At 39.3% G+C, this 141,674-nt stretch overlaps 1 protein-coding gene and 1 pseudogene across 1 annotated transcript; one reads left to right on the top strand and one right to left on the bottom strand.

Moving 5' to 3' along the window:
- The first annotated feature begins 2,229 nt into the window (after positions 1-2,229).
- Positions 2,230-4,057, top strand: LOC148790380 (FHA domain-containing protein FHA2 pseudogene; annotated as a pseudogene).
- Positions 4,058-51,351: 47,294 nt separating this feature from the next.
- LOC104587862 (thiosulfate/3-mercaptopyruvate sulfurtransferase 1, mitochondrial-like) lies at positions 51,352-109,896 on the bottom strand. Its single transcript, XM_010245614.3, has 12 exons — positions 109,484-109,896; positions 108,765-108,950; positions 103,801-103,860; positions 103,266-103,328; positions 98,037-98,161; positions 97,764-97,926; positions 91,548-91,607; positions 81,147-81,205; positions 66,511-66,592; positions 63,413-63,476; positions 51,774-51,841; positions 51,352-51,691 (listed from the first exon to the last, which is right to left on the bottom strand). Exons 1-12 carry the CDS (start codon positions 109,583-109,585, stop codon positions 51,596-51,598), a joined length of 1,128 nt encoding a protein of 375 aa, XP_010243916.1. The 5' UTR covers positions 109,586-109,896; the 3' UTR covers positions 51,352-51,595.
- Between the last annotated feature and the right edge of the window lie 31,778 nt (positions 109,897-141,674).

Raw genomic sequence — 141,674 nt, 5'->3', positions numbered from 1 at the left:
CTGAGCAGGGCATATTATATCAGATGTATTGTATCGGTATCAGAGTAGGGCGATACAAGATATGTTACAAATGGAAACATGTCCTGTAAGTGGCGCGTATCCGATCGATATGGGTGCGTATTGGACCATGTCACATTATATCGATCGATACCAATCTATACACAATGGCATTTTAGCCTTTTATAATAAACGGTGCTAAAAGTGTGATTTGAACTTGAAACACGATGCACGTGACACCGAAAGTTTTAAACCCACCTTCAAAACAACCAAGCCATGTCATGCATTGTGACATTTAACGAAATAACATAATTTTTATTAATGTCTACCCAAACAAATAATTGATATTTATGTTTAATAACTCAAACTAAAAATTAAAATAAATAATATTTAAAATTAATATTTTATAAACAAATGGAATAAGTAATCTATCAATTCTATATTTATACTAAAAGATGATTTTAATCTTAAGAAATTTATACAAATAAAATATTGATAGTAGAATAATTAGCTTACTACTTAAAATTTATAAATTTGTACATGATATATATCTTACATATTTTATATATTTTTATAATTATTAGTTAATATTTTTATTTACATTAAATGACTATATTTATTATTTACAGAAAATAAAAAAATTGTTTACAAGATATTCAAGAATATAATATTAAATTGAATCTATCAAATCTACTAATTTATATTTATATAAAAAATGAATTTTAATTTCAAAAAACTTATAAAAATAAAAATTTTAATAATGAAATAATTAAAATTTGCGTATGATTAATATCTTAGAAATTTTAACTGATTTGATATATTTTAAGTTAAAATTATATATTTTCATAAATTATTAAATGATAATTTAATTCATATTTGAGAATTTAATATTTGGTTAACTTTTTTGTTAATGTTAAAAAGTAAAAATAATAAAATAGAAAACCATTGATATAATAATTAGGATAAATATAATAGGTCCATCTTAGGCTCTTAATTATTGCATTGTACAATATTTGTGCATTCTGTTATATTAATTATAATATATTTTTATGTGCATCATTAGATATATATTTCTTATATATTTATATGTTATTTATGGCTATTTGACCATAAATTTAGTGTTATTGATGTATTTATGAAACTTGAATATGTTTCCCTAGTATATTCAAGTATTTCCATATTTTTCGTTCGTACCTGTGTTTTCAAATCGTATCCGTATCTATCCAAGTTATCCGATACTTGATACCGATACTTTAATCCTTGGTTCAAAGACGGTTTGAAAACCATGTTAAAAGCATCTCAACCCTGATGGCAATGGGATTAGATCCTGGGTCTTGGCTGATTCAGCAGCTTCCTTACGGTGAAATGGTGAATCTGCCAATGGGGCCACCAACTAGTTGCTGACAATATATCCCGGGACTCACCCCCATTAGACACATTTGATTGCCTATTGCTGACAATGGAGATCGAGTCCTAGCATAAAAAAGGGTGGCAAATTGGTGGGTGGTTGAGTATCAATCCATCCATATTGATTCACAAACCAATTTTCCACCCATAATAATTTAGTGTTAGTGGGCACAACCCAATCAGACCCTGACCCTCATTAACCCTTCCTAAGCTAATCCCTATCTTAAGAACTTAATGTAATTGCTTGAGGAAAGAAAACAACCCTTAAAGTTAGGTTTGGTTAACCATTGTTGGCTCCCATTGTCTCTCATAGAGATAGATTTGAAAGTGGGTCCATGTGGGCTAGATTTGGCATAAAGAACCGTCTTGAGAGAGGAATCTAGATGGACCCCACAAGGGAGATCATTAAATGATTTAAAACATTCATGGGGATGATGTGCATGCACTCATGAATCATATAGAGAGCTACAACTTAGTTTAACATGCAAGCACCTATGGTGCATGTGGCGATTTCATAAACCACACAAACTGGGAATCACATTCACATAGTGAAAAGAAAGGCTTTAGAAGCCCAATCCATTTAAAATTAACACACCACCAGCCCATAAAACATGCTGCTTTTATATTAAAATCCAATTCCAATGATGGGCCCAATTGCAAAAAGCAATTCAGCCCATTTCCATGTACAGGCTGGTTTGGGCTAGTCTTGCTTTAACTTTAATTACTTGGCTTTCCGAGTATGGACAAATTGGTTAAGGCCCAATTAAATACCCAAGAAAAAAAGAGCATGGCCAAATATTAGTTAAGGCCACAGAAATAGAAACTATGCGGTCCACTCGTTTGCATAGCATGTAAAGGGCAAATGCATGTAGAATACAGCCCTCCTATCGTGTCTTTTGTTCAGTTTTACATATAATCAATGAAGCTGCTTTCTATTTATATTAAAAAAAAAAGGTAAAATACAAAATCCTCCCCTGTGGTTTCTGACAATCATAAAAACCTCATCTAAAGTTTTAATTTAACAAAAGCCTCCCTTGAATTTTTGGAAAACTCTACACATACCTCCCTTCCGTCACTGAGCTAGATAGAAAACGTTCAACGATGTATTAATTTTTTCAAAATGACCATCCTACCCTTCTAAAAGGATTCTCGAGCCCAATTTCATTCTCGCATGACATGAAAGCGTGATTCCCACAAATTGAAGATTTGAAGTATGTAGACAGACTATAGGCAATAGCACCAATAGGCATTCCTCATGTTGGTCATATGAAAAGTATGTAGACCATTCCTGTGTGGCTGTGTCCCTCTTTCTTTCAACCTTCTTCCTTTCTCTGTTTTTTGAGAGATATGTTGAGGCCTGCTTCGCCAAGCTCCAAGGTGAAGACTTCAAATACTACATGCATACCTATTCCATAATCCTTGGTCGGAACAGAAAGAAATCAACTGTCGACGTCAACCTTGCTAGCCTCGGCAGTGGCATGAACATCTCCCTCTCCCACATCTTCTACGATTTCTCAAAGTCGTTGGGAAGAATGGATGCTTTGTTGAAGGCATCCTCCACCTCCCCAGTAATCCTCCCGTCAAGCTTGACTCCCAAGACCTTCTCCAGATCGGCGACAAGAAGTTCTATCTCCTCCTACTGTTTGCAACATCCTTGGTGGATGCTTTGCCCGTCACATCCCTCACGCTCCTCCACCCCTTCTGTCTTCCACTACACATCAGCCCTCTGCATGGGTTGCGTTGCCTCCACCGCCGCATCACTCTTCCAAGACACACTGTCGTTGCTGGTGCTAGCAAGAAATTACGGAGACGAGGGCATGAGATGTTTGGATATGGTTGATCGGGAGGAAAGACAGGGTCATCTGGACAATTAGAGAAAAAAGTCAGAAACCAAGTCAAGAGCTACTGTGCTTTCTGATCTTTGTGGTTCAGGAGAATGGATGCCCATGGCAAAACTTCATTTTTTTGAGCTAGTAGAGCAATATGGAAAGATCTGGCTTCAAAGGACTGGCCTGTCAATGAATCCAAGGGAAGGCCATGGTTTGGACTTGAGGAATATCCAAACCATTTTGTCATCAACACATGGTCCAAGGGGTGTGTAACGTTAGAATTTGCTTTAAGGAAAAGTCTCCTCTTCAAAAAAAGAAAAAATTGTAAGTAATTATGATGGGTAGCAAAACCACATGTGATAAAGAGAGTAAGAAATCATCATCCCTGTTCTCTATCTTAAGCATTTCAAGTGTTAGAAGCCGCACAACAGAGACGATGTAGGTAGGAGTTGAAGCAAGAAACAAGGGACGACTGCATCGCAGTGATGAAGACAGAGGGCATTGGGTGGGTGAACCATGTATAGATGAGAAAGCCACACAGTTCATTACAAAGTTGTATGCAACCCACATCTCAGATCTCAAACGGCAAATTGTTAGAGTTCGGTGGATTGACTCAGCAATCAAGGATGGAAGATTGAAAGAAGAAGAAGAAATCGGCAAAGAAATAATATGAAAAAACAGAAAGGAAAAGAGAATAAAGAGGTTCTTCCTTGAATTGGTGGAGCTTGGATGAGAGATTGCATCCAGCGTTCCTCCTCTTTCCAGATTGGGATAGGAAAAGAAGGTGAAGAGGTCGACAGAGGAGGAGAAGAGAGGATAACATGTCGTAAAACAGATGCAAACCATTTGCAAAAAGGTAAAATAGGTATTTGGGAAAAATTGATTCACCGGTTTAACATTTTTCATCTTGGTTATTGACGGAAAGGAGGTTTTTGTCGTGTTCTTTAAAAATTTAGGGGAGGTTTTTACTAAAATAAAATTACAGGGGAGGTTTTATGATTGTTAGAAACTTGAGGGGAGCTTTTTGTATATTACCCAAGAAAAGCATATCAAACCCCTGGTTCGTCATCACCAAAACAGTGATATTTGGACTTTTCAGAGTCCAACCCATTAAACCCTAGAACCGTGCAACAATTAGACTAGTTCAGGTGTCATAACCTAGGGTACTTCAACCAATTAAACCTATTATGAACTGAATATTCATAGCAGTAAATAATTGGACAACTACATAAAAACTATGCAAAAATAGTGGTTGGGAGTGTGGTCACCATGGTTTCAAAACCGAATCGGATGGGACGGTCGGACCGAAAAAACTAGGAACCGGTCAGGTGATTGGTTCCGTTTTTCCCTAAAACCAGATTTTCTCAAAAAACTGTTGATTTTGGTAAGCAAACCGCTGACCCGGGCGATTAACCGTTCAAACCATTCGAATGATTTTTTTGTTAGAATGGGCCGATCGTTCAATTCGAACGATCGGACCGTTTGACCTGGGAACCGAACCCCTGACAAATTCATTCTATGAGTCGGTTTTAAAAACCTTGGTGGTCACCACCTTTCTTTATGGATATCCGTGATTTCCATCATCTTGAAAGTGGGAAACTACTCTGGGTTTTCTAGAATTAAACAAAAGAACCCTATTCTAATCTATTGACTACAAAAGAAGCATTATGGGAAACCAGCTATCAAAAGTGGCGGCCCATGTTCTTGCAACCTTAAGGTCCCATCTTTTCGGTAAGTTACTTACCCGGGTAAATGCAATTACCTGGGCAAGTTTTTATCGGGAAACATTTATCCGAGTAAGTGCATTTACCGATGTTCTTTTATTTCTCAGGTAAATAAAGTAATGACCATTTTAGTCATAAAAATCCATTATTAAAAGGGGCATTTTTGTCCCATTCAAGTGTTAGCAACTTTCCTCCTAGATGGGAAAGTTATTTACCCACCTAGGAGATGGGTATCAATTACCTGAGTAAGTGATACCCAGGAAAATAAACTTTCCCTGGTCCCTACATTAATTTGAAAAATGAACATGTGATTCTTGATCAATTGGAACCAAAATCCCATTGACCAAATTTCCCCCCTCTCAAAATCCAAAAAAAGAACGCCCCCTAAATGATTCAGTTTAAACAAATAGCCACAACCATACTCCAACCATTCATCCATAGAACAAGCATGTAATCAAGCCAAAAAGGCAATTGTAAATCGAATTTATATTCTTGCCCCCCAAATATTGAACTAAAAGATGTAGTTGGCAAATTCATAAGTACTAGTAGATGATCCCGATATAAGCTTTCAATCCGGTAGTTAGGCCATTCAACTTACCGACTAGTCTTTGTGCATCAGAAAAAGCCTATAGGGACTTGATTCTTTTTTCCTTTGCATATTGAACTGAATGCCTTCTTTGATTTCTCTAATTTTTGCTCAGTACTTGTTATTAAATATGCTTCTCTTGCAAGTATGATTTGAATTGGTGATTGTTGAAGGATGTATTTGATGGAGGTTGATTTGACCCGACCCCTTGAGACAGTGACATGTGGACATGACTCAATACAAGTAATAGCTCAGCATCATAGCCTGACCGCGACTAAGTAACGAGTCCGCAGGACAGCTCGCTATAGGGGGAGCCCACTCCAGCGCGAGCTATAGGACCCCTGATGTATTGAAAGGGAATACTCCAAGACAAGTCTATCCCAGCTCGCGAGCTAGGGTAACCAGGTCGCTCCAATACTTAGGTTGAAAAATTGCCTAAGGGGCCACTTTAGGAGGAACCAGCTCGCAATACCCTCAGGAGCTCGCTACAAGGTAGCCCGTGACAGGGTAGCTCGCTACTAAGTGACGCGATGTTTTCAGGAAGCTTCTATCTGACATGACCGTACCCGTCAGACTGCGCCACGTCTCCTGACCGACGGCGCAATCCTTGCCAGCCCGACAAGTTTGCGCCCACGTCTCTTGACAGGTGGTGGCGTGTTTGTCCTTCCGGGACGTGTCGCTCATCCGATTGGGTAGTACACTGCAACGGTTACCTGCGCAGCCCTGGTAGATAACGACTGCGACAAAGGTCCAGTGGCGGTTACTCCCGATTTGACAAGAACGCTCATATATAAGAGTCCCCTAGTCGAAGGGAAGGGCTCTCTGGAATATCTCGAACTTTCTCTCGAGGTAACTCATTGATCTAGCACAACCTACACTCTTAGCCTTCTTTACTCTTTACCGTTTTCTCCAGCGTTCTTACTTAAGCATCGGAGTATTCTCACCGGGAAAGTCCCCCGGGAATCCTTCACCATCTTCTTCTCAGGTACCGTTCGTCGCCAGCGAGGAGCTAGTCAGCTGCCAGGTAGGAGTGCCCGGATTGCGCAGCATTAGTATCCATTTCCTACATTTCTTGATCTTTATCAAAAGATCCATCAACAAAGAGATTGATCGAAGGATGAGAATGCTCAACAAAGTTTAAAACAAGCTTTTGCACTAAATGACACGCACACACCTCATGGAGAGAATGGATTCCTAGACCTTCTCCCTTAATGGGGATTACAAAATTTATCCCAACTTTGCCAATAGTGGTTATTGCCAAACTCCAATTAACCCCCAAAGAATTGAACAACTGTTCTATGTATAAAGTTAATAACCTTCTTAGGAGAAGTAGCAATATGAATGGGCATCATCTCATGGACAAGTATTAAGAGAACAAGCTTACCTCCTGAGGAGAGGGTTTTTGTTTTCTATCCTTCTAACTTTTTTTGTTTTGGATTTTTCCAAGCAAAAACCTATAGTCACTATTTCTAAGCCCCCGTTCTCTTTCCGAGAAGTTACTTATTCGGGTAAATACACATACCTGGGTAATAAGTGTTTCATAGGAAATACTTATCCAAGTATTTACCCATGTTCTTTTATTTACCAAGTAAACAAGACAATGAACGTTTTAGTCATAAAAATCCATTATTAAAAGAGATAGTTTAGTCTCATCTAAGTGTTGGCAATTTTCCCCCTAGGTGATAAAGTTACTTACCACCCGGGAGATGGGTATTACTTACCATGGGTAATTTGGCCAATGGGAACCAAAATGCCATTGTTCACAAAACCTATTAATGAGGGGTGATTTGGCCCTTTAGTGACATCATGAAACGTGGTACCCCAGAACTGTTACACGACACCTTAGTGCCACGTAAGCATTGACTTCGGAAGCACTTTGGATACATCGCACCTGTCTCGACCTCCTCAACCCCACCTTAGCAGGCTGACCTGCACATGCCCCAGAAGGTGTTAGGTTAGTGTAAGAGGCGACTTGTCACCACAAACTTGACCGAGGCCTGGTTGGTGACCTACATGACGTGACAGGCAGCCTCCTTCACGAGTGGGTTATTGTCTCTGATTCCTCCGGGACCACGCCGCCACATCAACAGAATTGACTCCCATCCCACCCGCTTTGGAGGTAACTAGATAAGCATTATCACTTTACGTGGAGTCCGTCTCCGGGTGTGAAACTGCCTCTAAACGAGATGGGCCGATGATCTCGGATGTGCTACGTGAAGCCTACGACAACCTATGCCTATATAAAGGTGTCCCATTCCTTAAAAAAGGTACGCACGATATAGCACTCACATCTCTCTTGCATTCTCGCTTTCTAAGCATTGAAAACTCTTCACTGACTTACGCATTGGAGTGCCCACCCGGGGTACTCTGATATTGTTTCATTGCGGCTTGACTAGGGAACCTCACTTGCATGGCATCCAAGTTGTCATCCAGCAGGGAGCGACTAGATCGCGCACCATTGATTGGTGCCGTCTATGAGAACTCGCTATGAAAAGCTAAAGTTCTCACCCGTTCATTAAGCCTTGAATCAATGGCATCCTCAAGCAATACCAATGTCAACAACGCTGACAACTTGTAGGTTGACAACACTACCACTAAGCGACGCGATGTTTTCAGGAAGCTTCTATCTGACATGACCATACCCGTCAGACTGCGCCATGTCTCCTGACCAACGACGCAGTCCCTGCCAGCTCGACAAGTCTACGCCCACGTCTCTTGATAGGTGGTGGCGTGTCTGTCCTTCCGGGACGTGTCACTCATCCGATTGGGTAGTACACTGCAACGGTTACCTGCGCAGCCCTGGCAGATAACGGCTGCGACAGAAGTCCAGTGGCGGTTACTCCCAATTTGACAAGAACGCTCATATATAAGAGTCCCCTAGTCGAAGGGAAGGGCTCTCTGGAATATCTGATATCTTATCTGGAATATCTCGAACTTTCTCTCGAGGTAACTCATTGATCTAGCGCGACCTACACTCTTAGCCTTCTTTACTCTTTACTATTTTCTCCAGCATTCTAACTTAAGCATCGGAGTATTCTCACCGGGCAAGTCCCCCGGGAATCCTTCACTGTCTTCTTCTCAGGTACCGTCCATCGCCAGCGAGGAGCTAGTCAGCTGCCAGCTAGGAGTGCCCGGATTGCGCAACATCATTTGGCGTCGTCTGTGGGAAACACTTCAAAAAATCCTTCCTATAAGTTTCTACATTTCCTTTCAAGAACTTAGCATTCATGGCCTCCTCCAACAAAGCCGGGCGTGGTGCCAGCCAGAACGCTTTTGGAGAGCAACCCCAGCTTCCCACTGTCTGTATCGGACAGTTCACCGTTCCCCTCTCTGTGGACAGGATCCCTAGCCTGAATGTGCCTCTTACAGTGGCACTCGTGAACTCTCCACTCCCTTCCACAGTTGGAGCAACCTTTGTTGAACTTTCGGTTGTGCCCCCAGTGACCAACTAGAATCAGTTGGAAGACTTAGTGCAGTGCATGCGAGCCATGCAAGCTCAAATGCAGCAGTTCCAACAGTTCCAACTCTACCAGCAACAAGTGCTGCATCAGGTCTCTCAGTACCACTATCAGCAACAGTTCCCTTCCTTGCCTCAGGCCCAGCAGCCACTCCCTCCTAGGCACCCGGCCTCGAAGCAGACCAAGCCCCCCTGCCGGAGTGAACGACCTCGCTGGGGAGAAGCCTATCAGGCCTAGGATCTCTCCAAGAGCCAAGCCTCTTCCCATGGCAGAAAGGAGAGGCTAGTCACCCCCGCCTCGCAGCCTATAGGCAGGTCGGGGGCCTCCCAGCCAGTCAAGCCTGTATCGCCCCAGCACTTGCAGTTCGAGCTCCTGCTCGCAGAAAATCCGTTTGAGGTCCTAGCCGCAGACACCGAGTAGGGCCCTTCGGTCCAGAGCTACCACCAGCAGTCCGAGCCCATCGAGCTTGGTAACACTAAAGCAAGCAGCACCAACGCTGAGCCGGCAAAGCAGCAGCGAAGACGCCGGCGAGCTCGCCGAACTGCTACCCATGTCTCTCCCAAGTTCAAAGGTAAAGAGGAGGTGAGCTCAGGTGAAGTAAAAGCTACTCATCTCCTCTCAGTTCCTTCCCCATTGTCTCCAGAACTTCTTGTTGTCCCCATGCCAAGAGACTTCAAGCTCCCTCCACTGGACAAGTATGATGGATCCTTCGATCCGAATGATCATGTGGATGCCTTTCAGTCCCAGATGCACCTGGCAAGGGCCAGTGAATCCTACATGTGCGTGGCCTTCTCCACCACCTTCAAAGGGGTAGCCCGCACATGGTATAGAAACCTCGCGCTCAGTTCGATAAGAAGCTTGGCGCAGTTTGTGCAAGTTTTGACCTCCCACTTCGTCACCAACAAGAGGTGCCTAAGAACTCAAGAAAGCCTCCTCGGCATAATTCAAAAGGAAGGGGAATCCATTCGGAGTTACATCAAGCGATTTAATGACGCTTGTCTACAGATACCCGATCTGGACCCCGTAGTTCGCCTCACCGCAGCCAAGCGAGGTATTACCCACAAAGAGTTCAAGTGGCACGTGGTCGTCAATCAGCCCAAGACCGTGATCGAGTTTCTCAAGCTCACAGATCGGTTCATAGGAACGGAGGAAGAGATCAACCAGAAGGGCAAGCAGACCCTCGAGAAAAGAAAAAGGGAACCAGAGCCCTCAACTCAGGGCGACAGCAAGAAGAAGAAGGACCAAGCTCAGGGGGCAAAGCCAAATCCGCCTTTCCGAGCTCCTGTAGCAGAAAGGGACTACACGCCCCTCAACGCGAAGCGGGCCGAGATCCTCATGGCGATCAAGGATGCCCCGTATGTGAAGTGGCCACCTCGGCTGAAGGTGGACCCTAATGTTAGAAATAAAAATTTGGATTGTAGTTTTCATAAAGACCATGGTCACAGCACCGAGAACTGTAAAAACCTCCACGACGAGATAGAGGAGATCATCCGTCGCAGGTATCTGAGAAATTTTGTACAAAATAATAATAGTAATAATAAAGCAGGTCGACAGGGGAGCAGAGTAGAGATGCTCCCGAGTCCAGTAGGCAGGCAGAACAGACACAGAAGCAGCCCCCCGAAGAGAGACCAGTTCGGGGGACCATCCATGTGATAGTTGGCTGTTCGATTGTGGCGGGCTACACCTCAGCTGTAGCTCGCGCATTAGCTCGCGAGGCCGTCAGGGAGGAACAGAACCCCCCGAAGCGGCCATGGATGGAAGACCCAATCTTCTTCATAGAAGATGACGCGCGCGGGGTCCACTACCCCCATGATGACCCACTTGTCATAAAGATGAAGATCAATGACTTTGAAGTCAGGCGCGTCCTCGTCGACTCAGGCCGCTCAGCAGGCATCCTCTTCAAAGCAGCCTTCGACCAACTTCAGCTCCAAGAGAGCGACCTGAAGCCCGCAAACACTCCCCTGGTAGGCTTCAGCGGAGAGGAAGTCAGGCCCCTGGGAAGGATCACAGTACTTGTGGAAGTCGGCACGTAGCCTAACATAGTGAGGCTCAGCCACGATTTCTTAGTGGTCGCAACCCCCTCCCTGTATAACGCCATAGTAGGTCGGCCGATTACCCATGCCTTACAGGCTGTGGTGTCCACTTACTACTTGGCCATGGAGTTCCCCATGGACTTCAGAATCGGGATAGCACAAGGTGACCAGCTGGAGTCTCGCAAGTGCTACGTCGCCGCCCTCAAAGGGAAAGCCAAGGTGGCCGATGACCTGGAGCTGGAGCGACCTACGAAGTAGAGCGAGAAGCGAGCTGCGCCCATAGAAGAGACCGTCTCCATCCCAACCTCGACGGAGGATCCAGCCTGAACACTCCAGATCGGTGCTTCCATTGAGGAGCCTCTGCAATCTAAATTGGTACGCTTTTTACTCGAAAATTTAGATGTTTTTGCATGGTTCGCGGCAGAAATGCCCGGCATAGACCCTAGCATTATAACTCATAAGCTTAATACTGATCCTGTAGTTAGGCCCATTAGACAGAAGAAACGCAACCTAGCCCCAGAGCGATGGAGGGCAGTCGACGAGGAGGTCGGGAAGCTCCTTGCAGCCGATTTTATCGGGGAAGTCCATTACCCGAGCTGGGTGGCCAACCTTGTTCTGGTAGAAAAGGCTAACGGTAAATGACGCATGTGCGTCGACTACACCGACCTGAACCGAGCTTGCCCAAAGGACTGCTTCCCACTCCCCCGGATCGACCATCTGGTGGACGCGACCTCGGGGCATGAGTTGCTGAGCTTTCTAGACGCCTACTCAGGCTACAACCAGATCAGGATGGACCCGACAGATGAAGAAAAGACTTCCTTCATAACCGAGTTTGGACTTTACTGCTACAAGGTCATGCCCTTTGGGCTAAAAAATGCCGGGACAACCTTTCAAAGACTTGTAAATAAGTTGTTTGAGCCATTGATTGGCCGAAAAATAGAGTGTTATGTAGACGACATGGTCATCAAAACCCAGCTTTCATGCGACTTAATACAAGACTTGCATTTAGTTTTTGAAATTTTGCGTAGATTTAATATGAAGTTGAACCCGAATAAGTGTGCCTTTGGTGTCACCTCGGGTAAGTTCCAGGGATACATTGTTAACCGGCGTGGCATTGAAGCCAACCTAAACAAAATAAAGGCCATCCTAGACATGAGACCACCCCGAAAAGTGAAGGAGGTTTCGAGGCTGAATGGCCGAATAGATGCTCTGAGCCACTTCATGTCCAAGTCGGCAAACTGCTGCCTACCTTTCTTTAAGGCAATTAAAAGCAAAGGGTTTGAATGGACCCAAGATTGCCAGCTCGCGTTCGATGAGCTGAAAAAGTACCTCGCTAGCATACCGGTCTGAACCCAGCCCGAAGAGGGCGATGTTTTAGAGCTGTACCTCTCGGCAAGTGACAAAGTGGTCAGCTCGGTACTAATAAAATAAGTAGATCGGGTCCAATGACCTATCTACTATGTTAGTATGGTGTTGCAGGGAGCGGAGACAGGATATCCGGAGATAGAAAAGTTGGCCTATGCACTGGTTATTGCAGCCCGAAATCTCCGTCCGTACCTCCAAGCTCATACTGTTATCGTCCTCACCAACAAACTTCTGAGGCAAGTCCTACTCAAGCCCGAGGTCTTTGGTCGACTGACGAAATGGGCCATTGAGCTCAGCGAGTACGACCTCCAATACAAGTCGCGAACTGCTATTAAGGCCCAATCCTTAGCAGACTTCGTCGCGGAGTGCACTTTTAGCTCCAAAGTCCCCAGGCCGGTTGAGCACAAGGCCCCCAGTTCGGGCGAGCTCGGAGCTCCCAGGCCAGTTGAGTCCGAGCACCGTGAGGTAGTAACCAGTGTGGCATCTCTCCTAATTAGGCCAAGCGCGAACTGAGATGAGGAGCCCTGGATCCTTCACGTAGATGGCTCCTTGAACCAGCAGGGCAGCGGAGCCAGAATAGTTCTGCACGACCCAAGTGGCACAAAGTTGGAGTACGCACTACGCTTCGAGTTTGCGGCATCCAACAATGAAGCGGAGTTCGAAGCGTTGATAGCCGGGCTGGCTCTAGCCAAAGAAGTGAAAGCCAAGCATATCGTCATCTGCAGCTATTCCCAGCTCGTGGGCAATCAAATCACAAGCGAATACGAAGCTAGTGAACCGACTATGATAGCCTATTTTTCCAAAGTAAGAGAGCCTCTACTCAACTTCCAGTCACACTTCATCAGACAAGTCCCGAGGTCGGAGAACGTTGAGGCCGACGCCCTGTCCCGGTTAGCCAGCACCAGTGATAACACCATGAGAACCGTGTACATAGAGAACCTGCCTCAGCCTAGCATTCTCGGGGGGCAGAGGAGGTCGCTCCTATCGGTCAAGCAGAGCCGAGCTGGATTGACCCATTCGCGATCTTCCTGCTACACGGGACCCTCCCTGCAGATCGCAATGCCGCCAGAAGGGTAGAGCGTCAGGCGGCCAAATACGTCGTGATAGACGAACGACTGTACCGAAGATCCTACACACTCCCCTACATGCGCTGCTTGCGACCTTCCATAGCTGAGCTCGTGCTCCGCGACACTCATGAGGGCCTGTGAGGCAGACACTTGGGGGGCAGGGCCCTCGCCCAAAAAGTGCTACGACAGGGGTACTACTAGCCAACAATGAAAGCAGATGCTATTGAGCTCGTCAGAAAGTGTGACAAGTGCCAGAAGCATGCCAATATCCACCATCAGCCCGCTGCAGACCACCAGCCCGTGGCCTTTCGTGCAATGGAGCATCGATATACTCAGACCGTTTCCACCAGCGACAGGCCAGAGAAAGTTCCTAGTGGTAGCAGTGGATTATTTCACCAAGTGGGTAGAAGCTGAACCTCTCGTGATGATCATAGTTCGAAACGTCCAGAACTTCTTTTGGAAGAACATAGTGTGCCGCTTCGGGTTACCTCGGGTACTGATTTCTGATAACGGTAAGCAGTTCGAGGACATTAAATTCTAGAACTGGTGCCAAGACATGGGGATCCGACAGAACTTCACTTCAGTCGCACACCCTCAAGCAAACGGTCAAGCAGAAGTCACGAATAGAGCCATCCTCCGTGGACTGAAGGCACGGATAGACCGAGCTAAATGACTATGGGCAGACGAGCTACCCTGTGTTCTATGGGCTTACCAAACCACGAAAAAGACCGCCACATGAGAGACCCCCTTCAACTTCACCTACGACACTGAAGCAGTCATCACAGCTGAGGTCGAGGTTCCCTCGCTACGACTGAAGCATATGATGATAAGTCAAATGAAGACGAGCTACGTACCAACCTCGACCTACTCGACGAAGTAAGGGACCTCGCATATATCAGGACCGCAGCTTACCGACAAAGAGTAGCTTGGTACTACAACGCCAGGGTCAAGAAGTGGAACCTTTGCGTCGGCGACTTGGTCCTTTGTAAAGTTATGGTACCTGAGCCTAGCGTTGGCAAGCTAAGATTGAATTGGGAAGGACCCTACCGAGTGAAACGGGTGCTCGGGGAAGGAACATACTAGCTCGAAACCCTTGAAGGGAAACAAGTACCTTGGGCATGGAATATTATCAACTTAAGACAGTATTATCTGTAACTACTGAGTAGACCATGAGTCACTCTCAAAGCCTAAGGGCCAAAAATGCAGAGCTAACAAAGACCTCGACGCGATAAGACCCAGTCGCCTCTATGGCATGGGCGAACTACTGAGTAGACCACGAGTCACTCTCAGAGCCTAAGGGCCATAATGCCGAGCTAACACGACCTCGGTGCAATAAGACCCAGTTGCCTCCATGGCATGGGCGAACTCCAAGAGTGGACTATAAGTCACTCCCTCAGCCTAAGGGCTAAAACACCGAGTTAACTAAGACTTCAGCACGATGGAAGACTTAGCCGCTTCACTGGTAAAGGCAAAGTATTACGTATCAGAGGCATAGGCAGCTCGGGACTCCACCTACGACCCTAATTCAAAACCAGAACCAAGTGTCGAGTCCCCCCCGTCACCAGAATCAGAATCAGGACGGAACCTGCACTTTGGAAGCTCGGGACTCCACCTACGTTTCATTTTGAAGAAACTAGTTGAGCAACTTTGTCAGTTGGAACCACCACCACTGGTTCCACTGAGTCTCAAAAAAGGAGCCACAGACGCACCCATCGCATTGTAGGAAAAAGCCGAATCACCCTAAAGGATGAGGGGGAGGCAAAGAAAGAGGAAGTGAGAAAAGAAGAGGTGAGCCAGATCGCCTCATCGTCCATGCCGCATGTGTCCAACACATCCCCACTGGCGGCCGAGATCCTTGCAGCCCCCAACCCAAGGACTTTAAGGCCCCTAGCCTTGAGTCTTATGATGGTTCCATCGACCTAGTTGACCACCTCGATGGCTTCCAATCCCTAATGCAGCTTCACAGGGCCTCAGATGCGAGCTTGTACATGGCCTTCCATCCACTTTTTGAGGCACAACTTGGATGTGGTACTCAGGACTGGCCATAGGCTCAATAAAGGCATGGAGGTAGTTCAAAGACGTATTCATGACTCACTTTGCCTACCAGTAAGCGGTGCTCTAAGTCTGTGACCAGTCTCTTGAATGTAGTTCAGCATCATGGTGAGAAGCTTAGAGACTATATCAAAAGATTCAACTTGGAGCGGCTATAGATCCCCAACCTCAATCCCACTATTCAGTTCACCATGGAAGTCAACGATGTCTGATACCCTAACTTGCGGTGGGAGGTCGAGTTGAATCCTCCTAATTCCATGGAGGAGTTCCTTGACCAGACAACCAAGTTTATAAAGGTTGAGGAAGCACTCAAATCCCGGTTAGAGTTGAGTAGGAAGCAGAAGAGATCAGACAATGACCAGGTTACGAGAAAGCAGAAAAAGAAAAGTAGGTCCCCCAGGCGTATAAGATCGCCTCATAATAGATGTAGCAGGTCGCCCCACTATAGGACTAGATTTTCATAGAGAAGTAGTAGTCCGTCAGGACGACGTTCCCAAACTAGACCAAAAACTACACTCCCCTAAATGCTAGAAGGGGGGAGATTCTAGTGGAAATTAAGTCTGTTGAGTAATTGAAGTGGCCACCTCTCCTCAAGGGAGACCTAGTGAACTGGAATTAGGATAAGTTTTTCCACTTTCATAGAGAGAGAGGCCATGGCACTAAGAACTGGCGTAACCTCAAAGACGAGATCGAGGAGCTGATCAAGGGAGGTTACTTGAAGAAGTTCATCAAATAGGATGACCATGACCGCCTTACTAATCAATTAAGGATAAATGAGCCTCCGCCGAAGAGAGATTAGCCTCCGCATGATCCACCGCAAGAAGATTGCCCTCTCCGGGGAGTTACCAATATGATCCCGAGTGGGTCGATAGTTACTAGATGTAGCTCGGTCGATAGGAATTCAGTTCGGGAGTTGGTTCACAAAGAGGAAAATCTGTTGAAGTGCTCGTGTGTTGAAGAGATCATCTATTCATAGAGGATGATGCACGTGGACCAAGGATTATCTAGGTGTAAATGTTGGGGCCAAATTAGACCAATGTTGATTGGGTCAAGGGTTCACTACCGTGGGCAGTGAATTCAGCCTAGCCTCTTTTAGAGGTTGGGCCAAACCCATGTGGGCTTATGTAAGATCATTGTGGGGTCCCATACCATACAATATTAGGCCTAAAGTGTCCTTGCAACATCTTGGGTCATGAGCCTTTGAAGTAGATGGGCCTAAGGCTCATAATTAAAAAGATTAAGTAAGCTGTCACATGACAACTTCATGTGCTCTAGGTCGAATATGGGTTTGGAAATGGGTATGAAGCACCTATCCTCTCAAGAGGATAAAGCTTATCTCTTAATAGAGTCCAGATTCAAATTAGATTTGGATAGTCTCCTAATTTGATTAGGAGAGTGCTTCATAAGTAGATAAAAGAAGAAGAGGGTGAACCAGACTAAAACACCTTTCTCTTGTTCTCTCCTCTTTCTCTTTGTCTCTCAAGAAACCCTATCATGACCTAGTGTAAGTACATGCAGTTCACTATGGTGGGGATGCTAAAATAAAAATGGAAAAATCCCAATTGGACACTTTTGTAATGGCACAACGACACTTTATCAAAGTAATGTAAGGCCTACGCACTTGCGATGCACACAAAAGGCCTTCTTACACTTGCGATGAGCATGAAGCACCATCCGAAACCTTTGATGAACATAAAACACCTCCCCGAACATGCGATAAGCAATCAACGTCTCTTGAGACTTGCGATGAACATAAGATGATATCGCAAGTATGAGATGAGCCCAATGCTAAGCACCTTGCGATGAGCATGAAATGGCAATTCTCGCTGTAACAAATGAAGGATAGATCTCGAGGTTGGTGACACCCGCCTACAAGAGATTGGTATTCCTCCTGTTTACAACTAGCTATGACGAGGCACCTTAGAGGCAACAGACCCAAGCACACTAGTCAAATTTAGGTCTTGCCCTTGACACCTATTCATAGGGAAACCCGTAAAGGGACGTAGCCTACATGTGCCACGTAAGAATCCTTAGGAGAAGGGAAACTTTATCCTTAAAGGATTTAGTTGGATACATGGCAAAATTTCAATGGTGTACCCTTAATAGCTAACATAAAGATAAAAATCCCCTTTCCTAATAGGAAAGGTCTTTGTTTGGATCCTTCTTCTTATAGCTTCAGGTCCTCTTTATAAAATGGGGATGAATCACTTCTGCAAATGAAGAGGGATTCCACTACCTAGAGGACAACCTCCACTCTCTTTGTCGGTTCAGGTTAGCTCAATACAATCTCTGATTTTAAACTCTGTTATTGATAAAAAAATGCTGGTTGTTATAAGGTCATGCCTTTTGGCTTGAAAAACGCTGGGGTGACCTACCAATGACTTGTAAATGAAGTCTTTTTTTTAATCTTATTTGAAATAAAGTAGAAGTTTGTGTAGATGATATGGTTGCAAAAACTAAATTTTCTGAAAACAATTGCCGACCTAATAGACGTTTTTAATGTACTAAGTATAGCATGAAGTTTAACCTAAACAAGTGTGTCTTTGGTGTCATGTTGGGCAAATTTCTTGGCTACATAGTGGATCGATGGGGGCATCGAAGCCAACCCTGATAAAATTCTGGCCGTCTTACATATGCAACCTCCAAGATCCATTAAGGAATCCCTAAGGTTAATAGGTCAGATAGCCGCCCTAAACCAATTCGTGTTTAAGTTGACTAGGTGATGTCTTCCATTCTTCAAAGCAATTAAAAAGGCCCAAGATTTCAAATGGATTGAGGAGTGTCAGCTTGCGTTCAATGAGATTAAGAAATACCTTAGCTCCCCGCCTTTAATAACTAGGATGGAACCTGGGGTCAAGCTAAAGATCTACCTCTCCATGGGTGACAATGTGGTTAGCTCGGTGCTAATCTGAGAGGTGGACAAAGCGCAATGTCCTATCTATTATGTGAGTTAAGTCTTGCATGTTGCCGAGACCAGATGCCCCAATATAGAAAAGCTAGCTTTCTTGCTAGTGTTAGCAGCCCGCAAGCTGTGCCTTTACTTCTAGGATCTCACAATCGTCATTCTTACCGACAAACTTCTAAGGCGAGTGTTGTAGAACCCGATGTATTGGGGAGATTGACAAAGTGGGCAATCAAGCTCAACAAATACGATATTTGGTTCAAGCCGCATCTTGTAATAAAGGCCAAACTTCTAGCCGACTTCATTGTCGAGTGCACACTCAACATGCCAACCCCTGAAGTTAGAGAACCTATCACCACCTTGGAGGCTTTGACTTGTGCGTCACCTATTCCGGCTTGGGATGAAGAGCCCTAGATCCTCCATGTGAAAGGTTCATCCAATTAGAGAGGAAGTGGAGCCAAACTGATCCTCTATGGACCGAGTGAGGTCAAGTTGTAGTACACCATTCAATTCACATTCTAGGTTTGAATAATGAAGTAGAGTATGAGGTGCTCATAGCAGGATTTTTTGTAGCCCAAGAGGTTTGTGTGAGCTGGTGGTCAACTAAGTGAATGGGTAGTACAAGGCCCGGGAGCCTGCAATGTTGGCTTACCTTGCTAAGGTTAGAGAGCTCCTCCCATACTTCCGCTCTTGGTATATTCAACAAATTCCAAGGTTTGAGAACGGTGAGGCTGACACATTCTCCAAGTTGGCCGGTGCGATAGACACAACTAGAAGAATTGTTTAGATCGAAGACCTGCCATGTCCAAGCATTGAGAGGGTGATAGAAGAGATCGTTCCCATTATGGTAGCAGTTATCTATGTAATCCTTACTCATAGTAGAGTGTAAGGTAGGTTTGGGTATAGAAGGACTCGAACCTGCGACCATTAGGTTAAAAGCCCAATACTCTACCTAAGCTATACACCCAAAAAAAGATGTAGTAGTAAATAAGGAGTGGTGCGGAAAAGAAAAGAGGGCTTCTTCTCATCATATTAAAGGGGCGCGACTTGTATGAGGGTCGTACTACAGAGAAAGTCTGGTCTTGTTTCCACTCATTGAAGATTCTATCTACAAAAGAAGGGCAATGGGGGATATTATATCTATATCTATATCTATATATCTATATATAGATATAAACAAATCCCCCTGGCCATTGTTGTTTCTTGGTGAAACATTAAAATAGATCTTGAACAAAAGCCAACTATACTTAATAGGGCATGATTTTTTTTTCTTTTAAATCGTTTGGGAATATATGATGGATAGAGTTCTTTCCCATATGATCAGGACACAACTGTCTCTGGGTTGTTTGTAATTTGTCTACACATACTTGTTGGAGTAATCAGACCAACTTCACTTTAATTTCCCTTCTTAACTACAACTTAGCAGCATACATTTGACTCTTGGGCTTTGTCTCATTCCAATGATTTGTTTACTTTTTGGCTTTAAGGATCAAGACCATGTTTTTTGGATTTTTCTAGTGGTTAGTTGATGCACCATCAACCTTATTCATGGTGACCTAATGGTTAAGCAATTTGTGGAGAAATGCCTTTGATTGGCATACTAACCTCCAATCAGGTTCCATTGATAATTGCGACCAAATGGAAAGAGAATTTTAGATCACTTTTATAGCACTCGTCGCATACTAAGTATGTTGAACTAACGATTACAAAGTAGAGAAAATATGAGCCCGTCATTGAATACATCAATTATTGGAGAAATCTCTATCTCAACTACCGAAATAAGATTACTAAAGCTTCAACAATTGATACTTGCATCCAAGGGATGCATTAGGTGTTGCATTATATTCTTAAGGGAATTAATAAAGCCCCAAAGTTTCGAAGAGTTGGTGACTCAGGGTCATGACATGGAGCTAAGTCTGAATGCTTATGGAGAGCAACACACTCTTGACTTTTGAAAAGAGAAGGAGAAAAATGATGCAAAGAAAGAGGTAAAACCCTCAAATCCAAGGGAAGTTATGACAACCACTGTGGCACCCATAAAGATTTTAGGGAACAAGAAAGTTAAAGAAGAGATAAGAAAATGTGCCTCTCAAGATAAGGGGATGCCAAAATTCACGTTGAAGGAAATGGAGGAGGAGTATCCATTCCTTGATATTGATGTTCTGGGGATGGTAGAGGCTCTTTTGTCCAAAACCTTAGTGACCTCTCTGAATGCAAGCGCCCTAAAGAAGAAGGCCGAATAGAACATTTGAAGTTTGTTAGTACTACTGGATAATTAGCCATCTGGTTAAAAAATGTTTTATTCTTAAAGATAATTAATGATGTTGCTATTGCAAATGTTACTACTATTGCATTTGGATCCTTTGATCCAAATATCTTTCTTTAGCCCTTGCAAAATTTCACCAAGGATTAAACAAGTTATGGGGGCATGGCGTATATCATGTGAAATTTCCTTTGGGTCTTTCGACCCCATTATTTATAATTGCAAGTAAGAAGTGACAAAAAGTCAAGCACAAAAGCAAGCACTTCGCCCAAAAGAAGTAATGTTATCTGAATCAAAGGGACTATGGTCACTTGGTGTAAACGTCACATTAAGTGTATATGCATTCTCTATTGTCCATGGGAAAAGCTTAAAAGGAGCTTCAAAGTAAATAGCACAACGATCTCACCAACATTTGATGACTTCGTGAGAATTCTCCCCGAAAATCTCTTTCATAAAGTTGAGACCATAGGGGATGTGACTAGTACTAAAATGGGAGGAATAGATGAAATCCTATCTCAACTTCATGAGATACCATCTCAATATGTCTCCATTCCACGCTTTCTTTGCCAAAAGGATGTTCATCATGCATGGCAACAATTACCTCTTTGGATGAGGACTTACAACTTAGATATCGTTTCCATTACAGGCATTTCTATGTAATAGGGTACGTTCGCGATTAAAAGATATGATGGATACTACTTGATTATGGGTCATCCGTTAACATCATGCCCATGTACAATGAAAGAGAAAGGCATTTCCAAGGATGAGTTAACCCATAGCAAACTCATGATTCAAGGATTTAATCAAGGGGGCAATAGGCCATGGGTATGATTCGTTTTAGACTCACTATTGGTGACCTAACATCCTCAACACTTTTCCATATTATTTATGTTATGACTTCATACCACTTGCTTCTAGGTCGACCATGGTTGCACAAGATGGGGGTCTGTCTACACTACACCAATGCTTTAAGTATTATCATGATGGCGTTCAAAAGTGTGTGGTCTCTGTGAAGGGATGAGAGATCCATCTTATGGACGCCCAAAAGATTGCGGAATAAGGGGCGAATTTCAAAAATTTTTCTCTCCCTTCAACTGGGAATCGTATTCCCCATTTAGAAAATCATATTTTCAAGGATCAATCTTGAACCATAAACTGAACCAGATCTGAACCAAAAGGAGTGGGAGAGGATTATACCTGATACGGAGAAATACTATCTCCCAATGGAGGTGTTCACGCCTAAGGAAGGATCCAAAGACTGCTCCCACTGAAGATGCCGCAGTGCAGGATGGAGCAGAATCAACAACGTTCTTCAAAAGAACTTGACCCTTCACAAGAATCAACTGGATGGCTTGTGAGTACAGCTCCAACCAATCTTTTCCCAAAAGATTGAAATCAAGATCCAATCTTGATTGCTCCCAAGAACTGGAGATCGAACTGAAGGAATGACAATGGCAGGAAGGTGGCGGCAGAAGAGAATTCGCAGTATGCAGGAAATCTCTCAATCTCTCTTTCTTTTCAAAGAGAAGAATGCTATTGATGTTGTTATATCTATTCTTCAAGGCTGCCGCCCCCTTCCCCTTTTATAATCTTAAAGCGATAAGGGATAATCCTTATCTTATCTACAGATCAGATCAGCTGTCTCCTAATCTAATTAGGAGGTTTCCAGATCTAAATCTTATTTAGATCTTGGACTCTCTGAGTGGATAGGGTCTAAGCCCAATCCTTTTAGCTGACCCACTTCAGAATTCGCCCCCTTTAAATGACTGATCAAATCAGCCCAGTTCGAAATGGGCTTAAGGCCCATTTAAGGTTATGTACTCAAAAACCTTCCAAATTGCTGCCCAGTTGGGCTTCCTTGTATGGCGTGGGACCCAAGCATTGATCTACACATCAGCCACATGGGTTCAGCCCAGCCTTTGTTACAAGGCCTGGCCGAATGCACTGCTGAAGACAGTGTACCCCCTGAAAACCCATCAAATGGGCTCTATGGGCCCAACACTTACACTAAGTGGTCCCTCGGCCAAGCCACCTTGTAACACCCAGGGACTGTGGGCAGATGCAAGATTAGCCCATCAGGTGTTATCCTCAATGGTCTTACACTTAACCTCTCAGCCCATAATGATCATACACTGCCCGACAAGAGAGGACCTTTCCCTCGGCTGCAAGGAACAGTGTTGCACTCTCCACTTATGTGGATCCCGGGAATTAAAACCTTTTGCAAACATTTTAGAAACCATAATATATATACTTTTATATCCTATATAAAATATATTTGCAAAACAAATCTCAACGGTTGAAATCGGTTGCCGGCAGTCTTGGTTTCCATCAGTGAGAGTGCATCCCTAATCATTACCTTTGTCCGACAAAGGGGCTGATCCTGTCACTATGATCACCCACTCAGATGAATTCTCGGACTGTCCCAACATACCCAGGTTTTGACCCCCGCTAAGGATCTCACTGATTGGTACATCAAAGATAGCCCAATCCGACACCTAGTGCAGTATCATAATCGAGTCTAGGGGTCGGGTGTAACTTTCCAGTTTTGCCCATCAATCTCCAAGGTCCAGGGCAACACTGGAAATCTGGTCCAGTTCAAAGATTCAATTAATCCTACACTGTATGTGCCTAGGGTCTCACCCTGGCAGCTGAGACAGGCCACCCCAACCGACTTGGTGGCACCACAGTGTCAGCCTTGTCAGGATAGGTCTCCCCAGACCGACCCACCGGCTGTGAACATTCTAAACTAACATGAGTCTCATTAAGTGTCTAGTTTAAGGGTATTACACAGAAACATACCAAGGGAACATGAATCAAATATGTATCTTTATTCATTTACAATAAACTCATAAAGTACATCATTCTGATTGAAGCTAAGGGCATACAAAACTGTCTAACACTCTGAAAGTAGTCCGTTTACAGAAATTGAATCATACTTTGTAGATGCTAGGTTCTATTCAAAAGATGAAAACATTTCAAAATCCTTGCCAATTTCCCTATCCCCATTAGGGAAATGCCAAGGCCATGAGGATTGTAAGCTAGCAAGACAACACAAAGAATTCTCTCCTATTATTGAAGAGAGAGAGAGAGATTGATACTACAACGAACTTGAAACCAAAAGCATACTATTAAATCACTTCAAAGCCAATGTTAGTGCTTTGCTATATTCCCAAGGCATGTTGCAAGGAAGGAAGGATAACTTCCATTTGTGGTGGCACTTAACAAGGAAGAGTCATCTTTGTCCAAGGACAACCTTAAAGTCCTACATGACAAGTTAGTTTTACCGGTTTCAAAACTTAACACCCCAAAAATTGTTATCCCTAGTGTAGCTATCCCATTTTTGTGCTCCTTAGTCTTTCTGCAGCATTTCAAGCTTCAAACATGCTTCAACTAACCTCTCAGTTGATTTAGTGGTATTTTTCGAATTTTTTAAAAGTTGGGGTCTCAAGGATCCATGACCATAGGTACATAGAGCGCAAAAATCTAAATCCAACGACACCAAGACCACCTGAACTCGACATTATTTACCCCTTCATCTTATGACCCATATCTAAAATTGATTCCGATCATCCAGTTGTAGTCATTTTGATCATGAACCTCATTTCATGTCAAATCGGAAATCCAAAACCATAGGTACATAGAGCCCAAAAATTCAAATCTAACGACACCAAGATCATCGAATCTGACACCGTTTTCCCCTTCATCCTAAGACCCAAAGTAGGAACCAATTCCGATCGTCCAATCGGGGTCAATTTGATCTTGAAACCAAATCAGATATATAAAACAATAGGTACATAAATACCAAAAATCCAAATCCAACGAAACCAAGATCACCCAAATCCTACACCGTTTACCCCTTTATCTTAAGACCTGAAATCAAAATCGATTCCGAAGGTCCGATCAGGATCATTTTTGATCCTGAACCATATCCCATATGAATTTGAAATACAACCTTATGGATATGGATAGTGAAATTCTGAGTCCAACTTTACCAAGATTTGTCCAATTCTGACACCGTTAGCCTCTCCATCTTGAGACCCAAAGCTAGATTTGGTCCGGACCCTCTATCTGAAATCCTCTTCACAACAACTTCAAACCTAAGGGATCCCACAACCAAAACTTTCTCTCAACTTCTATAATCATATTAAAAATCCAAGATTTGACCATCTAGGAGCCTTCAATCAATCAAGCCAATCACCTAAACTTGGAATGTCCAATTTAGGTAAATTGGTAAAATCTTCCACCTATTGTGATTGATTAAGAAGATCTCTCTCAAAACTGTCATGAAAGCCCCTTCCCTCAATCAATCTCCCTCCAAAAACCCTTTAAACATGAGCCATTAATCTCCCTTGTCTCTCTATCTCAGCCCTCCATTCCCTTCTCAAAACTCTATAAATACTCCCCATGCATTCTCACACTCAAGACACATAATCCAACTTAGGGAGAGAATTCTACCCCTATTAGCTTAGAGAATACCCCTTTCATGTCCCAAGCAGCCCAAGCTTCCCTAGCTCATGTCCTAGACTCACTCCCCACCATCTCCAACGTTCCTAGAGTTCCCCATATCATCTAAGTTCCCCCATATCATCTAGAAGCCAAAGAACACCCCGGGTCATGCATACATCCAAGATAAGAAGCATGTAGCGTTCTTGAAGCAGCAATAGTGCATTGGAAAAGAAGCTTGGGCCACATAACTCATATTTTCAGTCTTTCACGATGATCAGGGATTCAAGATTAAGAAGCTTCTGAAATTCAAGTAAAGAGGAACAAGCCAATTTTAGCTGAAGTCTTCTTACACTTGTTAATTTATCTAGATTGTTTTCCCTTGAGTAATTTTTTTTTCCTTTTGTTTCTTGTTTTTCTTGTCAAGTAGCCAAGTAAGATTGGCTTACCAGTTGTGTGAATGTGAACACTATCTGTTTTGACCAATATGGAGTAGTGGTCTAAATGTTTTATCTTCATAACTTCTAGTTTAAGTCATTTTAATTTGTTACGGCTTGTTGTTCCTCTTAATTCTCATGCTACATAAGTGTTTCATTTTGTTCTTGATCAGCCCTTTATTAATGGAATTCACTCCCTGGAGTTGACACGTCTATGCTTTGGATTAGCCCTCATATTATCACTTGGTTTATTGATTTAACTCTCTTGGTTAGATTAGCTAGGACCTCATCTCTTAGTTTACCTTTTTAGTTTACACTATGCATTGTAGTTTTACTAGATTGATCCTCATCATATGTTTAGGTAATTCATTCATCTCTTAGAATTTTATATATTTTATATTAAATGTATTTCACATGTCCTTTTTTAGAATCAACGTTTGGCCTTCTCAACCAAGTATTTTTTTTTTCTTTTCTTGCATTGCATGCTTTAGAATATAGGTAATTTGATCATCATCATCCACTTTAGTTTGTCCATGATAATTAAAGACGTGGCTTTATTAGTCGGCATTCATTTTGATTGATAATTTGTCAAGCTTTTCTTTTTTCTTTATCCTTGCACCATTAGAAGAGTAAATACAAGGTCCATCACTTAGGATTTTGTTAGTTTTCATATAGAATAATTAGTTTTTAATTCATGTATTCTCCACCTACTTGTTTTAATAATATCAATAATAGGTCACTTGCATATTTTACCTAGCTATTTGATCATTCTCTCTTCATTTTATATTGTCACTTCTTTAGTTTTTTTCTTTCAATTGTTTGAATATTGTTTCTTTGTTACTATGAAAATGTGTTAATTTTTAAGGCCCAAAATTATTAAAATTTCCTTGGAAATTGGTGAAGTATAGAGGCTGGTTTAGCCAAGCGCGTATGGGGTGCCTGACACCTTCCCCCACCGTACCTTGGTCTTCGGACCCTAAGAATCTCATTCCCATTGGGTAACGGGTCAAGAAAACAAAATGTTATCTTCCAAAAATCGTGGATTTCATAAATTCCCAATTCCAAAAATTTAGGTGGTGACTCCATACTCCATACTCCATATTTTCCATCCCCCTCCGGGTTGGGTAGCCACACCTGGTTCTAGAAGATTGCTAAAGGGGTCAACATCAATAGAAAGTAATAGATCCATGCTAATTGAGAAATGCCTAAAGGGATGGTTTGACCTGAAGGTCTATAAGTTGTTTAAGAATGTCAGATGTGGAAAAGGGGAATTTAGAAAAATGGGTGAAGTCATTGATGTGCTACATTTAGGGTTAACTAGAACTCAACAAAAATTGCTTAAGTTAGGACATGCGATAATACCCCAAACAATAAAAGGGTTAGGGTTTTCCTCAAGCATGCCTAAGCATATTGCAGGAAGAAGAAATGCTAGCACAAATCATATCATAGTTGAAGTTGTTGAGGAAGAGCCCAAGAAGCTACTAAGCAGCACATATCACCCTTTGATAGGTTAGGAATGCCTACATCTTGCATTTCAGTATTTGAAAGGTTAAGCCAATCAACATCATTCTCAACTACAATTCAACCAAAGGCGGATTGGATATGAGGAAAAGACAAATAAAGGAAAAAAAGTGAAAGAACACAAGGAAGTACCAAAGGGAAAGGATGGCCCTCAGATTCTCGTCCCTTCTCACATAAAGCGACAAGCTGCATTGGAAGTAATATGAGGAGATACACTAATGATCAAGTGGCGGCGAACTTGTGGTGTTCACAAACCAAATATTTGAATCCAATATTGGAAGAGTAGCTTGATGAAGAGGAGGATATTGTTTCTACTAATCACATAACAACAACAGAGCTCTCGGATGAAGATGCTAATCAATCAAAAGATGAACTTGACGAAGCACCTCCTGCTTTTGAGGAAGGAGGACAAGCCATTGTGGATGAGTTAAAGCAATTGAATCTTGGGACTGAAGAAGATCCTCGACTTGTATATGTGAGTGCAATGCTAGGTCTAGAAGAAGAAGCTCAGTATTTCAAACTATTGAATGAATATATAGATGTCTTGGATGGACTTATAAGGAAATGCCTGGACTTGATCGAAAAATATTAGTCCATCATCTCGTAGTCAAACATGGTGCTTGTTAAGTCAAGCAACCCCAATGTCTCTTTCATCTAGAGATCGCACCACAAATCAAAGCTGAAGTCAACAAGCTTATTAAAGCTATCTTCATTCAAGAAGTAAAATATACAACATTGTACCCGTGAGAAAGAAGAATAAGCAGATTAGTGTATGTGTTGATTTTTATGATCTCAACAATGCATGCCCTAAAGATGATTTTCCTTTACCAATCACTGAGTTGATTGATGCCACTAGTAGACATGAAGCCCTATCTTTCATGGACAATTCATCAGGCTATAGCCAAATACGGATATTACCCAAAGATAAGGAGCTTATCGCATCTCATACTCCAAAAGGAATTTATTATTATAAGGTTATGCCCTTTGGGCTAAAAAAATGTAGGTGTGACATATCAACGTGCGATGTAGAGAATTTTTGATGACATTCTACACAAAGTGGTGGAGTGCTATGTTGATGACTTGGTGGTAAAAACATGAAAAAGGGATGATTACCTGAGTGGCGTAGGTAGTGTGTTCGATCTATTAAGGCATCACCAATTAAAGATGAATCATCTAAAATGTGCCTTTGGAGTAACTTCAGGAAAATTTCTTAGCTTCATTGTGTGATATCGTGGCATTGAGATATATCAATAAAAAATAAATGCTATCTAAGGCATGCCAAAACCAAAAAACTTGCATGAATTGAAAAGATGTGCCTTTTGAATTTGGCATGAAGATGCCATCTATTCAATTGACTAATGAAGAAAGATGTGCCTTTTGAATGGGATGAAACGTGTAGGAATGCCCTCCAAAGCATTAAAGACTACATTCAAAACCCTCTAGTGTTGATAGCTCCAATTCCTGACCAACATTGGATTCTTTACATTGTTGGGCAAGAACAATCACTAGGCGTTTTATTGGCTCAAGTAAATGACAAAGGCAAGGAAAAGGCCCTTTATTGCCCAAGTCAAACCTTAGTAGGGGTAAAACTAAATTATTCACCTATTGAAAAAACTTGTTTTGGGATTTGCCCCTCATAGAGCGCTCCTAACACCAACCTCATAGCCACATCCCACTGTGTATTGGGAACTATAGACATAAAAATTTTCATGGGCTACTAAATGGGCCCTACCCCATAAACTCAAAATTTCTCATGGGCCTTAGTATAGGCCCTTCTATTTGGACTATGCTCCATACTTGCAATATGCACAAAAATAGGTGATCTTTGTCATTGGATTTGGACTTTTGGGATCTATTTACCTAATTTATTGGATCCCAAATTTCAAACTTTTTTGAAAATCCAAAAATGCCCTTGGGTAGCCGAGAGGTTAGCTAAAGTATGCTTGAAGCTTGAAGTGCTACAAAAGACTGAATGACACAAAAATGGGGTGTGTACAGATTGCCCCACTTTGTTAGAGGATGATAATTCGAACTACAATATTTAAGGAGACAACCCATTTTTGTACAGAAATGCGATGGAATGACTATCGTAGTTCAAAAGAATGTTGCTTGAAAAACCTTTTCATGACAAAAGTAATGGTTGATTGAAAGAAGATGATTGTTTTTTATTGAAAACGATTTCCTTGAAATCTCCGCCTATGGTACGCTCCCAAAGTTGTTTAGCACTCATTCGGGTGCTGACAAAAGGATTTTTGTACGCGGGCTAATCCCTAAATCTTCCTGAAAGTGTTTTTGAAATGAAATCTCTCACCCACAAGGTTTATGTGGAATTTTAGGACTATAGTCATCCCTACAATAAAAGAATTGTAGGATATCTCGTTAGCCAATTTCTTGAGATTTTTCGAGATGCATTGATTTGATAAATAAATGATGAAAAAGGAAGGATGATTTTTGTCAATGAGAAAACATTTTCTATAGAAAACCGTTAAGTGTGGGAAAGTCATTTTAACGTATTTCCTTATTAAGCACAACTAAAAGAAATCCAACAGGTTCCTACACCTGAACCATGCATGTTTGACTTGGGAAAGCCAATATGGATAGCTCTTTGGGCATTTGGAATTGAAGTCCAAAATACACTTTGATATTGGGAGTTGGGTCAACCACCTAATTTGAGAATTAGGGGCATATAGGAATTAGAGCTCTAGTTTAGGATGCAATGCAATGATTGTAGTGATGCTGATATGAAGATGAGGCAATGCAATTGTAACGAAAAGTTGCACGATTTTCAATTAAGAGATGATATAGTTGATGATTACATACCTGGTGCTTACCTGTGTTGAAGCTTGATGGTTGGTGTTGATGATATATGATGGAGTAGATAGTGGTGATGGATTGCATGAGATGTTGAATTTTTTGTTTTGTTTGGAGAAATATAAACGCATTACTTATTGAAAACATTTTTTTTTTTGTTGTTGGGATTTTCTGGTCTTAGAAGCACTACTTGAGTTATTGAACTATGTTATTAGCATGTTGCACACAGAATTAATCCAAACTACTAACTTAGGAGCTTAGTCACTTCTTCAAGATATAAATGTCACCAAATTCTGGCTAAATCCAAGCCTTGTCGTAAGATTAGTCATTCACGATCTCCTCGATTTTGGATCATGTAGCAAAGCTTAACATAAGTCACACTCTCAAATTGAGTTTCTTTCATCCTTAGCTATGCCTAGTTTATATCATCTCCCCTCTTTGAGCTCATATTGAAAGGAGGGGCATTCTTCCATCATTGCTCATGGCATTTATTTTTGATGCTCAATCTTTTGCCTAGATTCCCTTTCAGGTTTTGATCCACCAAGTTTGTTTCTCACGTTTTAGCCTCTTTTTTTCTTTGTTTTTATTTGCTTTTTTGTGCCTTATTTTTTGCCTGAGTCACCCTTTCGGGTTTTTAACTTAATAGGCTAAAGACATGTCCTTCCTTTAGAATGGATGCATTTAGAACAAGGGTCAAGACTACCTACGTACTTGATGTGGGATCAAGTCAGCGTAGTTTCGGGAGAAGTTGATTCTAATCATAAGTGGTTGGTAGCCTGATGAGATTTAGAGAGGACTTTTGTTTGGAACAAAATGTGGTTTGACATTTAGGTTAGGAAGGGAGGGAGCAGAGGATATAAGGTTTCTTTGATGGTTTGTGGGTTAGTGAAAAGGACAATGAGGTGTAAGTGTTCAAGGGTCACCTTCTTGTGAGAATTGCAGGGTTAGTTTTTTTAGCAAGAGAGTTTCTTAGAGTCGTATAAACTATTTCCTTTGGATTAAGGCTTTCATTGCCCAGGGGTCCGAGGAGGACTTTTACTTAGAATGAAATGTTGCTTAGGGCTTAGGTGAAGAAATGAAGTGATAATAGGCTTAAATTAATGTGGCACTAAAGGGCCTATTGAGGGTTTATGAGTGCACTTAAGGGCCTATTGTTCAGAACGTGATAGATTGCAACTTTGACTTAGCTTGAGCTTGGATTTCTCTTTTTTTATTTTGATTTTTTAGTTTTCTTTAGAAATTTTTTGTCAAGACTAAACTTTTTTTTTTCTCATAACCATGTTGCCCCAAGTTTGGATGGAGGTTGGTGATTATTTCTCAAAAGGACCCAAAGGAAGGTGAAAGGGTGTAGAAAGGAAAATATTTTTGTTTTTTTTTTTTTCGAAAAATTTTGAGCCAAAGTGACTTACAAGGAATTAAAATGTGATCATGGGTGGTTCAAGGTAAGTATTGGGCAAAAGATGGCCTCCCCTTTTGTGGATCCCTCAAGACTTTCGTTGCCCCTTGCCTAAGACATAGGTGGTTAACTCCAAGAGTCCTTGTCTCGCTTGAATTTTTCATTTTTTTTTTTGCATTGCCTAAACAGATTGAAAAGGTAAACTATTCACTTAGGTAATGGTTTAGGGATCAAATTTCATGGTTCATAGAAGAAGGGTTAAGGTCCTTTCATGGGTTGCAAGTGGTAAATGTGTAAATATAATTGGCTCAATAGGGGTAACAATCAGTCAAAGGTGGCCTCTAAACTTAATATAGGTGCTCAATGCTTTTTCTTTATCTGTTTTTTTTTTTTTTTTACCTTTTTCTTTCATTTTTGTTGCTTTTTTTGTAAGCACCTTAAGCTTAGGAAGTCCATTCATACTTGAATTGATGACACACTTGGAACTTGCTGCATGTGGTTCTATTTAGATGTGGTTATGAGGATTGACATTGAGAATTGATAGGATGATTTATCATGTTTTGAATTTTGTGATGCTATGATTTGAATGATAATCTGTTATGCTGATCAAATGTCTTGTCATGATTAATTAAAGTATCTTTATTACTATTTGAATTTGTTCCTCAAAGATCAATTAAAGGTGAAGCATTGGTTGATTTCCTAGTGGATCATCCTATCCATACAGGTTGGGAAATATCTGAAGACCTCTTAGATGAGGAGATTTTTTTATGTTGACTTGCCTACTCCATGGGAACTATTTTTTTTGATGTTGCACGAAAATATGTTGTAGGAGCAAGCATCATGTTTGTCTCCCCACAAAGGGAGTGTTGGAAGGGTTAGGATCCATCATATGGATGGCTAGACCATGCTAGATGGTTGGGTGATATTTAAAAAAATTTTCTAATCCTTCTAGGAATCGAATTCTCTATGTTTTGAGAAACTACATTTTTTAGGACCGATCTTGTACTAAACTGGACCAAGTTTGAAATCAATTAAAGAGGGAGATTTATACCTGATATGGATACAAAAAATGTAGATCCCATGGTGGAAGTTCACACCCAAACCAGTCCTAAAACCTGCCTCCACTGCAGATGGCGCAATGTGTAGGTGAAGCTGATTCAGCAACCCAATTTTCAGCAAAACTGCAACCCAACTGCTTGGATCGAACTGGGGAAGGTGTGCTTGAAGTTCCTTTGAATTTTTATTGCAAAAATCAGAAGAAAACCGATCTCTATTAGTTCCTGAAAGCCGAGGTCATGATAGGGTTTCTTGGAAGATAAAAGAGAAGAAGAGAGAACAAGAAAGAGTGGTGTTCTAGTCTGGTTCGCCCTTTTCTTCTTTTATTTTTTTATGGAGCACTTCTCCTAATCAAATTAGGAGATTATCCAAATTTAATTTGGATCTGGACTCTATTAAGAGATAAGCCTTATCTTCTTAAGAGGGTGGGTGCTCCATACCCATTTCCAAACCTAGATTCGACCCAGAGCTTAAGTTGTCATGTGACAATTTACTTAATCTTATTAATTAGGGGCCTTAGGCCCATCACCTATAAGGTTCCCGACCCAAGGGTGTTGCATGGACAACTTAGGACTGATTTGTATGGCATGGGACCCACAATGACCTCACATAAGTCCACATGGGTTCGGCCTACCCTCTGTTAAGAGGCATGGCCGAATTCACTATTAAACACAATGAACCCCTGAGCACATCACTATGGGCTCAATATAGGCCCAACGTTTACACTTAAATGATCTTTGAATTCAGCCATCCTATGAAGACCCAAGGATAATGAACTTAAGTAAGATAATGCTTTTAAGGTAATCAACCCTTAATGGTTTCTTACACTTAACCTCTCAGCCCATAATGATCAAACACTACCCGACAGGGAATGACCTCTCCCCTGCCTACAAGGTGTAGTGTCACACTCTCTGTTCGGATGGATCATGGAAATTAAAACCTTTTGCAAACATTTTTCATAAAACACAATATATATATACAAAACCAAAATCTCAGACACAATTGAAATCCACTGCCGGTAGTTTAGGTTTCCATAAGAGAGAGTGTAAGCCCTATCATTCACTTTGTCCGACAAAGGGGCCGATCCTATCACTATGATCACCCACTTAATTGAGTTCTCAGATTTTCCCAACATACCCAGGTTTTGACTCTCAATTGATCTCATTGATTGACATATCAAAGACAACCTAATCCAACACCTAGTGCAGTACCATAATTAAGTCTAGGGGGTTATGTGTAACTTTCCAGTTTTACCCATCAATCTCCAAAGTCCAAGGCATAACTGGAAAATGGTCAAAGTTCAGTGTTTCAATGAAACACACACTACATGTGCTTTGGGTCTAACCCTAGCAGCTGAGACAAGCTGCCCCAACTTCTTTGGCAGCACATTAGTGTCAGCCTTGGCAGGATAAACAAACTTCCCCAAGTCTATCCGATGGTTGAGAACTTTCTAAACTAACACGAGTCTTATAAGTGTCCAATTTAAGGGGTAATTTCACAAAAATATACCAATATCAACATGAAACAATAATGTACTTTTATTCATTTACAATAAATGTTTATGTACGTTAATCTGATTAGAGCTAAGGGCAGGCACTGTCTAACAAGGAGGTCTTACCCTTCTCATTTGTCTTGAATAGTTTATGCTCTAATAATGTGGGGCAAATCTGGTTTATAATCTGATTAGGATCAGCATTAGGATAAGATAAGTTTTATCCACTTAAGAGTCCAGATCCAAATATCAGATTTGGATCAAGAGACTCTTTCCTAATTGGATTAGGAAGCTGATCCAAAGAAGGTTATAAATAAGGGGGTGAATTCCTCAGTTAACACAATTCAGCATTTTGCAGTTTTCTCCCTCACCTCTTGCCGCCCCTACCCATTTTGATCTCCACTCTTGGATTTGATCAAGAATAGTTCTTGATAATGTTTTTTTCTAGAAGAAACAATCTAAAGTCGTGCTCATGCACACCCTACATAATTCTTGTTGAAGAATTAGGGTTCTTGTTGAAGAACCTCTTTGCTGATCCTGCCTCAACATAAGCTGTGTCATCTTCAGTGGAGGCGGGTTTTGGTGACCTCTTTGGACGTGAACACCTATGTTGGGAGTTACTATTATTCCGTATCAGGTATATTCCTCTCCCTCTTTTGGTTTCAGGTTTCGTCCGGTTTGTTTCAAGAACAAACTTTGAAAAATGCAATTTTTCTAAATCAGGGAATACGATTCCCAGATGGGAGAAAGAAATTTTTGAAATTTCGCCCAACCACACTGCATGGTTCGGCCATCCATATGATGGATCTCCTATCCCTTCAATAAAAGTACAATATGGAGCATGTTGGATATTAGTATACCAATCAAAGACATTTTCTTGCAAAGAATGTACAAATTACTTCACCATTGGGTCACCATGAATCCTTGTATTGTTATATGTTTTTACAAAATGTACAATATGTTGTTGAGGATTGCCTTTTCCATCAAATTGTTAAAACTTTGGTGGTTGGTATCCCAAAGGCACGTGCATGTTGTCAATATGCTTAGTGAAGGGCTTGGTGTAGACCGCAGATGATTGTGGAATCTCTCTATATTGCGTTCATATTGTATCTGCTATCATATTTTGGAGTTGTTGCACAAATAGGATACAATCCAAACATGATGGGTGTCATGTGTAGCAATTTGTTCTTGTGAGTCCTCGTGTACAACGTTCACTTGTGGAATAAGAGAAGTGATTTGGAAATCCTTCTTTTTGACGTTCTTTGTTAGTTTCACAATAGTTGTAGTCATTTTAGCAAGTTGCTCTTCAATGATTGTAGCCCATGCCACCATGACAGGCATGGCAAAAGAATACCCCAAGGATTCAGAAAAGATTTGGTTCTTAAACACTCTATGGTTCAAATAGAAGGGCCTATACTAAGGCCTTTGAGAAAATTTGAGTTTATGGGGGTAAGGCTCATTTAGGAGCCCATGAAAATTTTAATGTCTATAATTCCCAATACATGGTCGGATGTGATTGTGAGGTTGGTCTGAGGAGCACATTCCAATTCCCAAAAGGCACACCTCTGGCCCTGGTGATGGTGAGGAGCCACCAGTCGTGCTCACATCAATGCTAACAATTAAGGCCTTCATGAACTTTTTGGTTTCAGACCTTGCAATGGTTCCAAGTAGGGGTGGATTCGAGCCAAGCCGAGCCGAATAGTACCAGACTCAAGCTCAGCTCAAAACTGTTCTACAAGGCTCGAGCTTGGTTTGAGCCAGAACCTTGAGCTTGAGCTTGGCTTGAGTAAAAGATTCATAAGCTCGAACTCGGCTTGGCTCAAGCTTGATTTTGTCAAAAAATATTTTATACAAATAAAAAATTATATAAAAATATTTTTTATTTGATATTTAAAAAATACTTCATGAGTTGATCTCTATTCGGCTTGAGCTCGACACGTTTAATAATCAAGCCAATGAATTGGGCTCGAGCTCGATTGAAACCGAGCCGAGCCGAGCTCGAGCAGCTCGTGAAAAGCTCAACTTGTTGCCACCCCTAGTTCTAAGATTGTTCACTAGATCGGATTTTCTCATTCCAATGACACTATTAAGGTGTCAATGGACTGGTTTTGGGTTGAATCCCATCTAAATCAAAATCAATTTGGACCATTGGACAGACCGATGATACATGTTGAATTGGACCAGTTCAAACTTAATGGTTTGAAGTATTTATTGGATTGGACCTGACCTGGTCCATCCGTAATGGATTTATATTGGATTGAATCAGGTTGAATCTGAAAGAATGGTAGGATCCATCTAATGGACGCCATGAAGGTTGCAGAATGGGTGGGCGAATTTCAAAAATTTTCCTACCTTCTTCCAACTGGGAATCATATTTCCTAAATTTAGAATACAATATTCAATGGTTCTACTTGAACCATAATCGAACCAGATCTGAACCAAAAGGAAAGGGATGAATTATACTTGATCCAGAGAAGCAGTATCTCCCAAAGTTGGTGTTCACGCCCAAAGAGGACACCAAGATCCGCTCCTACTGAAGATGACACAGCTGTATGTGGAACGGAACCAGCAGAGTGCGTCCTACACACTGGATCCTTTGCAAGAATCCTCTGGAAACTCTGAGCACCAGATCTTTTCAGTCTTTTCTGCAAAGCTGATGTCAAGAAACAATTTCTTGATTTCTTTCTTCTTCAAATATCGAATCTTGTAAGGAAGAATGGTGGCGGTTGGAGGAGATCTCCTGGGACGAAGATGGCTGAATAGCTTCTCTTCTTTCTGGAGTCTGTATGAGATCCAATCTCTATTCGCAGGATGCTTTCTTGCTTTTTCAAAACCCTTAGGTTCGAAATCTGATATTGATTTCTCTCTTAAAGTTTTCCTCCTTTCTTCTTGATTAAGAAACCTCCTAATTAGGAGTTATCCCAATCCAAATCAGTATTTGGATAGGGGATGATCTTAATCCTATCTGCAGATTAAGTTAGCTTACTCCCGATCTTATTAGGAGGTTAACAGATTCAAATCTCTATTTGAATTTGGTTTCCCATAGTGGATAAGGTTAAAAGGCCCTATCTTTTTCTAACTTTAATCCCAGATACGCCTCATAGATGGGTGATCATATCAACCCAGCTTGAAATGGGCTTTTAGCCCATTTAAGTGTTCAATGCTTAACTAGTTTCCAATCTGCTGCCCAGTTGGACTTCTTTGTATGGCGTGGGACCCAAGCATTGATCTACACACCAACCACATGGGTTCGGCCTAGCCTTTATTACAAGGCCCAGCCGAATTCACTGGAAAGCTCAGTAAACCCCTGAGCCCATCACATGGACCTTATGGGCCCAACACTTACATTAAGTGGTCCTTGGGCCAAGCCATCTTATAAAAGCCCAGGGACTGTGGGCAGGTGCAAGATTAGCCCATCAGGTACTATCCTAAATGGTCTTACACTTAACCTCTCAGCCCTTAATGATCAAGCACTGCCCGACAAGAGAGGACCTCTCCCTCAGCTGCAAGGAACAGTGCTGCACTCTCTACTCACATGGATCCCGGGAATTAAAACCATTTGCAAACATTTTGAAACCGTACATATACATATATATATATATATATATATATATATATATATATATATATATATATATTAATTTTGCAACACAAAATTCCAACGATTGAAATCAACTGCCAGTAGTTTGGTTTCCATTAGAGAGAGTGCATTCCCAATCATTACCTTTGTCCGACAAAAGGGCTGATCCTGTCACTATGATCACCCACTCAGATGAATTCTCAAACTGTCCCAACATACCCAAGTTTTGATCCCTGCTAAGGATCTCACTGATTGGCATATCAAAGACAGCCCGATCCGACACCTAGTGAAGTGTCATAATCGAGTCTAGGGGTCAGGTGTAACTTTTCAGTTTTGCCCATCTGTCTCCAAGGTCTAGGGCAACACTGGAAATCTAGTTCGGTTCAAGGATTCGAGTAATCCCCTACTGCATGTGCCTTGGGTCTTACCCTGGTGGCCGAGATAGGCCATCCCAACACTTGGTGGCACACCAGTATCAGCCTTGGCAGGATAAATCTCCCCAAACTTATCCATTGGTTGTGAACATTTAAAACTAACACGAGTCTCTATAAGTGTCCAGTTTTAGGGTCTTACACAGAATTATATACCAAACAACATGAATCAAACATGCACTTTTTTTTTATTTACTCTAAATGTCAAAAGTACATCAAATCGGATTGAAGCTAAGGGCATATAAAACTGTCTAACAGAATCAATATCTAGTCCATTAATGGTCCAAATTATTCATTGGATTGGATTGAACCAAGTCCATATGTAATATACTCATATTGGATAGGACTAAATCCGGTCCACTTGTCACCCCTAGCCACAACCAATAGTGGAGATAGTGTTGTCGGTCTTGTCAAGAACTGTATGGATGAAGAGCTAAGGTTGTCCATCCACCTTGCTCTTTGTATGTCAAAGATCATCGGAACTTGGAAGCATTATTGATGAGCTCTCGAAGAAACATATTCTTTTGCATCATTCATTACCTAAAAGGAGAGACAAATTTGCCCAGCATTAAACTAGTAAACTCAACTCATAAGGAGGGTACATTGAAATATTCCGTTTGACATAAGAGCTGAAACATGTGATAGGGGAGGTATTAATTCATTTTGAAAAGAGAAGGGAGGTCTTTGTAGGTTTTAGTTTTGTACCCTGAAAAGAAATTGCATTAGCCTTAGAACTTTTGAAGGCCATTATTCAAACTTCAAGCAAATCGAATGACCTGCATTCTCATGACTCAAATCTGAGTGATTGATTGCATTAGCTCATGACCTTTCTCATAATGTCAACTACAATGAGATAATTTCCAATTAACCGATTGTCATAATCTCATGACATGCATTATCTTAGGACCTACTGTTTTTAACTCATGCTCGATTAATTGTGAAATGCAATTGATGCTCGTACAGTGGCAAATGTTGACAAGGTTCAAGGTATAATACAAAAGAGTATATTAAAAGGACAATTCCAGAGAAATTATATATGGATGGATGTTCAAAGTAGGGTTGCCAATTTTTTAAACCATCCACCTAATCCACCCAACTCACCCATTAATTAACGGGTTGGGTTGTATCCATTTAGCCTGGGTCGCACGCGAGTTGGTTAATCCAATAAAGGGCAATTTAATGGGTTGGGTCACAGTCATCCAATGGGTAACCATTAACATTTACTATTTCAGGTTTTCTGCTTTGCCCCTCTTTCATTCTCTCAGTCAAACATATTTCATTTTAATTTTGCAACTCTTTCTCTTTAACTTATAATCAAATCATTTTTTTTTTCATTCAGCACCAACTTCTCTTTTACTAACTAATCTCATCTGAACATTAAAAAAATTGAAAACAATAATTGTTCTCTACTTTTGTCTCTTGGTGCATGTGAGGACCGACAATATCTAGGCTTTACCTCTTTATTAATAGAAAATATCTAGGCCTGAATCTAAGTCCAGCCCTTATATAAAGCCCAAAGCCTGATCTGAACACACAAAAACTTTTATCTACACTGTAATTTAATAAACTAATATGTTCAAACTAGGCTCAAACCAGTCTTATTTGAGAAAGCTTGAGTTCGAGATCATGACCTTGAAGTTATGTTCAAGCCCAACCATGAACAGGCTAGGCCAGGCCAACCTCTTGGGCTACTCAGCCCATGAACAGGTCTAGTGTCCAATCAATCAATTGTCTGGAAACCCTAAAGTCTATACTTCTTGTCTTTGTCATTGTCACTCATGAACGATAGACTCATTTCTTGCTTGTTCTCTTCTTCAATTTCTTCATTTTACGGTTCTGCATTATTTTTTTCATTTTGTATCTACATTTGTATTTTTTGTAATTTTTCTTGTTTCCTATAAATTTTGTTATTTTTCATTTTCTATGTTTATTTATAACTTTTGTTATATTTTATTGTATTTTCTGTTTTTTGTTTTCCATGTTTTTTTATAATATTTGTTATATTTTTCTGTAATTTATGTTATAATCAAATGTTTTAAAAAATGACCCGGAACTAGAACCATTCTGGCCACTGGTTTTCGGGTCAACGGTGCGACCGTCCAGTCTGAACAGACGGCTTGTTCTAACAAAATAAACTAAAAAAAATAATTAAAATTTAAAAATGGCCAAAAACCGTTGAACGGGTTGACGGTTCAACTGCCCAGGTCAACGGTTTATTGATTGATTCGGCGGTTTTTGGCTAGGGGCCGGGTTTGGGGTAAAATGGAACCGATTGCGTGAACAGTTCCTGGGCAAAACGGTCCAACCATCCGGGTCAACGACGGTGCGAAAACCATGTTATAATCTATGTATGTAGGATTAATGGGTTGGGCGGGTTGGAATGGGTTATGGCAGTTTTGGGTTAAACCCAACCCATTTAAATTTTTCTAAATAGATCATTAACATGTTACTGGTCACGCAGGTTGGGTTGAAGCTCAACCCAAACCCAATCCAATCAAACTCTCCCAATTTCCACCCTTAATGCTAGAACAAATCAAATAAATACATTAACACAATTTTAATTAATTAAAATTGGATTATCAATGGGTTAGGTCTACTTAACAGAACCAAACCAACCAAAACGACTGTTGGTTCTAGTTCTGTGGTTTTGTCCCAATTAATAATTGGGGCTGAACTCTTTTGCTGTTCGAAATTGATTAAAGATAATAATATATAAAGGCTGGTTTTTATTGTAATTTTGTTGTATTGTGTCCAAAAGGGTAAATCTTGTATATAAGATTTTTGACTAAAAACATTGTTTTATCAACATAATCACTTCTATTAACGTTATATTATCGAAGCTAAAGTTTAAAGTTGGTAATTTTATAGGTAATGAAGATCTCAAATATAATCGTGTCCAATAGGGTAAGACTGAAAGGATGAGATATCTATCGTATGAACGCCTGAATCTTGTGGAATAGAATGAGCGAATTTCAAAAATTTCTCTCCATCCTACTGGGAAATGCATTCCCTATTTTAGAAAAATCATATTTTTCAAGGATCATTATTGAACCATGAACCGAACCAAATCTGAACAAAAGCACTAGGAGAGGGATATATTTGATATGGAGAAATAATATCTCCCAACGAAAGTGTTCACGCCCAAGAAAGGATCCAAAGACTGCTCCCACTGAAAATGGCATAGTGCAAGATGGAGCAGAATCAGCAGTGTTCTTCCCAAGAACCTAAATCCTTCACAATAATTAGTAGGATGGCACGTGAGCACAACTTCCTATCAGTCCCTTCACAAGGAACTAATATCAAGATCCAATCTTGATTTCTCCCACTGAACTGGAGATCGAACTGGGAGGTGAGGCGGTGGCAGGAAGGAGGCGGCAAGAAAGAATTTTGCAGGGTTGCTAAATTCTCCCTTCTGTGATTTCAGCTCTGAAGACAGGATGTGAAGTGTGTCAAAAGGCTATCGCCCCCTCCTCCTTTTATAACCTTAAAGGGATCAACTCCTAATCCCATTAAGAGTTGCTGATCCAAATCATATTTGGATTAGAATTCCCTTTAAGTGATAAGGGTAAACCCTTATCTTATCTACAGATTGGATCAATCTTCTCCTAATCTCATTAGGAGGTTTCCAGATCTAAATCTCATTTAGATCTTGACTCTCTGAGTTGATAGGGTTAAGACCTGATCCTATATGCTAATCCAATCTCAGAATTCGCCCCTTATTTAACTGATCAAATCAGTCCAGTTCGAAATGGGCTTTAGGCCCAATAAGGTTATGTGCTCACTTAGCCTTCCAAACTGCTGCCCAGTTGGACTTTCTTGTATGGCGTGGGACCCAAACATTGATCTACACATCAGCCACATGGGTTCAGCCCAGCCTTTGTTACAAGGCCTGGCCGAATACACTGTTATGGATAGTGCACCCCCTGAAACCCATCACATAGGCTCTATGGGCCCAACACTTACCCTAAGTGGTCCCTGGGCCAAGCCACCTTGTAACACCCAGGGATTGTGGGCAGATGCAAGATTAGCCCATCAGGTATTACCCTCAATGGTCTTACACTTAACCTCTCAGCCCATAATGATCAAACACTGCCCGACAAGAGAGGACTTCTCCCTCGGTTGCAAGGAGCAGTGTTTTACTCTCTACTCACATGGATCCCGGAAATTAAAACATTTTGCAAATGTTTGGAAACCATAATATATATATATATTTTTATATCTCATATAAAATATATTTTGCAAAACAAATCTCAACGATTGAAATCGGCTACCGGAAGACTTGGTTTCCATCAGAGAGAGTGCATCCCCGATCATTACCTTTGTCCGACAAAGGGGCTGATCTTATCACTATGATCACCCACTCAGATGAATTCTCAGACTGTTCCAACATACCCAGGTTTTGACCCCCGGTAAGGATCTCACTGATTGGCATATCAACGACAGCCCAATTCGACACTTAGTGCAGTATCATAATCGAGTCTAGGGGTCAGGTGTAATTTTCCAGTTTTGCCCATCAATCTCCAAGGTCTAGGGCAATATTGGAAATCTGGTCTGGTTCAAAGATTCAATTAATCCTACACTGCATGTGCCTTGGGTCTCACCCTGGTGGCTGAGACAGGTCACCCCAACATTTGGTAGCACACTAGTGTCAACCTTGGCAGGATAAATCTCCCCAGACTTATCCAACGGCTGTGAACATTCTAAACTAACACGAGTCTCATAAGTGTCCAGTTTAAGGGTATTACACAGAAACACACCACAGGAACATTAATCAAATATGTATTTTATTCATTTACAATAATTCCATAATGTACATCATTATGATTGGAGCTAAGGGCATACAACTGTCTAACAACTCCCACTTGCACTTAGGTCCAATCTGGTACAAGCCGGAGTCCCATACTTTCCACGTGTCTCTCAAACACTTTTTGTGTCAGTGGCTTAGTCAATGGGTCTGTTAACATTCTCCGCTGACGCTACCTTCTGAATCAGGACGTCCCCTCTACCAACAATTTCCCGCAGTACGTGTTACTTCCTCTCGATGTGCTTCGACTTCGAGTGGGCTCGTGGCTCCTTAGCCTGAGCAATTGCTCCATTGTTGTCACACAACAACAGGATGGGTGATGTGCTCGATGGAACTACTCCCAATTCATGAACGAACTTCTTCATCCACACGGCTTCCTTGGTAGCTTCACTTGCGACAATGTATTCGGCTTCAGTTGTTGAGTCTGCCGTGGACCCCTGTTTGTTGCTTTTTTAGCAAACAGCACACGATCCTATCGTGAAAACATACCCAAATGTAGACTTTCTATCATCTGGATCCGATTGGAAATCGACATCAGTATACCCTTGGATCTGTAGTGAACTACCATCGAATACCAGACAAAACTCTTTTGTCCTTCAAAGGTACTTAAGTATGTTATTCACAGCAGTCCAGTGCTCCTGCCCTGGGTTGGCCTGAAATCTGCTTACCACACTCACTGCTTAAGCAATGTGAGGATGAGTGCACAGCATGGCATACATGATGCTCCCTACGGCCGAGGCATAGGGAACGTCCTTCATGCCCTCAATCTCCTCAAAGGTCTTGGGAGACATCTTCTTGGAGAGAGTGACTCCGTGCCTGAAAGGAACAATTCCCTTCTTGGAGTTCTCCATGCTATATTTCTTGACAATTTTGTCAATCTAAGCAGATTGGGATAATCCTATTATCCACTTCGATCTATCTCTATAGAGTCGAAGACCCAGTATATAGGTGGCTTCTCCAAGATCTTTCATGGAGAATTACTGTGAAAGCCACACTTTCACCGTAGTTAACATTCTTACATCATTCCCAATGAGTAGAATGTTGTCTACATACAGAACCAAGAACGTAACCTTGTCCCCACTGGTCTTCTTATAAACACAGGGGCTCATCCGGATTCTGCTCAAAGTCAAACGTTTTGACAGTAGAGTCAAATCGGATGTTCCAACTCCTAGAAGTTTGCTTAAGTCCATATATGGATCTATTCAATTTACCCACCATTGTTCCTAACCTGCAGCAATAAACCCTTGCGGCTACTGCATATAGATATCTTCAGTAAGATCTCCATTCAAGAACGCAGTTTTGACATCCATTTGCCAAATCTCATAGTCATGGTATGCTGCTACAGCTAGCAGGATCCTAATGGATTTAAGCATGGCCACAAGCGAAAAGGTTTCATCATAATCGATGCCCTCTTTCTGAGTGTACCCTTTCACCACCAGACGAGCTTTGTAGGTCTCAACCCTACCATCGGGGCCCTTCTTCCTCTTGTAGATCCATTTGCAACCAATTGCTTTTACCCCGGGGGGCGGATCTACTAGAGTCTAGACTCCATTAGTCTCCATTGAGTCCATCTCAGCTCTCATGGCATCTACCCACTTAAGGGAGTCTATGTCCAACATAGTTTTTGCATAAGACACGGGATCCTCCTCACTAGTCATGGCTTCCACCAGGTAACTATCCTGGTCATAACCAAAACAGACTGGTGGCCTGGATACCCGGGTAGATCTTCTAGGTTGGTTACTACCTGGAACTTGTGGGACACCTCCCACTACATCCGAGCTCTCCACATCAAGAACAATTTCCTGACGATGATTGTTCAGGATGTAATCATTTTCCAAGAATTGTGCATTTCGACTGCAAAACACCTTCTGCTCACTTGGGTCATAGAATAGGTAACCTACAGAGCCTTTTGGGTAGCCTACAAATAGGTAACGATTGGTCTTTGATTCCAACTTGTCCGGACTCGTTCTTTTAATGTGTGTCGGACAACCCCAAATCTTCAAGTGTCATACACTTGGTTTCTTTCCGGTCCAAAGCTCATAGGGAGTCTCTGGAACTGATTTGGTTGGAACCCGGTTCAGCACGTATATCGCAGTCTCCAATGCGTATCCCCAAAAAGATGTGGGTAACTCTAAACGGACGAGAAGTGATCGGACCATATCCAATAAGGTCATATTCCTCCTCTCTGAATCACCGTTAAGTTGTGGTGTAGTAGGAGGAGCCAACTGTGATACTATCCCATTGACCTTCAAGCAGTCCCTGAATTTGTCAGAGAGATACTCGCCACCTCGATCCGATCGAAGGGCCTTAATTTCTCTCCCTAACTGTTTCTCGACTTCTTGTCTGAACTCTTTGAACTTTTCAAAGGATTCAGACTTATGTCTCATTAGGTACATGTAACCATACCGAGAATAATCATCGGTAAATGTAAAGAAGTACACGTGTTGGTTACGGGTCCTAACACTTAGAGGACCACATACATCAGTATGTATAAGGTCAAGCGTGCCTGTACATCTTTCAGGCTTACCGTTAAATGGCCTCTTTGTCATCTTACCCTCAAGGCAAGACTCACAAGTGGGAAGATTTTCTACAGTTAGAAAATCCAAAGGACCATCCTTTACCAGTCTTGTGATTCGGTCAATACCGATATGGCCAAGTCGGTAATGCCACAGGCACGTGGGATTAACTGTATCACGTACTCTTTTCTTGGGGATATCAGTCGACGTAGTTTCGGTTATGTTAGTTTCTAGAGAAAGATGTAGAACATAGAGACTGCTCTCCAGTTCCCCGTATGCGATGAATCTGTTATTTCTTTTAATAGTAATCGTATTACTGAAAAAGATAGAATATCCATCCGCACATAGTTTTGACACAGAAATCAAATTTTTTCTTAAATTTTGCACAAAAAGACAATCTTTATGTACTATGGATCATTCTCTGAAAAATAACTCGACGGTTCCTATTGTCGTAGCTGCAACACTTGCAGAAGTCCCCAAGTAGAGCATCAATTCGCCTTCATTCAGCATTCTGCTTACCTTGAACCCCTACAGTGAGTTACACGCATGAGTTGAAGCACCAGAGTCAAAACACCAGGACGCAGAAGCCACCAATAAATTGGTTTCTATGACACAAGATTCGAAATTACCTTTCTTGGATTCCAGGTACTGAGGACAATTCATCTTCCAATGGCCGGTCTGTTTGCAGAAGTGACACGCATCTGATGCCCTGTCTTTCTTCTGCTTCTTGGGTTTGGCAGCTTTCTGCAGAGGCTTCTTTGCCTTCATATTTTTCTTGCCTGATTTGCTAGCTTCAGCAAGCATAGCCACAGGCTCATCCCTCCTAATTAAATCCTCGGCTCTTTGCAACATGTTGTTGAGTTCCTGGACACTGACATTCAGCTTGTTCATATTGTAATTCATTATGAACGGGTTGAGGGAAGGAGGCAAAGAGTTAAGAATGGCATCCACTTGCGTGCCAAGATCTAGCCCGGATCCAAGGGCTTCAAGTTCATTGATATATCCCATCATTCGAAGACAATGGTCATGAACCTATTGCCCCTTGGACATTTGAGCAGTCATGAACTGTTTCAAGACCTTCTGCCGAGTTGAACGATTCTGCTCTTCGTACATTGTCTTCAAACTATCTAATATGTCCTTGGCTAGTTCGATCTGAACGAACTACCTCTGTATCGGATTGTCTAGAGAGGCAATGACATAGCAGCGGGCTAGGGAGTTTTTATCCTCCCAATCTTGGAATTCCCTCCTTCTGGCCTTAGAAGCCTTGTCGCTCGAACGCTCCGGGGCAGGATTTTTAACAATCTTATCCAATTTTTCAGATGCTAGGACCAGCATGAGGTTACGGTACCAATTGGCATAGTTCGGGCCCTTAAGCTTGTTGTCGTCAAGAAGCTTTGCAAATTGTCCGTTTGCCATTTTCTGATAAAACAATAAACATTAGTCCACAACCTAATTTGATTCATGTTCATTACATAGATATGACTTTTAATCTATGTTCCATTCCCATTTGTTCATCTCTGAGATTTCCCTCCCATCTCAGTGACGGAGACAACGACTTGTCTCTAGAAATGTGGGAAACCACATAGGGTGCATGGAGCCAATTGTTTCAGTTGCAAAACCCACCACCTTTCTGTGAAGGATCATATCCACTCATCATATGAGTTTTCCCTTTGGCCTCTATCAAACAAGGTTCAGAGCTGTTTTTAGGTAAACCTTTTTATCCAGTTAGTGCTCACCCATCATATTCGTGAACGGCAATGTACCGTGAGAGAGTTCCCATTTTCTGGTGAAGCCCCTCCCACATTGGTCTGTGATGCCTCTATCATCTTATGAAACACTCGGACAAGCCCAACAGCAAATGGATAGCCCATTTTCTGGTGTGTTTCCTCATTACTAAAGGACCCATCCTCATGCTAATGATGGAAGGCCTTTAGAGAGTTCATCACATGAATCTCCCTATCACATGCACTCATATTTGCTGGAGGGAATGAGAAATTACGCCCTAGTTTGATCTAGGTCAAACCAAAGTGGCTCCCACTGATTTTCTTAAAGCCAGATTTTGGTGGGCCCAAATCGGCTAGGGTTCCACACGTATCCTCTTCAGGAGGTGTGGGGCCCACCACTGAGGGAGGTCATCCAATGACCATTAGGGACACCATGGCAATGATGTGCGCAAGAGCCACTATCGAATCAACATGGGCCAAGCACTTATGGCCCATGTACGTAGCACATCACACATCTATACATCACATGCAGGAAAGAATTGATCCAATCAATTAATATCTGTAAAGCCCATAACATTAACCATTAATATTATCTAGGTTTATGGGCCGAAATTAGGGTTGATCAATTTGGTTCATATAGCTTTATTTGTGAAGTGGGCTTTTAGTAGTTTTAACAAATTAAAACTGGGCCTTTACAGGTTGGGTCGAATTAAATATTTAATTAATTATCAATCCTTAGGCCCATTAGTGGGAGAATTAGGGCTGACATTCAGTCTTGATCGAACCCTAGATTCGGTCCAACCAGTTTGGACCAATTTGGTTCGAATGGGTCTAGGGTTTGGTCTTTAATTAAAGATTTAATTTAAGAAATTAATCTGAAATACTGATAAAAGAAAAACAAGAATTAGTTAGATAGGGCTGTTCGCACAATCCATCCTGCAAAACAGAGGTTAGATCACAGTTTACAGTTTCATAAACTGCAAATCACAGATAGCGACTCTCCCATCTGCGAAATCTCCTTCCTTGCGCTGCCATCTTCGATCCAAAATAAAAATTAAATAGAAAACCTAATTTCTATTATAATTACATCAGATCGAATACCTATACATTTAGTCTAAAATTAAAAAAAATTATTTTACAGACCAAATGTAATAAAATAATCAAGAAACTACAAAATCGCAAGTTCCCTGCACCAATCAAGATTTTGATTTCCATGTGTACGAACAACCCATAAATCAAGAAAATTATAAAGAACAGTTCTATAGAATAATCAGATTTATAAAATTTAATTTTAGATTAATCGTCCATTAACTGGAAACAAATTTTCCAAAAAAACCTCATATTTGCGCAAATCAAGTAGAACGCCTTCTACCCATTTGCGCATGTTTAGATTTGATCCAATTCGGTTCAAGACTTGAACATGGCTCTGATACCACAGAAGGGATGAGATATCCATCGTATGGACGCCTGAATCTTGCGCAATAGAATGGGCGAATTTCAAAAATTTCTCTCCATTCTACTAGGAATCGCATTCCCTATTTTAGAAAAATCATATTTTTCAAGGATCATTCTTGAACCATGAACGGAGAAATAGGAGAGGGATATACCTGATACGGAGAAATAACATCTCCCAACGAAGGTGTTCACGCCCAAGGAAGGATCCAAAGATTACTCCCACTGAAGATGGCGCAATGCAAGATGAAGCAGAATCAGTAGTGTTCTTCCCAAGAACCTAATCCTTCACAATAATTAGCAGGATGGCACGTGAGCACAACTTCCTATTAGTCCCTTCACAAGGAACTGATATCAAGATCCAATCTTGATTTCTCCCACTGAACTGGAGATCGAACTGGGAGGTGAGGCGGCGGCAGGAAGGAGGCGGCAAGAAAGAATTTCGCAGGGTTGCTAAATTCTCCCTTCTGTGATTTCAGCTCTGAAGATAGGATGTTAAGTGTGTCAAAAGGCTGTCGCCGCCTCCTCCTTTTGTAACCTTAAAGGGATCAACTCCTAATCCCATTAGGAGTTGCTGATCCAAATCATATTTGGATCAGAATTCCCTTTAAGTGATAAGGGTAAACCCTTATCTTATCTGCAGGAGGTTTCCAAATCTTAATCTCATTTAGATCTGGACTCTCTGAGTGGATTGGGTTAAGACTCAATCCTATCTGCTAATCCAATCTCAGAATTCGCCCCTTATTTAACTAATCAAATCAACCCAGTTCGAAATGGGCTTTAGGCCCAATAAGGTTATGTGCTCACTTAGCCTTCCAAACTGCTGCCCAGTTGGGCTTTCTTGTATGGCGTGGGACCCAAACATTGATCTACACATCAGCCACATGGGTTCAGCCCAGCCTTTGTTACAAGGCCTGGCCGAATACACTGTTATGGATAGTGCACCCCCTGAAACCCATCACATGGGCTCTATGAGCCCAACACTTACCCTAAGTGGTCCCTGGGCCAAGCCACCTTGTAACACCTAGGGACTATGGGCAGATGCAAGATTAGCCCATCAGGTATTACCCTCAATGGTCTTACACTTAATCTCTCAGCCCGTAATGATTAAACATTGCCCGACAAGAGAGGACTTCTCCCTCGGTTGCAAGGAACAGTGTTGCACTCTCTACTCACATGGATCCCGGGAATTAAAACATTTTGCAAACGTTTGGAAACCATAATATATATATATATATATATATATATATATATATATATTTTTATATCTCATATAAAATATATTTTGCAAAACAAATCTCAACGATTGAAATCGGCTGCCGGTAGTCTTGGTTTCCATTAGAGAGAGTGCATGCTCGATCATTACCTTTGTCCGACAAAGGGGTTAATCCTGTCACTATGATCACCCACTTAGATGAATTCTCAGACTGTTCCAACATACCCAAGTTTTGACCCCTGGTACGGATATCAGTAATTGGCATTTCAAAGACAACCTAATCCAACACTTAGTGCAGTATCATAATCGAGTGTAGGGGTCAGGTGTAATTTTCTAGTTTTGCCCATCAATCTCCAAGGTCAAAGGCAATACTGAAAATCTAGTCTGGTTCAAGGATTCAATTAATCTTGCACTACATGTGCCTTGGGTCGCACCCTGGCGGGCCACCCCAACATTTGGCAGCACACCAGTGTCAGTTTTGACAGGATAAATCTCTCCAGATTTATCCAACGGTTGTGAACATTTTAAACTAACACGAGTCTCATAAGTGTCCAGTTTAAGGGTATTACACAGAAACACACCATAGGAACATGAATGAAATATGTAATTTATTCATTTACAATAAATTCATAATTTACATCATTTCGATTGAAATTAAGGGCATACAACTGTCTAACAAAGACTCAATTTCCCAATAAATGAATGGGATTGTTCTTGGCCTATCATGTGGAACGGATTATTAACCTGAGACATTCGCAACTCCAATTAAAAATAAGTTAAATACAAACAAAAGATATATTTCCTTTTTCAATAAAACCAATATAACTAATATATGCACTTATGAATATTTGTTTTTCCAATAAAACCAATATAACTTTTATTAACATTTATGAACATAAAATTTTATCAATATCAATATTTTAGCAGACATTCATTAAGAGCCGTTAAGATATAGAATCTATGTTGTAACTATGACAAGTAATCGGAGCATGACCTAGTGAATGTATACTTTCTTTTGATAACTTTTTACAGAAGCCAATGGGCCAAATCATCCTTCCATGGTTTTCTTTAATCCTAGTTGATTGCATTCTGTTTTTCATCAAAAAAGCCCCTAGTTGATTTAACTTCAATTGGTTATTAATTATATATTATATTTTTGGTCAATGTATACAAGTTCAAAATCTTTATTTTTGTTTCCCCTGATTAACAGTTCATCTTGATTCTTGGCATATTACATATTTGAAACTTCTAGAGGGAGGAAAATTAATCAGTCTTAAGGCTGTGTTTGGTTTGAAGGAAAAGGTATGGAAGGGTAAGGAAACCTATACAAACTTCTTTTTCCCTACTTTTCCCTCCAAACCAAACACAGCTCCCAAATACAATTACACATGGGGCAAGTGAACACAAATGAATCAATTTAGGTCATTAGTTTCTGCTCCGGCAGATGATCCTAGAAAAAGCGAACAAACAAGAGTAATGCATGGCGTACAGAGCTATGCTGAGACATTAAGGCTGCATTTGGTATTCCTTATTTTAAGGATCTCCTTTTTGCAGTTAAAATGCCCTTATGAACACCGAGTTTTTAACAGAAAAAAGGAGATGAGTCGTTAAAATAAGGAATGCCAAGTGCAGCCTAAATCTCTTGTTTTAGTTCCACTCGATTGCATAATCTGTTCTCCAGACACCTAATGTTAGAAGTAGAAAAAAAGGTGCTGGAAGTCTAAATGCAAACAGTGACATATTTCTTGTCCTAAGGAAACGAGGAAAAACATTAAAAACATTGGATTCGTAGGGGAAGAACCAGATTCTTAAATAAACAATTTGATCTTTGCTTGGCAGTATATTCATCTGGCCTTAAGAATCCAAGTTAAAGGACTTCTAAAGTTGCAACTCCCATGTTCAAGAAGGTATTTGCAATGAAAGCGTTCTGCTTATATTATTCACGATAGACACAGAGAGGTACCTACACAATCTCTCAATATCAAAACAAGATGAACGTTACATAGTTCATGTAGCCGAGGAGCACAAACATTTTAACTAGTGGCGACAGGAACATCAGATTGTGCACCCCACTCAGTCCAAGATCCATCATAAACAGGAACATCATGCTTCCCAAGTCGGTGAAGTCCCTGAAATTAGAAGCATAAGCTCTTCTTATTCTAAAATATCATAATTAAAAAAGTAGTTGACAAATTCAAATGAAAATATTACCAGTGCAAGAATACATGCAGTTACGCCAGTGCCACAAGAAGTAATGATAGGACCGTCCAAAGAGATACCTGTAACATAATATGTATGTTATGAAAGTGTAAATCAACTGATTGGGGATTGCAATGAAACACCAATTATATTTCAAAGATCAAACATACAGAAGAAGCTAAAAAAAGAAGAGAAAAATGTAACTAACTAATTCATATCCATGGTCATGAGGATGACATTTTCTTTTAAAATTAGAGAAACTTTTGTGTAACCTCTTTCCACTAAAACAATGGTGAAGGTACTTGTATTAAATACTCGAAAAAAATCTATACATACAATTATTTTCTTGCAAGCTTTACGAATCCATCTTACACTCTGCAATATGTGTGGAACCCACCTTTACCAACATAGATGTAAACACACTAAGACAGGGCCAGGAAACAGAGACCCTTGTTGCCTGGGAAATGTTTTTATATAAAAAAGCCTGATTAATTTTTAGTTTGTTTTTCTAGTTTTTTATGAATTAGTCCTTATCCCTAGTAAGTTGCAACTAGAAAACATTAGAACTGACCTATCATGAAAAACTCAAGCATTAAGAGTAGAACAAAAGCAGAGCATTGCACAATCTATGAATGAAAAACCTAAAATGTGTTTCTGAGCATGAATAAACAAGCTTAAAGGTAGAGACTTATTCTGTTAATGATAAAGCCCCTATGATGTTAAATGTGGCAAAGATATAGAACAGAGATAATGTATGTGTATGATAACTGCACAAACATATGGAAATTTATGTTACAACTTGAGAATAAAGGAAGAAAGAGAAGAAAAAGAAGGGAAAAGGTAGAGAAATATGTCTCCTACAGTAGAGAACAAAAAGAAAGTTAAAAAGGGTCTAAAGGAAGAAGATACGAACTGAACTCTTCTCCTTGTTGACCTGCACCGTTATTCCATTCTTTAGAATGTGCAAAAAATACAAAAATGCTCCTGTTAAATGATTCATAACAGGGGAAAATACAATGCTATGCTAAGAGACCAAAACGCCCCTTATGGGCATACATTTCAACACTGTTGGAGCATATATATATAATAGATCTCCAACTTGTTACAAATATAATCCATCTTAGTACGACACAAGCTCTTGGTAGCTGACAGCTAATTTTCTGACTTGACATAAGGAGTAACAATATCACCATTTATCACCTTTTCTCTTACAAAATGACAATTGACTTCTATACGCTTGGTCTTCTCATGGAAGACCAGATTGGATGCAATGTGAAGAGAGACTTGATTATCACAAAACAATTTGATAGGTTTCCCTATAGGAATACCTATCTCTTGAAGTAGAAGTTTCAGCCATATCAACTCACAAGTGGTGTGGGCCATTGCTCTATATACTCAGCCTCAGCAGTACTCCTAGCCACTACACTTTGTTTTTTAATTTTCCAAGTAATGAGATTGCCACACAAAAGGATACAGTACCCTATAGTAGAACTCCTGTCCATTAAGGTTTAATTCTCTCCCTTTATTGTATAGTAATCACTGACCTAGAGCACTTTTGGATATCTCAACACTCTCACAACACCTTCCCAATGAATGATTGATTGTGGGGTTTTGCATGAACTGACAGAACCCCTACACCAAAGGAGATATTTGAGTGGTGTGATGGTGAGATAAATCAATTTTCCATCAGGAACAAGGAAGACTCTCAAAGAAGGTGATGTCAGGAACAACAAATGACTTACGAAGGATAGGATCATAACATTCGTACCCCTTCTAGGTGCTAGAGTAGCCAAGAAAGACACATTGGATTGCTTGGGACTCAAGTTTATCACGCCTAGGGCCCAAGTGATGGACAAAACAAATACAGCCGAAAACACGCAGAGGGAGAGAGAAAGGGGACCTTGAGGGGAACATGACAAAAAATGGTTAGTCTTTAGTAAGGACAGATGTAGGCATGCGATTGAGCAAGAAGTATGAAGTGAGAACAGCATCACTCCAATAGGTTTTAGGGACAGACATTTGGAGTAAAAAGGCACAAGCTATCTCAATAATGTGATGATTCTTCCGTTCAGGTTCAGCTACACTATTTTTCTGAGGTGTGTGGGAATAGGAAGATTGATGTATAATGTCTCAATTGTCAAAATAAGATTGAAAGGAACTATGGAAATTCTCCTTTGTATTATCAAAATGAAAACTTTAGTACAAACACCAAACTGATTTCAAATTTCAGCATGTAAGGAAAGGAAAATGGAGAAGAATTCTGAACGTTCTTTCGTTATTTATATCCATGTCATTCTTGAATAACCATCAATGAAGGGTAACATCAAAATCCATTATAAGAAGACACATGACTTGGACCCCAAACATCTAAGTTGACAAGATAAAAAACAACTTAAGACTATATTATCTTCCCAGGTAACAAAAGTGACTCTATGATGCTTGCTGAGTTGGGACAATTCACAATCCAACTGAGACATCGATGCCAAACTAGGGACCAACTCCTGTGGATAGGCAACACATCAGTAGAATCATTAATACCAATGTCATCCTCAATTATGACATGATTGGCCTAGGAAGAATCCTCAATTATGATATGATTGGCCTAGGAAGATGGAGGACCATGAAAGTCATAACAGAAAGCAACTGTCCCTCTCTTAGCCACAATGTGTGCACTCTCTAATAGTACCACGACTACCACTGTTTCTTCCACCACCTCTTCCTTACTTCCACCACAACCACCTCTAAAACGGCAACCAACACCTCTGACTGCACCTCTCCTCCTAACGCTTCCACCTCCACCACATCTAGCTACTACTAAGACAGACTTCTCTGAAGTCAGAGCTCTCACAGGTTCAAACTTTGATCTCAATCTTGACAGGAATCTGACAACATTTAAATGTTCCCTTTGAGCTTATTGTACATTCAAATCGGGTAAGAGAGATTGATAAACATTCAACTCATTCCATAGATTTTTGAAGGTAGCAAAATACTCCTCTACACTCTTATCACCTTGTTAAAGAGAAAAATAATCTTGATATAGTTCATAGATCTGTGTCACATTGTCTCGCCTAGAATACAATTGTTGGGCATGTTCCCAAATTTCCTTGGCAGGGTCCAGACACATGAGATTAACACTAATGTTGTTTTCCATACTATTCTATAAGGCAATCATAATTTGAGAATTTTCCTGTACCCAATAACCATACCCCTAAGACCCACTCTTAGGTTGATTTCCGTAACATTTTTCAACTTTCCTCTTGCAATTAAAGAAATTTCCACAGATTTAGTCCATGGTACATAATTAGTATCATTGAGAGTAACAGTATTTAACCGAGTGTTCAGAAAATCAGATTGCACTACTACAACAGACATGAAGATGGGCATTGCATATGTTAAGCCCTTGATGTTGTACTGTGATAATCAGGCTACAATTAATATAGCTCACAACCCAATTCAGCATGACAAATAAAAGCATATTGAGGTAGATACACTTCATACAGGAGAGAGCTGAGAAGAAAAACAGCCTTTTGAAATGAAAAGACTGTTCAAAATGTTGCAGAAAATTGATTGAGAATAGCAGAAATCAGGTTTCAAGGAGAGAAGAGGAAGAAGAAGGTGGTGGCAATATGGGTTCAGAGAGAGATTTTCGAACATAACCTCCTCTTACACCCTTAATCCTATTTCATTAACTTAATTTTAGTAATTTACAGAGAGGCCCTTAGTTGGGCAGATAATTAAAAGACAACGTACGAGAAAAAAGCCTAAGTTGAGGCCCATTACAGCAAAGAACATAAAGAAATAAAATAAGACAGTCTATGGGCCATTCAGTTCATCATTCCCCCTCAAGCTGAGCATAGATGTCAATCATGCCAAGCTTGCTAGTATCATGCTGAAGTTTAGCCTTAGGGATGCCCTTGGTAAGGAAATCAGCTAACTGTCCTTCAGAAGTAATGAAAGGTAGACAAACTTCTCTAGAAGCCACTCTTTCTTGAATGAAATGTCTGTCAACTTTAATATGTTTGGTTGTCATGTTGCACTAGATTGTGAGCAATGTTGATGGCAGCCTGATTATCACAGTATAACATCAATGGCTTATCATGCTCAATACCCAGTTCATCCATCAAGGATCGAAGCCACAGGAGCTCAGAAACTCCATGAGCCATGGCTCTGTATTCATCTTCGGCTGAAGATCTAGCAACAACTAATTGTTTCTTGCTTCTCCAAGGAACAATATTACCTGCCACCAAGCTACAGTACCCAGAGGTAGATCTTCTGTCATCGATATTTCCGGCCCAATCAGCATCTGTGTAAGCTTCAAGTTTCATATGATCATGCTTAGCAAATAGAATTCCCTTTCCAGGAGAACCCTTCAAATAACACAAAATTTGTTTTGCTGTTGCCATGTGAGTGTCCCTGGGAGCATGCATGAACTGACTAATGCAACTGACAACATATTATGCAATGTCTGGCCGAGTCATGCACAGATAGAGCAGTTTCCCAAGTAGCCTCTGGAAGACTCCCTTATCTTTCAACAATACTCCATCTGAGGTAGAGAGTTTATGACTCATATCAATAGGAGTAGCAACTGGTCTAGCACCCATCTTCCCTGTTTCAGTGAGCAAGTCAAGTACATACTTTCCTTGAGAGTATAATGATCCCATCCTTAGATCGAGCAACTTCTATGCCAAGAAAATATCTCCAATTCCCCTAGATCTTTGATCTCAAACTCTGTATGAAGGAAAGATTTAAGATCATTAATTCCTGATACATCATTACCAGTCACAACTATATCATCAACATACACAATCAAATATACTGCCAAAGAGCCTCTCCTCTTCACAAAGAGGGTATGATCAGACTGAGTCTATACATAACCAAAGATAACAAGGGCAGCCCTAAACTTTTCAAGCCATGCCCGAGGGGACTTTTAAGTCCATAAAGAGATTGCTTCAGTTTGTAGACTTTCCCTTCCATATCTGATTCATACATCATGGAGGAAGAGACATATAGACCTCCTCATGTAACTCTCCATTCAGAAATGCATTCTTTACACCCAGCTGGTAAAGTGGCCAATCTGAGTGTGCAGCCAGAGATAGCAGAACTCTCATAGAAGTCATCTTTGCAACAGGAGCGAAGGTCTCCAGATAGTCAATTCCATATGTCTGTGTATAACCTTATGCAACTAGCCTAGCTTTGTACCTTTCAATGGTGCCATCAACATGATATTTGATGGTAAAAACCCACTTACATCCTACTGGTTCCTTCCCTTCAGGCAAATCAACAACTTCCCAAGTGTCATTCTTATGCAAGGCATCAATTTCTATTCTCATAGCATCCCTCCATTCTGGAATAGTAAGAGCTTTTGACACAGACCTGGGTATTGGGTTAGAAGCAACAGAAGAAAGATAACCAAAATATGAAGGAGAGAGCAAACTATAAGAAAGGTGTTTGGAAATGCAATGTGCAATACACTTCCTTTTACCTTTCCTGATAGCAATAGGGACATCAAGGTCTGTGAAGGATGGCTCCAAAGGGGCTGCATCAGTACCTATTGTCTCTTCTGTGACTGGAAGTGCAGGAGGCTCATGTGGTGTAAAAGAAACAATATGCTCACTTCTAGGTCTCTGTCGTTGGTACATCATAGGATTAAAAGGAGGATGAGGAGGTAATGGAGGTGGAATAGGAACACTAGAATGAGAATGAGATGATTGATCCTCCCTTGACTCATTTGAAGGAGGAAGAGGCTCAAAAGAAGATTCAACTGGGACAGGAAGGGGGAGAGCAAACAACTGTGACAAATTCTCCCCCTTTGGACAATGCCTCTCTTGAGAAGGATCATAAAAAGAAGAAAGCTCATCAAATGTGACATCCATTGAGACATACTGAGTTCCAGTCTTTGGATCAAAACAACAATAACCCTTTTGTGTGGGAGAATAACCAAGGAAAATGCACTTATGAGCTTTTGGTTCAAATTTGTCTCCGGATACTTGGAATATGTACATAACAAGTGCAGCCAAAGACACAGAGTGAATTAGGAAAAAGGTCCTTGCCTGGATGAAGAAGACTGAAAGGAGACTTAAACCCCAACACCCTGGATGGCATACGATTGATTAGGTAGGTTGTAGTGAGAACAACATCACCCCAAAATCTTGTAGGGACATGTGAGGCAAACAGGATACTTTTTGCAACTTCAACAATATGCTGGTTTTTTCTTTCAGCAACTCCATTCTGTTTTGGGGTCCTAACATAGAAGCTTTGGTGAATAACCCCCAAATCAGTGAGATAACATGTTAGGTTTTTCTCAAAATATTCTTTCGCATTGTCGGATCTGAAAATTTTAATTTTGGTATCAAATTGGGTTAGAACAAATTCATGGAATTGCCTCACAAGTCTATTAATTTCGTCACAGGACTTCATCAAAACTATCCAAGTATATCGTGAAAAATCATCAATGAACAAGATAAAATATTTGTAGCCACCCATAGAGGGTGAGTGGTAAGGCACACATCAGAGTCCACAATATCGAATGGAGAAGAAGATCTTTTATTACTCAAAGGGTAATTGCTTCTACAATGTTTTGACAACTCACAATGAAGACTTGACAAACTAATTCCCTTAAATAGTTCTGGGAATAAATGACTCAATGAAGTAAAAGAAAGATGACCCAAACGAAAATGACATAACATGACACGACTGACAGACTCTGAAGATGTAGATCCAAAGGCAACTTTCCCAGGTTGTCCATGGCCCTGTCTAGGAGTGTCTAGCAGATATATTCCATTCGCCTCATGGCCACTCCCAATCACTTTTTGAAACTCCAGATCCTAAAAAACACAATAAGAAGGAAAAAAGGTTATACAACAATTCAAAGACTTAGTTAGGCTACTTACAGATAACAAATTTGTATTTGGTTTGGGTACATGAAGAGTAGAAGGAAGTACCAAAGAGTTTGTAGCCTTGATGGCTCCCTTGCCAGAGATAGGAGCAAGAGAGCCATCGGCTAGGGTGATTTTGTCATGGCCAGGAAGCAAATCATAAAAAATAACCTGAGATAGTTGCATGATTGGCAGAAGTCCGTATACCTGAATGAGCAAATGCAGAAGAGGTTGAATTTCCCGGAGGATTGGAAGAAGAGGCACCCTCTAGGTGACTAATCATCCTTCCAAACTTCTCATACTCTGCCTTTATAGTTGCTAACTGCTCACTAGTAGTCCTCTCTTCAGTTAGGCATTTGTCATTATCTGGACCAGCAGCAATATTGGCACTCCCTGCCTTCATATTATCAGACTTCTTTTGAAAACGAAGGGGAAGAAGCTCCGGATGCAATTTCCAACACTTGTCTTTTGTCACTCCCTGCTGGTAACACTCACTGCCTGAGCCAACTGAATTTCTTGTAATTCCCTTAGGTTTCACCCCCATATTAGCAAAGTGATCATTTAGACTAGCTCCTTGAAATTGGACTAGTCTTCTGCTTTCTTCACTGCTTACCAAGGCATAGGCTTGAGACAATGAAACACTACACTTGGACAAGATATTTTGCTTTGTGATGTCATATTTGAGATTTAGTCTTGTCAAAAACTCAAACACCCTGTTTCTCTCAACAAGTTTCCTGTAGGTCTCAGCATCATTAGTGCTTTCCCAGGCTATAGTTTCCATCAAGTTAATTTCTTGCCATAGAGATTTCAGTATTGAGAAATAAACAACCAAAGGTTTCTCCCCTTGCCTTAAATTTTTCACATCACTCCTCAGCTTGTATGCTCTATCTATATTTAATTTCTGGGAATAGGTTTTAGCAACACTGTCCCATATTTCCTTTGATGAATTCATCCACAAATAGTGTTGACTAATTTGAGGTTGCACTGAAATCACTAACCATCCGATTACAGTATAATTTTCTTGCATCCATTTTTCATAGGATGGATCATCTTCCGAGGGAGCCTTCTTGCTCCCGGAGATATAACTCCATTTGCCTCTACTGTAGATATGAATTTTTATTGATTGTGACCATGCCGGATAATTAGCATCTAGCTTGACTGTGGTCATAGCCAGTAGAGAGTCAACAGAGGCTCCCGGAACCTGTCCGGATTCAGCAACATGCTTGTTTTCAACTTCTGAAGGGTCCATCTTCTTAAAACACTTCAAAAATAACTTCTAATAACTTCAAATAACAATCAATGAAGACAAAAAAAATATTGTGTTGTGAATCCCTCTATGCAGCCGTACCTGTTAACTGTGTCACACTCGGAACCCGAGAGAAACAGAAAAAACTCAGCCAAACCTTGTAGACTTCACAGAACACCAAGCAACTTGAATTGATCTTTAAGATGAAGAACAAGAAGTCTTTCAGTCACTGAGCGCCCAGGTCAAACTCCCTATGGGGCCCGCAATCAGATTTCTCCAGTTAATTAGGGTTTCGGGCAACACACTTGATATTGTCAAGAGGACGACAAAGACAGTCTCCTCTCTAGAAACCACTAACAACTAGGCTGAAAATTGTTTCTTTAACCATTCATCCGATTTAGTTCTCCATACACACTGTGTATGGGAAGAAAGAGGAGAAAAAGAGAAGAAGAGCCCGCTCTGATACCAAGAAGAAAAACGGCCTTTTGAAATGAAAGGACTATTCAAAATGTTGTAGAAAATTGATTGAGAAAAGCAGAAATCAGATTTCAAGAAGAGAGAAGAGGAAGAAGAAGGTGGCAGCAATAAGGGTTCAGACATAACCTCCTCTTACACCCCTAATCCTATTTCATTAACTTAATTTTAGTAATTTACAGAGAGGCCCTTAGTTGGGCAGATGATTAAAAGACATGACATAAGAGAAAAAAGTCCAAGTTGAGGCCCATTACAGCAAAGAACATAAAGAAACAAAATAAGACAAACAGTCTATGGGCCATTCGGCCCATCTTCTCTACAAGTTGCATTCGGAGAAGTTTGTCTCCCTTTCATTGCCTCAAATGAGAAACTAGTAGATGTTCTAAATAAGGGTGTATCTAAGGAAAAATTGCAAAACTAAGTAAACAAGCTGGGCATGATTGATATCTATGCTCAGCTTGAGGGGGACTGTAGAGATATTGGGTTGGATGGGCCATAGCTCTTTTTCGTTTTAGTTACAACACTGTTATGTCTTATATCTTTATTAGTGGGCCTCAAATTATGGGCCTATTTAGTTTTTTTTTTTCTTTATTGTCTTATTTAGCTGGCCACCCTACTAAGGGTATACTTGTAATTATATTCAGATTACAATGTGTGCTAATAAAAGTAAATTTGGGGGCTGGAGAAAGGTTTGATGGTCTCTCTTCTTCCTTTTCTTCCTTTCCTTCTCTTGTTCCTCTTGTTCTGAACTCTCTTTCTTCTTATTCTTCTTTCTTTTTTCTACTTTATTATCAGATTTGTACAGGTGTGATTTACATCTGGGGAAAGGGTAGAGAAAGTTGTCTTCTACAGTAGAGAACAAGAAGAAAGTTAAAAAGGGTCTAAGATACGAATTGAACTCTTCTCCTTGTCAACCTGCAGTGTTGTTCCATTCTTTAGAATGTATGAAAATACAAAAATGCCTCTATTAACTTATTCTAAATAGGGGAAAATACAATGCTGTGCTAAGAGACCAAAATGCCCCTTACAGGCATATATTTCACCAGTTTATACACAAGGAAATGCCTAAGTGGGAGGTTAAATAAGTGGTAATGAAATTCCAATTGGATTCCACGAGTTGGATTCGATTCAGTTATGTTGGATGCTCTTAAGATGGTTGGAGATGTACTCTAATGGATGGATCCCACACATAACAAAAAGAGGCACTCCCACTTATTTGGCCGGCAATAGGAGTAGGAAGGTTGACTTGAACAAAATAGTAGTTTACTAGTTTCACTAGCAAATTGCTAAAAGCAGCTATGGCCGAATTAGGAGTTGGAGATTCTGGCTCTCTGTTCTCCTACTAGGACTTGAATTAGGGAAACTTGGGAATCTATTTAAAGCCCAAGAAACCCTAGGTCGAAGCAACCAATTCACACAACAGGTATTCTTCTTCCTAGAGTTCAGCTGAGAGAAAAAATGTAGAGAACAGTCTTCTTCCTTCTCCCTTTCAACTATGATGTTGCTGAAAATGCAAAGGGGTTCATTCTTGTTGGTCATCAACTACACTAGGATCTTACTGTGCTTGTGGTAAGTCTCTAATCAGTCAGTTTCTTTTAGGCTGAATTATGTTTTGCTCCAAACCCCATGTTGATCTGATTTGAGAGCAAGATTTCTCCACTAGTCTACAATCTACAGTCAGGGACAATCAATTGGAAATTGAAATTTTAAATTGCACATCCCAGACACATTCCACTGCACCACTTTCCAACAATGGTATCAGAGCAGGTTTAGAAGTTTTCTTAAGAAATTGCAGATATGGTTAGTTCAGGATATCTGTGATTTGCAATTCTTTCAAGTTTTTGTTTTGAGAGAATAGTTCTTTCTAGGGGTGTGTGTTCTGAAATTAGGGTTAATTTAATAAGGCTTGGTATTATTGTGATTGGTTGAATGGATGATAATTCTCTCTCTCTCTCTCCTTTTATATGAATTAATCAGTTGTAATCACACTGGGTGTCCACTTCTGATGGGTGGTTTCCCATGTGTTTTTCCTATTGTAAGTTTTTTTTTTTTCCATTAGATGAATATATTTCAGTTGTAAGCAATAGGACAGTTTTTCCTTATTTTTTTTTCTTTGGAGTATTGAAGAAAAAATACTGGATCACACGAGGGAAGATCATGGAGAGGATCTCAAGCAATTGGAACCCGGAAAAAGACAATTTGGCCAAGCATGTTGCAGCCCTCACATTGTCTTGATTTAGTCTGTTTGTGTGGTTGACTATTGATTTGTTTAAATTAGACTTAATTCAGATCAGATAACCTGAAACTGCTTTAACGTTTAGCAGCACTTAAACCAATGAAAATTTAAGATCAATTTGACTCTAAGTTAGAACCGAATTGGTCCAATAATAGCTGAACTCTTACAGCAACGTTTGGACACTGATATGGTGGGTCAAACTTAAATAAATCATGGATTAAAGTGCTGAGATGTCAATCAGGTTTAGACCCCATTGATGGGCCATAAGCCCAATTTAAATTAGAGAAAAATAAGCTCATAGCTGAACCGGCCATGCCTTCATGGGCTGACCTAAATTTGGGCCTTTAAAGCCCAACTAGCAAGCATTATTCTAATTGACAAATAAGTTTGACTATGGGCCTGTTATGCTAAAATTTTAATTGGACCAGCCTATTTAATTTATTTGCTTTGTTTCTTACTCCTTAATGGGATGGATGCATGTGAATGGATGTGATCTTTTTTATGCTACATGGCTACAAGTGCTTAGCCAATGTTCAAACTTTATGGTAACTCTAGAACGGATGTATGACATCTACTTGCAACCTTGGATCATTGAATGATCCCCCTCCAACTGAGTCCAATTGCTCTCTCTCAAAAGAAAGAAATCCCACACTTCTTAGCAACCTGCCCAGACCAGTTTTGTTTAGGTCCTATGAGAATCGATGGAGTCTCCTTGGCTGAACCTTCCCTTGAGTTGGCAAGAAATAATTACTTAAACCAGGCAGTTAAATATCTAACCAAATACACAATGTACTGATCCTAATATATAGATAGTCCTTACCTTCTTGTTCAAACCTTTTCTTAAGCTCATCTGCAGGTAAAAGGGTCTGTGAGCTGTCCAACATCTGTAAGAAGCCAAAACAGATTACAGAAAAATCTCATGGAAATAGTACAATTAAGCTTGGTAAGTAATGATGGACAGCAAAGAAAAGAAACACCAGGCCTAAGAGAAATTATTTTTGGCATGATAAGGAACTTTATCTAACATAAAAGGGGGGAAGAAAAGAAAAGAGATAAAACAAACCAATTGAATCTGAAAAAGATGAGGGCAACATGCCCAACTTAATATTTATATATATTCCCAGGTTAATTGAAGAACAAAATGAACTTCAGAAGCTTTATTTTTTTGATAGATAACTTCAGAGTTTTTTGTTAGTAAGTACAGGAGATGAAGAATCAATCTTTAAGGACTTCAAAACTGGTAAGCATAACCAGAACTGCCCTCTCTGGTAATAAAGGTTGGACAGTTTGCCAAGTACAATCAAGAGTTTGGGCATTCAGAAAATCACTATTTCTCATATAGAAATAATTAATAAGCTCATACCAACTCAAAAGAGCTTTGTCACAACTATTGGAAACAGATTGAAATAGAAAATGAAAATTCCTGTGGTCAGGATATTGGACACTGAGAATAACTAGTGAATTTCTGTGACATTAACTGAATTTCTTTCTTTGTTCTTGTTGATGTAGTAAGCAGATTGTTGACATTGGCATATGTCCATCTTAAACTCATCTAATTTCTAATGGAGGTCTTTGGGACATAAGCAAGATAAGGAGTGCAATTTGGGCCAGGTTAGCCTGAACTTAACCTGGAGTCAGGTTGGATTGGGTCGGATTGAACCCTTGGGAAACCTTATCTAACCCAATATCTTCATATTTGCATGTATAAATATTAAACAAATATGTAGTATGCATGTGCGTGCATACAAATATGCATAAACAAACATAAACAAATATATAATAACAATTTTTTAAGGCAAAAACTTTCTAGTATGATACAATTGTAGTACTCCTTGTATATATATTAATGCTAAAACCAGTAACCCTTAACCCATTAATCTTGAATATATGAAATAAGAACATTTTAACAAAATGAAGTAATTCAACCCAACCAGAAAAAGTGGGGTTGGATTAGGGTTATGGTTGGGGTTTAACAACTTGGGTTGGATTAGAATGGAAACCTGACCTAACCCGGCCTGACTTGCAACCCTAAACAAGATTGCTTCATTTCTTTTTGTTGATGTTGTAAGTTAGATTGTTGAAGTACAAACAATTTATACTCGGTTAAACCTTAGATATGGGGCATATTGGTCAAACCTTAGATTGTTGATGTTGAGAGAGAGAGATCTGGCTACTACCAGAATTCACTAAAACTATATTTATCAAATCATTTCTTCTAAGTTTCTAAAACTTTATTTATCAAAGAAACATTAACAGTCTTCTTCATCTTTCTCTTCTTCTGAGAGGGGGGGGAGGGGGAGATCGAGTACTTGATAAATAAAGTTTTATTAAACATTAACAGTCTTCTTCTTCATCTTTCTCTTAACTTTCTTCTGAGGTTTGGTCATGTATTGATCAAAACCATTTATCAAATACATTCATCTAAGTTTCCATTACAATGACTCTATTTAAGGACTCAACCCATGGATTTACATCTTCCCTTTACTATCTACAATTCAACTAGGAAACTGACAATAATTGATTCCTAAATCTAATTCCTTTAAAAAGACAAATTCATGTACAACCCATTAGAAAACTTTGATATGGACTCTAAATCCTAAACCAACTCTAAATACTCGCTACAACCCCTACTATAATTAAACAAAGAAAAGCCAATTCCTAGTACCATTACAAACTTACATCCTATTAGTAAATGGCTCACAACTTTCTTAAAACATATAAGATTCACAGTACAGGACTTAACATTAGCAAGATACCTAAATTTCAACAATTTGATTATGAAGGGCAACTCAAGGGTGGTAATAGGTTGGATGAACAGCAGAAATCAAATTCCTTGGCAGCACCAAAATATGATAAAAGAAATACAAGAGTTGGAAGGGATAGAATTGTAGAAAGTGTATTGGCCCGTTGATCAGCCAACAATATGGCTGATAATTTGGCTAGACAGAGTGTAAACAGGGACCGAATGTTCTTACAGAATTGTAATGAGTTTGGGGAGTAAAAAATTGAAAAAAAAAAATGGAGTGTTTAGGTGGTGATGGCATCACCACCTGAAGTGAAGAGTCCTTTCTGTTGTACATATTCTATTCATTATATTTCATCGTAGTAAGAGTCAAGTTATCCATCAAGAGTTGGGAAGGGATAGAATTGTAGAAAGTGTATTGACCCGTAGATCAACCAACAATATGGCTGATAATTTGGCTAGACAGGGTGTAAAAAATTGAAAAAAAATTGGAGTGTTTAGGTGGTGATGGCATCACCACCTGAAGTGAAGGGTCCTTTCAGTTATATTCTATTCATTCTATTTCATCGTAGTAAAGTCAAGTTATCCATCAAGAAAAAATCAATTTCACAAGATCTTTGCCTCACGCAAAATGGACAAGTCTTGACTTTTGATCACTGAAAAATTGTTTCGAAGAAAGATGATATCATTAAAACTTTAGATTTTCAAAAATCCAAAAGTTCTATAAACTATTAATCCCAGATGTGGAGTTTTACAATCATTAGATTCACAAGATCTTGGTCTCATTCAATAGGTGAAAAACCAATCTGTGCAGATTCAGGAATCTTCCCAGATGTGGAAAATGATTCTTTTAAGTGTTAATTTATGCAATTGTTTGGTGCAATTTTACTAAACAATTGCTTCTTAGGAAACAAGTATCTAACATGGTTGAGGGATCTGCCTTCTAATAAAACCTTAGCTTAAGGACTATTTGGTTCAAACTTCAGACAGAGGGATCTATAACCTAATTAAGAACTAGAGTTCAATTGTAGGTTTGTTTAGAAATTAAATTGGATTCATAAACAAAAGATGATCTAAATTATGGAAACATATGAATACTTCCATCATTTCCCAGCATAGTAGGTTCCAACTTCCAAGTTATTAAATATGAGTTATCTCATTGGTTGTGCTTTTACCTGTACAAAGGGAACACACTTGCTGCCTGGTACATGACCACTTCTTATTCCTTTTCGAGGTTCTGGTGCAACCCCATCAAACCTGAAATTAGATCATATATTAATCCAAGAACAACTATTTCCAGTGGCACAGTTTCCATAAGGAACAGTTATCAATAAGGAACAGCTTCTATATGTTTTTATTATTTTTTTGATAGGCGGAACAACTTCTATATGTTGATCAAAGTTCCCAACTCTCAATACCAACCATGTAAATTACTCAAGCTTGGGAATATGTAGAGATAGTTAGTAGGTCATTAGTGTGTGTGTGGTTCCAGCCACACTTTATTTTATTATTTATTTCCTTATGTTACAGTCTTGGTAGTTGGGCCGGTTGGGCCTTGTTTATTTTTTGTTTATTTTTCTTTTGTTTTAAGTAGGGGTATTAGAGTAACTCCTTTTGTAAGGACATGAATATATATATAATATTTAGTGGGGCGGCAGAATTAATCTAACCGAACCCCTTTTCTTCTTTCTTCTCTTCAAAGCTCAGTTGACTTCTTTTCTTTCTTCCTGAATTACATCAGAACACACCTTTTTATTCTTTTATTCAAGTTGGTATCAGAGCTCTTGGCGAGGAAAGACTAGGGTTCTCATGTAAGCTTGATCTGGTCGGCTACATGAGAATTCTTTAGAACTGGATCTTCTGCAGTAGCGCCTGGTTCTTGGAGGTTGCTGGAGTATTGGAGACTGCCCAAGAAAGTGAAAGATTCTTGAAGATTGCCCGGTGACCAGGAAGAATAGGAGAAATTAGGTGCAACCAAGATTAGGGTTTCAAACCGAGGTAGCGATCAGAGTTTTTTTCTGAGAAAGGTACAATTTTTAGTAGAGCTGATCTTGGTTAGAAGGTGTTAACCCTCTCTATAAGCAACGGCTGATAAATCTGAGTATTCCCTGCTGTTTTCTCCCTTGTTTAAAACCCTACGATCAGTTTTTGAGGACTCGAGGACTGATTTTTGACTGATGATGAACTGGGGAGTTGACCTTTGATTGTGAATGCTTTCTTGGAAAGTAACTATCGATTGAGATCAAGTTCTTGGTGACTATTCATTGCTGTGATTAAATTCTGGGTGTTTCTTTTCTCTAAATTTCTTAGTGTTTCAGCAGAAAAGAAATTCTTTTTGGTTATTTTCTTGGAGTTTTTGATCTGTTAGTGCTCTACATAGAATGGAGAAGGCTGGAAATGAGTTAAAAACACAAGGGGAAGGACCTTTTGGGACTAGTATCATGACTGAAAATTCGTTTCAGATTACCACTGTTAGGTTTGATGGAACCAATTACTTGGAATGGGCCCAATCAGCAATGATGGCCATTGGAGGTAGAGGTAAATTAGGTTATGTGACTGGAGACACAAAGAAGCCAGCCAAGGAAGACATATCACATCCAAAATGGGTTCAAGAGAATTATTTAGTGATGACTTGGCCATGCAACTCTATGCAGCCTCAAATCAGCTGAAACTACCTTTGGGCAAAAACAGTCAAGGAGATTTGGGACACCATGAAGGAGACATACTCCCAACCTCTTAATGTTGCTAGAGCTTATGAGCTGAAGTGTGAAGTGAATAATCTCAAGCAAGGGGAGAAGCCAGTCTCAGTGTACTTTGCTACTCTGAAATCCCTTTGGCATGAAATTGATCACTTGGAAATTATTGAGTGGAAAAGTTAGAGGGATGCAACAACATATAGAAAACTGATTGAAACAAATAGAGTGTTTGAGTTCTTAGCTGGTCTGAACTCAGATTTTGACATTATAAGACAGTAACTTCTCACTAGGGAGAGTGTGACATTATCTCAAACCTATTCATTGGTTCACAGTGAAGAGAATAGGAGGAAGGTTATGTTATCATTTCAGCCTATGGAATCAGCCTTTGCAGCAACAAAATCTAAGGTTGGAGGGGAGAAGGAAAAGGAAAGAAAGAAGGAAGATAAAAGAGACATTTTTTGTGATCATTGTAAGAAGCCAAAACATACTAGGGACACTTGTTGGAAGTTGCATCCCCACCTAATGCCAGTGCGACTTAGAAACAAGAAGGGGAGTGCTATTGTGGCAGCTATTACAGATAGTGCATCCACTTCCAGCACAAGGATTGCTCGTGTTAGTTTAGAATATTCTCAGCCGTTGGATAGACTTAGGGAAGTTTATCCTGCCAAGGCTAACACTAATGTGTTTCCAAGTAGGTTCGGGTAGCTTGTCTCAGCTGCCAGGGTTAGACCCGAAGCACATGTAGTGTGTGTTTGATTGAAACACTGAACCCGGACTATTTTCCAGTTATGCCCTGGACCTTGGAGACTGGCGGGTAAAACTGGAAAGTTACACCTAACCCCTAGACTCGATTATGGTACTTCACTGGGTGTCGGATTGGGCTTTCTTTGATATGCCAATCAGTGAGATCCTTTGGGGGTCAAAACCTGGGTATGTTGGGGCAGTCTGAGAACTCACTCGAGTGGGTGATCACAGTGACAGGATCAGCCCCTTTGTTAGACAAAGTGAATGATCGGGACAGTACTCTCTCTGATGGAAACCAAAACTACCGGCAGTCGATTTCAAACTTGTTTGAGATCTGTTTTGCAAAATATATTTATATGAAAATATATATAAGGAAAAGTTTGCAAAAGGTTTTAATTCTTAGGATCCATCCGAGTAGAGAGTGCAACACTACACCTTGCAGCCGAGGGAGAGGTCCTCCCTTGTCGGACAGTGTTTGATCAATGAGGGTTGAGAGGTTAAGTGTAAGACCATTTAGGGTTGTTATACCTAATGGGCTAATCTCACTTAAGACCATTGTCCTTGGGCCTTCATAGGATGGTTGAACTCAAGGACCATTTAGTGTAAATGTTGGGCCCATTAAAAGCCCATACTGATGGACTCAGGGGTTTATTGTGTTTGACAGTGAATTTGGCCAGGCTTTTTCACAAAAGCTGGGCTGAACCCATATGGGCTTATGTGAGGTCATTGTTGGGGTCCCACGCCATACAAACAGAGCTAAATTGGTCAGCAACTAAAAGGGGACGTGAGCCACTTGTTAAATGGGCCTAAGGCCCACGATTAATTAGAATAATCAGGGTGTCGCATGACAACTTAAAGCAGTCATGTGACTTGGGCGAATATGAGTATGGATATGGGCTTAGATCAGCAATGGGATAAGAAGAGAACTCTTATCCACTTAAAGAGTCCAAATCCAAATAAAGATTTGGATTAGGAGAGTTGATCTTTAAGGCTTATAAATAGAAGAGGGCAAACTGCTCCAGATTACATCTGCTCTTAGTTCTCTCCCTCTGCTCTTGCCGCCCAAACCCTAGTTCGTTCTCCATCTGGTGTTTGATCTTGATCAGTCTTGGTTTCTGATTTTTGCAAGAAAAATCAGATTTGCATCGTCCTTATATCCCTTGCTCGATCCAAGTTGTTGGATTGCAGTTCTTGCTGAAGGATTGCATTGCTGAACCAGCTTCACCCTAAGTTGCGCCATCTTCAGTGGAAGCTGATTTTGGTACCCACTTTGGGCGTAAACACCCACTTTGGGAACTAGATGTGTGGAATCCGTATCAGGTATTCTTCTCCCTTTCTTTTGGTTTCAGATTTGGTCCGGTTCGGTGCAAGAACAATCCTTGAAAAATGCAATTTTTCTAAAGCTGGGAATGCGATTCCCCGGAAGGGTAAAAAGAAATTTTTGAAATTTTGTCCTATCACCCAGAATGGTTCAGCCATCCATATGATGGATTTTCCCTTCCTTCAGTTTGAGGTGTGAAAGCTGCGAACTTGCAAAACATTGTAGATCAACTTATCCTTTGAGCAATAAAAGAAGCAATATTCCTTCTAAAATAGTGCATACAAATGTTTGGGGGCCATATCATACTCCTGCTATGGGGGGGGGTACAAATACTTTTTGTTATTTGTTGATGATTATACGTTTCTTGTGGGTTTACCTTATGCACTCTCAAGATGAGGTCCCTTCTCTAACCCAGGCTTTCCATCAGATGGTACTGACCTAGTTTGAAGTTAGGATCAAAATTCTCAAAACCAATAATGCCAAGGAGTACTTTGCAAAACCCTTGACATCATACCTCCTAGATCATGGGGTCATTCATTAAAGCACATGTCCCCGTACACTTCAGCAGAAGCATCATGCTCAACTCTAATGTTCCCATACACTTCTGGGGGGATGTAATCCATACAGCTGTTTACCTTATTAACAGGATTCCTTCACGGGTTCTAGACATGAAAACACCATTCAACCTTTTGTATCCAAACAAGGACATGTTCACTATTCCACTTAAAACTTTTGGGTGTACGTGTTTTGTTCAAATCCTTGGACCTCAGTGTTCCAAATTTGATCCCAAAGCTGCTAAATGTATTTTCCTTGAGTATGCACAAAATCAAAAGGAATATTGTTGTTATGAGCCTATTTTAGGGAGGCATTTTGTGTCCATGGATGTCACCTTTTTTGAGGATATGCCCTACTATCATAGGGCTTCTCCTCAAGGGGAGAGTAGTGAGGAAGGGATTTCAGCCCCAAAAGTTCCATTACCTGTCCCAGTTGCTGAAGGAGAGTGTCGTGAAGAGGAATGCCAAAAGTGCAAGGAATTGAGAGTGTATCACAGACAATGGTGGAGGCAGGTTGATTCCCGTCCTCAACAGTAGTCCAAGTCAATCCCAACATCTTCTATAGCTCCAGATCCAGGCACTACCACTGTTCCCACTGTTGAGCCCAATATTGCATTTACTTTGCCTAACACCGTTGACCCTCAGCCTCCGCCTTCAGATGACCTTGATCTCCCAATTGCCATTCGTAAAGGGAAGTGTTGTTGTACTTCATCCACTGCACATTGTATCTTCAAATTCCTTTCTTATGATTGTCCCTAAGAATCCTATAGATCTTTCCTGGCATCTATTGCTACTATTCCTATACCCAAAATAGTGCAAGAAGCTCTATTGATACCTGACTGGAAGGAAATAGTGAAAGTAGAGATGGATGCTCTTGTTAAGAACACATGGGAACTAGTTGACTAGACTGAGAGGAAGAAACCTGTTGGATCCAGATGGGTATTTATGTTAGACATTGTATGCCCTTAGCTCCAATCAGCTTGATGTACATTATGACATTTATTGTAAATGAATAAAGTACATATTTGATTCATGTTATATTGGTGTATTTCTGTGTAATAATATCCTTAAATTGGACACTTATGAGACTCGTGTTAGTTTAGAATCTTCACAGTCGTTGGATAGATCTGGGGAGATTTATCCTGCCAAGGCTGACACTAATGTGCCACCAAGTTGGTTGGGGTGATGGCTTGTCTCAGCTGCCAGGGTGAGACCTGAGGTACATGCAATGTGGGTTTGCCTGAAACCCTGAACCGGACCAAATTCCAGTATTGCCCTGGACCTTGGAGATAGATGGGCAAACCTGAAATGTTACACCTGACCCCTAGACTCGATTATGGTACTGCACTAGGTGTCGGATTAAACTGTCTTTGATATGCCAATTAGTGAGATCCTTAGAGGGGGTCAAAACCTAGGTATGTTGGGGCAGCTAGAAAATTCACTTGAGTGGGTGATCATAGTGACAAGATCAGCCTCTTTGTCGGACAAAGTGAATGATCGGGGAATGCACTCTCTGATGGAAACCTAAAATTACCGGCAATTGATTTCAAAGTTTTGAAATTTGTTTTGCAAAACATATTTATATGATATTAAGTGTAAGACCATTTAGGGATAATAAACCTGATGGGCTAATCTCACATCTGCCCATAGTCCTTGGGCCTTCATAAGATGGTTGGACCCAAGGACCATTTAGTGTAAATGTTAGGCTCATTAAGAACCCATACTGATGGACTCAGGGGTTCACTGTATTCAGTAGTGAATTCGGCCAAACCTTGTAACAAATGCTAGATTGAACCCATGTGGCTGATGTGGAGATCAATGATAAGGTCCCATGCCATACAAAGAGAGCCAAGCTAGCCAGCATTAAAAAGGAAGTGATTTTGAAAGTTTAATGGGCCTAAAGCCCATTTCGAACTAGATTAATTGGATTAATTAAATACAGGTAAATCTAGGTATGGATTAACAGATAAGGATAAGAGGATAACTCTTATCCACTTAAAGAGTCCAGATCCAAATAGAGATTTAGATCAGGAAACTTCTAATTTGATTAGGAGTAGCTGGTCTTGATCTGCAGATAAGATAAGGGATTATCCTTATCACTTAAAGAGTTCAAATCCAAATAAAGATTTGGATCAAGAAACTCCTAATTAGATTAGGAGATTGACTCTTTAAGGGTTATATATATAAAGAGGAGGGCAAACTAAAAAACACATCTACAATTTGACTTCTTTCTGCTTCCAGTTCTCTCTCTCTGCTCTTGTCGCCCTACCCTGTTCGATCTCCACTTCTTGGAGTTATCAAGATTCGATCTTGATATTGTTTCTTGGTGGAAGAAACAATTTTGAAGTTGTGCTCACTACCCTATTCGATTCTTGCTGAAGAATCTGAGGTTCTTGCTGAAGAATCTGAGGTTCTTGCTGAAGAACCACTTGCTGATCCTACCTCACCCTAAGCTGTGTCATCTTTAGTGGAGGCGGATTTGGTATCCTCTTTGGGCGTGAACACCTACATTGGGAGTTCATTTTGATTCTGTATCAGGTATATCCCTCTCCCTCTTTTGGTTTCAGATCTGGTCCAGTTTTGTTTCAGGAACGAACCTTGAAAATGCAGTTTTCTAAATCAGGGAATATGATTCCGGATGGGAGAAAAAGAAAATTTTTTGAAATTTCACCAACCTCCCTACAAGGTTCGGCCATCCATATGATGGACCTCCTGTCCCTTCAATGTACTGTGAAATATAATGCTGATGGTTCTGTAGAGAGGTATAAGGCCAGATTGGTTGCAAAGGGATTCACACAAACGGCATAGACTATATGGAAACCTTTGCACCAGTTGCCAAGATGAACATTGTCAGAGTCCTACTATCCATTGCTGCAAATTTTTTATGGCCACTATTTCAGATGGATGTTAAGAATGCATTCCTCAATGGAGACTTGCAAGAAGACGTGTACATGGAGTTACCCCCTGGTTTTTACAATACAAAAGCAGGAAAGAAAGTTTGCCGCCTAAAAAAGGCTTTATATGGGTTGAAACAATCTCCAAGAGCTTGGTTTGATAGGTTTAAACTGGCTTTGGAAAAATTTGGTTACATACATGCTCAGTCAGATCACACTATCTTCTTTAAGAAGACAGACTCTTCCCTGACCCTACTTGTTGTCTATGTGGATGACATTGTGGTAACATGAAGTGATATGATGTTAGTGTTATTAGCCAGTACATGCATTCTCCTAGAACCACTCACCTTCTTGCGATATACTCTTCAAGAATAGTGGTCACATGAAAATAGAAGTATATACAGATGCTGATTGGAATGGATGTATTGATGACAGAAGGTCTACCTCTGGGTATTGTGCATTTGTGGGGGGAAATATTGTTTCCTGGAGAAGTAAGAAACAAAATGTTGTTGCTCGCTCTAGTGTCGAAGTTGAATATAGGTCCATGGCCAATGGTGTTGCAGAAGTGCTATGGCTGAAATTTTTGCTTGATGAACTGGAAATTTATTATGAGAACCCTCTGATGTTGTACTGCGATAATCAAGCTGCAATTAATATTGCCCACAACCCAATACAGCATGACAGGACTAAGCATATCGAGGTGGACAGACATTTTATCCGAGAGCGAGTTACATCTCAAGAAGTGTCTTCCTTATATTGCCTCAAACATGCAATTAGCTGATCTCTTTACTAAAGCAGTCACAAAAATCAAGTTGGAGATAGATTTACGCAAGTTGGGAATGACAAATATCTACTCCCAACATGAGGGGGAGTGTAGATATAGTTAGTAGGTCATTAGTGTGTGTGTGGTTCCAGCCCCACACTTTATTTTATTATTTATTTCCTTATGTTAGTCTTGGTGGTTGGGCTAGTTGGGCCTTGTTTATTTTTTGTTTATTTTTCTTTTGTTTTAAGTAGGGGTATTACAGCAACTCCTTTTGTAAGGACATGAATATATATATATATATATAATATTTAGTGGGGCAGCATAATTAATCTAACCGAACCCCTTTTCTCTTTCTTCTCTTCTTTCTCTTCTCTCTTCTTCTCTTCGAAGCCTAATTGACTTCTTTTCGTTCTTCCAGAATTACATTAGAACACACCTTTTTATTCTTTTATTCAACAAGCTTTTCTTTTTCTTGGTTAAATTATTTCCCCATTTTATTCTGCACACAAACACTTACTTTTTATTAAGAAAATCGCAATGAAGGGGCAATGTAGTAAATTCAAAGTCATCAAAAGCAATTTACTCAGTTGTAATAATTGTCATGGGATTAAAGTCAAGAACCATAATATGAATCATTGGAAGAGAATAAATAAGCAAAGGTTATGACATGAAACAAGTATATGAGAAAACCAAAGAGTAGAGAGAAATGAGAAATCTTCATATGGTGTTCATTATCTTTTCTTGATCAGAAGAAAGTAGGTTTATTTATTAGATTCAATTAGAGCATTAATCAATACAGTTTGATGACAAGAAAGTCATCCCCAATTTTCAAACCCCAATTACATAGAAGCCCAAAACAGTCACTGCCTCATAACCCCTTGTTTGGCAAGGAAATCAGCTAACCCATTTAAATTCAGCCTCTATGTCCATAGCAATCTGTTCCACTTATGACTGAGAGTCCAGGGAGTACATCTGTTTCAGTTTGTCCATGAGATATCTACTTTTGAGTCCCCTTCCACTTCAACCCGTCTGACACCCAGTTGCTTTGCTAACTGGAGACTTAATATATAGCTTTCTAAGGAGAAGCTGAAGAAGACTGCGGAGCAAAGCATCCCGGCCATTACCTTCCAGCCCATGAATGATTTCTATTACCTTGTGCCACAGCTAGTCTCTCTCAAAATGAAATCTTCATAAACAGTTACCTAGTAAAGCAATATTTTTTAAGGCAATGTTTCCTAGCCCTAGGCCCCCTTTTCCCTTGGGTTTTGCTAACTGCTTCCCATTTTACCAGGTGATCCTTTTTTTCATCACTAGCTTCCCAGAGGAAGTCCCTCATGAATTTCTCAAGTTGCCCTACTGTCCAAGTTGGGATACAAAAAGTGGATGGGAGGTAAATGGGAAGATTGGTTAGTGTTCTAATCAATGTGATTCTTCCACCTAGAGAGATGTAGTTCTGTTTCCATAGGGTTAGCTTCCTAGCAAACCTCTCCACTACTGGCTTCCAAAATCCATCACTACTAGGGTTCTCTCCCAAAGGCAAGCCTAAGTAAGGCCCCATTTGGCATCACTCCAAAAAATCAATTTTGGTGATTCTGGGGATTCTTTGGATGAGAATCTTGTTTGGGACAGAGTATTTGTACTTTCTCTTTTTTTAGGATGAGAATTTCTGTTTAAAGGCACTATTCTCCAAAGTGAAAATTTTTCACTTTGGAGAATCACAATTCTCGCTACGTCCTATAGTAAATAATGAACACATGTGCAATAGTCCCATGTGCAAGTGTGGGTAATTGTGTCATTCTATATCAAATGTATATCTTGATTGAGTAAAATGCCCTAAAATGTTGGAAACCCTCTCCAACGTCTTTCTCCTTCCCAAGGACTCCAACGGCTCTATCTGTTCTCCCATCTACACAGGTGCATGGCTTGCAGCAATGCGTTTTGTTTTTTCTTTTCATTGTTTTGGATTGCAGCAATCTCCTCTGTTTCTCTTTTTCCCCATTGTTCAAGTTCTTAATCTCGTCCACTATGCATTCAGAGAAGGTCTTCAATCGGGCCATCAATAACCAATTGTCCTCATCAGGTCCAGTCTTTCCGACAGACATAGCTTCACCAAGAATCGTGGCTATGCTCTTACCTTTAAAATTGGGGTTAGTTGCTTCCAATATGAACTGATGGTCTCAGGTATCAACATTGGTCTGAATCAAATTAGCAGCAACAGCATCAGTATGAGCCACCAACACGGTTTCGACCCCCATGATATCAAACTGCAATCTGGCTGCAACGAGCCTATTGACGTGCTCACTTACTGAAACCAGAACCTTTCCAGCCATGTGCCCACACTTCGGAGTCATAGAAGACTGTTCTTAGCCTTGTGCCCTTCTTTATCTGATTTGTTATGTGATTGATAATTCTTCATTTTAGCATGCTGCACCTGTTTGTACTTAATTATTTTCTTAGATCTTTGCCCATTGACTGAATTGACCTAAATATTGAAATCACTTTTTTAACTATTTTTGAATTCAACATTTGGCCTCAGCAATGAGACTTACATTTCCTATGTACCGGATGCTCTTGTATCTTTTATTTGGTGATTGTGGTACCCCACTGCATAGCTGATGTTTGGTAATCCTGGTTTGTCAGGAACTGGTTAATTTTGGTTGAGGGTTGCAGTGGGATCTTGCTGGGGTTCTCAATAGATTCTTAATCCTTTTGTCTCAGAATAATCTTCCATCAAGTAAACATAAAATGCTTGATTATAGTTCTCTCCAGGTTTCTTGTTCTTTCTAGTGCCATTGTAACCTTTCTGTAAGTTTTCAGCATATCAGAGTTCTTTTCACACAGTAGGCTTATTGTGTGGTGAAGGATCTAATCACCTTAATTTAAGTTTTATACCAAATCTACATAATTCTCATTTCCTACCTCTATGTACACCATAAAAAGAATGGGAAGGAAGCTCTTTATTGGAAGTGGTTGCACAGTTTTAAATTATTAACACTAAAATCAGCCATGTGACATTTTTATTTATATATTTATTGTGTCAAGGAATGAGTGTTTATCCATGTGAACTTTAGGAGCGTATACTAGCTATGTTGTTGCTACAAGGCTTAATGAACAGCTTCCCCACTTTGAATAAAATGTAAGCACTCAATCGGTCAGAGAATTGATTTCAAGAAATTGATTGCTGCCAAACGTGATTCTGTTTTTGAGAAACAGGAATCAAATGACTGTGCCAAACAAGACTGGTGATTATCTGAATGAAAATTCTCAGGATCCATTCTTTTTTGAAAGGATTCTGAGAATGAGAATCCCCAGAATTGATACCAAATGGGGCCTAATAGGCCAGTTTGTAACCTCACAACCCAATAAGTCAGAAAAGCTCAAAAGCTCCCTCTCTTCTAGGTTGATCGCCGCAATTCCGCTTTTACTCCAATTAATCCTCAATCCAGTCAGGCCCACAAAGTTATCAACGAAATCCTTTAGGTTTCTCACCAATTGTAGGTTAATGTCCTCACAGAATAGAATTGTGTCGTCAGCAAATTGGAGATGAGGGACCACCACTTGATTTCTAACAATTCTCCATCCCTTAAAAAGGTCTTGTAGATGATCTGCTTTCACCGCCATTCTACTTAGGCCCTCTGCCACTAGGGTGAAAAGGAAGAGTGATAAGGGGTCTCCTTGTCTAATTCCTAGCCTAGTCAGGAATAAGTCTTTTACTACACAACTGATAAGAATTGAGTAATGAACAGAGATGACACACCCTTTAATCCATAATCTCCATTTTGCTTCAAATCCAAGCCTCTCTAGTAATTATAGAAGAATTCTCCAATTCACTAGATCATAGGCTTTCTCTAAGTCCACTTTCCACAAATGCGCCTCGAAAGGGTGAGACTACTAAAGGTATCACTTATTTAAACCTTTTTTTTATCAGCAACACAAAAATTGATTCATTAGTTTAAAAATAAGAAATACAATAAGGAGTTGTGGGCAAAAACAAAAAGCCCAAACAGAAACCATTCACTATTTACATAACTGCCCAGAACATAGGTTGTCTCTGAATTCCTTGCTTTGCTAGACCATCAGCCATACTGTTTGTAGATGTTCTAATCCGCCTGATTTGGATCATCATGTCTTTAGGAATCTGCTTGAAGTGCCTGAACTCATTCCTTAACTTCCATATGACACCTTCCCCCTTTTTCAGCCAACCCACAACTACTTTTGAATCACCTTCAATAATCAGCCTATCAATCCCCATTTCTTTAGCTTTCTCTACTCCATAGACTGCTGTCATCAGTTCTGAAAACCTTAGGCACAAAGTCCGGGTGTGTTAGTCACATGTTTTCAAACCTAAAAGGTCTAGGTCCAAACCCAAAAGTTTCTCGGTAACTCTAAGCAAAGCTTTAGCCAGCAAACCCCTCCATTTTGCTTCCCAGATTTCATTGAAAAGGAACTTTATCTAATTTTGAGCAAGATAGGTTCTCCTCGAAGTTTGACCAAGTAAAGTTGGCTTTAGAAAAGGGAATTCCTTTAGATCACAATTATTGATAGTCATTAAACCTCCTCATGCTAGTTGTGATAGACTGCTAGGGATTGTTTGACTCATTTAGGAACCTTATTACATTGAGGTCTCCACCCAAGCACCAAGGACCTTCCCATAACCCTTGAATTCCATGAAGCTCTTCCCACAATTCATTCTCTCTCTATAATTATTTTGGCCCATACACATGGGTTTAACACCCAAGTAAAACCATCCTCCACCATCCTGAACTTTAAAGAGACAGAAAAACTACTTATCAGTTCCTCTAATGGTTCTACCACATCCTCTCTCCAAAGAGTAACTATACCCCAGAGGCTCCCCAAGAGGGAGTTGAGCACCAATTCACACCTCTTGCTTTCCACACACTTCTTACCCATCTTCTATCTAGATCTGTTACTTTGGTTTCCTGTATCAATACAATGTCAGGCCTTTTTCCCTCCACAAATTCTTTATCAACCTTCTCTACCTCGCACTTCCTAGACTTCTCACATTCCAGCTAATGATCTTCATCAACATAGTTGTAGAATGACACCCTTCGAACACCCTTTGTCCTTCACTTAGGAGCCTTCTCCCTCTCCCCTCTTCCACTGAATTCTAAATCCCCTTCAATGTCTGAGAGTAGTCTTTCTACTTTTGATCTTTTCATTTTCTTCCTGCTTTTATTAAATGGTTCTTCTCCTGCACTCTTGATCTTCTTTCTGCTTATACTCTTCCAACAAGGCACAGATTTGCTCGCAGATGCTCTCTAGTTGCTTCACTTGTCCTTTTCTCAATAAAGAAGTTCCTTTATTTCAAATTCAACCCCTTCCACCTCCACTCCCTCACCTCCAGCTGTTCTGTCCAATTGGGATGCCAGGGTACCTACTTCAGGCATTGAACCCAAGTTAGTATCAAAACCCGAATGGACAAACATACCTGGCCTGGCAGGAGATGAATGGGCTAGGACTTGTGTTGGGGCATCAGTAATAGAATTCTGGACAAGGACCATTCCCTCTGGCAGATTCAGTTGTGGATGTACTTGGTTCAATCAACACCTTGTCAACCCCTGTGTACAAAGAAACCTTTTCTAGGTTATCCTGTGTGTGTGCCTCTTCATAAACCTGCAGATATGGTTCCTGCCCCTCCAGACTGAACGCCTTTAATAGTTGATTTCTGGAAGGGATTTGGTTGCCGGAATAGTTGTACCTTGATCATCCTCTATAGTTGCTGCTAGGTTCGCCTTACCCTTATGTGACACAGTGACTGTTAATCTGTTATAATCCTTGATTGTTCAACCTCAACATCTACGCTCTTACGTTCCTCATTCCCAAAGCCTTCCGGTGCAGAAGCTTCCTCTTCCAGGAAAAGAATAGCTGTGTTTAAACTTTCTTCTTCCAACAAATCTTTTGTGGCTTGTAGATTCATGCTTCCAAGGCTGTTATTGATCAAAAAAAAAAAAAAAAAACCTGTACTAGTTGGAACCATTGAAACGTTTGTGTTAAGGCAAGATGACTACTGAAGATTCATATGTTTCTGGAAGACCATCTATCTTCAGTACTGGTAGAAAAAAATAGTAGTTTCCCAATATCTATCACACCCTTGGATGGATTGAGTTATTTAGAATGGCAAGGTTTGAAACTGTTTGTGGTTTTGGAGTGTGCTTTCGTTTTTATGTTCTCTAATGGAGCTTCCTCCTACAGTTTTGGAGTGTGCTTTCCTTTTTATGTTCTATAATGGAGTTTCCTTTTTATGTTCAGTACTGGTAGAAAAAACTCATTTTTTATCATTAATGAATTTTGTGATAGTGATTAAGGGAAAAAAAAAAGACCTATGGATTAGAAAACAAGGAGCCAACACCATAAAAAAAAAACAAAATACGTACAGAAACCAGCCCATAGAAGTATTACTCTCAAGCGAAGAACCCCCAATATGTCAACTAACCCTTTCCTAGCTATGTCTGAGAACGAATTTTCTGGTTAGGTATCAATCTGAACTCCTTTTCTACAGGCATGAAAGATGTAAAAGATAATTTCACTATGTTTCCTAGGATTCCAAGTTTAGGATTAAGTTAATGAGTATAAACATTAATAAAACAATTTCAACTGATAAATAATTGTTATACTAAATAATGAAGGTTGCATAGTGGTGGTCGAAAATTAAACTGACACTAACCAGGAATCCGGGATAGTAAACATAATATCACATAAGTGCAATTTCTCACAGAAATGGTCAGTATATTAAACAAAGAAAGATGAGACAGATATCTCGATAAAGCATAAATGGATAATTGGTATAATGATGATTCAATAAACGGCTTCACTACCTGGCCTTCGAGCGGGCATCTACATGTTGGTATGTTTTGTCCTCAATGTTTTTCTTAACCTGAAGCATATAATATTAGAAATAAATGGGAGACTTAAAAGATATTTGACAAAGAATCATCAATGTGTTGGATGAGGGAATGAAACAGCATTTGTTAGCTTTGTACAGAGTCTACTACTAATTAAACTTTTAAGTCTCTCTCTATGAAATAAATAATGAAATCAAATAGAAGAACCAGACTGAAGAAATTGTAATTCCTTCACCAAGCTTTTGTAATAGTCAGTCAAGTTTGAGAAGGTTATTTATTATCAAGAACAGAACTAGCTGTAAGAAAAAAGTATTAAAAACAGATATTCCAATTTGAGAAAGGTAGATATTTGCCGAACCTATGTATCAAGTGTTTCAACTGACCATAATTTTTTTATAGCTTTTCTTTTCAAAATTGGACAGGGGGGTTGGTCTTAAGCCTGCCTACGCCCTGAAATTGGTCAAAACCCCAAAAGACCCTTATTTGTAGTATTGGTGGCCTGCCAATACGATAAGTATATTGGCTGATATATTGCGAAATTTTGATCCTTGTAAATAAGTTATTACAAATATCTATTTGAATATGTTACAATTATTGACTCTAAGTATCCTCCTACATGATATGCATTGCTTTCAAAACACTTGACCATTGAGCTTGTGTTTGGTACCATTGCCATTTCAGGTTTAAACGTTTAGAGAGGCAATGGCATTTCATGTGAAAATGCCAACATAAGTGTTTTGATATGAAACTTGTTTGGTTGATACTTATGCTGATTAGATGTTCAACAAGTGTTTTGAGCAGTGTTGTGTTATTGACATTGCTACCGGAAACAATTAAGGCCAAGTTTGAAATATAAATGCTTATTGAATAAGTGCTTAAAAACAAGTGTTTATTTTAATAAGCATTTATGAGCGTTTGGTGAAAAAGCACTTAAATGACATGGCGGGCCAAGATAGACCAGAAAGGAAAAAAGCACTTAAAATAAGCCCAAAATTTGGGCTTCTCAAATAAATGCTTATTCTCAGAAATCAGAATAAGCTCTTATTCCGTGCTTATTTCTCAAATGCAAATAAGTGCTTATTATTGGTGTGGTCCTGGCCCAAAATAAGTGCTTATTATTGAATAAGCACTTATTTTTAAGCACTCCTAAACTTAGCCTAAATGAAATGTCTATATTCAATGTGACATCACCCTACTATACTGATTTCTCATCCAATGGTCAAATTTAAAATAAATGTTTTCTGATGATTGGCTCATTATTACACAGATTAACATCTAGATGTAGATCTAATGGATCTAATGGTTCTAGAAGAATAGAACCAAAAAATGAACCTTTGTTTTGGAGGTAGGATTAATGTGTATTTGATGGTGTATATCCATCTTTCCTAGTATGCAATGCACCAAAATATATTTCTACACTGTCACGTAACATACCAACTACGATCCAGATCATTGGACTGTCTTCAAATGGGCAGATGATGGAGGAACCATCAATTTGATGTTTATTTTTTGATCAGAAGAAAATATGTTTATTTATTAGATTCAATTGGAAAGTTAATTAATACAGCTTGATGACAGGAAAGTCATTCCCAATTTTCAAACCCCAATTACATAGAAGCCCAAAACAGTTGCTGCCTCATAATCCCTTGATTGGGGAATCAGGTAATCCAGTTGCCCTTCTTTTAAACCATTTAAATCCCAGCCTCTATATCCATAGCAATCTACTCTATTTCCCTTATCACATGTTTGAGAGTCCAGGGAGTATGTCTGTTGCAGTTTACCCAAGAGAATGACTACTTTTGAGTCCCCTTCCACCTTAACCCAGCTGCTTTGCTAACCGGGGACTGTAGTACTGCCAACAGTTCAGCCTTCAAGGAATTTCCTATACAAATTGGCTCTGAAAATAAGGCAAAAATCCTCCTTTTAGCATTTCTGATTACCCCTCGTATTCCTGCCTGTTAAGTTTTGGGCTGATATAACATGTTTTTTATTTACATACCATAGTTAGGGAGTTATTGGGCCTTAGGCCCATTAGTTTATGTTTTAAGTTAAGAGTATTTTTAAGTTCTCACAAGTAGCCGACTTACTAAGGGCATACTTGTCTTTGTACTCTATTTATGAGTATATAATCTAATGAAAGGGGCGGCCAGACCTAATTCTAAGCTTCTCCCATTCTCTTCATCATATCAGCAAGAATACTGAGTCAAAGTCAGTGGGTCAGATTATGCTTTGGCATAATCAGTTAGGACATTTGTCTTTTACTTCTTTGCATTTTTTGTTTCCCAAATTGTTTAAGTGTGTTAGTTTGTCCAGTTTGGAGTGTGAGGGCTGTCAACTTGGAAAGCATTGTAGACATTCCTTTTAAAGCAAGTAATAAAAGATGTTCTGCTTTTGATATTGTCAACTTGGATATATTTGATGAGATCCCGTGATGAGGTACCGTCTTTGGTTCAACAACTCCATCAAACAATGCCAAGGAATACTTTGAAAAAAACCTGGCATCATACCTATTGGAACATGCAGTTATCCATCAGAGCAGTTGTACATACACTCCACAACAGAATGGTGTAGCAGAAAGGAAGAACAGACATATTGTGGAAGTAGCAAGAAGCATGATGTTGAGCTCTACAGTTCCAGGAGTCGGTATGTTACTATGGATGTCACCTTTTTTGAGTCCACACCTTTTTTCTTAGAGGGTTCTTTTCAGGGGGAGTGTTTTAGAGAAGGAAGTGAGCAATCTATACCACTTCCTATTCCAGCTCCTTTGTCTACTCCAGTGTCTGACCTACCTATCTCACCCACTTTGCCACCTCCATTGCGTCCTGTCTCTTAGTGTTTTACATGACAACGCCTATGACAGCACAGGGAGGTTGATTCCATAGTAGATGAACCCACATCACTCCCTATCGGCTCATCGGAGATTCCAGGTTCGATTGACACAGACCTAGGTATGCCTCTTGTTCCCCCTGATGGTTTAGTTCCTATTGATACTACTACCCCTGCTCCTAACACCAATGCAGATGACCTTGATCTCCCTATTACCCTCAGAAAAGGGAAGAGGAAGTGTACTACTCATTGCATCTCACACAATCTTTCATACAGTGGATTATCCCCTTCCTACAGGGCCTTCCTTTCCTCCCTTGACTCAGTGTCTATACCCAAGAGTGTTTGTTAGTGAGGCTCTCTCCAAACTTGAGTGGAAGACAACTATGTAGGAGTAAATGAAAGCATTGATTAAAAATCAAACATGGGAGATTGTGGATTTGCTTGATGGCAAGGAGACAGTTGGATGCAAATGGGTTTATACAGTGAAGTACAAGGTTGATGGGAGTATAGAAAGGTACAAAGTGAGGCTAGTTGCAAAAGGGTAATACTCAGACTTATGGCATAGATTACTTGGAAACCTTTGCACCAGTGGCAAAGATGAGTTCAGTTCAGACTCTTCTATCACTAGTAGCTACATACTCTTGGCCACTCTTCCAACTTGATGTGAAGAATGCCTTTCTCAATGGGGACTTGCAGGAAGAGGTGTATATGGACCTTCTAGCTGACTTCTACAATAATGTCAAAAAGGGAAAGGTATGCAGGTTGAAGAAATCTCTATATGGTTTAAAGCAATCACCCAGAGCTTGGTTTGACAGGTTTAGAAGTGCATTGGTTGTATTTAGCTATACTCAAACTCAATCTGATCATACTCTTTTGTGAAGAGGAGGGCGTCACTGGTGTCAGTTTTGATAGTGTATGTGGATGACATTGTAGTCACAGGAAATGATTTGAGTGAGATTGATACCTTGAAGAAGAATCTGCACAAAGAGTTTGAGATTAAGGATCTTGGGGAGCTGAAGTACTTTCTGGGCATTGAAGTGGCAAGGTCCAAGCATGGGATCTTCATCTCATAGAGGAAGTATGTTCTAGATCTACTACAGGAGACAGGAAAACTTGGGGCAAGGGCAGCTGATACACCTATTGATCAAAACCATAGGATAAATGCTTCCGAGGGTGAACTAGTGAAGGATGTTTCAAAATATCAGAGGTTAGTGGGGCGGTTGCTATACTTATGTATGACACGACCAGACATCTCTTATGCAGTGAATGTGGCAAGTCAATACATGTATGCCCCACGAGTTCAGCATTGGGAGGCTATTGACAGGATACTCCTATTGTTTGCTGACAATGGACAGTTGAAATTAGAGGCTTACACAGATGCTGATTAGGCAGGATGTCTAGATGACAGGAGATCTACATCAAGAGTTTGTACTCTTGTTGGAGGTAATTTAGTTTCATGGAAGAGTAAGAAACAGACAGTTTTGGCAAGGTCAAGTGCAGAAGCTGAATACAGAGCCGTGGCACATGGCGTTTCAAAGCTCCTTTGGATTCGTTCCTTGTTAGGGGAGATTGGAGTTGAGGCCGAAGAACCTATGACACTATTCTGTGACAATCAGGCAACAATTAACATTACCCACAACCTAGTTCAGCATGATAGGATGAAGCATATAGAAGTGGATAGACACTATAAGGGAACGGGTGACATCCGGAGAAGTTTGCTTGCCATATAATGCATCTGACTTGCAGCTTGTTGATGTTCTTACAAAAGGAGTTGCAAGAAACAAGCTAGAGCATGATCTATGCAAGTTGGGAATGTGTGACATTTATTCCCAACTTGAGGGGGAGTGTTGAGTTTTGGGCTGATATAACATGTTTTTTATTTACATAGCATAGTTAGGGAGTTATTGGGCTTTAGGCCCATTAGTTTATGTTTTAAGTTAACAGTGTTTTTAAGTTCTCACAAGTAGCCGACTTACTAAGGGCATACTTGTCTTTGTACTCTCTTTTATTTATGAGTATATAATCTAATGAAAAGGGGCGGCCAGACCTAATTATGAGCTTCTCCCATTCTCTTCTATCTCTGTTCTCTCTCTTTCTCAGCTGAAACATTTTCTTCTCATTCTTTTCTTCTTTCTTTTTTAGAGTTTTTTTATCAAAACAGGTTGTCCAAACTTTTCCACTTTACCAACCATGGGTTTCCAATTGAGTTCCCATCAAAATTCAGCTTGACTTTATTGTTTTTGGGGGGTTTCCAGTCCACCCTTACCCTATATTTTCTCTCAAAAATGGTGCCATTCGGTTCAGGCTCTTTGGATGTCAGTAACTAAGAACATTTGGAAACTACCCAATGTCTTTACCCATAATGCCACCTTTATCTTTATGCACTCTATCAATTCCTCTAGAGACTTGCTCTTTTTAGAGAAGATTCTATTATTCCTTTCTTCCCAAACCACCCAACAAATTGTTGCTTTAGTGGCTCTCCAGAGTAACTTCCCTCTTTTCTATGATTGCCTCAAGAAGTTAGGGTTAAACTATACCACCACATCATAGTTTTCAAGGCGCCAAGGTGAGGCTAGGCAATAGGGGGTGTCTAGTTGCCTAGCCGCCGGCGATAGTTTTTTTTTCAAGTAAAAACATGTATCCTAGGGTAGTTCCCTAGGTTCCATAATCATATTTCCTTAATAAATATCCATAGTTTTCATAAGAAAAGTATAAACTTCATGTTAAAGTATAGAAAATCAACATATTCCAACATATTCATGAGAAGAAAAAGTAGAAAGAAAAGAAAATTCAAAAAATATAGGAGTTGAACACCTATTTCTGTTATAGGAAAAGAAGAAAAGAAAAGGTTGAAGAAGAAGAAGAAGAAATTAGTATATAAAAACACAAAATTAGTAAAGAAAAAGAAGAAAATATGTTGATTGGACAACATTTTATGTTCTTTCTTACTTATTGGTTCAGGTTTTGAAGTCTTTGAGGGTTCAATACAGCATTTAGCAATGTTTGTGTTGATTAAACCCTAACAAATAAGAAAATAACAAAAAGAAATTAGTATATAAATACACAAAATGAGTATTTTAGTTTAAAAATGTCAATTTTATAATTATAACCTCAAAATATTAAGAATATAAAAGTTTGTTATAACACACTATAGAAAACTTCTTGGCGATTAGGCGAGGTGAGACTCCCAAGGTGCCTTGTAGCCTAGGCATCACCTTGGCAACTATGCACCACATCTTGAGGGGGATCCCACCTGCACCCAAAAGTAGTAGAGAAAAACTCCCAAATTCAATGCACAAAGGGACATGAAATTAATAAATGAGATAGAGTCTCACCACTGCACCTACATAAGAAACACTAGTGAGGAGAAAGGCAACATAAGGCCTTCTTCCCTGCAGCATGACACAAGTGTTTACCTTACAAAAGAAAGTTTTCCAGCAGAAAGCTTGAATTTTTGGTGGGATAGGATTACTCCAAATTTCTTCCACCAGGAAGTTCACCCCTTGAGGGTTAGGAAAAACAAGGATTTTAAAAAAGGTGGAACAAGTGAAGAGACCATCTGGTGAAGCTGCCCAAATTCTAGAGTCCTCAAGGGAATGGTCTATGAACACTTGCCCTAAAATGTCAAGAAAATGGACCAAGAAGGGCATTCTTTAACCTTTAACCCTCTTTTCAAGCCCAAATCCCAACTTAAGCTAGTTGGGGAAGCTGTTACTAGTCTAGACATAGTTTCACCCTTTAAAGTAGAGAGAGTAAAGAGGTCTAGGAATTGGTTTTTGAGTGGATTCTCCCCTAACTACAAGTCTTTGCAAATTTGTACTTTATCACCCCTTCCCACATCAAACCTGATGGAATTAAGAAAGAAAGGGTAGACTTCATGAATAGCTTTCCAAGGAGAAACAGAAGAGGAGTGTGGAGCACTAGCATCTTGACCATTACCTTCCAAACCATGAATGCTTTCTATTACCTTGTGCCATAGCCCGTCTCTCTCAAATGGAAATCTACATAACCACTTACCTAGTACAGTTGTATTTCTAGAGGCAATGCTTCCTAGCCCCAAGCACCATGTTTCCTAAGGTTTGCTAACTTGTTCCCATTTTACCAGGCGATCCTTCTTTTCATTTCCCAGTTCCCAGAGGAAGTCCCTCATGAATTTCTCAAGTTGCCATGTTATCCTAGTTAGGATACAGAAAGTGGATAGGAAGTAAATGGAAAGGTTGGCCAGTGTGGCTCTAATCAACGTGATTCTTCCACCTAAAGAGATAGAATTCCATTTCCAATGGCCTAGTTTCCTAGCAAACCTTTGCACTACTAGTTTCCAAAATCCATCAGACCTAAGGTTCCCTCCCAAAGGCAAGAGTAAGTAATAGGCCAATTCCTAACCTCACATCCCAGTAAGTCAGCAAACCTCAGAAGCAACCTCTTTTCCAGGTTGATCCTTGCAATTCCACTTTTACTCCAATCAATCCCCAATCCAGTCAGGCCCACAAAGTTATTAATCAAATACTTCAGGTTCCTCACCAAGTGTAGATTAACAAACTCACACAACAGAATTATGTCATCAACAAATTCGAGATGGAAGACCACCACTTGATTTCTACCAATTCTCCACCCCAGATCTGCTTTCACCACATTCTACTTAGGACCTCTGCCACTAGGGTGAAAAGGAAGGCTGATAAGGGGTCTCCTTGCTTAGTTCCTCGCCTAGCCAAGAAGAAGTCTTTTGCCACACCATTGATAAGAATTGAGTAATGAACAAAGCTGACACACCCTTTAATCCATAATCTCCATTCTATTCCAAACTCAAGCCTCTCTAGTAATTCTAGAACTTTCCAATCCACTAGATCATAGGTTTTCTCTAAATCCACTTTGCACACCAAATACCTCTCTCCTCTCCTCTTCTTTTACACAAAACATTCATTAGCCACTAGAATTTGACCCACAATTTTGCCTTCCTTCCATAAATGCACCTAAAAGGGTGAGACTACTAAAGGTAGCACTTGTTTAATCTTCTCTAACAGGACTTTTGAAATGATTTTATAGACACTCCTTATTAAATTTATCGGTCTGAAATATTTTGGGGTTTTGCCCACTTTTTTTTTGTCACCAATGCAAAAAATGTGGCATTTACCACTAGGGGATCTCCCCTTTATGAAAGAACTCATCGAAGACTTCCAAGAGGTCTAATTTCAAAAAATCCCAACACTCTTGGTAGAAGGCCATAGAGAAACCATCTGGACCAGCGGCTTTGGATCTCTCCATCAAAATATAGCTTCCATAATCTCTTCAAGGGAGAAATTTCGTTCTAACATCAGGGATTGTTCCTCTGAAATTCTGTCCAAATCCACACCCGACAAGCTTTACCTCACCCTAGCTAAATCTACGAAAAGAGCTTTAAAATGGTTCACAAACAGCCTAGTGATCTCTTCACCATCTCTTATATCCCAACACTCAATATCCACACTAAGAATGGTGTTTTTGCTTCTACAATTTGCAAGTGAATGGAAAAACTTTGTATTACCATCCCCTTCCACAAGCCATTTACATCTAGAATTTCCAACAAATTTCTTCCTTCCTTAAGATCTCTTCCAATTCTTACATTTGCCTCCACCTTTCCTTTTTCTGACAAGATTCTGAGGGCCTCTCTCCTATCCAACTCCTCGATTTAATGCCATTTTCTCCTTGTTTCTTCTACCCTACCAAATTGCTCTTTATTCCAAACTTTATTTTTTTTCCTTTAATTTCTTTAGCTTCCTGGCAAAAGACACTACTTTCTCCCTTCCTAGAAGTCTAAGTTCTCCCCACCAAACCTTTAACCTTTCCTTAAAAGAAGGATCTTCAAACCACATATTCTCGAATAGTTACTGTTTTTTTTTCTGGGCACATGACCAAGAAAGAATAATAACAAACCCCAAAAAGTTGTCTCAAACATCTTCGATCTATTCTCAGGCCCTGAAATTCTGCTGTTGAGAATATGTGCTATCAGAGAATATGGTATTACTATTAGAGCATATTCTCAGGCCCTGAAATTTTTCTCTGATACCATATTATTAAAGAAAAAACAGAAAAGCAAGGGAATAAAGAAGTGAGAAGAGGGAAAAGAATTGATCGAAAGCCAAAAGATAAACTGCTGGTTCCAGCACATAATTTATATGTAGCGATTTTACAATAAAACGGTAAAAGGACACTTGTTCCCTTGTGGCACATAAAGTAAGAAATACAACAAACCCAAACTGGTTCTCTGATATACTTGTTTCATGTCATAGTTTGTGCTCAATTATTCTCTCCCAAAGTTTCATATTGCATCTCATGAGTTTAATCCCATGATAGTTATTATAACTTTGTATACAACCTTTGTTCATAAATATAGGCACCATACTACTCTTTCCCTGTTCATTAGGCATCTTCTTTTCTTTCATTATCTTATTATATAGCTTAGTTAATCATTAAAAACCTACCTTTCCATGCTTCTATTGGAATCCCATCGGGTCCTAACGTTTTTTCCTTTTCATCTAATTTAATGCCTATTTCACTTCAACAATTCTAATTTTACAAAGATAAATGTTATTTTTAACAATATTCACTTAATAACTGTTCAAATAGTTTTTCCATATTTGCCTGATTTCCTCATCTTTTACCTTTGATCTTCCTATTTAATGCACTTAACATGGTTTATAGCTCTACCTATCCTTTCTCTCATTTATGCTAGTTTATAAATTCCTTTTTCTCCCTCATTAGTGCCTAATTTATGATATGCTCATCACAAGCCCTAAACTTAATTTCACTTACTTTCTTTTTAACTTCCTTTTTCTTACAGACTTATAATTGTTCCAATTTTCTGTCTTTTTTGTCCTTTGCCATTCCTTGTAACATGCTAATTTTAATCTGATTAGTGAAGTAAATGGGAGAATCTCCAAATACAGCGAGCAAATGCACAGTGTAATATCATTCACAAAACATCAAAAGCTTACTAGATACAAAAAAGTTAGTCTGTAGACAGATTTGAAGTTATTGCCAAGGAAAAGATCTTGTCATATTTTGGATATCTTCATCAATTTGAGAGGCTTTGTTTTCAAAGATCCTTCTGTTTCTCTCCATCCAAATGGCCCACAACACAGCAGCAGGCAGCAAGAACCAAATGGTCTTTCCAGTATATTTTTAATGTGTACTGGGTCAAAACCCTCTTCTGGGTCAAGTAAATAGTTGTGATTCTCCATACCTATAGTGGAACTAGATCTTGTTTTGAAACTCACTCCATTTGACTTCTTAAGCAGCATGACTATCAATCATAACATTCTTGATTCTGGGAATTGTAGTACATACAGAAATTGACCCTTAACTATAATTATCATCTTTACATTTCTTTTGTAATTGCAGGTAATTTTGGCTGCACCTACAACCAATTGGAGCTACTATCCAAGATAACAAAACGAAACCTTAGAAAAAAAAAGAGCAAAGGTAAATGTACCTACATTTTAACATTTTTCTATGGCAATTTTTTTGCAATCTCATAAAATGAGCAGCAGTAATCAAACTGAAGAACTTAACCTGGTCAAGTGTCCAGACAAGATGTGCCTGGAATTTAGCCTTAAAAGTAATTGGAGCAACCTGCAACGGCATAAATGTTTTCCATAAGAAATAGTAATAAAAAAATACGGAAAACAAAAAAAAATGAGAAGGCAAAACACTAATAAAGTATTCTTTCCAGCAGGTACCAAATGTATAATATAATTCAAACTTTCAAACCCAATAAAATAAAATAAAATAAAAAACGAGAAACAAGATCAGAGCATTTTACTAAGAGAAATAAATCAGTAGCACATAAGATCTTCCAACTCTAGGTTGAAGAAAACCAGATAAGCAGAAAAAGCAGCACCAAAAATCTAAAATTTCCCTTCTATGACTAGCCAAATAAGTTCAAACCCCAATGCAAAGAATCACATTTTCATGAATTTGAGTGGAAGCTCTGTTCAAAAGGTAACTGTACGGCTGTCAATGGATTGGGTCAGGTTTGGAACAGTGTAGAACCATCCTGACCTAACTATTAAATGAGTTCAAATCTGCTACCAACCAGACACTCCCAACATGTCCCAACCAGCCGCTGCAACCGCACATTGGGAATATCTCCCCATGATTGACAAGGGAGATGTTCCCAATGTACGGTGCAATTGGTTGTTGGGACAGTGTTATGAGCATTTTGTTGGTAGCAGATCCCTACCCTTATTAAACTACCTAGACCCACAACCGAACCAGACCCTAATGGTTCCAAAATACTAGTGTAAGACAGTGGATTTATGTAAGTACATTGACCCAGCTGACCTGGCATAAACCCGAATCAGATTGGACCAATTCAGACCAATTATTTACTAAAGCAAAGTTGTGTGCACCAATTTAAGTGTTAGAAATTATTGGAATATTAGTTAAAGAGCAAAATAGGCAAAAACAAAATATAGGAAATTCTGGAGTTGTAAAAGTAAAATCATTATAAATAGGGCCCCATACCCATATGGGGATCCATTAACATTATACTCATGAAACCCATTAACAACAAAAGCCCATGAAACCCATTATGGGGGAGAGGACCCACATTCTAGCTCTCCCTCTTTTTCCTTTCTCCTTTCTCTTTCCCTCTCTCTGCAATCACTGACTCATCCCACTGCCATTCTCCTCTATACCTTCGGAGCTCGACCACCAGAATTTCTGGTTCATTTCCAATCTCCAGAGATGAACTGTGACAACAGATGCTCAAGAAGACAGCCTGCTGTTATCGGAGCATCCTGCCGAATCACCAACAACAACCTCCACCCAGCTTCACCAATAAATCAACTGTTTATTTGTGCAGATTTCGTTCTTGCTCTTTCCCACTTTCTTTCTTGTATTTCATTAATTATGAGCAAAATAGAATTCATGATCTTCCTTGTGTATATAATTTAATCACTGCTATCACTGACTTCAGAAAGTTGCGGCATCAAGCAGATCTCCTTGTTTAGAAACCTTTCTCTCAATCAGACATCAGGAACAGAATCACCATTGTTGTTGGACCCACGGTTTATAGAGCTTGAATCTTTGCAACACTGCTTAGAGAGAAGAGTAGGTGGTAAGATTAGGAGGGCAATCTCTTCTGTCAATTGTCAACTTTAGGCATTTATAGGTCAGATCTTAACTGGTTATCTGATAAAGTTGCTCGTTGATTGTTCTTTCCTCTCTTCTAGTAATTCCCATTGGTTTGTGCAGTGATTTAAAACGTGCACCTCAAGCGTGCCTAGCGCACAGGCAAGGCCCATTTTAGGGTAGGTGCCTCGCCCAGGTCCTAGGCGTAGCCCTTTCAAAAGGCACACGCCGGGTGCACCTTGCGCCTCAGCCCAGGCTTGCGCCTTTTGAAAATTTGATACTTTTTTGCTTTTTTTGAGTCTAGTGGCTGGGCCGGCCCAGCGGCTATTTGGTAATGTTGTTCATTCATTCATCCTAATAAAATATCTTCTTAAAAAGCAATTAAAACTATAAAATCATTATTTTTTGTGTGAGAACTAAGAATTTAAGACCCTAACATGGACTTGGTTGGGCTTGCCTCGAGGGGTGTGGCACAAAGGCAGCTCATAGAATCAGGAATGTAATATGTTTTACATCACATTAACTACTTAAAGTGATGCAATTGAGAAAAAAAGAGATTGTGGGTTTTACATGCTTGAAAACGTTTTATATGTTTGATTTTAATTTTAAATTCTCATTTAAATATGCTTTACATGTTATGTTTATGTATTTTAATTTTAGACAATAGGATTTTTAAAACATTTATTTTAAATTTTAAGTTTATATTTTTATTAATATTATGTTTAAGAATTTTTTGATTTTTTTTTGCATTTTTTATTTTCCTGACAATTTTTCTTTTGATTTTTTAGCATTTTTTTATTTTTGCACCTTGCTTAAAAGGCACGCACCTCACCTTGCGCCTTGCGCTTTTAAAACACTGGGTTTGTGCAAAGTAATGTGTTTTGTTTTGCAGTGGCATGCACATTCAATTTGTGTTTCAGAACTTTGATCTCTAGTGGTTTTCTTAGCCGCCTCTGTGAATTCCAGTTAAAATCCTATAATCCTAGTTTCCCTGCAATCCTGCAATCTCCTTGGCAGTCTGTAGTTTGCAATCTAGAATTTGCTTCAAAAAAAAAACAAATACTTTGGACTCTTGAGTGATCCCATATCATGAAGTGATCTCATCTGTGAGGTAATCCCACAGTCTCACAACCCTGTAACCCTAATACCCATCAATCCCACCTACGGGGCGGTCTTGTGGCCTTGTAGCCCCAAGGCCTTGCAGTGAGTGCTGTTTGTACACTAACTGCATAACTGTGTGACATCATGGCCTCTGTTCTTTGAGTGATTTCCTCTTGCGGTTGTCTTGTTGGTGAGAAGCAAGCCAAATAAATGATTTCCTTCCAGGATTTCTCCTAACAAGACCTTGTGTCCCAGCTGGACCTCGCAATGACCTCATGTTATTTATGAGACCCGAGAGTCGAGACCTGTGCAAGCCCCAACTTATGAAACCCAAACCCTTTTGAGATTTTCCACTAGTGAGACCCCTAGTACCCCCTTCTATGGACCTTCTTTCTATTAGACATTTGTGAATCCCAAGCGCCCAATAACCTGCTTTTCACAAGAGTCCCATTAACCACTACAAATCCCATACCCCCCACATCTATAGACCCCATGCCTCTGTGACGACCCTAAGCATGGTAAATTAATTGATTTGATTTCTTCTTTCTTTGTCTTCATGTGATTATTATTGACCTATAAATAAGGGAGGGGGATCAAGCAGTTAGTGCATTGACACATGGTTAGGTTTGTTTTACCCATGCCCAAGAAAGCCAACATGACTTCTAACCTTTTTAGACCATCTTCAAACCTAACTATTGGTCCAGTCCATTATTTTAGTCTCCAGCTTGACACATGCATCTCTTTTAGTTTCACAAAATTTAAGCATATCATAATCATAGTTGGTCTTTTCATTAAAATCTTCAGGATTTCTTTTTTTTTTTTTTGAGGAAAATGTAAAATCTTCAGGATTTCAATCGAACATCGACATTCATATCTATAGATAGCAATATTAGTGGGTGTCCAGTCCTTTTTGCAAGGCCCATGTTATTGGCTGATTTTTTTTATTTTTTCTGTCAGAATTAGCATGGAAACAATTCCAGTTTTGTATTCTATGCAATAAATCCAATTTTCTGTTAATTTTTTAGATTGCTATTAATAGATAGATCTATCCAGGCCTACAATCTTTGATTGAAAAAAGGAAGGTGATGGGGCAATTACAAGGGGTAGAGGTGACACTCAATTCAGTGAGTAGAGAAGCCAATGCATTTGCTGACGCACTGGCTAAACAAGGGGTGGGAAGGAACAATTTGTTTTGGACTATGTTGTAACTGGATATTTCCTTAGGGAGAGCTAAGAGAGTTTATCTCTCCCCCTTTTCATTGTACTTAATTGTTCATTAATAAAATTGTTTTTGGCATTGATCCAAAAAACATCTTTGATTGAATTTCAGAACACAGAATGTTTCAGCACCTAGCATATTTCAAATTAGTCTATATACAATTTAACCCATTGCCATAGTAGACGTGTGCCACACCTTGCTTTGATTGAAGATACTACAACAAAACCTTCTTTGAAAAAAAAATATATATATAATAATAATAATAATAAAAATAATAATAATAATAATAATAAGACTGACCATAGTGTTGACTCTAAATCTTGGCCACACTATAGGAGTTCAAGGAGATGCCCCATGTACAAGAAACTTTACCAATACAAAAACTTAGAATTACTCTTTTTTTCATGCTGTTAAAATTACTTTTTATGCTGTCAAAAGAAATATGAGAATAATCTCATTATTGAAATTAGTAAGAAGAAGCCAACAACTGCTACAGGGAAGATATGTATACACAGAAGGAATATTGAATACAAATAATCCATGTGGATCTTTTTGTTTAAAAAAACAAGAAAAGTAACGTTTTTAAAACCATAGAATTCCAACAGAAAAGTTGCAAGAAATTCAAGCCACGCTTAACCTTTTTCTAAGTACTAAAGCTTAATCCATGCTCCATACGGGCCCAACCAAGGTTCAACCAATTCTCAGTTGAGGTTCTTTTTGTTTGCAGAAGTTATATAGCTCTTATTGTTCGCATGTTCTCCTTCAATTTGTATGGGGGTGGTAGTTTTCTTTTCTTCATGTAAACCAATTAGTTTTCCTTTGAAGTAAAATCATAACTTGCTTATATTATCATCAATGCTTTCACTTAACACCTTTATATGCTAGTATCCCTGGACTGTATAGATATGAACATGGATATGGATATGGAAAATACCCCAAATAGGAGTTTCTCAAAGAATTGACCAAGAAAACAACCAATGCTTTGTGGAGTACAGGAGATGGTATCATAGTATGATGAGTTAGCAATGGAGATGATGACCACCTTGAGCCACCTAGAAGTTCTTTTTGAATGTGATTTTAATTTTAGTTTTTGTTTATGTAATAGATCATGTAGTTTAACTGTAAACCGTTAATTCTTGAAGCTTGTAGGATCATTTCAATTGTTTATCATTTTATTATCAATCTTAGTTTTTTGGCTTTGTGTGATGGTTTGGATGTGATGTTAAACCTTAGTTTTTATTTATATAATAAATTATGCACTTTTAAGTGTTAATTGTTCACTATTGAAGTCTGTAGGACAACTTCATTGTTTACTAATTTGTTATTGATCTTAGTTTCTTGGCTTTATGTGATAGTTGGGAATAAGATAATAGTCTAAAAATGTGTATTAATACTTCTTTTATCATTTTACAGAATATCATTGTATTCTTTCTTCCCATATTGTCCACACTATTGCTGATCTTGTGCATCTCCACAGAACTCTCTCTCTTCTTGACCATGTGAAGGTTTCTATACAGAACAACATTGCCATATTTGAAGGCACTGTCCCCCTGCAACCAAAGAGAGACAAGAATCTTTCCCAAATGCAAGCAACAAATGGGCAGGAGATTAGTAAATGATATCAGGTCTCACCATTAGCCTTAAAACCTTGAAAGGCCAGATCAATCTTTTTCTTGCTAAGTTTACTAGCTGGAAATCTTTCTTTTAGTATTCTGACTCAAGATCATAATAAAGAATAGAGGTTTTCAATTGGCATGTAGATGCTTTCTTTCATGGCTGATGGGGAGAATGTGATGCATTTGTTTGCTGGATGTTACTTTTCTAAATATATGAGGGGATACTTTTACAGCCTTTATGGTATTGTATGGAGCTGCATTCCTTTAGCAATCTGCTGGGAATTTTGGAAGGAAAGAAATAGAAATCTTTGGTGGATAATCAAAAACCAGGGAACAAATTGTGTTCTTGAGTGGGAAAAGACCAAGGGACTGGGTTTTAGTCCTACCCGAGTTTGAACTGTCTGAGTATGCTTTTGGTTGTTGATGTAATAGTGTTTCCTGCTTGCTTAGTGTACTTTGTTTGATTCTAGTGGTTCCTCATCACCTTGATGTAATCTCTCTTTTTTAATAAAAATTTTTCTTGTTTATTTATTATCAAAAAAAATAAAGCATAAAATGTTAAGAGACAAAAAATCATAGAAACTAGTCCAGAAACCAACACCTACATTGTATAGAAATGAGGATAAAAATGATGCATATCTAATATTTAATAGAACAGATAACAGACGAAGAACAATACAAAACATTGCATCTACATGCATGAATAAGCAACCATACCATTTTTCCCTGATAAACCTTCTCTATTGCTTCTCTAGCAGCACTAGCTTTTAAAATAGCATCTCCAGAAGCACTAGATTCAACATCATATCCTGAAGCACGCCATTGTGGCAATCCTCCATCCAACACCCAAACTCTATCATGCCCAAACACTCGAAACATCCTTGCAATTTAATTAAATGCTATTTTAAATCAATTAAATGCTATTTTAGCTATAAAAGGAAATCTGTTATTTTAGCATTTTTTTACTGTTACTCTGAAGCCTACTCTTACCACCAAACACGAGCTGCACTGAAAATTCCCTTTCCATCATAAACAACCACCCCATCTTCATTCTGAATATCCAGTGCAGAAACTGCAGCAGCAAAAGCTTCTTCCAATGGCAACATATGTGGCAACTGATCCAAATTATTTAAATTAAAGACAGCTCAGCACAATTCTTATATCATTAAATTAGGGAAATACAGAGATGGTATTGTGAAAAAGACCACAATTGTATACACCAACAGCATACTAATAGAATAGGGATAATTTAAGGAGATGGAACCCCCTACTCGCATGCACACTATATGATTTATTTTTATAAATGAATGGCAATTTTTAAGGCTGCAACTTGGGCTGGGTTAGGTTGAGTCGGGTTGATGCTCGGGTTAGGGTTAGGGTTGAAATTTATGAACCCGACTTTACTTCGGGTTGGGTTAGGGTTAACCCCTCGGGCAACCTGACTCTATAGTACATATCATATATAAATATATTATATATATGATATATCATACATTGATTTATTTAGATGCATGATAGTTGTATAGCCCCCACCACATACCATCATTTATTTCTTTTAAAAGAATCACTTCACTTAATCCTAATTAGAAATACTAAAACCTTAATAACATATTTTATGGTTTTTGAATATTTCATTCTTTATCTCCTCTCTGTTGTTTTCCACCCATAGCTTACTGTCCATAAAAGATCTATTATAAGTCATAACTCATAATAAACTATAGTCATTTCAAACACTTTTTTTCTTAATTTTGTACTTAAAAAACCAATAAAAACAACAAACAAATACTAATAAAACATAGGATTAATATATGTAGTGAAAGTTGAGTTAAGATCTGAGATTAAGAAGTTCTATGAGATTTCAAGGGATGGAAGAAGGTAGGGTTGGGCCCAACCCGAGCCCAGCTCAACTTCGGGTTGGGCTGGGTTGGGTTAGGGTTGAAGGAATTTAGTTAGGGTTAGGGTTAGGGTTGGGTAGGTCAAGTTGAAGGTCGGGTTGGTCTAGGGTTGGCCTCAACCTGACCTAACCCAGCCCGACTTGGAGCCCTAGCAATTTTATTAATAAGAGAAGAAAGTATACAGTCACCCTAAGAGGAGCCACGAGATGTTACCTCCCCTCAGAAATGAGAACATAACCACACTCCTTTTTTTTATAAATGGTAGAGTTTTATTAAAAAAGTGAAGGGATTACATCGAGATTTACAAGACAAGCCATCCCAATAGGGATGTGATGTGCGATCCCAACATAACCACACTCTTGACAGAATACAATTATAAGGTAGCCCAAAACAGTTCAACCCTAGAAGCCCCTTGTTTAGCCAAAGAATCAGCCATGGCATTTGCTGATCTGCTAATCCACTGAAATCTGATTGGCATATTATTTGTAAGCCAATTAGCTTTCTTGAGAAGATCCCTGTAGCCCCAGAAAACTGTTTCTAGATCTGACAACCAACTCACTACCACCTTAGAGTCCCCCTCAACTATCAAGTTCTCCACTCCAAGTTGGTTGGCAACCTGTATTACTTGCACCGTGGCCAGTATCACAGCCCTTGTAGAATCACCAATTTCCATTGGGCCTGAAAATAAGGATAGAATGTTGCTATCCTTATCTCTCAAAATCCCTCCTATACCCAAAGGTCCTGGATTACCTTGATTACTCCCATCAAAGTACAACTTTACAACTCCCTCCATAGGGGGTCCCTTTTCTGCTTGTAATCTATTCTTTTTGGAGGCTGTGAAAGCCATCTCTGCCCAACTTTTCCGAAAATCATCATAAGAATAATTCATAAAAGGGTCCGAAGTTTTCAGCCAAAAAAAAAAAATTCCCTTGTCAATATGCACTCCTTTACTTCAACAAGCCTCCCCTAATACACTTCCACATTAGTTTCCCTCTCTTCATTCACAACCCAAAAGTAGATGATCAAAGAGCAAATTTACTTTAGAGGGAAAATTCCACCTACACCCAAACAACATAAAAACCCAATTCCAAATATCAGCAACAAAGGAACAAAATAGCAACAAGTGGTGGCAGTCCCCACTCTGCACTTTACACAAAATACACCAGTTTGCAGCTTATCCAGAGTATTGATCTTACCATAATAGACTTCCCAAACAACTATTTTAGGGGGCATAGACCTTCACCAAATTTCTTTAATGAGGAACATCTAAGGGGAAGGAGTAGAACAAGGGGACTTGAAGGAGACACAAATGAATGAGCCACTAATAGTTAAAGTCCAAATTCTTCTATCAGGTTTACAGGGGTCCAAACAAACAGAATCAAGAAGAAATAAAAGCTTAGAGACGCAAGCATAGTTTTCAATGTGCCAAGGCGAGGCTAGGCGACAGGGGGGCGCCTTGTCGCCTAGGCAATGGATTTTTTTTAAGTAAAAATCACATATCCTAGGGTAGTTTCCTAAGTTCCATAACCAACTTTCTTTAATAACTATCCACAATTTTCATAAGAAAATTATAAACTTCATGTTTTAAGTCTAGAAAATCAACATATTTATGAGAAGAAAAAGAAGAAAGGAAAGAAAATTCAAAAAATATAGGGGCTGAACCCCTATTTTTGTTATAGGAAAAGAAGAAAAGAAAAGGTGGAAGAAGGAAAAGATGAAGAAATGTGTTGATTAGACAAAATTTTAAGTTCTTCCCTTACTTATTGGTTCAGATTTTGAAGTCATTGAGGGTTCAATACAGCAGTTAGCAATGTTTGTGTTGATTAAACCCTAACAAATAAGAAAATAATAAAAAGAAATTAGTTTATAAACACAAAAAATGAATATTTTTCTTTAATAATGTCTATTTTATAATTATAATCTCAAAAAAATAATATAAAAGTATTTTATTACACAGCATGCAAAACTACTTTGCGACTGGGCGAGGCGAGCCTCCAAGGGTGCCTTGACAACTATGAACACAAGCATATTTCATCATCCGGTCCCTTAAACCTCTACGAAACCCAAAGTCACAATTTAAAGTCAATAGGAGAACCAAGGGAGAAAGGAACCTTGAAACAAGCTCCTTTTTAAAGAGGGAGACAAAATAAAGCGAGGGGAAGCGGTCTTTTAGAGGTTGAGTACCCACAAACATCTTCCCAAAAAAGAACAGAATTGCCAAAGCAAACATCATACCTTACAAACTTGAGAAATTTAGGAAAAGTGCCAAAAATTGCCTTCTAAGGTGTTGTGAGTGTAAGTACATGTAGCCTAGTATCGTAGAGGTTGTGATAAGAACCTTGAACTACAAGCACACAGGGAATCCAAGTTGCAGTGAGGATTGTAATGGTACAAGATACAATGATAAAGCATCTGTGATAAGTAGCATGACGACCAGTAACATAAAAATAATGAGTCACTAGAGACCCTCTGGATGGCCGATAGACGACCCAAGAAGCAAATGCAAGTCACCCTCACCCAATAGCCGGACAAAGCCAGACGAAGCATATTCCCCTACTCTCTGCGATTGGCTACGAATGGCTCACCCCATCGTGACTGCCATGTTGCTTAGACAGGTCAACGCTTCCAGAAGAACTTTGTCCTTGTCACATGGCAAAAAACCCATCAAGGCTCTGTAGCCAAAACGTACCATGTGAGAATCCTAAGGGAGGAGAAATCGTAGTCCCAGAAGATTCCCACTAAACACATAGCGAAACCCCAATATGGCTTTCCCAATTAGAACCGGAGAATCCCGATCCTCTTCCTTATCAAGGAAATGTCCTAATTTGGACGTTTCTCCTTATGACTTTGGAATCTCCTCTATAAAAAGGAGAAACACAAGAACCCACACACGAGAGTTGTCTCTAGATCCCCAACCTACAAGCTTCCACAACCTTTCCATTCCCTGTTCTCCAGCAATTCTCTTTCTCCCCCGCACCAATCCTCAATCATCTTCACCTTTCAAGGAGACCATCTCTTTGCTGCCTTACCACCCAGCTTACATTAGAATCTTTGGTTAAGTCCTTGATCGCAAAGATGGTTCCCAGAAGGATCAACCTTTCCCCAATCCCAGAGGAGCCACACGCCAATGTCAAAATGGAGGTGAACCCTAAAGAAATAATTCAAGAAGAGCAGTCGAGCTCATATTGAGTTTTTGTCCCACAAGGTTTATGACTTTGAAGATCGGTTCGGTTGCCTAGAGCAGGTGTATGCTGAGATGAAAAGCACCATGCAATTGCTCTAGCAATAGACACCTGCCACAGAAAATCCCCCTTGTAGAAATCTTTGGCATTCTTTTTAAATTCCAGCACATACCTCTTTCTTTCTTCTAAGTCAAACTCCTTATTTAGTTGTTTACCTTTAGAACTTGCTCCCATTACAAACTTCTTCAGCCATTCAATCCCTTCGAAACCTTCCAGCTGAACCATAGCTTTCTTAGCCTCCCTAATCTTCAAGCTTGACAACCCTTTAATCATGATTTCTTCAAAGATAGAGTCCTTAGCTTCGATCATCAAAGCTTTCCTCCATCTTGCAGCCTCCACGAACCTTTCCATCTTCGTCTCAGGAACAATAATAAATTTAACTAATTCATCTTCTTGGGGCTTTCTGAATTCTGAATATACCAGAGAGTCTACTCTTTTCAACATTGAACATCAAAACAAGGGCCTTTTCCCTAGCACCCACAGATGCTGGGTCTCTCATGGTCTTTGTTATAAGAATATGATTTAATTTTTGGGGGGTCATTTGATAAGCCAGTTTAAATTGCTGAACTCCAACCACTAGCTTGAGTAAAGAGGATTTGTTTATAATTGTAAATAGGGTGTTTTATTTAAATAAAATATAAACTATGCAAAGACACTTAGTTCACAATAATTATGAATTTGAAGAATTAAGAATAATGTACAACTCTTCTTTTTTTCTTTTTATGATTAGTTACAACATACAAAAGGCAAATCTCTCTGTTTAAAAGGTAATCAAAATTCTTTACATGGTGATTGGAGGAGATCCCATTGTTGATAAACCAGGCATATCCAAAGTATATAGGCAAAATTCCTTATTTCAAGTTTTCAACAGACAGGAATACCCTAGTGCTAATTTTAATAGGGGTATTTTCTTTCCACAAGGGATTAATAGGGGTACCTTTTGTCTTTTCACAAGGGATGTGCTCCATTTACAAAAGCAGGACATGTCCTAATCACCACTCTTTTTTACTTTAGTAAGATATATTAGAACCTCTGTATAAATGTGGAAAACATGTGATATATGCCAAGGGAAAAAATCTCACATTTGTAGTTTGATCTGATATTCCATCTACATCAAAGAATAAAGCACCAGGAATGTGTGCAACCTGTATAAAATAATAAACACTAAAGTCAATGCCACAAGTTGAACCTGAACAGGTAAAACAATAATACAATATACTGGAGAATGCTATAGCTAATACAACGAAACAATGCAAAATACATAATACTTAAATGGCAGCCTTGAAAAAAATGGTCAATAACTTAAATTTGTGGAGTAGAAGAGTAGAAAGATCAGTCTAGGGTTTCGGTTCAGAAATTTGAAGTAGAAGATCAACAGTGCTTTCAAAATAGAAGGATAAACTTGGAATTATCAAAAATTTTAATGATGGCTACAAAGGTCCTAAGCGTTTTATTGGAGAGCCTATTTATGTTATGTGGGGCCATCCAAAAAGGCATGTTTAAGTTGGTTTTGAAAGTTCAGGGTATATATAAGTAGCTTCTCAAACATACAGGGTATATATAAGTAATTAACCCTTAAAAAAAAATCAAAAGTCAATACGAAATCAACATCAGTACCTGGTATTCTTGAAATGGATTCCTCTGCTCATCTGGCATGTACCAGGAAGCATCTAACACCTTAATGTAACAAACCAAACATCAGAAGCTGAAGAAAGTAAATAGAAGCATATGTATTTTCATGGCTAGGTCATAATAATACTTAATACAATAACAATAGCTTTGATGCAGGAACTGAAGAGTCAAGCTTGGAGTTTTCTGAAATTTTGTATTCCTGTATTTTTGGACAGTAGGGTATTTTGGTCATTTTAACATGAGCCTGTGGAGCCTAATATATTAGTTTGATATATCTAGTTAAGATATTTTGGTCATTTTAACATGGGCCTGTGGGGCCTAGTCTATTAGTTTGATTTGTCTTCTAGTTGGTTTATGTTAAACATTTCAGTCATTAAATAAGTAGGGTTATTGGTTCTACCAAAAAGAAAAGTGTCTTTGAATTGCAATAGTATAGTGGCAATTTAGTAGGTTTCTATTTATGAATCCTACTAGAATCTTATAATAATCTATTAATATGTATGAACGTTTTACACAAAGATCAATGAAGTTCAATTTAGTTCCTACAGACTATGCTACCTATGGTGAGTGATTCCCATGCCTTCGAGTGATTCTAGGTTTCCTTTCTCTTCTTTCTCTCACTATTTCTCTTCTTATCCTTCAAGAACCCATTACAGTCATCAACAACCATAAGTTTTATCATCAAAAGGCATTCAATCATTCATCAATCCTACATCAGTCGGTATCAGAGTTCAAGTTAGTTACCATGTTCTCTCAAAGTGACTGATCCAATAGGCATAGGGTATCTTGTAATCAATTGTATGGATATGGATTTAAAACAAATTTCATTTTTTTATCAGAATTCAGAAACATGAAATATCATTTCTATTAGAAAAAACAGGAACTATACATATTTTACAAAGATGAGAGCATAGAAGGAAGACAAAGAGATATCCAGAGGTGGAAGACGATGGGCAGGGGCGTTTGGGGGTAGAAAGGTAATTTCAGCTAGAGGGATGAGGTGGTTTTATTTAATGAAGGACACGGGGCGGAGAACCTTGAGAGAAGGGAGGGAGTTGAAGAGCCTAATGGGGATCTTTCAAGACAGGGAGATGAAAAGTCTTCCCCGGCTCTCGATGGATTTAAACAGTTGAGTGGGAACCACCATTTTGATAAGAATATCTTAACTTCCAGATTTGTTTCTAGAGCAGATAAGATAAGGGGGCATAAGAAGAGTAGGCTCAGAGTTAAGTCTTTTTTCTGGTTTTAAGGTGAGAGGCATCTCGATAAGGGGAAAGGTCGTATGTAACATTCGAAAAAGAAGGAATGAAAAATGGGTCTGGGTGATTACGAAGTTTGCTAGCTCAAATCTTAGGAGTGTTGCTTCAAATGGTGCTAATGATCCTGGTGAATCTTCTCATGTTCAAGCCCATGTTTTCGACCAGCCAGCAGGATGCTTAGTTCGGTTCTTCAATGGTGAGCCACAGGAAGATGAAGTCACAGTTCTGCCACAGGAGTCAGAACCCCAATGTGGTTGTGTATCTTCTCTTGGTGCCCCAGTTCAGGCACATAGGGACAAAGTATGTGGAATGAGAGTTGGTTTCTTTCAGGGGTGGAGAAGGGGGCCGTGGTTTGCTTTGGAAATGGAGTGGTCTTGGTTGTGGAGGGGGAGGTGAGAACTAGGAAGGGTAAGGCCAAAGAAGACAAGGAGGATGGGGCAGGTGCAGCACAGATATAGTGTGGCTTTTGTTTGAGCCACAGCACATTTTTTATGAAGATGGTGGGAATACTCTGGTTGCAGAAGTTGCTGGTTGGAAAGCTGGGTGTAGATTTAGGGCGTAGAAGGAAGGAATTCAAAAATTCTGAGTTTGATGCTTCATTAGGAAATCTGAAAAAAATCAAGGGCTGCAAATAAAACCCATTTAGTGCATGTTACTAAAGTGTTCTCGTGTCTGAAAGATGGCCTTGTGGGGGCAGGCCTGACTAACAAATTTAAAAAATTGTGCAAAAGAAAAAGAATTAAACCCAGAAGTACAAGGCTTGAGGCTACATTTGGGAAGGTTGGAAGGTGTAGAATCCTGAAAGAAGCCCTGATTTACCTTTGAATACTCTTAGGGGGGGGGGATCAAAAGGGGAGGAGGAGCAACAAGGAAGAGTTGATCTACATGTGCTTGTTGACAGGGAGGTAGAGGTTGGCAAGTCTTTGGGTCTTTTCTTCTTGGGAGGTGAGGCTTTTTCGAGAAGTCCTTTAGAAGACTACGAGAAAATAAGAGGGACGAGAGTCTTAAGAAGACCAGAGTTGAGGAAGGGGGAGAAACTTGGAATGAGGAAGGAGGGAAGGAAGATTATTTTGATGAGGAGATCTGAGTTTGTTTGTTTTAGTGTTTCCCTTCTTGTTGTTTAATTGAGTATGCTTGTTTTGCACTTGTTGGTTGGTGCTATCTTAGTACCATATTGGTTGTACTCAGTTTCCCTTTTTTCTTTAATAAATTCTTCTTTTATTAAAGAGGAAGGAGGGAAGGAAGATTATTTTGATGAGGAGATCTGAGTTTGTTTGTTTTAGTGTTTCCCTTCTTGTTGTTTAATTGAGTAGCACTTGTTGGTTGGTGCACCATATTGGTTGTACTCAGTTCAAAACCATTGAAATGTTGTCCATCATCTTTTCTACAACTAATATAAAATTTGAGTACTTAATGATCAAAAAATATATTCACCACTAACCGCCCCTTCCCAAGATGCACATATGAAGAGGCAAAACCCAATCTTTTTGAATCAATTGAAACTTTTTTTCCCTGATAAGTAACAGTGAAATTTTATTGAATATGATCAAAGAATGTTGTGTACAATACAAAGCTTAGGCTCTGAAGTGCTGTCATTATTTAGCCATTTCACTACTGTCTTTGACTCCCTTTCAACCACTACGTTCTGTACATTCAAGCTCTTCCCAATTCTAGGCTCTGAAGTGCAGCAAGCAATTCTGCCCTTGGAGAGTTACACACACCTATCAGCCCTGAGAAAATCAATAAAATGAAACCTACACTGTCTCTAAAGCATCCTCCTATTGCTACTGGACCAGGATTTCCAAGGCTACGAACATCAAAACTGAACTTAATTTGGTTCAACATAGAAGAAGTCCACTCCCTTGGATTAACAACCCTTGACATGGAAGAATTTGCTATAACCCGACACCCTCTAATTATATCATTTTTGGAAAAGGTGCAAACAATTCAAGGGTTTTAATCCAATTCACCATTCTTGATAGACCAGTCCTAATAGCTGCCTCCTTAAGTCTTCGCTTTTCATTGAAAATTCTCACATTTCTCTCTTCCTACAGAGTCCATAGGATGGCAGCTCTTGTACACCTCCACAAAACCTTAAAACCCTTCTTCTTGGATTAAAGAGTGAGGTCTTAAATGGGTTTTCCATGTCACTGCACAGGGACCACCTGTAGTCAAAAAGAGCAAATAATAATTCCCACACACAATGAGAAATGCTGCATTGATTGAAACATTTCACAAGTATTTATTTTCTTTGTGCAAGATTTCCCAATCAAAATCTTCCTACATGCTACAAACAACTGCAGCATAGATACATCTCCATGAGATTTCCATCTTATGGTAGGAGGAGAAAAGAACTTGGCCTCAAAAAGAATGGAGATATCTAAGAAAGGGGATGCCCCTAAGCCTCGGAAACATAAATTCAAGAGATAAAAAGATGATTTATTCATTTGCCACGGATCATCCCTTCACAAGATAACATGTCAGGGAACATACCTTTTTTTGCATTAATCACAGCATCTCACAGGTATTTATTTTCTTGTGCAAAACTTCCCAATCAAAAGCTCTGATTTGGAGTGGCAGGACCTAAGCAACCTTGTCTCTCCAAACAAAACCCAGCCACAGGTTGGTCCTTAGTTTGAAACAACCTGCCTCTCAAGCCAACTACAGGTGGAAGTATATAATCAAATGCTATTTCTCCTCAACCATCAGGATGAATTGATCACCCAACTTCCTCATATTTTCAAATTTGAAATGTCTAAGGCTGTAAGAGAGAGAGAGATCTTAGGATGGCCGGCTTATGATTCAACACTTGATTGTAGATCATTTCTTGCAGTAATTCTGACAGAGCAATATTCGATCTAAGAAAACTACAACTGTATCCAGGAGTATCAAACTCAGAATCTTTTGGTTGTTTGACCAAGTGAAACAGCTGAAAAGTGTGAGAACACGGATTCAATTCTGAGAATGGCAATTTTGTGCAGAAAGAAAAAAGCCAAAGGTTAGCATCGTATCCAGTTCACCCCTCCCAAGACACCAGATAGCTTGGACCAACATTGGGTAATGGTCTTTTACCTATAAAAAATGGCACTGTGCAACTAAATCCCAATTTTTCAAGGACAACTTTGCACATCCAATTCAACAATATAATTATTGATTCTCCTCAATGATTATTTTCCTTCAAGTAAAAATTACATTAAGTACATATATTAGTAATAAATTATTGTTTCATATTCCCATCTCTTGAATCTTTGGATTCTAAAACTCATTTATCAAAAAATAAATAAACTTTGGATTCTAAACGTTCACTCCTTGATTCACCTTTTGTAGTGGATAGTTGTGAACCTATGATTTTGTGCAGAAGTTTTAATAAATAAAAAAGATTTACCTTCAATGTGCAAGGCACACAGAGGGCTTAACTACTATACATATTCACACACATACATGTATATATTGCATTTTAAATACCTTATGTATTTGCCCATGCCCTTCTTTTGCTGACTTTGTTGCCAAAAGCAAGAAGAGAGAAATTCATATTACTCTGAAAAAGAATTAACCCTTGAAGATGATTGAACAAAACTAACCACTTGCCCATAAACAATGCAGAGAATTTTTCTAACAAGTGAAAAGATTCATTAACCAAATTTGAAAATGAAAAAGGAAGATATAGATACAGTTGCAACAAGAAAGCACCTTAACATCAGGCACCCTGAGGTTAGCATGAAGCCAATCAACAGAAACAACAGGTTCCTTAGTAGACACAGATTGAGTTGAGAATGCAGCTTTTGATCCAGATATTGAAGAAGCCATTGCACAACGAGCCAAACCAATATTTGGCAACAAAGAAGAAATGTCAACCTGTCTGCAAAATGCGTTCCTCTAGAGGGGAAAAAAAGCAACATTATAAGAGCTCAGCCAAAACAAGGAAAAAGACAAAAAAAAGGTTTGGGCAAACAAGGACAGTCCAGAATCAGTAGAATTCTTAAAGGCAATCATTAAGCGGTGGCGGGGAAAAGACATCAATCCTAGAAAGTAAAAGGCATTCTCAAAATTCATTTATCTATGTAAATAAACACTATGATCAAGTTAAATAAAATAAAAATAAACGCGTTAGCAAAGAATCACAGAATGCTAAAAAGAAAATAATTTCGGAACAAAACCACGGACCAAAAGAATTTGCATTGTCGAACCATCGTACAAAGTGTAAAAAAAAAGGTAATAACCAGAAATCATGAAACCCAACGCAGAGAAATCGATCATTCGAGTGTAACCAATCATGAAGAGGTAGTAATGCAGAAGCCCATTATAGAGGCTCAATCGATGATAAGAATCAAAACCAACCAATTTTATGCTACATATCCATAAACGAATACATGCTTTCAAGGATTGGAAACAGAGATTCGAACACTTACATTAACAAAAGAACTGTATATTTGTGGCTTCTGTGAATAAGCAATCGAAGAACGAATCGCCCGAAGTCCACCTAGCGACCTTCTGAGAAGGGGAGATGCCATTTAATCGAATAAAGTTCGAACACTCGATTTTTTATGGATAGATATTACACTCGATTCAATCTAGGGAAAGAGTCCAAGCATCGCAGCTGTTTTAGTGACGAGTTTGGCAGAGCTTTCTTTGATTCTTTTTTTTATTTTTGTCTTCACCTAATTCAGTGTGGAGAATCTTAACGGGGGAACGGGGTCAAGGATCACGGGTGCAACCAACGAAATCGATGACGTTTTGCATTTTATACTTTAGATGAACTACTTTGGGCAGTGGCAATTACCCCTTGAAAATTTTCGGTAAATTACAAAAATTCCCCTGTAGTATGGAGTCAATGACAAAGACCTCTTATAATTTGTGACAAACACCCTTAAATTTTTTAAATTGCGACAAATACCTCTCGGTTGTTAAATCAGATAACGAAAAGCATTAAGTTACTAAAATGCCTCACTAAATTTTCCCTATTTTCTTTTCATGTAATTTTTTTGTTAAAACCTAACTGACCCAAAAATACCTTCATTACTTTTTACAAGAGCTAGTGAAACACTCATTAGGGATCTGGATGTAGTAGGCATGTTAGGTAAGCACAATGGGTGAACATGTAATAGTTGTGTGACACATGTCCTAGTTAATGTGCATTTCATCCAAACGTTTTTATTATGTTAGACAGAAATTATCTATTATTTTATTATCTTAATCAAAATAATTAAAAATAAAAACAATGAAAAAGGAAAACCTAAACATGTTGGGAGTTGGGACTCATTTATGTTTTCTTTTTTCATTGTTTTTTATTTTTAATTATTTTGACAAAAATAATAAAATAATGGATAATTTTTGTCTAACAGAGCAAAAAAGTTTGGATGAAAGACATATTAACTGGGACATGTTTCATACAGCTATTACGTGCTCACTCATTGTGCTTACCTAATGTACCTACTACATCTGGACCCCTCATTCAAGTGATTTCCACTGAACTCGACCAAACGGCACAAACCTCTTCACCATGAAAAGATCCAAACTCTACAAAGTCACGACGAACTAGTTAGTTAGATAAATAACGATGGCCGTCTAGTTGGGTGGTCTGTGCATGGATTTGGACCTTGCAATTAGAATAGAAAAAACTCGCTAAAATTACTGGTGCCAATACTAGTGAGAAAAAGGCACTTTATGAAAAGTGGGAACGCTCTAACTGGATGAGTCTTATGATCATAAGGATCACCACTTTCACTACAATCCGTGGTGCAATTCCTTAAAAGGAAAGCAAATGGATTATTTAAAGGCAATAGAAAAACACTTTGCTGGCTCCACTAAAAGGAAAGTAAATGGATTATTTAAAAGCAAATGGTGGTAGTGGGGTACATGAGAACATTATGAAGATGAGTGACATGGCAAACCGGATAAAAGGAATGGATATGGAAATATCCGAAGGTTTTCTTGTGCTCTTCATTATGATTTCTCTTCTTGCACAATTTGGTCCATTTAAGATCAACTATAATACACAAAAAGAGAAATAGAACATGAGCGAGCTGATCGCCATGTGTATTCAAGAAGAAGAAAGGCTTAAAAGTGAAATGTTTGAAGGAAGGGCAAAGAAATGGCCGTATCTATAGAAGGTGGGGATCATAAAGCTCGTTACTTTTTCTATAAAAAGAAAGGACACATAAAGAAAGAATTCCCCAAATATGTGGCATGGCTCAACAAGAAAGGTAAGAATTTTGCCTTTATGTTTTCTTAATCCTATTTGGTTAGCGCACCATCTAATACATGATGGGTGGATATAGGAGCTACAACTCATGTTGTCGTTTCTCTGCAAGGCTTTCTGACAAGTCAACAGATGCATAAGGGAAAACGCACCATAACCGTTGGCAATGGAATAGAGATAGATGTTGAAGCCGTAGGGACATATTGTCTCATTTTGGATACCGGCTTTCATCTAGACTTAGTAGATACAATTTATGTACCTACATTTAAGAGAAACCTTATTTTAGTTCCTAAACTTAATTCCTCTAGCTTTTAAGTTTAAGAACAAAAGTTTCACTCTACTCCATAATTCTATTAAAGTTGAGTGTGGTGTGTTATGCAAAAATCTTTATAAAATTAAATTGCACTTTATCTTTACTTATGCCCAATATAGCTTGCATGAAACTATATAGTCAGAAATAAAAGAAATTGAGTGAATGAGAATTCATCCATTATGTGGCATAAAAGATTATGCCACTTTTTTAAAGAAAGAATGGAATGTTTCACAAAAGATGGAATCCTTAATTCATTGGATTACTCTTCTTCTTTTATCTCTTTATAGAGCACTTCTCCTAATCAAATTAGGAGATTATCCAAATCTAATTTGGATCTGGACTCTATTAAGAGATAAGCCTTATCCTCTTAAGAGGATGGTGCTCCATACCCACTTCCAAACTCAAATTCGCCCCATGTCACATGACAACTTAATTAATTATATTAATTATGGGCCTTAGGCCCATCAACTATAAGGCTCATGACCCAAGGGTGTTGCATGGCCAACTTAGGCCTGATTTGTATGGCGTGGGACCCCACAATGACCTCACATAAGTCCACATGGGTTCGGTCTAGCCTCTGTGAAAAATCTTAGCCGAATTCACTACTAAACGCAGTGAACCCTGGGCACATCACTATGGGCTCAAAATGGGCCCAACATTTACACTTAAATGATCATTGAATTCATCCATCCTATGAAGACCCAAGGATAATGGGCTTAAGTAAGATAAAGCTCGTCGGGTAATCAGCCCTGTAATGGTCTCTTACACTTAACCTCTCGGCCCATAATGATCACACTCTCTGCTCGGATGGATCCCGTGAATTAAAAACTTTTGCAAACATTTGTTTATAAAACATAATATATATATATATATATATCATATAAATATATTTTGCAAAACCAAATATCAAACACAGTTGAAATCCACTGTTGACAGTTTAGGTTTCCATCAAAGAGAGTGTAAGCCTTACATTCATTTTGTCTGACAAAGGGGACGATCCTATAACTATGATCACCCACTCAAGTGAATTCTTAGACTGCCCCAACATACCTAGGTTTTGACCCTCAATGGATCTCACTGATTGACATATCAAAGACAACCCAATCCAACACCTAGTGTAGTACCATAATCAAGTATAGGGGTTATGTGTAACTTTCTAGTTTTGCCCATCAATCTCTAAGGTCTAGGGCATAATAGGAAAGTGGTCCGGGTTCAGTGTTTTAACTAAACACACACTGCATGTGCTTTGGGTCTAACCCTAGCAGTTGAGACAAACTGCCCCAACTTCTTTGGTAGCACATTAGTGTCAGCCTTTGTAGGATAAACTCCCCAAGTCTATCCAACGGCTAAGATCATTATAAACTAACACGAGTATCATAAATGTCCATTTTAAGGGGTAATTTCACAAAAACATACCAATAACAACATTAAACAATAATGTACTTTTATTCATTTACAATAAATGTATCTGTACATCAATCTGGTTGGAGCTAAGGGCATACACTGTCTAATAGCTCGGGCGGTGAGGGTCATTCTTTGACAAGAGCATAGGAAATATTGACAAAGAACAAGCAACCAGAGATGTCTATAAAATCAAATAATGGAGATGTTTGTAACTTTCTGCTCTTTCTCTCTTCGAAATCCTTTGAAGCTGTGATCCCGTGCCACTGCCACTACTAGGAGTTACAACAAGTGTCATCAATAGCCACTTCATTGTTCGTGACCATTTTCACTTTGGTCCTAAGGCAAGTGTTTTCACGTCAAAAAGGGTAGTTTAGGCATTTAAAAAACTTTAAACAGCCAAACGAGAATCTTTTTCGAAGTTAACTAATAGAACACTAAAGGAGGGAAATCTTTGTCTAACAACTAAAGTTCAAAGGGGTCTTTGTTGTAAATTAAAGTATAGGTGGTCTTTGCCATTGACCCCATAGTATGGGGGGTCCTTGTAATTAACCCAAATATTTTATTTGCAACAAGCCCTCTCCATTAACTTTAAAAAAGAAAAAAAATTCTAATGTGACTCAACTTTGAAATTCCCTAATTACACTTCTTTAACAATTTTTACTATTTTTCTACTTTCATTTGTCACTGGTTTAATTGATATTAACTGCATATTATATTTCTTGCAATTCTAAGTTTCCATAGAAGTTTTTGGTTTTTTGTTATTGTAATTTCTATTTTATAGAAGTTTCTTAAGGCTCAATTTGGATGGAGTACAAATACAAATATGTAGAGTGCAAAACCATGTATTTTGTATATATTTATATTTGTATTCCTTCCAAACTAAGCCTAAAGAATATTTTGGTAAGTTAAATTTTAACTTAATGGGAGGGGGCCTTTGTTGAAATTTAAAAGTGTAAGGGGTCTTTGTTGCAAATGAAAGTTCAAGGGGTAATTTCCACTACCCCTAAAGTATAGGGAATTAGTCTATAATTTACCCTTTTTTTGATAATTAGCAATGGGCATTGCACAATGAATTTAAGGTTTAAAGATTTTCGAAAGTTTATTCTCTTAAAAAAATCTCAATTTGATTCACCTTTATTTTTACTCTTCTCTTTTACATTACTTCCTATTCTCCTTTTTTTAGAAATTTCTCAAGGTCTTATCCTTTAAAAATCCCAAAAAGTTGTCATTTTCCATATGAGATTTTTTTTTTTTGCATTATTGTATATTCTATATTGGGGTTAAAAATTTAATTTGGCAATCAATGAGATCTAAAACTAAACATGGGTATTTTAGGTCTAAATTTATTGAATGGTTTTTCAAAAGGTTTAGAAAGGTAATGGTTTGGTAGGGTTTGGGTTTCTTAGGAGGAGTGCCTCGATGAAGATTTTGAATTACGTTAACTACAACCAATGAGAGGGCTTGATTTGGAGTCTTATTTGTATGAGGGGTAAAATGGGTATTTTTAGGTCTAAAATTTGATGGATGGCCAATTAGGGTGTTTAGAAAAATGTTGGTAGGGTTTGGGTTTCTTGGGAGACGTGTCGCAATGAAGATTTTGAATAGGATAATTATGGGTAATGAGAGTGGTCGATTTGGAACCTTTTCTGTTTGAGGGTCGAAATTTTTATTTTTAGTTCTAAAACTTATTGGATAGTTGATTAGAAAGTTTAGAAAGGTAATAATAGGGATTGAGTGTCTTGGGAAGAGTATCGTGATGAAAATCTTGAATTAGGATAATTATGGCTAATGTGAGGACTCAATTTGGAACTTTTCTATACAAGAAACAAAATAGGTATTTTTGGATCTAAAATTTATTGGGTGGTTGATCGGAAGGTTTAGAAAGGTAATGATAGGGTTTGGGTGTCTTAGGTGGAGTGACATGATAAAGATCTTAAATTGGGACAATTACGGCCAATGAAAAAGCTCGATTTAGAAGCTTATCCATAGGAGGGGTGAAATGGAAATTTTGGGCCTAAAATTTGATGGAAGTTTCATTAGAATGTTTAAAAAGATGTTGGTAGGGTTTGGATGTCTTGAAGGTTGTGTTGCGATGATGACTTGAGTTAAGAGAATTGCAACCAATGAGAGTAGTCGATTTGGAATCTTATTTGTGAGAGGTGCAAAATGGGTATTCTTGGGTATGAAATTTGGTGGAAGGTTGATCGGGATGTTTAGAAAGGTGGGCATACTTGGGTGTCTTGGGGGTTGTGTCACGATAAAGATGTTGAATTAGGATAATTATGGCTAATTAAAGTGACAAATTTAGAATCTTTTTATTTGAGGGGTAAAATGGTAGTTTTAAGCCTAAAATTTGATGAACGATTGATCAATTTGTTTAGAAAGTTGTTAGGTTTGGGTGTCTTAGGAGTTGTGCCATGATGAAGATCTTGAGTAAGGATAATTACAACCAATAAGAATATTTAATTTAGAATCTTATCTGTAATAGGGGAAAAATGGGTATTTTTTGGTTTAAAATTTATTATATGGTCAAGTGGGATGTCAAGAAAGGAAATGGTAGGGTTTGCATGTTTTAAAAGTTCTGTCGTGATGAAGATCTTGAATTAGGATAATTGTAGTCAATAAGAGTGTTCAATGTAGAATCTTATTAGTAATAGGGGTAAAATGGGTATTTTGTATTTGAAATTTATTAAATGGTTGACCGTAAGTTTTACAAAGGTAATGCTAAGTTTTTGATGCCTTAGAAGTTGTATTGCAAAGAAGATCTTGAATTAGGATAATTATGGCAAATGGAAGTAATCAATTTGGAATTTATTTTGTTTGAGGAGTAAATTATGTATTTTAGGGTCTGAATTTTGATGGATGATCAATCGGGAGGTTTAGAAAGCTATTGGTATGGTTTGGGTCTCTTGGGAATTGTGTTACAAGATTTTGAATTAGGATAATTACGGCTAATAAGAGTGGTCGATTTGGAATCTTTTCTATTTAAGGGGTAAAATTGGTACTTGGAATTAAAATTTATTGGATGGTTGAGCAGAAGGTTTAGAAAGGTAGTGGTAGGGTTTGTGTGTGTTAGGAGGAGTGTTGCGATGAAGAAAATCTTAAATCAGGATAATTACGGCCAATGAGAGGGTTCGATTTGGAATCTTATTTGTATGAGTGGTAAAATGGGTATTTTATGTCTCAAATTTGATTGATGGTTGACCGGTATGTTTAGAAAGTTGTTGGTATGGTTTGGGTCTCTTGGGGGTTGTGCTACAATAAAGATTTTTAATTAGGATAATTGTGACTAATAAGAATAGTCAGTTTGGAATCTTTTTTTGTTTAAGGGGTAAAATGGGTATTGTTGGGTCTAAAATTTATTGGATGGTTGATCATAAAGTTTAGAAAGGTAATGGTAAAGTTTGTGTGTCTTGGGAGGAGTGTTACGATGAAGATTTTGAATAAGATTAATTACAATTAATGAGAAGGTTTGGCTCGGACTCTTTTATGTTTAAGGGGTAAAGTGGGTATTTTTGGAAATAAAATTTATTGGGTGGTTGATCAAAAGTTTACAGGTTTTGTGATCACCTAGCTATGAGTACTCACATTAAAAGAGGACCACAAACTCTCCCTAAAGAGGCTAGTTGCAAATGCTCTCTACCCTTTGGACCTTGAACCGTAGATACCTTTGTAAGATGCAAAGCAAAAATGAATAAAGTAAGTCGTAGTTTAAGGAACAAAATAACTGAAAAGTTGATTATGCGATAGATATTGTCTCCCCTGAAATGAAATGTAATAGAAGCTTGCGGGCATAGGAATCAAAGCGAATATATTCCTTGCATTGTAGCTCGACAAGTGTCCTCATCAGAGTGACCTAAGGACTCGAACCCTTAACCATCTGAAAAATATATTGGATCTTAAATCATTAATTGTATAGGAAATATTCTAGAACTCTTGCCCATGCACGAAGTAAGCCTTCCTCTCATCTATTAATAGTAGGGTTCATGATATGAAAAGGGATATTCCATCATTCCATCTCTCATCCTTCCACAATTCGACTTCATTCATTCTATTCAGACCTCAGTCATTCCCTAAGTTCTTTTCTAACCCTAGCATCATCCCATCCTTTATTCTTTGAAACTTTCATTTTCACCTTCCTAAACTAGTATCATCATTTATGTCATTATCTCAGTATCTTATTCATTATTTCAAAAACTTGGACCATCCCTACAATGCCACACCTACATAAAAATCTCTAGTTGTAGTTTTGTAGAAGTGTAGTAGGATGCCGCCTTGTAAGAATGTCATCACCTCTAGAGATGAACAACAACAACAACAAGAGCTATAACAGCTAGCACCAGAGGAGACATCACTAGATCTTCATGCACAACAGGAGTTCTCTAATAAAGACCCCATCCACAACCACTTGGCTAACCTTGCTAGCAAAGTTCACGATATGGAGGAGTACCTTAACAAGTTGGAAGGTATCCAACATTGGCGCTTCGCTAAACTGGAGAAGAAGCAAGACCAACTCTTTAACTAGCTAAAAGAGAGTTTTGTAGTATTGTCGACTCAACATCTAGTAGTAGAGGTGCCGGAGTGCAGATCTATAGCTTAAGCGTCAATACATTACCATTGGGATCAAGAACCGATTGTCAACCACCTCGAGAGTTGGAACACTACTAGCCTGACTCTCCATCACCTAGGACTTCACCCAGGATGCCACCATCACCTCGACTACCACCACCAGCATCCCAAGTCCCATGAACATCAGATCTAGGATCACTAGTAAGGGTGATTGGTGCGATTGCTTGCAGCACATGTTGAAGGAAAAACTATTGGATTGTCCCTAGTTAGTTGTTGGAGACTATTCGAGTAGTAAAGTTTATCAATCTTTATACTAGAAGCCTTATTGTCAATGGATTGCCTAGAAGCCCTACCATTAGGGTTACTTTGTGCTGACCTCCAAGTAATATTACAATGGTGTCAACAACAATGCTAGGGAGCACATCAACAAGTTTGAGGATGCCCTAGGCCCCTTTGCCATGGATGAAGACTTGAAGGTCAGGGAGGAGTTGATAGAAAAATTGGTTTGTCAACTTGGTTTGTCATTAGTCTGGCCTAGCCCTACCATTAGTCTGGCCTGACCTACACTTGGTTTGTCAACTTGGCACTAGAGAGAATCTAGTCTTAGGAGGAGTTGATAGAAAAATTTTTGTCTAAGTAGTTCATAATGGAAATCGGGCTCACCATGGCCAATCTAAGGGGAATTCTCCAGCACGCCAATGAGGAGTTGCTAGTGTATTTGGAAAGGTTTAGAATCTCCACCCACAAGCTACATGATGACTAGGTGAGGGGAGTTGATTTGCTAGAGGAGTGCATCAGGGACATGTACCCCCACTACAGACTCAACATCGAGAATGTGAACTTGTAGGACTTTACTAGCTTATGGCAATGCGAGGAGGACTACTCGGATATTGAAGAGGCCTGCAAATAGGGAAGTGGTTAGAAGAAGTTTACTTTGTATAAAGAATCACCCATGGAAGAGGAAGAGAAAGTTTAGATTCACCATGAGAGCTAGTACCCACCCCTTTCACGTATGGAAGAAGGAGGTGTTGGCCATCATAGAGTAGCTCGTAGATGGAAAGATCCAAAAGCCACTAGTTGTGCCTACCAACTAAGGAGGATAAGCAAAACATATACTTTTGTGAGTTCCACTAGACAGTCTCGCATAACATCATGACTTGCGACAAATTGCGGAAGTACTTTGAGGAGTTTGTTCAACTGAAGGGCTTAACCCAAGTCTTAGCCGAAGGAGTGAATGACCAGCCCTTGTCACCTCACCCACTTGCAAGAAGCATTAACATGATCTATGGTGTTGTTTGCAACCTGGCTATGCTCACGGTGTTGTCAACAAGGTTTCTCAAGAGTAAGCATCTACAACAATTCTTTCAGGAGAAAGGCATTTTCACAAAAGCACAACAAAGGATGGCCAGAGGCTTGGTCAAGATTGGGAGAGATGGGACAGGACAATGGACCAAGGTCATTTCTTTTGTACCTGAAGATATAATGGTAAAGGATCCCCACCACAACCAGCCATTGCACGTAACAGGTCACTTCAATGGATATGAAGAAAGAAGGATGATGATGGATGCAGGTGGCGGGCAGCTCTGTAAATGCTATGTCCATGCATACTTTGTGGGCCATAAGGATCAAAAATATTGGGGATAAAAGTATGAGTATGGAGATCTCGAACTTTAATGCCAATGTTTTCTAGACCCTAGGCTTATGAATGTTGTAAGTGGAAGTTGGGCTCTATAGCTTGAAGGTAGAGTTCCAGATCATGGCAGGCCGCCCCACACATCATGTTTTGCTAGGCAAACCATTCATCCACCATCTACAACTGGTCCCCTCAACGTATCATCAATGTGACAAGGCCATCCACTGCAAAAAGCTATAGGATATTAGGAACTAGGTCACCCTTTGCGATTATCGTGACACCTATTGGATGTCATGTAATACACAAAGACGATGTTGGAAGATGATACCAAAGTTATCAAGATAATCGGCCATCCAATCACAAAGCAAGCACCCGTAAATCTCCAATCCAATGAGTTACATCAATGCCAACCTTCTCCACCGAAAAAGCAACGAATCATGAAGACCAGGTGTATAGAGGTAGTCACCCTAAAAGGAGACAATTTCTACACTATAGTGCAGTGTGATAGCATTTTCTTGCAAGAGTTGCATGGGCAAGCCTTCATGCCTGCCCTAGCCTCCACCTCCACAAACTAGGTATGAGTTCCACCTACCCACCCAAAGTAAAATTTTTTGGGAACAAGTTATATCTTTCATAGTGAGCATAAATTTCTTTTACAACTATTTCATCCCCTCTCACACAAGTGTCTATTCTCTAAAATTCATAACCTCATTAACTATAAGTATCATCAACAACTATTTTTATTAAAGTAATTAAGTTGATTTCTTAATATAAAAGTTCATGTTAACAAAAAATTATGCAAGTTACTTGTTATATTTTTAATTTATGTAAGACCATTACTAATACCAAATTCTAAATCCATGCAAGTTATCTATTATATTTTCAATCTATGTAAGACCATTATTGATATCGAATTCTGAATCCATGCAAGTTATCTATTATATTTTTAATCTATGTAAGACCATTATCGATACCAAATTCTGAATCCTTGCAAGTTATATGTCTTATTTTCAATATATTTTTACAATAACTCACAAATGGCACATTAAATTCTATTACAACACTATATGCAATTAGAAAGCACCATACAACAAACCACTCAACTGCAGATAATAAAATAATAATAACCTTAGCAGACAAGGACATGAGTGAGACATTAGAGTATATAGCTGAGGTACCACCAGTCCCATGGACATTCTAGGAGACTATAGAAACAATTGAGGAGAAGTTAGAAGAAATAAATGTCTCAAGCTTAATCGAGGATAGGAAACCACTTTTCATTTTTGAGGACTTAATTGAAGTAGAAAAGGCAAAACTAACCAACTTGCTGAAAGAGTTTAAAGATTTTTTTGCCTGATCTTACATGTTAGACAGTTTTGTATGCCCTTAGCTCCAATCAGTTTGATGTACTTATGACATTTATTGTAAATGAATAAAGTACATATTTGATTCATGTTACTATGGTGTGTTTCTGTGTAATACCCTTAAACCAGACACTTATGAGACTTGTGTTGGTTTAGAACGTTCACAGCCAGTGGGTCGGTCTAGGGAGACCTATCCTGATAAGGCTGACATTGATGTGCCACCAAGTCGGTTGGGGTGGCCTGTCTCGGCCACTAGGGTGAGACCTGAGTTACATGCAGTGTAGGATTAATTGAATCTTTGAACCGGACCAGATTTCTAGTATTGCCCTGGACCTTGGAGATTGATGGGCAAAACTGGAAAGTTACACCTGACCCCTAGACTCGATTATGATACTGCACTAGGTGTCGGATTGGGCTGTCTTTGATATGCCAATCAGTGAGATCCTTAGTGGGGGTCAAAACCTGGGTATGTTGGGATAGTCTGAGAATTCATCTGAGTGGGTGATCATAGTGACAGAATCAGCCCCTTTGTCGGACAAAGGTAATGATCGGAGATGCACTCTCTCTGATGGAAACCAAGACTGCTAGCAGCTGATTTCAATCGTTGAGATTTGTTTTGCAAAATATATTTTATATGAGATATAAAAGTATATATATTACGGTTTCTAACTGTTTGCAAAAGGTTTTAATTCCCGGGATCCATGTGAGTAAAGAGTGCAGCACTGTTCTTTGCAGCCGAGGGAGAGGTGCTCTCTTGTCGGGTAGTGTTTGATCATTATGGGCTGAGAGGTTAAGTGTAAGGCCATTGAGGGTAATACCTGATGGGCTAATCTTGCATCTGCCCATAGTCCCTGGGTGTTACAAGGTGGCTTGGCCTAGGCCCAGAGACCACTTAGGGTAAATGTTGGGCCCATAGAGCCCATGTGATGGGTTTCAGGGGGTGCACTGTCCATGACAGTGTATTCGGCCAGGCCTTGTAACAAAGGCTGGGCTGAACCCATGTGAATGATGTGTAGATCAATGTTTGGGTCCCACACCATACAAGGAATCCCAACTGGGGAGCAGTTTGGAAGGCTAAGTGAGCACATAACCCAATTGGGCCTAAAGCCTATTTCGAACTGGGCTGATTTAATCAGTTAAATGAGGGGCGAATTCTGAGATTAGATTAGCAGATAGGATTAAGTCTTAACCCTTATCACTTAAAGGGAATTCTGATCCAAAAATGATTTGGATCAACAACTCCTAATGGGATTAGGAGCTGATCCCTTTAAACTACTTATTAAAGGAGGAGGGGGCGGCAGCAATTAGAACACATATATTCACATCCTCTTTAGAGCCGAAATCACAGAAGAAAGAATTCAGCACCTCTGCGAAAATTCTTTCTTGCCGCCTCCTTCCTGCCGCCGCCATATCTGCCAGTTCGATCTCCTGTTCTCAGTGAGAGTGATCAAGATAGGATCTTGATATCATTTCTTTGTGAAAGGGCAGATTGGAAGTAGTGTTCACGTGCCGTCCAGCTTTTCCTTGCGAAGGATCTAGTTCCTTTGAGGAACGTTGTTGATTCTGCTCCATCCTGCACTGTGCCATCTTCAGTGGGAGCAGTTTTTGGTTCCTTCCTTGGGTGTGAACACCTCCATTGGGAGATACTATTTCTCTGTATCAGGTATATCCCTCTCCCACTGCTTTTGTTCAGGTCTGGTTCAGTTCTTGGTTCAAGATTGATCCCTGAAAAATATGATTTTTCTAAAATAGGGAATATGATTCCCAGTAGGATGGAGAGAAATTTTTGAAATTCGCCCATTCTATTTCACAAGATTCGGGCGTCCATACGATGGATATCTCATCTCTTCAGTAGTATCAGAGCCAGGTTCAAATCTTGAACCGAATTGGATCAAATCTGAACCTCCGCAAATGGGCAGAAGGTGTTCTACCCGATTTGCGCAGATATAAGGTTTTTCTGGAAAATTTGTTTCTAGTTGATGGGCAATTAATCTGAAATTAAATTTTATAAATCTGATTATTATTTAGAACTGTTCTTTATAATTTTCTTGATTTATGGGCTGTTCGTACACATGGAGATCGAAATCTTGATTGGCGTAGGGAACCTACGATTTTGCAGTTTCTTGATTATTTTATTACATTTGGTCTGTAAAATAATTTTTTTTATTTTTTAGAATGAATGTATAGGCATTCAATCTGATGTAATTATTAATAGAAATTAGGTTTTCTATTTTTTTTTTTATTTTGGATCGAAGATGGCGGCGCAAGGTAGGAGATTTCGCAGATGGGAAAATCGCTATCTGCGATTTGCAGTTTATGAAACTGCAAACTGTGATCTAACCTTTGTTTTGCATGATGGATTGTGCGAACAGCCCTATCTGACTGATTCTTGTTTTTCTTTTATCAGTATTTAATTTCAGATTAATCTCTTGAATTAAATCTTTAATTAAAGATCAAACCCTAGACCCATTCGAACCAGATTGGTCCAAACTGGTTGGACCAAATCTAGGGTTCAATCAAGGCTGAATGTCAGCCCTAATTCTCCCATTAATGGGCCTAAGGATTGTTATTTAATTGAATGCTTAATTTGGCCCAACCTGTAAAGGCTCAGTTTTAAATTGTTAAAACTGCTAAAAGCCCACTTCGCAGATAAAGCTATATGGACCGAATTGTTGAACCCTAATTTCGGCCCATATACCTAGATAATACTAATGGTTAATATTATGGGCTTTAAAGTGGGCTTTATAGATATTAATTGATTGGATCAATTCTTCCCTGCATGTGATGTTTGGATGTGTGATGTGCTACGTTCATGGGCCATAAGTGCTTGACCCATGCTGATTCGATAGTGGCTCTTGCGCACACCATGGCTGAATGCACATCATTGCCATGGTGTCCCTATTGGTCATTGGATGACCTCCCTCAGTGGTGGGCCCCACATCTCCTGAAGATGATACATGCAGAACCCTAGCCGATTTTGGCCCACCGAAATCTGGCTTTATGAAAGTCAGTGGAAACCACTTTGGTTTGACCTAAATCAAACTATAGCGTAATTATTCGTTCCTTCCAGCAAATATGAGTGCATGTGATTGGGAGATTCATATGATGAACTCTGTAAAGGCCTTCCATCATTAGCATGAGGATGGTTCATTCAGTAATGAGGAACGCACCAGAAAATGGGCTATCCATTTGCCGTTGGGCTTGTATGAGTGTTTCATAAGATGATAGGGGCGTCATAGACCGATGGGGGTGGGGCTTCACTAGAAAATGGGAACTCTCTCACGGTACCTTGGCGTTCACGAATATGATGGGTGAACACTCACTGGACATAAAGGTTTACTTGAAAACGGCTTCGAACCTTGTCTGACAGAGGCCAAAGGGAAAACTCATATGATGAGTGGATATGATCCTTTACCGAAAGGTGATGGGGTTTTGTAGCTGAAATAATTGGCTCCATGCACCCTATGTGGTTTCCCACATTTCCAGAGACAAGTCGTTGTCTCTGTCACTGAGATGGGAGGGAAATCTCAGAGATGAACAAATGGGAATGGAACATAGATTAAAAGCCATATCTATGTAATGAACATGAATCAAATTAGGTTGTGGACTAATGTTTGTTATTTTACCAGAAAATGGCTAACAGACAATTCGCCAAGCTTCTTGATTACAACAAACTTAAGGGCCCTAATTATGTTGACTGGTACCGTAACCTCAATCTAGTACTGACTTTTGAAAAATTTGATAAAGTTGCCAAAAACCCTGCCCCGGAGCGTCTAGGTGATCGGGCTTCTAAGGCCCGCAGAAGGGACTACTTGGAGTGGGAGGAAAAGAACTCCCTGGCCCGCTGCTATATCATAGTTTCTCTAGACAATCCAATACAGAGGCAGTTCGATTAGATCGAACTAGCCAAGGACATATTGGACAGTCTGAAAACTATGTACGAAGAGCATAATCGTTCTAGTCGGCAGAAGGTCTTGAAGCAGTTCATGACCGCTCAAATGACCAAGGGATAGCAAGTGCATGACCATTGTCTACGGATGATGGGATACATAAACGAGCTGGAAGCCCAAGGGTCCAGGCTAGACCACGTCACCAAGGTAGACGCCATTCTGTATTCTTTACCTTCGTCCTACAATCAGTTTGTTATGAATTATAACATGAAAAAGCTGAACGTCAGCTTACAAGAGCTCAACAATATGTTGCAACGAGCTGAGGAATTGATTCGTAAGGATGAGCCCGTCGCCATGCTTATGGAAGCAGGCAAGCGTGGCAAGAAGAGGAGGTCTAAGAAATGGCCTCAGAAAAAGGGCAACAAATCTAAGAAATTGAAGAAGGACAAGGCATCCGATAACGGTCACCATTGTCACCAGACCGACCACTAGAGAAGGAACTGTCCTGCCTACCTAGAATCCAAGAAAGGTAATCTCGAATCCTTTGTCATAGAAACCAATTTGTTGGTTATTTTTGCATCCTGGTGTATTGACTCCGGGGCTTTGACTCATGCATGTAACACATTGCAGGGTTTCAGAATAAGTAGAAGACTGAGTGAGGGAGAGGTGACGCTCTTCTTGGGAACTTCTGCAAGCGTTGCAGCTATGGCCATCGGTAGCGTAGAATTGTTTTTTAGAGAATGATCACTTGTACTTAAAGATTGTCTTTATGTACAGAATTTAAGGAGAAATTTGATTTATGTCTCAAAATTGTGTGCTGATGAATATTCTGTTTTTCTTTAGTAATACGATTACTATTAAAAGAAACAACAAATTCATCTAATGCGGGGAACTGAAAAATAGTCTCTATGTTCTGCATCATTCTCTAGAATCCAACATAGCCGAAACTATATCGGTTAACGTTCCCAAGAGAACTCGTGATATCGTTAGTCCTGTGTGCCTGTGGCATAACCATCTTTGCCATATTGGTATTGACCGAATCACAAAGTTGGTAAAGGATGGTCCTTTGAGCCTTGCCTTCATGGTAAGATGACAAAACGGCCATTTGGCGGCCAGCCTGAAAGATGTACGGGCACACTTGACCTTATACATAGTGATGTATGCGGGCCTCTGAATGTTAGGAGTCGTAACCAACATGTATACTTCATCACCTTCACCGATGATTATTCGCGGTATGGTTATGTATACCTAATGAGACTCAAGTCTGAATCCTTTGGAAAGTTCAAAGAGTTTAGACAAGAGGTTGAGAAACAGTTGGGGAGAGAAATTAAGACCCTTCGATCCGATCGAGGTGGCGAGTATCTCTCTGACGAATTCAGGGACTACCTAAAGGTCAACGGGATAGTATTGCAATTTGCTCCTCCTGCTACACCACAACTTAACGGTGTTTCAGAGATGTGGAATAGGACCCTAATTGATATGGTTCGATCACTTCTCGCACACTCAGAGTTACCCACATCCTTTTGAGGATACGCATTAGAAACTGCGATTTACATGCTGAATAGGGTTCCAACCAAATCGGTTCCGAGCACTCCATATGAACTTTGGAGCGGAAATAAACCAAGTGTCAGACACTTGAAGATTTGGGGTTGTCCGACACACGTTAAAAGGATGACCCTGGACAAATTGGAATCGCGTACCAATCGTTGACTATTTGTAGGCTACCCCAAAAGCTCTATCGGCTATCTATTCTATGACCTAGGAGAACAGAAGGTGTTCTGTAGTTGGAATGCCCATTTCTTGGAGGAGGATTACATCCTGAACAATCATCGTCAGGAAGTTGTTTTTGATGAGGAGAGCTCGGATGTAGTGGGAGGTGTGATGGGTTGTTGAAACCCTCAAAATTAGTACTAGTTCCACAATCAAATAATTGCAGTAAAAAGTGGTACTAGGTCGAATCCCACAGTGAGCAAATCAGTAATCTTTTAGCCGAATGGATAAAGTAATTGAGTGGGAAAATAAATGAAATTTAAAAGAATAAGAAAGCAATAACAAACTAAACAAACAAGAAAAAATCAGTCTTACCGAATTCTGGTTCATGGGTTCGAGTTGAATCGATTGGCCATCGATCCTAGGTAAATTTTAGTATTCTTGCCATTCAAGCATTTAACCTTAAATTTATTAGGATAACCATAATAAACCTTGCATTTTCCTAATTCAGTTGACCAAACCCAGCATTCGATCAACACTTATCACCACTTAACTGGGTACGATAGCGCTCCATGTTAAACAGTGATAGCATTTAGATTTGTGAAAACAGTTAAACCAAAATAACAATAATTGAGATAGCTGCATTTACTGAATCTTGTTCTATCGATTCCTTTAGGTTGAACCATGTTAAAACATTGGTCAAAGGCTGTCACGAACAATTGACCCAAAAGATACCAACCTAATTGCTACTTGTACCATTATCCGTGACAATTACGGATCACCGAAATCATGGATAGCAGTAGGAAAATCAACATTAATTCAGTTTGTCAAACTAATTAACATCAATATTCAATAAAATATGCACAAGAATCAATGAATACTTGAATTAAAAAGCAAGAAATTAAATTAATTACATAACCTCACAATGACACAATCGAACCTCCCCCCTTGAACCAGAAAAAGAAGCTTAGCTGCTCATGATCTGTGCAATCTCCATGCTTTGCTTCTCCATAGCCGAACTGCTTTCTTGAGCTTCTTGGTCTTCTTGATGATCTCTTGAATCTTGGAGTGAGTGATGGTAGAGCTGGTTTGCCCCCCTCTTTATATAGCCAAAGGAGAGGGCTGTTTTCCAACTCCTTCTAGGAGATTATCTTATCTTTAGGGAGTCTTGATCTTCTTTGAACTAATCCTATCCTATCTCTCATCTAATGATCTAATCTCAATCTTCTTATCTCTCTAGGATTACATTCAAGACTTTAGATCTGATAAGACTCTCTCCTTGGAGATTACATTCGAAATTTGGACTCTTAACTCTTGAATTCGAAGTGGGCTGCTTTAAAACTTGGGCTACTTCATGGTACTTCTACGAGTTGGGCTTAAGTTGTGAAATGGGTCTGGCTACGAACTTGCTCCGAATTCGGTCTCGTTTTCATACTCAATACGGGCTGAACTGTCGAAACCTAAAACATAAAAGTTGTGGGCATTCCTTTCATCTTTCTAATTCTTCTCGAATTGTCCAATTCGGAGTCAGGAATTGAGAGTTAGGCCCAGATTACTGACTGTCGCTGAAACTGTGCAAAATCACCCGATTTGCCTTGTTTTCTTCCAATTGCCTTCTTTATTGCCCTGAATCGAAATACAAGAGTAATGAGTTCATTTAAGTGCTAAGGTAATGTAAAAAGATGAAAATTAGGGGACAAAAATAGGGATCTTTTCAGTGTCATCAAGGTGTCTCACAAGTTCCAAGTAGTGACCAACCTAGAAGATCTACCCGGGTATCCAGGCCACCAGTTCGTTATGGTTATGACCAGGATAGTTACCTGGTGGAAGCCTTGACTAGTGAAGAGGATCCCGTGACTTATACGGAAGCTATGTTGGACATAGACTCCCTTAAGTGGGTAGATGCCATGAGAGCTGAGATGGACTCAATGGAGACCAACGGAGTCTGGACTCTGGTAGATCTGCCCCTTGGGGTAAAAGCAATTGGTTGCAAATGGATCTATAAGAGGAAGAAAGGCCCCGATGGCAGGGTTGAGACCTACAAAGCTCGTTTGGTGGTGAAAGGGTACACTCAGAAAGAGGGCATCGATTATGAGGAAACCTTTTCGCCTGTGGCAATGCTTAAATCCATTATGATCCTGCTAGCTGTAGCAGCATACCATGACTACAAGATTTGGCAGATGGATGCCAAAACTACGTTCCTGAATGGAGATCTAATTGAAGATATCTACATGCAGCAGCCGCAAGGCTTCAAAGCTGCGGGTCAAGAAAACATGGTATGTAAATTAAATAGATCCATATATGGACTTTGTTAGACAGTTTTGTATGCCCTTAGCTCCAATCAGTTTGATGTACTTATGACATTTATTGTAAATGAATAAAGTACATATTTGATTCATGTTCCTGTGGTGTGTTTCTGTGTAATACCCTTAAACCGAACACTTATGAGACTTGTGTTGGTTTAGAATGTTCACAGCCATTGGATAAGTCTAGGGAGATTTATCCTGATAAGGCTGACACTGATGTGCCGCCAAGTTGGTTGGGGTGGCCTGTCTCTACCACCAGGGTGAGACCCGAGGTACATGCAGTGTAGGATTAATCGAATCTTTGAACCGGACCAGATTTCCAGTATTGCTCTGGAACTTGGAGATTGATGGGCAAAACTGGAAAATTACACCTGACACCTAGACTCGATTATGATACTTCACTAGGTGTCGTATTGGGCTGTCTTTGATATGCCAATCAGTGATATCCCTGGCGGTGTCAAAACCTAGGTATGTTGGGACAGTCTGAGAATTTATCTGAGTGGGTGATCATAGTGATAGGATCAGCCCCTTTGTCGGACAAAGGTAATGATCGGGGATGCACTCTCTTTGATGGATCCAGGACTGCCGGCAACCGATTTCAATCGTTGAGATTTGTTTTGCAAAATATATTTTATATGAGATATAAAAGTATATATATATAACGATTTCTAACTGTTTGCAAAAGGTTTTAATTCCCGGGATCCATGTGAGTAGAGAGTGCAGCGCTGTTCCTTGCAGCCGAGGGAGAGGTCCTCTCTTGTTGGGTAGTGTTTAGTCTTTATGGGCTGAGAGGTCAAGTGTAAGGCCATTAAGGGTAATACCTGATGGGCTAATATTGCATCTGCTTACAGTCCTTGGGTGTTACAAGGTGGCTTGGCCTACGGACCACTTAGGGTAAGTGTTGGGCCCAGAGAACCCATGTGATGGGTTTCAGGGGGTGCATTGTCCATAACAGTGTATTCGGCCAGCCCTTGTAACAAAGGCTGGGCTGAACCCATGTGGCTGATGTGTAGATCAATGTTTGGGTCCCACACCATACAAGGAGGCCCAACTGGGCAGCAGTTTGGAAGGCTAAGTGAGCACATAACCTTATTGGGCCTAAAGCCCATTTCGAACTGGCCTGATTTGATCAGTTAAATACGGGGCGAATTCTGAGATTAGGTTAGCAGATAGGATTGGGTCTTAACCCTATCCACTCAGAGAGTCCAGATCTGAATGTGATTCAGATCTGGAAACCTCATAATAGGATTAGGAAGGGGCTGATCTAATATGCAGATAAGATAAGGGTTTACCTTTATCACTTAAAGAGAATTCTGATCCAAATATGATTTGGATCAGAAACTCCTAATGGGATTAGGAGCTGATCCCTTTAAGCTTATAAAAGGAGGCGGGGGCGGCAGCCTTTAGAAGAACAACATTATTCACATCCTCTTCAGAGCTGAAATCACAGAAGAAAGAATTCAGCACGCCAGCGCAAATTTTTTTTGCCGCTTCCTGCCGCCGCCACATCTGCCAGTTCGATCCCCTCTCGTCTGTTGGTGTGGTCAAGATTGGATCTTGATACCAGTCCTTTGTGAAAGGGCTGATTGGAAGTAGTACTCACGTGCCATCCGGCTAATTCTTGCGAAGGATCTGGTTCTTGTGAAGAACACTGCTAATTCTACTCCATCTTGCACTACGCCATTTTCAGTGGGAGCAGTTTTTGGTTCCTTCCTTGGGCGTGAACACCTTCATTGGGAGATATTGTTTCTCCGTATCAGTTATATCCCTCTCCTACTACTTTTGTTCAGATCTGGTTCGGTTTTTGGTTCAAGATTGATCCTTGAAAAATGTATTTTTCTAAAATAGGGAATACGATTCCCAGTAGGATGGAGAGAAATTTTTTGAAATTTGCCCATTCTATTCCGCAAGATTTGGGCATTCGAATTGGATCAATATTTCTGGAAAATTTGTTTCTAGTTGATGGGCGATTAATCTGAAATTAAATTTTATAAATCTGATTATTATTTAGAATTTTTCTTTATAATTTTCTTGATTTATGGGCTGTTCGTACACATGGACATCGAAATCTTGATTGGCGCAGGGAACCTGCAATTTTGCAGTTTCTTAGTTATTTTATTACGTTTGGTCTGTAAATTTTTTATTTTTTATTTTTTTTAGACTGAATGTATAGGCATTCGATTAGATGTAATTATAATAGAAATTAGGTTTTCTATTTATTTTTATTTTGGATCGAAGATGGCAATGCAAGGAAGGAGATTTCGCAGATGGGAGAATCGCTATCTGCGATTTGCAGTTTATGAAACTACAAACTGTGATCTAATCTCTGTTTTGTAGGATGGAGTGTGCGAACTGCCCTATCTGACTAATTCTTGTTTTTCTTTTATCAGTATTTAATTTCAGATTAATCTCTTGAATTAAATCTTTAATTAATGATCAAACCCTGGACCCATTTGAAGCAGATTGGTCCAAACTGGTTGGACCGAATCTAGGGTTCAATCAAGGCTGAATGTCAGCCCTAATTCTCCCACTAATGGGCCTAAGGATGGTTAGTTAATTGAGTGCTTAATTGGCCCAACCTGTAAAGGCCCAGTTTTAAATTGTTAAAACTGCTAAAAGCCCACTTCGCAGATAAAGCTATATGGATCGAATTGTTCAACCCTAATTTCGGCCCATATACCTAGATAATACTAATGGTTAATATTATGGGCTTTAAAGTGGGCTTTACAGATATTAATTGATTGGATCAATTCTTCCCTACATGTGATGTATGGATGTGTGATGTGCTACGTTCATGGGCCATAAGTGCTTGACCCATGCTGACTCGATAGTGGCTCTTGTGCACACCATGGTTGAATGCACATCATTGCCATGGTGTCCCTACTGGTCATTGGATGACCTCCCTCAGTGGTGGGTCCCACATCTCCTGAAGAGGATACGTGCGGAACCCTAACCGATTTTGGCCCACCGAAATCTGGCTTTATGAAAGTCAGTGGGAGATTCATGTGATGAACTCTCTAAAGGCCTTCCATCATTAGCATGAGAATGGGTCCTTTAGTAATGAGGAAACACACTAGAAAATGGGCTATCCATTTGCTGTTGGGCTTGTCTAAGTGTTTCATAAGATGATAGGGGCGTCATAGACCTGAAGGGTTGAGAGATCCATCGTATGGACACCCAAATCTTGCAGAATGAAGAGGGTGAATTTCAAAAATTTTTCTCTCCTTTCAAGTGGGAATCGCATTCCCTATTTAGAAAATCATATTTTCAAGGACCAATCTTGAACCATGAACTAAACCAGATCTGAACCAAAAGAAGTAGGAGAGAGGTATACCTGATACAGAGAAATATTATCTCTCAATGGAGGTGTTCATGCCCATGGAAGGATCAAAAGACTGCTCCCACTGAAGATGGCGCAGTGTAGGATGGAGCAGAATCAGTGTTCTGCGTCCTAGTTTATTGACTTTGGGGCTTCAACTCATGCGTGTAACTCACTGCAGGGGTTCAAGGTAAGCAGAAGGCTAAGTGAAGGAGAAGTTACACTATACTTGGGGACTACTGCAACTGTTGCAGCCATGGCCATAAGAACCGTGGAGTTAATTTTTAGAGGAGTTATTGTATTGAAAGATTGTCTATGTACAAAATTTAAGGAGAAATTTGATTTCTGTTTCAAAACTGTGTGCAGATGGTTATTCTGTCTTCTTTAGTAATACGATTACTATTAAAAGAAATAACAGATTCATCGCATACGGGGAACTGGAGAATGGTCTCTATGTTCTACATCTTTCTATAGAAACTAACATAACCGAAACTACGTCGACTGAAATCCCCAAGAAAAGAGTCTGTGATACAATTAATCCCACGTGCCTGTGGCATTACCGACTTGGCCACATCGGTGTTGACCGAATCACAAGGTTGGTAAAGGATGGTCATTTGGATTTTCTAATTGTAGAAGATCTTCCCACTTGTGAGCCTTGCGTACAAGGTAAGATGACGAAACGGCCATTTAATGGTAAGCCTGAAAGATGTACAGGCACACTTGACCTTATACATACTGATGTATGTGGTCCCCTGAGTGTTAGGACATGGAATGAACACGTGTATTTCATCACCTTTACAGATGATTTTTCACAATATAGTTATGTGTACCTAATGAGACACAAGTTTGAATCTTTTGAAAAGTTCAAAGAGTTCAGACAAGAGGTCGAGAAGCAGTTAGGGAGAGAAATTAAAGCCCTTTGATCAGATCGAGGTGGCGAGTATCTCTCTGACGAATTCAGGGACTACTTAAAGGACAATGGGATAGTATCACAATTGGCTCCTCCTGCTACACCACAACTTAACGGTGTTTCAGAGAGGAGGAATAGGACCTTATTAGATATAGTCCGGTCACTTCTCATACACTCAGAGTTATCCACATCCTTTTGGGGCTACGCATGTGATGGGTTTCAGGGGTGCATTGCCCATAACAGTGTATTCGGCCAGACCTTGTAACAAAGGTTGGGCTGAACCCATGTGGTTGATGTGTAGATCAATGTTTGGGTCCAACGCCATACAAGGAAGCCCAACTGGGCAGTAGTTAGGAAGGCTAAGTGAGCACATAACCTTAATGGGCCTAAAGCCCATTTCGAACTAGGCTAATTTAATTAGTTAAATAAGGGGCAAATTCTGAGATCGGATTAGTAGATAGGATTGGGTCTTAACCCTATCCACTCAGAGAGTCTAGATCTGAATGTGATTCAAATTTGGAAACCTCCTAATGAGATTAGGACAAGGCTGATCCAATCTACAGATGAGATACAAGTTTACCCTCATCACTTAAAGGGAAGTCTGGTCCAAATATGATTTGGATCAACAACTCCTAATGGGATTAGGAGCTGATCCCTTTAAGGCTACAAAAGGAGGAGGGGGCAACAGCCTTAAGAAGATACATATTCACATCCTCTTCAGAGCTGAAATCATAGAAGGAAGAATTAAGCAACCCTGCAAAATTCTTTCTTGCCGCCTCCTTCCTATTGCCGCCTCACCTACTAGTTCGATCTCTAGTTCAGTGGGAGAAATCAAGATTCAATCTTGACATTAGTTCCTTGTGAAGGGACTGATAGAAAGCTGTGCTCACTTGCCATCCTACTATTTCTTGCGAAGGATTAGGTTCTTGGATAGAACACTACTGATTCTGCTCCATCCTACACTGCACCATCTTCAGTGGGAGCAGTCTTTGGATCCTTCCTTGGGCGTGAACACCTTCGTTGGGAGATATTATTTCTCTGTATCAGGTATAATCCTCTCCTACTGCTTTTGTTCAGATCTGGTTCGATTCATGGTTCAAGATTGATCATTGAAAAATATGATTTTTCTAAACTAGAGAATGCGATTCCCAGTTGAGGGGAGAGAAATTTTTGAAATTCGCCCACCTTATTCCGCAAGATTTGGCCGTCCATACGATGGATCTCTCACTCCCTTCACCATGATACATTATGTCATAGTACATGTTCAAAATTGTAAACAGTGTCATATCCATACACCATTGATACATAACCCGCCCAACCCCTCAACCCCACCATCACACTATGGCCTTTCTACACTTGGCTTATGGACTAGCTTGATAAGGAAAATCACACCTACCTTACACTGATATTACTGGATTTAATTACTTTACAAAGTGAGTAGAAGTAGTACCACTCGTGAAGTTGACCACAATGAATGTAGCATACCCTAGGTTCGGGGAACCTATGAGGGTTTTGGAAAATAACACTCTATCCTTTAAAAAATTTAAAGGTTTCAAATCTACTTGGCTAGTATGGAGCCAAGTTAGGGAACTTCACCATCTATTATATATTCTTAAGGAAATGGCCAAGTAGAGGCTACCAACAAAACAATCCTAAAAATGTTGAAGAAGGTAGTAAATATCCACCAAATATATTGGGTTTATAGAACTTTCAAAAGAAAGGAAATAGATGCATTGCCATATAACCTAGTTTATAGTCAAGAGGTTATCCTACTTGCAAAAATAAAACCAGTGTCCGCACGCATAACACAACAACTATGCCAAGAAGTTTATTCAAAAGACATGGATGAGACGTTGTATGCACAACTAGAATGCCTAAATAAGAAAAGAGAGCAAGCCTTAATAAACCAAATATCATATAAATAGCAAATGACAACTCACCATAACAAACCAATGCGGACAAGGGAGTTCAAGGAGGGGGACCTAGTTATCAAGGTAGCTCCACACGATAGGTAGGGAATATTGGTTGAGTTAGAAATTAGATTACTTAAGGTCAAACCAGTTCTAGTGGCTAGCCTAATTTTTAAACTTTTTTAAACCAACTTAAGAACTAATTTCTTGGTAATTTTGAAATCTAAAATTTTGGGATCGATTTTGTATTGAACTAGACCAGATTTGAGACCCAAATTAATTTATGATTATACCTGATACGGAGTCCACAGGTGCAGCTCCCAAAGTGGTAGTTCATGCCCAATGTTAGACCCGAACTGGCCTTCGGCTGAAGATGGCACAGTAATGAAGTGAAGCTGATTCAGCAATGCGGTTTCTACACTTTAAACCTTCAATCTTCTTGGGATTGATTCAGTAGTGTGAACCTTCTTAGGACTGATGTTTCTTTTCCAAATACATAATTGTTAACACCAGATTTTTTGCTCATTCCATTCTCTAACCCACTTATCAAACTCTGGATGCTCGATCAAACCTCAACTGTGATAAAACCCCAAGGAATCAGGTCTCAATTCAAATATCCCTAGATTCACCGTTAGATATAAGATTCTCTTTCAACGATCAAGGTTGTGCCACATCACCATAATTGATCCATGAACAGACTCCACTGCATGAAACAAAACATTTGAACATCCAATCGCACCAAATTTTAGCCCTAAACTCCTTGATTTTGCTACTCATCCATTTTATTCTATGTGTTTGACACTATGACACTTTTCAAACCTAAAACCTACAATCCATATGTCCTTGACGTGATCAAACCTCCCAACAACCTCGTAATTCAAATCCATGACACTCTACCAAATTTTAATTCAAAATTACTTCATTCGACCCTCTATCAAGTCAAGATTCTATTTCAGTAAATCTCATTAATGGGATATTTCTAGCCATAGATGTCTAGCATCCAAGTTTCATCCAACTATTTAAACCTCACCATCATATCCGAAAACCAAAGAGCCCTTGCATGTCAAATTTTGTAACATAACTCCTTTGTTTGACTGTTAAACAAGAAAAATTACATTTCAGGTCTTTTCGTTAATTGATAAACCATAAGCTAAGACCTGATCTAAATCAAATCTGTCAATCCACACTTCTAATAAAAAATCCATCACTTCCATCAAATTCAGGATGTTCAAAAGTGCTTACCCACCAAATTTCATCCTAAAATTCCCTTGTTTGACCCTGCATTGAGCTAAGATTCTATTTTAACAAATCTTATTAATTAAGAACATACTAGCCATAGATCTCCATCGTCCAAGCTTTATTTAACCGATCGGACCCCACCACCTTGTTTAGAGACCCAAAAACCCTTATACATCAAATTTCACAGCCTAATTCACCCATTTGACCATTAAACTAGAAAGATTTCATTTTGACACATTAGATTAAATCGATATATCAGTTATTCCAACCTGGGAAGTCAAGAGGGTGGGGGCTGACATCAGCCCCTTACTTGACTTGTTAAAACACCTGGACTAATAAAGTGAAGCTAAGTAGACTTTAAAAACCCCAAAACCTAAGGTTAAGAAAAGATAAAATAACATTTATAGGCAAGTTAAATTTATGTCTTTTGTCGCTAGTAGCCCCAAATACAAGACTGTAATGTATATCACGCCCCAAGATCTCATTGGATGCACGAAACACATATAAATCCATTCCAAATCAAGGTAAAATGTTACAGAAAGAAGGAAAGGTCGATTGGAGGCCTTTTCCTCTTATAATCTTTTCCTTTTTTTTTTTTTATGAAAGATCTCTATTGAAGCCCATGCTATGTAGTTGGGCGAATTTCAGACTTGTTTCCCCTTTTCTCTATAAATAGAGACCTGACTAGAGCTTGAAGAAAAGAGAGAGACTTAAGAAGCATCTCTTGCCTCTGTAGAATCTCTATTTGCTAAAACTCCCTAAGCACTTGAGCCCCAAAATGTCAAACCCATCTCCCCTATTTTCAGACTAAGGATTTGTAATCAAAAGCATACTCCTGCTCAATTGCTCATCCAAGCTTCATTGTAATCCATCTCATTTGCTGGAACACTCCTATCAAGGTTTTACACGAGATGTAAGTCTCTCATTCTACTATTTATCTTACATTCCTAGTCTTTGTTTTTTAGTGTGGTTCTGGGTTGCTCGGAGTCCTGAAACCATGGAGAAATCGTATTCTTAGCATCCTCTAGATTGAGAAAAAGAGGTAGAGAGGCAAGGGTTTTAGGAAATTAGTACCTAAGACCCAATAACATCACCTCAAATCATCTTTGGGAGAAGTCAAACGTTTTCACTAGATTTCAAAAATTCTTAGCAATCATTTTTATTAGTTCTTTTGCTAGAAGTTGAGCCTAAACAATTATTGTATTAGGCTTTTACAACAGCTTGGAGAGAGGGGTGCCTAACACCTTCCCTCTCCCAATCCTTGGGAACCAAAATCTCTTGGTTGTGCGCCTTTCCCCATAAAGAACGGAATCACTATAAAGGAAGTTAGATCATTTTTTTAAAAGTTGAAAACGAGATCCCATTTCTTCTGAAAATGAATAGAGAATCCATCTTTTTGAGCTGGCCATAAGCTTATTGGAGCTCACAGCTAGTGACTCCATTAAGGATATGCTGGAACCTTTACCGGGAGTTGTTTGGGCTCAATTTCATGCCTTTTTATTGTGCACTTTAAAGGTTAGAAGTTGCTAGAGTACGATTTGAAATCGCATCTCAGCATGGCTTAGCACTGTTGGACCTTGCATTTCAGCCAAGACTTAGCATTGTTAAACCTTTAAACCTTCTAAGTGATTTAAACTCGCATATCAGGCCCTCTTAGCAATTCAAAATCGCATTTCAGCAATGCTCATTGCGGTAGACCTCCTTCATATGTTGAAATCGCATCCTAGGCTTATCCAACACAATACACCTAAAACTGCACCATTACCAAAATTGCACCTAAAATCTCATGCAGAGGCACACCTTTGTCAAAATCACACATTCTTTTAGCTCCATCACAATCCAAAACATCAAAATTGCTCCACCTTCAGTTTCACTGCACCTTAGTTAGCCAAATTGTACCCTATTTCAGTTTTGTTGCACCTTAGTTAGCCAAATCATACATCATTTTAGTCTCATCGCTCCTTAATTAGCCAAATCACACCTTAGAGTATCTCCATCGCACTTGAGAGCACCATCATAGCACTTAAAATCACACCCTTCTACCTTCCCCGCACATTGTCATCGCACCCAACATCGCAGTGCACCCCTCATCTCAGCGCACTTAGCCTCTATCGTACTTAGCCTTTATTACCTTGGAAAAAGTTTACATTTCTCGTATGGTAGGAGAAAAAATGCAAATTTCTTTTTTCTACGTAAGTAGCTTTGTTTATTCTATCTGTGAGTTATTGTAATTTGTAGATATTTGTTTCATTTCTTTTACATCTTTAGCTTCCATTGGAAAGGATAAAGAAACATAGCTTCTCTTAGTTCCCCAAATGTAGCCACCTAGAGACGATGATGTATTCTTCATCTACCATTTGTAACTAGGGTTTTTTACACTAAGAATTGATAGAAGTTTTCTTTGTATCATTGCTTGGCAACTGGGAAGGCAATCTCATCCTCAATGGGCATTCACAAATACACCACTGCTTCTAATGTTGGGAACATTTTAATTTCCCCAAAAACAGAAGACCATGAGACCATCTTTTTTGGATCCTAGCACTTAAAGACTGCCTTTAGCAAATGCCACTCCAATCACACCAATGACAAGTTCATAACATTCTCCCATCGAAATGACCCTCTCCTACGACTCTAACATCATTTGCCAACATTAGAATGTTATGAACTTGTCATTCTAATCACACCAATTACAAGTTCATGTATACACATCAATGAAGCAGATTGAAGTAGCTTTTAGTACTTCAATTTCATCTGAAGTGAAGCACCTAAGTCTTCAAGTCGGATAAACCTGAAAAAGATAGAGAGGGATAGAAAATGCCTTGTTCATGGTCATTGTGGGCCATTTGCTCTTCTTACTTGATCGCAAAAGGATCCATGCAAGACTAGTGATAGCGCTACACTAAGTCAATGAAGCATTATCGATTACTCTAGTCCCCATGATCTTAGCATAAATTTTATGATGTCTAAACCATGTTACATACATGCAGAGCATGGCCATTCCGTGGCTCCCTTCAAATCTGGTAGCTTTGTTTGATACAACATCTACCACATCTATTCATCCACATTGGGAAGTTTTAATTTCAACCCTCATACAAGGTAAAAGAAATTCTAAGCACCAATCCACAATTAGTAGCTTTGAATTGAGAAACAAAACTTGACATTGTTGCAAAGGGTTATTGAAGGAAAGATTAATTAGAACATTGGGTTATCTATCCAAGAGTGGTGTAATCAACCCCATTTAGTGGTAGAAGGCAGACAGAGCATGGTTTTGGTAAGACTATATAGGTTGTTGCCATATATTCCAGTACGAGTCATAAGACAATTACGCTTCTTGCAGTTCATTCCAACCATCGATGACATCAAAGGGGACATGGTTGATTTTATCAAGTATTGCAGGAATATGGAAAGGAGATTTGGAGAACATTGGGCTTCTAGAAAAAGGGAATTCTCGACCTTGTTACCAACCACCAAGCCGATGTGTGATCATATATACAAAGAGTGAGTGTGCAGTCAAAGTTTCCCATCACCTCTAGCACCATTGCCTGAACTTCTTATCCTGATAAGGCCTCCATCCAAGGGCACTATATCAAAGGAATCTCTTAAGCGGCCTCTAGATGATGTGTATCTGAAAGCAACACTAAAATTTCACAAGCAAAAAAGGATAAATGAAGAACAAGAGGTGAGGATTGGAAGGCACAAGGATTCTATGAGGAAGCAAATGGACCCTCGTTTCAGCATTGAAAACTCAATTTCATTCCTTTGATAGTGACTCCTTTCTCCACCTGAAAATCCTAACCAAGAGATTTCGGTTCCCAAAGGATTAGAAGAGGAAAGGTGTTAGGCACCCCTCTTTCCAAGATGTTGTAATAGTTCAATATAGGAGTTATTTAAAAATTCCAGTATGAGAATAAAATGGGTGGATTTAAAGTTTCAAGTTAAAATCTTGGAGGGTTTTCTCACGACTAGGAGTCATATAGATCTTGGAGACACTTCTGAGGTCTCTATTTTGCTTCTCCCTTCTCCATATCTCCATTGGGGCTTGAGTTAGGTCTTTATTTTTAGAGAAAGAGAGGGGGATAGGTATGAATCTTTCCCAACTAGAGATCCTAGAGGGTACTTAATCAAGCTTTCCTATTTGATGAAAGGATTCTCCTTGATTTGGAGTTGATTTTCATGGGTTATGTGCATCCAATGGGAGCTTTGGGCATGTCTGTCATTGTAGTCTCGTATTTGGGGATGTTAGTCACATAAAATGTAAATTTGACACACTTATAAATGCTATTTTGTCTTTTCTTGACTTTAAGTGGTGATACCTTTGGGGTATTGGGCTTTTTAAGTCTAGGCCTGATCTTATTGGTGCAATTGTTTTGATAGGTCAAGTAGAGGGGTTGTTGTCAGCCTCCACCCTCTTGAGGTCTCAAGTTGTGATAGATAATGTGGCGATTTAATTTGGCACATCAAAATGGAATCATTCTAGTTTAACGGTTAAATGAGTGAATTAAGTGCCAAAATTTGACTTGCAAGGGTTTTTTGGGTCTCTGAACAAGGTGGCATTGTCTGATTGGTCAAATGAAATTTGGATGGTGTAGATCTATGGCTAGTATGTTTGAATAAACGAGAATTGTTGAAATAAAATCTTAGCTTGATGGAGGGTTAACAGTATAATTTTGGGATGAAATTTGGGGGTAGGCATTTTTGAACGTCCCAAATTTGATGGAAGTTATGAATCTTTGATAAGAGGTATGGATTGATAGATTTGGTTCAAATAATGTCTTAGTTTATGTTTATTATTTAATGAGAAGGCCTAAAATGGAATCTTGCTTGTTTAACGGCCAATTGGAGGAATTTGGTTGTGAAATTTGACATATTGGGGTTTTTTGGAATTTTGAACACAATGGTGAGGTTTAATTGGTCAAATAGAATTGGAATGGTGGAGGTCTATGGATGACAAGTTCAAATTAACAAGATTTGCTGAAATAAAACCTTTGTTTGATGAGGAATCAAACGAGGGAATTTTGGGATAAAATTTGGTGGGTAAGGATTTCTAAACACCCCGAATCTAATGAAAATGATGAATATATGTCCATTAGTTGGATGGTATTGAAATGTATATAACTATAAAATATTAAATTTACCAATTATAAACTTTATATATATATATATATATACATATATATAATATTTTTATCAAACTCAGAATTTTAATTAGATTGGATGGGGTTAAATCTACATCCGATCCGATTAATTTTACATCCAAATGCAGGATAATCGGATTGGGAGTTGAATCAAGTATCAGAATTTTGGAATCCATTGACAACTCTTAACTTCTAATGCTTAAATCGACGGAGCCCTTATAACTCTTTTTTCTTTCAACGTTTTCAATGACGACAAAAACTGCAACATATCATATGATACAGAAACATATGCATCAATACTTTGAACCTTGGTTATAATCCAAGATGTTCATGCTAGATCTAGAGTTCAAAATCTTCATATGCCTTTATCACTTATTAATCATGAATTTCGACCATTGTTCCAGGGTCTATCCATTTGTAGTCTCAAAATGTTTGATTCTATTTAGGCTCAATTTGGAAAGAGTACAAATGCAAATATGTACATTGCAAATACATACAAAAAATAAGGTTTTGCATTTTACATATTTGCATTTGTACTCCTTCCAAACTAAGCCTTAGGTTGCATTTGGAAACAATGCAAATATGTAGAGTGTAAAATGGTTCATATAAATTGTAAAGTTGGGTTATTTTTGCATTGACAAATTTACCTTCTTACCAAATAGACTTTTAGTTGTAATTGATGCAAACACGAATTCCAAT

The sequence above is a fragment of the Nelumbo nucifera genome, chromosome 7, assembly GCF_055504915.1.
Source record: "Nelumbo nucifera cultivar China Antique chromosome 7, China Antique-T2T, whole genome shotgun sequence".
NCBI lineage: Eukaryota > Viridiplantae > Streptophyta > Magnoliopsida > Proteales > Nelumbonaceae > Nelumbo > Nelumbo nucifera.
The sequence above is the reverse complement of the archived record's forward strand: the minus strand, read 5'-3'. Positions and strand labels throughout refer to the sequence as shown.

What these genes read in the sequence shown, in the direction of transcription:
- LOC104587862 (XM_010245614.3), bottom strand. Translation starts at nt 109,585, where the DNA reads ATGGCATCTCCCCTTCTCAGAAGGTCGCTAGGTGGACTTCGGGCGATT. An exon ending in TATCAGATCAAACTACAAAT is followed by an intron (nt 98,162 to 103,265) that starts GTGAGATTTTTT and finishes AATTTGGATCAG; the next exon opens with TTGCCACATATGTTGCCATT. An exon ending in GATGCCCGCTCGAAGGCCAG is followed by an intron (nt 66,593 to 81,146) that starts GTAGTGAAGCCG and finishes ATCTAATTTCAG; the next exon opens with GTTTGATGGGGTTGCACCAG.